Below are 144,179 nucleotides of genomic sequence, written 5' to 3' on the forward strand. Positions count from 1 at the left end.
CAGTCTTAAGTTTTAATAAGTTTCAGTGGTTTTCTTATGGATCGGACTGATCCTAAGCTTTGTTTTATCATGCAAAAACTAAAATCAATTGTTAGAGGCTTAGAGCAAATTGAAAATTAAGTAGGTGATTGGATTTGGTATGTAGCTTTGGGAAAGATGAGATTAGGTGGGTTCAATTTGAATACCTACTGTGAGATGTGGTGGTACTCATGCATCGAATTTTAAAATAATAATCCACGGTTTAGCAATTAAATCTAAGCCTCTAACATAACTGCTAACTGCTATTCAAATATATTTGTCTAAAAATATAGTAGATTAATAGCCACAAGTAATTTATTAAAAAGGGTCCTGTCATATTGCCTCTTCTCTTCCTTTTTCTGGCCCTTTCAAAATTGACTTAATTTGCAAGCCTATCTACTTTATTTATTTATTATATATGGCTTAAAGGGTGAATACTTTAAACCAAGCTGTTACTTCCCTTGTATTGATATTGGAATGACAAAGAATAAAGCAACCGCTTAGTGGGTGTTTAGTTTATAGTTTTTTTTTTTTTTTTTTTTAATGATGGTATTGATGTGAGGTGGCTTTTGTTGAAAATGGTAACTAACTTTTTTCATGGACTAAGAGCACATACAAGATAAACATTTTTCTATCAACATTATTTATTTTATATCCAAGTATCAATCAAAATTTAAATCTGAATCGTTTAATTAATTGACACAAGTTGTTGTCACCTATTTCAACCGTTGATAGTATTTAGTTTATCTTTTGTAAGATATTATATTCCAATTCACACATTTGCAACAACATAATTTTGTACATTCCAATAATTTTTTTCCTTTTAATTCTTAAACTATTGTCCCAAGAACACTAATTAACATTTAACTAAAGAAAAACGTGTATTAATGAATTGAAAAATCGTGAGTTACATTGAATCCATGTTTTTTCCAAACACATCCTTAATCCAATCTAATTGAGCCAAAGATTCGTGAAAATTAATGGATTTCAGGTAATTAAAGCTTTAACATTGGCAACCGTGTTATAATACGTGTACTGTAAATCCCCCAACGTGCAACTGGATTTGCTTTCATCGTGATCCCACAATTCTTTTTCTTCGGTCTTATGGGAATTTTTATGGGTACTCTAATCTGTTTATTGTTACTTTTATTTACTTAGTTTATAAAATTAATTACAATCTCATTGATTTTCTAGTTAATGGATATTATAGCATTTTTATTATCTGAAATGTACTCCTGTCACCTTAGAGAAGCCAAAAAAATATTTCTAAAAGTCTGAAAAGTTAGCAGGATTGAAGAATACTATTACAAGACATTATCGATATTAAATGAAGAAATGCGGACAGTAAACTTACTACGGTTAAAGACCAAAAAGAATAAACCTTTTTTTTTCTTTGAAAAGAGAATAACCCTTACTGAAGTTATATTTTTTTGCTCAAATTCACACAATTATTTTTGTTGGTTAGAAACTGAAAGCATGTGTTTCGTGAACTAGTTAATACCTCCAACATTATTGCCAGTCAGTAAACATTTTCTGTGACCGCAATTATGCTTTTTGATGTCAACAGAGTTAAACAAACTGGCGAAAATTCAATAGCGAATTATTTTCTTGCCAAAAAATCATTTTGGTAAAAAAAAAAAGTGGTAGATTCAATAACATCTTGCTAGATTAAAGGCTAGCAAATTGTTAAGGAGGTAGGCTTGATCAATTTGCGAAAACTATCATTTTGCACCAAGACCAACCGCAGCCCAATTCAATGGTCGATATATATAGAATATAGAATCATAAAAAATGAAAACAATAAGTAAACCCTATTTGAAAAACTAAAGATATATAATTTTTTAAATGGTTATGTAAATACTAACTTTTAATCTCAAGTATTTATGTATGTCCTATGCTTTAAATTTTGAAAATGTGAACTATTCTCATTATATATGTACTAATACGTGTTATATAGTGTGCAGATTCCTTGTTAATCCTATTCTTTGTTGTACATATAACATACACATAAGTTTCGCCCATCATCTATTTTCTTCATTTAATTTTCCAAAACAAACGATTGCTACTCGATTAGGCTTTAAAACACGAGAAAAACGAAGAAGGATGAAGTCGGCAATATGATCACTTCCAGGATCCAGCATTAAGAAGGTTTTTAACTCTGAAAAAACAGCTTAGTGTGAACTAAGCAAAACAGTTGGTCCTCATGAATGTAGTCATAAGATGCCCTCAAGATACTTACTAAGTGAAAACTGGATAGTTAAAAATATTAGCAAGGAAAACGTACACCATTAAAGACATCGATTTTCCTCAAGATTATGCTGGATGCATAACACGAGAAACTCAAGGATAAGTATTAACAATGAAGGAAATAACTTTTTAAATCAGAAATTACTAACTTATTGTGGATTCTCTCAACCAGATTTAGGTAAACAACCTCCAAAACTGAAAATAAGAACATGGGATACAGACTTGGAGAGACTATCTAGAGCATCTCTCTTCTGTTATTACAATCCATAAAATCAAGTCAAGCAAAGTAATCTTGACAAACCTAACATAAAATGCAAAGCCAGGCAGATGTCACGATTCAGAAGTCACCTGGAATAAATATGAACAAAACAATGTCCTATTATCAGAATCCATAAATTTAGATGCATGCCTAAGAACATGTGATAATCAGATAAAGCATACAAACAATCAGGTATATAAATAAAAAACAATGTAGAATCAAAGACAATGATAAGTTATTGCTCATAATTCCTCAATTCAAGCCAAATGATTATCATTCAAGCCAAATTGAAGACAATAATGAGTTTCATTTGTGATAAGCCAAAGGTGCCAATTATAAACAATTTGCTTCCATCAACTCGGAAATTATTTTCCTGTCCAGAATATCAGAAAATGGAGGCTGATATGAGCATTGAACAAGACCAGGATGCTAACATAGTTGATCAGGTCAATAGTTGGGTCAACAACAAACTGAGGAAGAGGTTTTTATTGCTAAGAGCATAGCAAAGCTGGAAGTTAATAAACCAACCAGATTTAGAGAATAGTCAGGGATGTAATTTTTGGTTACCAATTCTGTTAGGAAATGCAATACATACAGAATTCTATTATGGTATGCAGTGCAAACAGTATAAATAGGATGAAGATATGAGAGGAGATGGATTGTTGGAATAAATCAATTAGTGCTTTCATTGAGATCTCATGGCTTCTATGCACTCAGTCTGTGGATGATCGATTGGACAAGCAATAACAGACATCAGTCAACTGCAGGAGGGACTGTTGGTCAGATCTGGGATTGAGTATGACGGGGTTCTTGAGAGGTTGGATCAGGCAAATCCAAAATCCAAACCCAAATGCACTCAAACTCAAATGAAGAAGCAAAAGCATAAGCAAAAACAAATTCAAATGTATTATTTATCTCAAAATTAATACATAGCATTTGACAAATTAGCGAGGAATGAACCAGAGTCAAGGGGTGCATTTGCACACCCTCAAGTATACATTACTGTCTATGCACAACACACACATTTCCAACACACCTAGCCAACCCAAGCAAACTGTTCAGAGATTGACCCAGGCTCAAATTCAGGCAAGGCGTGAAAAATGCCTGTGTTTTTACTGTGACGACAATATACTGTTGGTCATAAATGTTGAGCTTCAGTGCATGTTCTTAATGTTCTTGCTTCTGATGTGATGCTTGAGAGGAAATTGGTTCAGAACTCCAGATTTGGTGCCAAAAAAGTTATAGAGGAGTTTGCACGCATTTACTGGTATTCCATCACGGCAAACATTGTGCTTCAAAGAAGCTACATGGGAAGATGAGGATAGCATAGGTTCTACTTATCCTGACCTCAACCTTGAGCACAAGGTTGAAGTGGATGGGAGGATATTGAAATGCGCAACAACCAAGACCAAGATGCTACAATAGCTCATCAGGTCAACAGTTGAGGTCAACAGCAAACTGAGGAAGAAGTTTCAATTGCTAAGAGTTAAGAAACCAACTAGATTTAGAGAAAAGTTAGGGATGTAATTGTTGGTTACCAATTCTGCTTGGAATTATTAGGATATGCAATGTGGACAGATTCTGTCAGAATATCTATCCAGTGTAAACAGTACAAATTGGATAAATTGAGAGGAGAGGAATAATTGAAATAAGTCAGTGAATTTTCATATCTCTTATTATTTGTTTTCTATTCGCCACTTTGAATTGCTACCACAGTCAATAATAAAGTATCATTTATATGTACAACAAAATATCAAATAGAACTCATCATTTTCCAATACATCAAAATTCGGAAAACTACACAAAATAAATCTACAAGCTCCAGTGACACACTCATACCAAATATCAAACAACCGAAACATAAAATGAAATAATACACGCGCATAGGGTTTACCTTTTGTGCGCCTTAACGAATTTGGAATTCTTAGCCTCTTCCTCTGCGAAAAACAAGAGACGGTGAATTACAATTACATAAAAAGGAAACACGCAATTCAATTCATCAGAGAGAGAGAGAGAGAAATGGAAGTGGTGGTTTTACCGGTAAGGCCAAGGGAAAGTTTGGTGATTAGAGCTCCGGTGACTGCGAATCCAACGAGGAAGGGCCAGTTGCGTTTCCACTCGCGCTTGAAGAAAACGGGCCATGGATCGAACTTTCGCATTTTTCTTCTCTCTTTTTTTAACGCTGCTAATGTCTCGTCTTCGTTCTTTGTAGTTGCTGGCGCTGCAGCTCCCAAATCGAATATCTAAAGGGGTTTTAATTGGGCTCAAACATCGCCCTGTGGGTTTTAAGGCCCAAATTGGTCTTTTTCTTCGGCCTTTGTTGGCCTTTTCCTTCTTTGTACCGACGGCCTATAATAATGCTAGTCTTTTTTAAACAAACAGATTTGCTGCATTAAACTTACAAGTAGAGCTTTTTATTATGGATTGGTTGCCTTATTCATAATGCACTTGGGGTGCACTAAGCAAATAATGGATGTGTTATGTGACTAAGTTTGCCCACATAACATGCAACCTGCCCAATAAGAGTGTGTTTGGTTCCCCATTGAAACCACATTCAACGGGATTTTCCTATTTTCCAAGATAAGAAACTAGAAGCAAGTCCCTTGATGCTTTAGAAAGAAAGCTAGTTAAGCTCAACGTAACTGTTATTCAAAATAACATTAAGTTTACATTTTAAACGGACTTTGTTTTTGGAAGTCCACAACCGTGTTGTTTAGCCTACAGATTAAACGAACCGGCCCACATCCGCAAATTAAAAATATAAAACCATTTTTAAGAAAATCTAAAATTTAACCCATTTTTGAACCGTTTTAGAAACAAAGGTCTAATAATACCAAATTAAAAAATTGACTAAAAAAGAAAATGAGTGTAGGCTAACATTGATATTGGGGGGTGGGTACGTAGGCATGGTATGGAAGTGTCTGTTTTGGATTTTTAATGTTAGACGTGGGCTCGTATTACTTGTATTCTGCTTACTTGGCAGTTTGGTATCTGGTCATATTGGTACATCTTGTACCAGATCTGACTTTTATTAATAAAATCGTTTTGCCTTTGTTCAATTTTATTTATCCAACTCAAACAAGTTTTGTGTTGAGTAGATTAGAGTTGGTCACGTAACTGTCGCTTAGCCTATGATAAAGCAGCATTAGTGTAAGAGTAAGACTGCCCATAATAATGTTGGGATCCATGTTCCTTAATTATTCTGCCACATCAACATATATCCTACGTTGAACATGACCTACTTTTGCATTCCCTTGATAAGAATCTTGAGATCAAAGGTGTGAAGATAAGAATTTTGAATTACCTTGCACCTATGGTAATGTATCAGTACGTACTTTTGAATTAAAGACCGCAATTAAAAGAGGTGTGTGTTGATCAAGAGAGAGGCATATTCAGGTGAAGTTTATGTTCTTTGTCTGGCTGCGTCTTAAATGCGAGTAAAACTCAGGGCTTCAGACCGCAACTTAAGTTTGATTCAATATTTATTGTGATACACTACTAGATTCATGTGTTTTGAACCATGGATTAGTAGTGTCTGCGAGTAACTTGCAATTATGCCACTTTTCTTTCTTTGCGCTAATTTTGCGTCAACTTGTCTATATGTAAAGAACGCCATATTAGACAGAAGAAACACGAAGCAAAAGAATGTTCAGCCACTAACAATAGAGTTGAAAGGGTCATTGGGTAACGACCTCAATGATCAGAAAATATCAAGGACCATGGTCCATAGATGATTTTATAGATTAAACTCATTTACTAATTAATGCAATAAATATATTGTAAAAGTCACCTAGGTAAATAGGTAATGTCATTGTAGGCTTGTGCACAATTTTTCACCACTTGCCATTTTTTTCCACTCTGTCTTTTACAGAACTACAATTCTGTGAGTGCCGTTGCTTAATAACTAATAAAATTCAAAAGGCAGAATGAATGTAAGGGAGACTCGAACCTGCATACATAGACTCAAGTCAATTAGTGGAATTAATACAAAGAATCGCATGAATGGGTAGAAAATACGAGTACAAGACAAGGCATTTTTATTTTGGGTCTTCTTCGGCAGTGCCGTTTGTGGACTTCTCGAATTGGAAGCTAAGTTTGTTTGGCTAGGAAACATTGTGGCTTAGTTGGGCTTTAAGTTGAAGTCAAACTGTCAAAGCGTACGTAGCTCGCAGCCTGAGGAATGTCAGCTACCAATGGGAAGTGACTCTTCTTTTCTTCTTTTCTAGACCTTAAGGGATTCTAGAATCATGTAATATAAGAGAAATGCTAATCTAGATTTGTCAAATTCGCAGGAATTATGAGTTTATTCCGTTAAAACATATTGTTATATATCTTCTTTTTTAAAATAGTATTTATTTTTAAAAAATAATACGTTTTACAATAGCGTATTTGATCCTCTACTTATTTTCTAATACATGAATTTCACCAATTATATTTTCAATATTTTTTTCACTATTGGTGTGACTTTTCTGTGATTAACCGGTCTTAATAAAATATTTTTTTATCACAACACTTATGAGATTAATGGGTAGTCATCATTGGCCAATCAATTATCACTATCCGCATGATACTCTTAGTGGACAACAAAAATAGTTATCGACTTGGTCAGGGTTGTTATCTATAAAACAAAATACATAATTATAGAAAATAAGTTACATTCCATTCACCACACATGTATCTTAAACAAATATTAAATTTCCTTTCACTATTAGAAAATAAGTTTTTAACATCTAGGAGTTTTAATATCGATTATTAATTGATATTGAAACTACCGACTTAAAAGTCTCAACGTTAACATTGATTTTCAAAAATCGATATAATTAAATTACATAACATTAGTTTTCTAAAAAATTGATGTCGTATAGTAAGAAATGAAAAAAAAAATGTACAAAACAACATTAATTTTTAGTAAAACTGATATTGTTGTTGACTGACAACATTGATTTTTTTTTAAACCGATGTTTTTTGTAATTTTTTCTAATATTATGTCTATTTTTTTAATTAATCCAAATTAACTTGTAAATTGAAAAGCAGAACCAATCGAGACAATTTTTATCAAGCAGTTCAAATTTTGTTTATAATATATAATTGAATATTTACTATAAATTAAAATAAATAATTAAAGTAATGAAAGCCAATACATAAAATTATTTATAACCTAATCTAAATTAACATAACTCTACAATTCTAAAATTACTAGGACTATCGTTGACATCCAATGCATTACGTAGTACCCGCACTCAGTGCTTCCTTCTTGCTTATTACACTAAATTGAATAAGATATCTAGATATTGAAAGTTAACCAAAAATTAGTGTATAAAGTAATAAAATTTAATTTTTAAGGCATCAAACATTGTTTAAATGACTTACTTTAACTACAATCCATCTAACAGTAGTCTTGGATTTACTTCCTTGACTGTCGTTGAATCCCTTCAAAGTATTGATTAAGAGAAACATACATGCGTATTCTACAATTAAAATATTTGGTGTCAAATACTAATGATAAAGTAAATGTATTACAAAATACAACTGCCTTGTTAATAATTCTTTTCAAGTAGTTGTCAGGCCTATTGTGCAAGGAACAAAATCAGATGACAACATTATCCTTAGGACATATAACGACCAATTGTCAATGTGCACTGCATTGGAAAATATTAAGTTATTATAAAACATACATTATTTAAACTGATATATTCAGTTTAACTTACTCATTCAATTAGGCTCCTAGGTACACATTTCTCTCTAAATTCTGCATCCATTTCTTAATATAATCTTCTCATTCAAATTGCAGTTACCCAAATTTTTGTATGGACTGGCTCAAGGAATCCATACACAGAGGCATTCCTCTACTCACATACTTGTCTCAGTCATATGCCTATTGTTGTTAAAATAAAATAAATTATGTATGAATTTAAAATAATCAATTAGCTAATATACAATAATGTAAAGTGACTTAAAGAATCCACAATTGTATAACAAAAGATGCTTAGACATTGAGCATTGTGTGATATTTCAGAAAGATCTTTATGTTTTATGTACAAGGAGAAGTTTTCATTATACACCCTAAACACGGTAGTATCCCACGACATATGCAACAACTTGAGGAAAAACTGTGGGATGATCAATGTCATCAGGTATAAGGGATCGATATTAAGATCCGACCTATCTACAGGTTTCGTCGGTCCCTTACCTCCCTGTTTATCCTACACAGTTAATAAGCATAAGCGAATGACAGTGAAAAATTTATTTGTAACAAATACTTTTTTAATAATTCTTAAAAACAACAAAATGGAATACCTTATTTGAAAAAGGTTTTACAAGATGTGTCAACCAAGCAAGAAAGGTGTTAAGTGTCTACCCCACCAGCTGAACCTCATGAGTGGTCCCACATTTATTTGAGTCACCCGTTTATGAGTCTTGCCCCGAAGGATTGACACAACTTTCCTTTGTTCTAATACAAGCAGCAGAAGGACCAACCTCAGCCTCAGGAGGCAGTGGGAGTTCCTATGATTGCATTTGGGACTGTATCTGGCTAAAGGATAACGTTAATTATTGAGTCACTTTTTTTGTGATCGACTCCTCTAGTTGGTCCCTGATTTTTTGTGTTAGTTGCTCTAGGTCTCCTTCCTTAATTAATTCTCCTTCTTCGTGATCATTACGATTTGCGAGGACGTTGTCAACTTCTTCTTCTCCGTTGACATTAGTTGGCATTTGTCTGTAGAAAGAACTTAGACAAGTATCAACGATTGAATCGTCATCTTCAATATTAACACCAATTTTTTTTCCGTGTAAAATCACTTACCATCTTTCATCAAAAAGATCATGAACATAAAACACCTATTTAGCTTGTTCTACCATGATGAAAAACTCATTCTAATAAGCGAGCTTCTTGAGATCTACCAAAGTAAAATTGAAATCATGGGTTCACACACCAATATTGCTATCAACTCACTTACACTTGAAAACACAGACACTAAATTTTACTTAATTAATCTCCTCGATTTCTTCAATGACTCCAAAGTAAGGCATGGTAACTACATGAGGATTGTCATCATGTGCAGTAGCAAATTGTTGAGATTCAGCCCTTAGATTAACCCCACTGTTTTGCATTGTACTTTTGTCGTCTTGTGATTTTGTGTAGAATGAATACTTGTTGATATTGTATCCTTGCCAAGTTATAACATTTCTTTTAGGCCCATCTGCTAACTTCTTTAATGTTTCAAAAGTATTATCATCACCAAAGATTATATCTTTAAACCAATTTAGGAAAATCTTGTTATGCTCTTTCAACATCTTATTCTTGATCATTTTTGGGTTACTTTCCTTGACTAAAGCTTCATGACAAACTATGTATGACATAACTTTATTATTGTTATTCAGTATATACAAATAAACTTGTTGCAATTCTTGTAGACTTGGAGTGATAACATGTAGTTCTCTTGAATCCTTACCTCCCGCTCTTTCGTCATGTTGAGACTCAGAAACCCAACAGGTTTTACCTTTTTGATGTACTCAGAACAAAACTCAATAGCTTCTTCTGTAATGTACCTTTCAACAATAGATGCTTCTGGATGGTGTAGATTTTTTGCATACCCTTTTAAGTTCTTCATGTATCGTTTAATCGTGTACATCTATCGCAAATAAATGGGACCACAACATTTAATTTCCCTCACCAGATAAACAATTAAGTGAATCATAATGTCAAAAAATGAAGGAGGAAAATATATCTCCAACTGACACAAGATAATAGCAGCCTTGTTTTCCAACTCATTTAACTTGAGAGGATCAATAACTTTGCTACATATGGCATTGAAGAAAAAACACAACCAAGTTATGACATACCTGACTTTGTTAGGCAAAATGTCTCGTATCGCCACAACTAACAGTTGTTGAATCAAAACGTGATAATCATGAAACTTTAAGCCAACTAACTTTAGATCTTTCAGCTGCACAAGACTCTTAATATTTGAAGAGTATACCTGTGGCACTTTGACACAGTGCAAACAATAAAAAAAACTTATCTTTTTATTTCTGGACAAAGTATGACAAGCTGAAGGCAAATATATTTTCTTACCATCAAACCTTGGATGTAACTGGTCTTGTGTACTCATCTCAATTAGATCTTGGTGAGTATTCAAATCATCTTTTGTCTTGCCTTGAATGTTAAGAAGTGTGCCGATGACACTACCACACATTTTTCTTAACATGCATAACATCAATACAATGTCTGACATCTAGATCAAACCAGTATGGAAGATCAAACAATATCAACCTTTTCTTTCATATGGAATGGAATTTTTACTTTTTTTCCCTTCTTTTGGGACTTTCTGAATACAATATTGATGTCCTCAACCCGCTTAAGAACCTGTTGACCAATTAACGATATCAACATACTATCATGCTCTTGACTTCCATTAAAAGCTTTTTTCAATTGCCGATAAATGTGATAAGCTTTCAAAAAAGTTGATGCAGAATGTATATTATTTTTCTTCCATATTTCAGTTGTACATAACTTTTATCTTCTTCACAGATAGGGCACGCACGATGGCCCTTAACACTGTATTCACTCAAATTCCTGTATGCTGAAAAGTCATTAATGGTACAAAATAACATTGCACGCAACTTGAATGTGTCATTTTGATACCCATCAAACACAACAACCCCCTCATCCCACAACTTTGTCAAGTCTTCAATCAAGGGATTGAGATAAACATCAATGTCATTTCCTGGTTGTCTTGGGCCAGATATCATCATAGATAACATCATGTATTTTCGCTTCATGCACAACCAAGGAGGTAAGTTCTAAATTACTAGTAAAATAGGCCACAAACTGTTCTGAGTGCTTAAACTGTCATAGGGATTCATTCCTTCAGTGACAAGTCCAAGCCTAAGATTTATTTTCTCTTTTCCAAAATTTGGATACAAACAATCAATCTTCTTCCACTGGGAGGAATCAGTCGGATGACAGAGCATTTCATCGCAATTTTTCTCATCTACATGCCATGTAAGGTCATTTGCATTATTTGCATCAACAAACAAACGCTTGAACCTTGGAATGATCGAAAGATACCATAACACATTCACTAGGGGCCTTTTATTGTGCTTTCATCACTGCTACACTCATCATCATCCTTCACTCTATACCATGATACCCCACACTTGGGGCATTTATGCATTTCTTCATACTCTTGTCTATACAATATACAATCATTATGACATGCATGTATTTTCTGATACCCCATACCCATTAGACACAATATCTTCTTCGTCTGATAATGATTTTTTGGCAACATGTTTTCCTCTGGAAGCATATCTTGCACTACCTAAAACAATGAAGTGAAACTTTTGTCACTCCACCCATATCTAGCCTTGACATTAACCGGACTTAACACCGCTGACAACAAGGTCAAAGATTTCTTGCATTCTCAATATAAAGGCTTCTTTGAATTACTTTCCAATGTATTATACATAGGGGCATGTGCTTGTTAAAATGACTTTTTTTCAAGATCACAAATCATATCCTATAATCGATCTCCCATTTCTACATCAATCGGTTCAATTTTGAACCCTTTTTGCATGTCTGTCAATTTACTATGTCATATCCTTGTCATATAATTCTTCTTAATCCCTTCACATAGAAGATGTTCCCGTATGTCGTCTAGTATTGTTGTCTCCCATTCAAACACTTTATACAAGAATAAAAATATTTTTCATCCTCATTTGGTCGACTTCTTTTAGAGGCAAATTGCAAGAACTCTTCAACGTCTTCCTCATACGCAGGGCTCATACGACTTGCATTCATCCAAGTTTGATCCATCTAACTAATAAGTCTGTGATACTCACTAAGTTATTCCATACATGAAAACCTTACTTTTTTCATTAAAGGTGTGACCATATCCCAATCAAGAAGACATTTTTTATACTAGATTCATACGTAAAGGTTAAATTTATTTTCTTAGATTTGATGAAATTTTGGCAGTATTTCGCATTGATATCCAAGTATACGACATGAAAGTGGTGACATGAATTCCACCACAATCAAGTATGCACTCAGAGAACAAAGTGAAATGAATTATACCATAATTTTATCAAATTTAAGAAAATAAAGTTAACCTATATGTATGAATCTACTATAAAAAATGATTTTTCTCAAACTGTCCAAACGAACAATTTAAGATTTAATACAATAATTGATCCAAACTATCCAGAAGAATCATTGTATTCAATCTCAAACGAGAATCTAAGGTTCTCTTATCATGAACATAGCTTGTATATAAAACAATAGTCATTAATCACAGTCAAAAAGTTATAAAAGCATTGGTAATAAAAAAAAACATCAAAAGTTTATGAAAAATATTCATACCTGTGATGATTGTCACTCTAATGTCCAACAAGGAATATCGCAATCACAATGAAAACAAGAAAATGAAAAATGCCTAAAAATTAAAGATTTGAATGCTAAGTGAGAGATATGAGAAGAAATGTCTATTGTTTTTTTTAATACCAACAAATTTAAAATTGGATGTTAGAATTCATTGACAAGTTGTTGGTCCAACAGTGAAGCACAACCATCAAAACAACTTTTGCAACAATATGAGATAGCTCAACTATTTATATATTAAATTTTGTCTAACTCAGTGACATTTCTTACATATCAGATGTTGATAAATACATGTTATCTAGGCATCAACCTATCTAAATATATAAATAAACGATAAAGGATTTCCCATTTCAGAGCAAATTTATCAGTCCTTTTGTAAGACAATAAATCTATAATGGAACTATTAATGTGCTTTCTACAAGCGTCAAGGCTATTCTAAGGCTCATTTTATTTTTCATGTTGTACTTGGTAATTGACATGGGTGGAAATATGAAGGTAGCAAATGGAGGAACAAAAATTAATACAGCCCTCATTATATTTCCTCCATTTGTCATCTTCCAAAATTTTCAGGTCAACAACAAAGCACCTTGATATTAAAGTTGCCAATGAAATAAAATTACCATTTGTTGTTTCATAATTTTTCATCTTATCTTCAGTTCTAATTTGGTGCCTTTAGAATCACTTCATACCAAAATATTTTATTTTCAACATTTGGAACAAGCATATACATATATACAAATTATATTGACTATCATCTACTTCATTGCAGTTTTTCATCTCAGATACAGTAGAAGTTAAAGACAGTTTTCGCATTAAAAAGTAACATTTCACTCAAGATAGAAAGCATACATAAGTGGAATGTATATTATAGATAGAGACATACAAAAAAATACACAAACACATGTTATTGAAAGGCAAAAGAGATCTAGAAACCAACAACATTCAATCCTAACCATTAACTACTTCGTGGTCCAGGAATCAATATGCAAAATCAGTTGCATCATAAACCATTTACACATACAGACTGTCATCCACACATACACATACACATTTCGTCAAATACGTTGTGTAAATAATATATATATATATATATATAAGAGTTACCAAGCTTCACTTTGATTATATTGTGTCCTGTGAGACTAACACAAAGGATGAGGAGAAAGGAAATAGTTTGGGTTATGTGAGACTGAGAAAGGAAGAAGGTATTCAAATGGTAGTGCAAGTAGGAGAACAAAGTAGACAAACAAGAAAAAAGGAGAAGAAAGCTAACCTTTCATCACCGACAATGAGATTGCAGCACCGTGAGAGTGACAGTGAGGTGCAACGCCACGAGTGACACCGACAGTGATGTTGCAGCGCAACGAGAGGTTGCAATGCCGACTGTGACGGAGTTTCAATGCCATGAGAGGTTGCAAATGAGAGTGCGAAAGCGTTTGAGTGAGAATGATGAGAGTGAGAGGTTTCAAAGTTAGTGAGTCTCGGGGTTTTAGGCACAAGACAATGATTATAAAAGATTCCACAACTTTGATTTTAAAAAAAATTGATGTTAATGAAGTAACTCAATATCGATTTTTAGAAAAAAACGACGTTGAGTTTTCTCTATGTTTTTTCGGTAACATTGATTTTTGATAAAATCGATGTTAACAAACTCGTATTAACATCAATTTTACCAAAAAATCAATATTAACAAACTTGTGTTACTTACGAGTATGTCATTGTGTTTTTATTAATATCATTTTTTGGTAAAATCAATGTTAACTTATCGATGTTAAAGTTTTATTTGTAATAATATTTTAGGTATCACACCCTACATCGAAAAAAGAGCTTATGCCAAGGAAAAGATAACATTTTAGAATTTAGGCAAATGAAAAACATGATAAGAATCTAACTTAAATTTAAAATTTTATTTTAAAAATTTAAATTCAATTTCACTAAAATCAATTATTGAAAAATTAATTTACGAATTAAAAAAAGTAATTAATGTTGACTTGTATCTAAAAGAATTATTTTAAAATAGATTAATTTTTAAGATTGAAAAAGTAATATACGTTAACGTTCATTAATTAAGAAAAAAATAACAATGTCGCTTGCATATTTGTTTGTACTGTAAAGTTGTACTTCCTTTGCATGTATGTGTCTTGTCACACGATGAACACGCCAAGGATCGTGCTAGGAGGGTCATTAATCAAGCTTGTGCCAACATTTGTGAATTGTGTGACTTGCGAATGATCGAGTCAGGGAGACTTACTTGCTGACTCAGAGTTTCCACAACGTGTCTCCACCTTGCCCTCCCCACATGACTTTCACCTAATCGCCATGTGCGCTTCCACAAACAGACAATCTCATTGTTTTTTCGCCACACCCTTATTAGGGCTCCACTTTCTTGCCGCAAAAGACAACATTGCATTATGCCCAAAGTGAAAAATTATACGAGTTAGACAACATTGCATACCTAACGTAAAAAATTTAATAATCGTATTCAAACGTTTTATATTGTAAAGTATGGGATAGACAAGTCATACAAAAGGAAACATTAACAAATAGTACCAATATGTTTTTATATGATTGAATTGACAGGTTAAGTCGTTACCAGTTAATTAGGAGCAAAAGTGGTACAAGAACAAGTGGTATGTATATTTTCTTTTTCAGACCATTTTCTTGGTCAGATAACTACCCTACAAGGTCCGTTTATCTGGTCAGTTTCCCCCATTGCTTTGCTTTGTAGGCTTTTTCACGAGTATTTCAAACGTACGCTGACAAAACAATCCGATACACCTCTTTCCCTTTTAAGAAGGGGAATTATACTAAGGGGTGAAAATAACAAAAGTTTTTACTAAAAGATAGTTTTATTATATAAAGAATATATATGTTGCCTTTTTAAGAAAGATATGTTTTATTGTGTGCATGTAACTACTTTGTAGAAACATTAAGTATGATTAATTAAAGGGACACAATCTTAAACATGTGTTTCATGTCCAAATGAACAATGTTTATAGAGTTAATTTTGCACAGCCTTTACAGAACTTTGGTATCAATCGTAATTATGCGGTTGTTGTTACATTAAAAAAAAAGAGTTCATAATAATTAGTATAAATCATCCGTTACATCAACCATGTGAATTATACTTATCAAACGTATCACCATTACTTATAATAAAGTGATAGGCTTTAAATATTACTCTTTTTTTACTTAAAGGGTTAATTTTAGAGTTAGGATAGGTTTTATGGTTCAAAGAATATTTAAAGAAGCACTTACAAATTATCTGCTAGTAAAGTCCACACACACACAGATTATAAGATTTAAAAACATTTGTTTTCTTAATTAAACTGGATCTATATGTGGAGTGTGGACAATAGATATGTCGGTTATAACAGTAAGAATTTTTATATGTTTAGTAGAAATGCAGAAGGGTCAACCTTAGGAGGTGCACAACTAGACAAAAGCTAGCAAACATTGCTTGCACGCATAATCACATCCAAAATGCATGTTTTGAGTTGCTAGCTAGATACATCGTATTAAAGAGTTATGAATTCAACTTAATTTAATTAATTAATTTAAACAGTTTTGTCGTACGCAAGCTTTGTCTTAACGAAGAAGCGGTTTTGCAGGCTTCCTACTGAAACAAAACTCAACTAGAAATGCTCACATTAGCATTCGTAGCTTGCTGTGCGCGCTAAATACATAAACTAAGGTCGTCGGTTTTCGTTTTCTGTTTTAAAATATCATAACGAGGCTGAATTAATTTTTTTGTTTATTTCCAAAATAATTTTTACCCTATTTCAAAAACAACAAAAATAAGTTTGTAAATTTTTGTTATTGGTTTTGCTCTAACCTTCTAGCATTTCTCCCTTAAGCTACTCTTTCACTTCACTGATCGTCAGTGTTGGAAATGATCATGATCATGATCGTTGTTTGTGGGTCGCCAATAATGATTGCGGTTGCAAGTAACGGTCTTGGTAGCAAATTGGAAGTTTGCAGTTGCTGATTTCGTGTCACCAATGGTTGGTCCATTAGATTAATTTTTATTTTTTTTACAAAATTTTGACGTTGAAGATGATAGAAATTTGGGAATGTTTTTGAAATTAATTATGAAATTTATTTTCTACATACATTTTTTTGGGTATTATTTGCCTACATTAGGGGTGAGAATAGGTCAGATCAGGCTTTAAAAAATTTGAGCCTAATCTACGATGAATTTTTGAGACTTGAATCTAGTCTATAGCCTATCAAAGGTTTTCATTTTGTCTCGGTCTGACCTTGTTAAAAGTCTAGCCTGACGTGATAGTCTTTTTAAAAGACTTTTTATATTTGTTTGCTTTGGGGTAGGAACGTAATAAAAAAGTTAATGGAAAAGAAAACGTTAATCAGATTAAGAAAACCAATAAAAAAAATGAGTATAAGCCGGCCTATCAAGATTATAAGGCTTTTTAATTGTACCCAAAAAATAATATAAGTATAAATTGGTACCAAAAAATAATATAAATATATATACATATATATAGGTCGACCGATCATGATTATAAGACTTTTTAACTAGCCTAAGTTTGGTCTATTTAATTTAATAGGTTTTTAATAAAGTCTGAACCTAATCTTTTAATTAAATAGGTCAGTTCAAGTCAGACTTTATGTAGGTCAAGTCGTAGGCCAGCCTGAACTATTCCCACCCCTAGCCAACATATTTATGATGATTAATATATAACAATGGGGGAGGAAAAACATGCAAAGTCAACTAGTTCAGTTCAATTTTTATTGGGCAGTTCACTATGCAATCTAGTATACTGATTTTAAGATGAATAACTTTAAATTCTTCTACCATTAATTTTATTGATTTTCTTATTTATTTATATGGAAATTATTAAAAAAATTTATTATTTTAAGTTACTATTAAATAATTTTATTAATTTTTTTTATAAATGTTAAAACGATTTATGAATTTTTTTACTGCTATTTATAAGTTACTATTAAATAATTTTATCATTACTCTCTGAATTCATCGTGTGTTTTATAAACATGGCTACGCGCGGTATGCCGTAGCATCATATTTTAAAATAAATAGAAGGATCCATTGTGCTTTCAAGATAATGTAAAAAATTGGCTCATTGTGTGCTTTATAACAGTAGCCTAGCTATTCCATAGGGCATAGTATCATTAAAAAAAATAAAGAATACTTCTATTTCACAATATAATTATACTCCCTCCATCCCTAATTCATAAACATATAAAAAAATTGGTTAATTAATTATTAGTATTAAATTTGTCTATAATTATAATATTATTTCAAAGTTACCTATAAATAATTAATGTCCGGAAAGAAAATAATTATAGAGAAATTTAAATTTTTAAAACTCAATTATCTGGAAAAAAAACTATTTTATTTTTTCAATTCTCATGAGAGAGAAAGAGACGATTAATAATATTTATTGTATTATTTATGGGCTGAAATAATTAATTAATAGTATTTTAATACAAAATAATTAATGCAGGAGATCGTTAGAAAATAATCTTATAAAATAGGACATATTTTTAAACATCTTATTTTTAGGAACAGAAAGAGTATGTTTTTTTTTCCTGTGGTATTGTATCCAAAACACAACATAAATATATTTTAAGTAATGATCATTTATTTGAAATTTTATCCACTATATCATTTATTGATATTTTAATGGTAAGACGATAGAGGAATTATTATTAACAATGTGTAGTAATTTAAAAGAAGGACCTACTGGATATCTAGGCATCACATAACCAATAGATAAGAACAAGTTTTACGCGTAAAGAAAAAAGAGATCAAGTTTTAGGACCAATGCTAAAGATATTGTAAAATTAAAAACGAATTTTTTATTTAATTAAATTTATAACTTAGAATATGGCAATTTGAATTTTTGATGATAAAAATAAGCAAAAGAATATTAGAAGTCTTGAATAGTCATAAATACTGCATCTTATGCCTATTTATAAGCTTTACCTGTCACACAAGTTTTTTATTTCTCTCTCTCTCTCTCTTCTTCTTCTTTTTTTTTTTTTACAGTACAAGGTATCTTTAAGCCTCTAGGGTTAATCTCTACAATTTTCTACAAAACTACTATTTGTCTTTATTTACAAGTTGTAAGATTTAACTTTGTACTGCTCTCAGTTAGCTCCGCCACTCCTTGTACCAAAGTTAATTGGTTTTTAATAGTATAATTTAGTATTTTTTGGCTGTGAAAAAAAATTTGTACGATTTCTGCATTCCTATTGACATAATCCGATTTGTTTAAACTTATTTATTGAAATAAATATTTATTTTAATCAAATAAATAGTTCATTATTTTTTATGTGTGTTTGAATGATTTTGTTTAAATTTATTTTTTTTAATAAAATAAACAATTTTATAAACTTTTTACAAAACAAATTTTATCCGCTTCTTAAATAAATACTTTTTAAAAAAAGTTTATTTTGAAATTAATTTCTTTAAGTTTAAAAAGCTCACCTTAAATTAGTTCTGATTATTTTAAGTTTTAGGAAATAAATCATATCCGATTATTAAAAAACACACCCTTATTTTAAAATTGTTTTTCTTAAATTAAGACAAATTCACGTATTATTAGACTTTATTAGAATTCTAAAAGACTTCCTAATATTAAAATGCGAATGAAAATATTTTTAATGACATAAATGATATTTTTCTCATATGTTTCTTGTCATAAATTATCTATAAAGATTCATTGATTTTTATTTTGTTTTAAAATATTTTCTTTGAAAATTCAATATATTTTTAATGAGTGTTTTTTTGGGATGAACACAAGTATCCATCAGTCAAAAGATGAGAATTAAATCCTAGATATATTAATATTTTACGCATTAATTAGACTAGAAATGAAACTTTCAAATATATGTTTAAGAAATAAGAGGATCTGTGAATCATACTACATATTAATATGATATTATAAATTTATATATATATATATATATATATATATATATATATATATATATATATTAAATTATGAAAACATTGTGGTTAATATATTTTACTGTGAGAGGGATTATATAAGGAAAGTTTAACTGAATTATATCATTGACCACAAAGACATAAATATTAGAAGGGACACAATTCCTGAAAGAATGGGAGAATTTCAGGGATTCTCGAATCATCATATATCACACCCGAAAAATGGGAACTCCAATTTATTCTCCAAAAATAAGATTTTGGCATTCATTGACAGAATGACAGGGACTGGGACTTAGTCCTCAGGATTTTTGTGATCATTGCTTGACTTTTATCGACATTACAATCTCTTACCTTTTACCCTTTAGTTTAGTCCTATAAATAAACGCGCAAATATTTTCTCTATAAATAAGAGGGGTAACATACACATTTAGTTAATTTCCCACACCAATATTTGGCTTTCCAATTTTCTCTTCCCTGTTTCTTGCTCTCAAATAGAAGGTACTTAGTAGTTAGTATGGAAGACCTGGATTCGGTGTTCGTTTACCATGAGGTGGGTTATCGCATATTGCATATTACACACACACACAGATATATATATATATATATATATATATATATATGATATGTGTGTGTGTGTGCGCTTTTGTCATTCCTTGTTCATCGCTGTACTTTTATTTCACTTGCAGAAACCCTTTTTCCATTCAATGACATTTGCTGTTGCATTCACGTGTTCTTTCATTCTTTTATATGTTATTCATTTTGATGATTGATAGATATTCTTTATGCCGATCAAGCCTGTCCCTTCAAGACTCTAAGTTTCCAAGATAACACAAGAAAATTTACATTTTTATCTCAGTAAATGGCTTCTGCTTTTTTACCCGTTCCCTTCTCCATTTTTTTATTGATTCTTTTGAGATGAATTGTGGGTGGAAAGATCAAACCAATGAGAGTCTTTGCAAGATTAACACAAGAAAGTTTACATTTTTATCTCAGTTTATCGCTTCGGCTTCTTTATCCATGAAATTAAAGGAAAACTTACATTGGGAAAAAATGTTTTTTTTAAAAAAAAATGAAAACAACATTGTAGTCACTTTAAGTACTTTATCTAAGTTTTATCCTAAATTAATTAAATACATAGGCTTTAATGTTTTTCAGGTCTAGGGTTGTGAAACTTTCGGCCGTAGAAAAATTACTTTCTTGGATATTTTTATTCTGGATGCGTTTATATTTCTTTTGCGCTTGTTTTTCTCTTTCTTGTTTAAACCTTTCTGCAAGAAGGAAAAAGTTGCATTAATTTCCAGGAATACGACGAGTCCTAGAATTTAATCGTTGACCCGTTTCTGCCAATTAGTCCTCCATTACATTAAATTTTGGACTATTATTGTTGATTAAGGATACTTGCTTAACGGGGTAGTTTGATCATTGACCCCTTATTTATTCTTGTTTTTATAAACAAAATGTCTTCTATTTATTTGGGAACAGGAAAATTGATCTATAAGAGTCTAATTTTGGCCTCAGTGTTGCGTGAGATTACGTTGATCTTACTTTGAAACAGTTTCAGAACCTGATGCGTGCACTATATGATACACATATACCTATCTTATGCCAATAATGCCATATTTTAAGGCCAAAAGCATAAATCATGACAATTTCAACTGTCGCTTTCTCTGTTTAGTTACCAAAAAGTTGTTTAGGCTGCGTTATTATTCAACTAAATTTTACCCCTAATTACCGTGCATTAATTCAGTCAACGATGAGTGTTAGTATTTATGTGACTTCCTTATGAACACTTAACATTTTTTGTTGTTGTTTGATTTTTTTCAGGGAGAACACGAGTTAAGGCAGAAACTTATGGATGTAAGACATGAACTTGAGAACATGAAAAATGTCAAGGCAGAATTGCTCAATCTGTTGAGCATGGCATACCAAGAGAGGGACGAAGCAAGGTGTCAGTTACAGAAGCTGATGAATCCATTGCAAAACGTGTTTGACACCCACCAAAATCGTCTCATGTTCCCTTCTGCTAAATCAAACTCAAGCATAACAGAATCTGACAATAATAGTTTCTCACACGGTTCCTCACAAGTGGATTCCTTTTTTGACACAGTCTCTTCTCCAGAGTTTACAAACATCAATGCAGCTGACCCTATTAACATAATGAGTTATCTCAACCAGCATGTGGTTCTTCAAGACTTCAATTTCTCAGCACCTCATGCTTTGATGGTTCCTCCAGAAAAGCCAATGAGTGATGACACCGCGGGCGATGCAGTTATAGATTGTCTTGCCAAAGAGAGAGGTTTGCCTCAAAAGGGTAAATTACTTCAGGCTGTGATAGATGCTGGTCCATTGCTCAAATCATTGCTCTTTGCAGGGCCACTTCCTACATGGAGAAACCCCCCTCATTTACAAAACATCAAAGTTCCACCTCTAGCCATCAAAAAATGTGATGCCACTTGCATTGTGCCTAATACTTTTGGAGAAATTGGCAATTCACTTCTGAAACCGAAGCTTCCACCCTTGCATTATTCAAATGCTCCCTCCTCGTGTTCAGCTTCAATGCTTAACTTTGCTGGTCAAACCACTGGTTCATGGAACAACAATGCATGGCAGTTGAATTCAACTCCTGGTGTCAGCATCCAAGTCCCTTCAAGCAAGCGGCAGAGGCATCAATGATTTTGATGGATTTTTATTCTGAAGTCCATTTTTTTTCATATGTAAATGGAATTACAGCGATTGGTGTAAATGGCACACCCTGCTTTTGATTGAAGCAGCATAGATAGTCCATTTGAAAGTATAGGAAAATTTAGACTTTTTGACTGCAATAATCATCAAATAGCATTTTATATTGAATTAAACCAGAATTGCAAGGTTTTCTACTCTCTCATCCAACTATAGATTGTCATATATATAATTTTGTTAACTTCTATAAAATGATTTTTGATTGGTTAATAAAAGTTTTTACTCAGTTTGTGAAAGCTAACGTCATTTTATATTGCTTTGTAAAAAAAAAAAAATCATTTTTTTAACCTTTGATAGTATCTAAGATAAGGCTTGACAGCGATTACAATGGAGAATCCTTAATATCATCTCCAACTAGTACTTCTTCGTTTTGAACGTTCTATGTCTGTATGCTCTCATAGTTTTTCCAACTTAGTTTACTGCTATTTTTAGCAAACTCTATGTAAACTTTATTTTCCTTAAAATGTCTTCTGATTCTGCAAATGACCTTTCGAAATGGAAACTGGAAGAAGTTATTTCAATTATTATAGTCTGTGTCATCTTTCTTACACTGAGTGATTGCTTCGGCATATTTAAGCGTATGGTGTGTGGAATTTGCCTTGGTAGAAACCAGGTTCAACGGCGACTTCTCGACGAGTCCATTGCCGATGATCCTTCTCTGCAGCAGCTTCAGAGCCGTGGATTGGAGTTCACTGTGGTGCAGTCTCTTCCCACGTTTCAGTTCAAGAAAAACGAGGGAGAACAAGAAAAGGCTGCAATTAGCGTGGAGTGTGCCATTTGCCTCGGAGAGTTTGAGGAAGGGGAGTGGCTGAAACACCTCCCACACTGCAGCCATAGTTTCCATGTTTCATGCATTGACACGTGGTTTCAGTCTCATTCGAATTGTCCTCTTTGTAGATCAGTTGTTCATCATCACATCCTTCAGTGTTCTGTAGCTTCTCACACATTGCTTCAGCCTTTGAGGAGGGAAGACTTTGAAAGGGTTCAATCCATTCACTCTTAAAATCTGCCTATTAGACAACAACAACCGTCACTACTTCCCTCTTGATTTCAACTATTTTTTTCTATCATGAAAAAATGGCACTTTTTTATTTGTTTGCTTTCAGTTTTGATATTTTTGTGAGGTGAACTGAAGCCTTGTTGGAGACAAGATCGAAGAGGAGAATTGTGATACCTGGTAAATAGAATTTGGATGGAAAGCTAACGGCTAAAGAAACCTCAATTTAGGTGGGTTATAAGCGTGTCTAGAGCGTACACACAACGAAGCTTCTATTGTGTTTTATGAGTATTGTCAATCATAAGGCGTAGGATGATTATACAAGTATGTTTCGGAGAGTTCAATCCCAAATTTGTAGATCCATGATCAACATAACTGTTGAAATTTGTAGATCAAGCATCAGTTAAAAAGTAAAAGATTTTGTATTACAGTCACACACACAACTTTAAGTGCAGTGTGATTTGTTGTTGTTGTTGGAATACAGGGGCTTTAAGACCCCACACAAAACTAAAAACCGCAAGGAAATACAGATGAAGATACATCCGCTAAAAAGCGTTTGATAAAAAAGATAGAACAACATCAAAAATCGAAAAGCGGTCATTTAAAGATAAACCCAAAACGTCTCCTTTGAGATCAAACTCCTTAATGTTCTTGATCAACATGAAACAAGGATGAGTATCGGGACACTCCTTTATAAGCTCAATGGCACTCTTGAAATCTGACTCAACTATGAACTCCTTGAAACCACGATTTCAAGCAAGCTGCAAGCCAAGATAAATTGCCCAAAGTTCAGCTGCCAAAACAAAACAGCAAACAACATCCGCAGCCAAGGAAAATAAAACCGATCCAGCGTGATCAGGAAGTGCAGTTCAGATTGAAAAGACAAATAACACCTAAAATACTCTGCCTAAATTTTCATTTAATGAACTCACAAAAAAGTAGTATGTATTTTCTCTTGTGGACTATTTATTTAACAATTGTAATACATATCCTCATCTATATTAAACTTGTTTTACTTTGTTTACAGAATATTTACCTGCTCTTTCCTTTATATAAATCATATTAAAGTCAATTTAGATCGGAAAAAAATTGTCTCATACGTTTCATCTAGGTGGCAATATTAAATGAAATGAGATAAAAATATAAATTTTATTCTATTTTACTTTATTTTATCTCTTTCCATCAATCCAAATACAAAATTTGACACGGATAAAAAACAAATTTTCGACATTTGATCTTTCAAAACCCTTCACATGATCTTTCAAAATTTACGACATTTGATCATTTACATGATAACCAACTGGGAACTTTCTCCGAGACTTCACAGTTGCTGAACTCTAATTTGCTCTCTAAATTGCTGAGCGTACAACTTGAATTAAGAGTTATCCCATTTTAAGTTGGCTAGCGTGTTTTTTAAGATTATATATATATATACACACACACACCAGATTCTGCACAATTTCGCTTAATGCCACAGCGATTTAAGCAAATATGCAATTAGCATCGGTACACTCATCAACCTCACATTCCGTGTAGCATAATCACTAATTAGAAAATTTTAACATGATCATTCCAATCATCAATTTAAACAACTCTCTAGTCAAAATTGAAACACGAGGTCTGCTTAGTGTCAACGGAACCAAAACATACAAAATAACAAAACACAAAATATAGAACCTATCATTTTTTTAAAAAGTTTCCGCCAAGAATAACCATAGAACTGCCTAGGTACTACCTTAGATAATCCCAATCTTGTTTGCCACATCCAATGCATCGTAATCAGGGGTCAACCGGACATAAGCCTTCTTGGTTCCATCAGGCCTGCAACAGAATTCAAATTTAGAAATTGCAGCAGAAAATACCTCATTGAACTAAACCATATATATTTCTACAACTTCACTGTAAAGCGGCATCTCAAACCAATTCCAGGCAGTACAAATATTCAATCTCTATTCTCTAATAGAAACATTCATAGGATTCCCTAATTTCCTAGGAATCCAAGTTGAAAAATACAGATATATCCAAAATTCCACAAGCGAGATTGTCACCCCTAGACATAGTACTCTAAATTATTAACTCATTAGAGTGAATATTGTACCAAACCACTACCAATTCACACACCAGTGATTAAACAACAAAACAAACAAAACAGAGAACAGGAACACCCCATGATGTATATTTAAAGGCAAAAAAAAAAAGAAGCTACAGAGTACAGACAGGACTACATATTAATTACATGTGACATCATGTATCAACATAACATGGTGTTCAGAAAGGATAGTACAACATCAAATTCACAACATCAACAACACCTTATCACACTAGCTGAAAACGGAATTCACTACCACCCATCAAATTTCATCAGCAATAATGCATTATGAAACCATTACTATCAAAACTGAATAGTCATTAAATAGTTGCTCACCTGATCAAGGTGTTAACTTTCTTGGCCTGGATGTCATACATTTTCTTCACGGCATCCTTGATCTTCTTCTTGTCGGCACGCAGGTCGACAATGAAAACCAAAGTGTTGTTGTCCTCAATCTTCTTCATGGCGGATTCAGTGGTCAGAGGGTATTTCAGGATCTGATAATGATCAAGCTTATTTCTTGGAGGCGCGCTAATGCGAGGGTACTTGGGGTTCCTATCCTTCTTCAATGTCCTCGGTCTGTGGAAAGTGACAGAAGTTCGGATCTTCTTTGCCTTCTTCTTAAAGGTAGCACCAGACTTAACTGCCTTAGCAGTCTTCAAGGCCTGTGCCTTTGGGTCGTTCTTCTTATCAACTGCACACACACAAAGAAAAAAACCCTCACTCAAGTCGCACACAGCAAAAACCAAAACCAGCCTAATAATTTTCACACACCATAATCTTCTCCCTAATTACACATCTTCTTCCTAAACATGCTTAATTCCAATACTATTGAAAAAATAACCACTGAATTTAAATTTTGTGCAACTAATTTTTTAAAGTGAGGAACACGAACATACCTTTAGGAGCCATTGAAGAAACTCTACCTGTCGAATGTTCCCAATTCCTGAAATTAAAAAGAAAATTAGAAATCTGAAACCATCAACGGCTTCAACTAAGCAATTAGCGTAGAGTGACGATGCACAGTCACAAACCTGCGCAGAGGGAGAAGCCGGCTCTAGGGTTTTCTGATTTGGGTTATGGAGTTTATATACGAGATGTAACAAAAATGACCAAAATATCCCAAACTATGTTTTAAAAATGGACCCTGACTAGGCTGGTCCATTTAAGATGTTAGGGAGATGCTAGGTGCACCCAGCAACTTTTATGAATGGACAATTTTGCCCTTTAATAAAAAATTATAAAAAGCCCCCCCTCTCCGGAAGAAACTTTTCTGCTGCTGCTCATTCCTTCCGCGAAGCTTGTTCTCCCTTCTCCGCGAACTGCTTCTTCTTCTCCGGCAAGGCAAGCGCGAACCTCGTCTTCTTCTTCTCCGCGAACGAGGTTAGTCTCCCTAACTCCCCTTTGCTTGTATGATACAACATTGTTATAGCTTGTAGCAGTGGAACCTTAGGATAGTTACCTTAGGATAGTAACCTTAGGGTAGAAGACGAGAGGAGAGGACGCCGGAAAAAATGGGGAAAGGAGGCTGACGGCGGAGACTTCCGGAAGACCCGTTAGGGGTTCTTCCGGAAGTTCCGGAAGAACATTTTCCGGAAAGTTTCCGGAAGAAGGGTTCTTCCGGAAGTAACCAAACGTCTTCCGGAAGAACACTTCTTCCGGAAGACTCCCGGAAAAACCTCTTCCGGGAACTTTCGGAAGAAGTGGTTCATCCGGAAGAATTCCGGAAGACGCGCACTTCCGGAAGAACTTTCAAATTTTCGGAAGACCTTTCCGGAAGAACCCCTTCTTCCGGAAATGGTTTTTTTTTGTGTTTTTTTTTTAAATTTTTTAAACAGAAATTGTTTTGTTTTTTTTTAAATGAATTATTTTATTTATTTTGGTTATTTTGTTTTTTAGATTTTATGAAAAATGATGTTTGGGTTTTTGATGTCATATTTTTTTTATAATTTAAATTGTGTATTTTTACTAAATATTAATTTGTAAATTAATTTTTTTTATAAAAGTAGTTGTGTTTGTTTATTGTTTATTGTTTATTTTTTTAAATTAGTGTTTTTTCTTTAAAAATGAAGTTGTCTATTTTTATAATTAAAGTTGTGTGTTTTGGAAGTTCCGGAAGAAGTGCTTCCGGAAGTGTTTTTCGGAAGCACTTCTTCCGGAATAGGCCTCAGTAACTTCCAGAATAAGGTCTTCCGGAAGTGTTTTCCGGAAACACTTCTTCCGGAAAAGGTCTTAGTGCCTAAAATTTCTTCCGGATACACATTTTTTTACTACTTTTCTTCTCTAAAAACTAGCCGGAAAAGAAAAAAAATACCCATAAAAGCGTACCTCCGACAAAATAGGAAGAACAGCCACTAACAAAACTTCAAATACCGAACACGGGACCACCGAATCTCTAAATACTTCACGGGACCACCAATGGAAACTGCAAAAGGGACCACCGAAAGAACACCAAGCAACCGGAAGAAACAAAGCAGAAGAAAGCGAAAGGCAGTAAAAAGAAGCGAAGAAAGCGAAAGCGCAGTAGAAAGAAGCGTTTACGCGTTAATTTAAAGAAAATTACACAAGGGCAAAATCGTCATTACATACGCATTAAATATTATTTTATTTTTACTTATTATTATAAAATGAAAATTCTTATTTCGTTACATACGTTCACTAATTATTTAATTATTTATGTATAATAATATTAATTATTTTATAATTTAGTTTATCCATTAAAAGTAAATTATATTATCAAATATTTTTTTTTAAAAAAAAATTTAAGTTCCGGAAGAAGGTTCTTCCGGAAACTTCCAGATGACGTTCTTCCGGACGTAGTTTGTGGGTACTTCCGGAATTCACAAATTCTTCTTCCGGAAGAAGTTTTTTTCCGGAAACTTACCGGAAAAGCTTTTTCCGAAAAGTTTACGAAAATACTTCTTCCGGAAGAAGAATTATTGAAGGGCAATTTTGCCACTTCACTGTTTGCTGGGTGCCCCAGCAATAATGCTGGGTGCACGTAGCAACTCCCAAGATGTTATTGGGCTGAGTTTTAAAAACCCATCAGGAGGTGTTGACTGGCCCATGTTCAATCAAGAGTGAATATGCGAGTGCCGTTGCTGTCTCCCGAGAATGGTGAATGCTGACGTGGCGGGCCAATTCCATTTTCTCGCATGAAACAACTAACAGAAAAAAAGAACAATGAGGCAACAAAGAGAACCCGTGAGCAACGACTCTGAGGCGCGCCGTGTCTAATCCGACGTTGTTTTTGGTGGTGTTATATGTCAGTGTGGTGCTCGTGTTTGGGACATGGCGGAAACAACCTCTGCTTCTGTTTCTTCTCCCACTGCGGGTGATTCGAATTGGAGAGAGAACAAGTTGTGGAAAGGCACATTTGCTGTCGCAGGAATCATGCTCACCCTCGTTACCTATGGTGTTTTGCAGGTTTATAAGCCCAAAGCTTTTTTCGTTTTTCTTAGAATCCCAGGATCTCCTTATCTTTGCTAGTTAAAACTAATTCTAATTACATGTTTTGTGTGTGTGTGTGTGTTTTCATTTTTATTTTTTAGTAATTTTTCCCTGTTGGTCTTTCAGTAGTGGTTCTAACTAGAAAACCATAGCTGCTATTATTTGGGAACAAATTCACATTAATAAGTTGGTTATCGATCCTCTTTGTTGAAGTGTTCTTAATTTCTTAGTCTTAGTTATCACTTGATGCTTATTTAGCTGTTTATGATGGGATGCTTATAGATTAACTAAACTAGCATCTAGTTAGGTATGTGGGGAAAGCTATTAGCTAACATGAATTTGGATGATGCCAAAGCCCTATCTGATAATCCTACTATTGCCCTATACTGACAACTTGTGTTTGTGTTTGTTTCTTTTAGGAAAAGATCATGAGAGTTCCTTATGGGGTGAACAAGGACTACTTCAAATATTCTCTTTTTCTTGTTTTCTGCAATCGCATCACCACGTCTGCTGTTTCAGCTGGTGCTTTACTGGTAAGCGCTTGATATATGGGAAAGTACTGTGGTTACCAAACATTTTAGTGTTTGACATTGCAGCCTTCCCTATCTTCTGACTGCAATGCCTTTGCTAATCCAGAATTTTCCTAGAATTTATCATTTTCAATCTTTCTCATAGGCAAGTAAAAAGGCATTGGATCCTGTAGCTCCTATTTATAAGTACTGCCTTGTGTCGGTATCAAACATACTCACCACAAGTTGTCAGTATGAGGTAAGTTGCATACTTTCTGTGTCTATACATTGTTCATTATAAGTTGTTATTACTAATTTACTATTGGCTGTCAGTTAATACCCATTTTTTTTTTGGAATCATGTTTCTTATTCCAGGCCCTCAAATATGTTAGTTTCCCTGTTCAGACTCTTGCAAAGTGTGCTAAAATGATACCAGTTATGGTAAGGCAAAATTTAATAGTGTGCTCGATTATATAAATTTCTTTTATTTTGATATTATGATTACTGGCTGATTGCAATATTCATTACCTTCATTATTGATATGTATTCATATATTTATTTGTAGTGTATAATTCATCTTCTTAGCTATTGTTGCTTCTGTTGATGAAGAATGGTAGTAATTACATTGTATTGTTCCTTAACACTGAATGTTTCATGCACTATCTTTCTCTCATCCCACAATCATTTGTGATTGGCATCATTAATAGCCACTTCCCTTTTTAACGGAACAAATCCATTAAGAGGAAAAAAATGTAACTTGGAGGTAGAATTTTGTGGCTTCATCCTCATTCTGAAATTTTGGTTAAACATTCTTTTCAAATTGGTCAATGCTTGGCCTGATTCTCTCCTCTCTCTCAAGTAAATGCTCTTACTTTTTTTCCTTCAAATTTTATTCTACATTAGGGTCGGCACATTTTAAAGGTGATAATCCTATACTTGTTTTTCGGTCTTCAAGAGAAAGGGTGAGAAAGAAGGAAATTTCGTACTTTTGGGAGTTACTAACAAATTTACCATGACAAACAAAAATGATATATTCTCTATACTTTGCTTTTGAATATGGCTTTAGAAAATGAATAATTAGGTGATTTTAAAGTGGCTGCAGTCTATCCTCGAAGGAGAATTTTGTTAGGACTGAAGAGTGGAGATGTGGTGTGTGGTTATAAACATGCCATTGTTTCTTTGATAAGCATGCCATTGTTTCTTTGATATGCATGACAAGATGATTTTTATGTAGTTTTTATAATATAGATTTTAGTCGACTATTTTGGTTTAGATTAGATAAGGCTTTGTTCTTGTTGTTTGATTTTGGTTTAGATAAAAGTAATTATGGTTGAAGTAGATAAACTATAATATGGGTTTGGAATGTTCTGAAGGATTTTTTTAACAAGTTGGTTATCATTTATGCATGTAAAAGGGCATGCTATGTGTGAAATGAGATGCAACTTCTATTTTCCATTTTAATATTATTCCAAGGACTTTTAACTTGTGTTCTTGTAAAGTAAATGTATTGATACTTAGTGGATTCTGGGTTGTCTAGTAGAATGTCCTATCCTGCTAGCCATATTTTTATCTTTTTCCATCATCCATACTTCTTGAAGCCTAGATCTACAAAAGTTGCGAGTGAGAGAGACATCGAGAGAGAGAGAGTGAGAAAGCAAGAGAGAGTGATAGAGCAAACCAGTGGGTGAGAGTCAGGTCTAGGAATGAGAGGCGGGAAGTGAGGTTTAGAAAGGATCCCCGGCATAACCATGTCGACAGCAACCAAAGTAGGCAACCCAAACACTCACGTGACAACTGGAGAGACAGAGCAGACATCTCAACCTTTTACTTCACGCGGTTCCTCGATGACGTAACGGAGAAAGATCTATGGGTGCAGTTCAAAAGGTGGGGGGATGTCCGAGAGATCTTCATCTCCAAACAACAGAACAGAGTAGGAAAGAGGTATGGCTTTGTGAGGTTTAGAGGGGTCTCAAACGTCCGGGCTTTGGAAAGGCAGTTGGATAACATCATAATAGGAAGCCTGAAATTATATGTGAATATCCCAAGGTATGATAGGGGGAGGAGAAATTATGCTCATCGAATTATGGAGCATGGTACCCAGACGAATGTGCGTAGGCAAGGAATGACAGCACCCCCTCAAATACATGCACAACACTGGAAAGCCACGATGACGTACGCCCAAGCTTTGTGCTCAAACAGGGCAAAATCAAGGCCAAAGCAATACTCGCATGACGTCGGTGCTGGTAGATATGGGTCTCTGATGAGAATCCTGAAACTGGCCAAATACAGGCTAAAGGCCCAAGGGGAGAAGGATGAAGGCCCAAGGGGAGAAGGATGAAGGCCAGAGGTAGAGACACTATCAAGACTATTAATTGTTGCTGAAGGCCCAAACTAATTTAAAGGCCCAAGTTAAATATGTTTTTAGTTATAATTTTTATTTATTGTAATTTTGGCCCAAACTGTTTAGAAGGTCCATGTCTATTTTTATCTTTTTGTTCAGATGCACTATAAGTATTGGTTTTTATTTTCAATAAAGAAAACTTTTGGCATTTTCATAAAATTGGGTGAGAGTTTCTCTCTAGGTTCCTTGTTGAACCAATTATCAGACTTATCAAGGTAATCCTTGTGGCGTCTACCCTGACTTATCTTCCTTCACCGGAAGTGGCGTCTACCCTGACTTATCTTCCTTCACTGGAAGTGGCGTCATTCAAAAACTCTACAGTCTGTATCAAGCGATCTGCTCCTAGTCAGGTTCACATATACCAGATGATGTGAACCTGACTAGGAGCGGATCGCTTGATACATGCTGTAGAGTTTTTGGATGACGCCACTTCTAGTGAAGGAAGATAAGTTAGGGTAGACGCCACTTCTGGTGAAGGAAGATAAGTCAGGGTAGACGCCACAAGGATTACCTTGATAAGTCTGATAATTGGTTCAACAAGGAACCTAGAGAGAAACTCTCAACCAATTTTATGAAAATGCCAAAAGTTTTCTTTATTGAAAATAAAAACCAATACTTATAGTGTATCTGAACAAAAAGATAAAAATAGACATGGACTTTCTAAACAGTTTGGGCCAAAATTACAATAAATAAAAATTATAACTAAAAACATATTTAACTTGGGCCTTCAGCAACAATTAATAGTCTTGATAGTGTCTCTACCTCTGGCCTTCATCCTTCTCCACTTGGGCCTTCATCCTTCTCCACTTGGGCCTTTAGCCTGTATTTGGCCAGTTTTAGGATTCTCATCAGTCTCACTCGTCACTCTATCTGGACATCAAGACAACGACCAAATCATGGTTTTCGGATGCATGGGTGGGTCGCGTGAAGAATATGACAAGCTTCGACAAAGCTGAAGAAGAAATAACATGGGAGATTGGTGGCGAGGTCGTGCCTAAGTACCTCGGCGATGACGGCGTATTGCTTCTCGGTCTCTCCGACACTAGGGCAGAGGACTTAGCTAATGTAGAAAAGACACATGGGACGACGTTGTTTTATTCATTGGAGAAATGGCATCCAGGGATCAGAATGGGTCATCGATTGGTATGGCTCCTATGCTGGGGCATTCCGCTAGCGGCATGGGACATGGAGCACATCCGCAAGGTCGTCGCCGCGGTAGGAGACCTGGTGGAGGTAGATGATGATGTCGAGGAGCTGCGTCATTTAGATAGGGCGAGGGTATTAGTTTGGACCTCACGGAAGCCCACTCTCCATCACAAGGTGAATCTTCATATTGGCGACGAGGTGTTCCCGGTTGAAATAGAGGAGGAGATAACGAGCGACATCAGGAGATGCCACTGCCAAGCTTGCGGTTGTATCGGCTTCTCCGACGAGGAGATTATCTCCTCTGATGACGACAAGGATGAGATTCACGCCGCGACAATCCTATCGGCAGAGGATCCAAACAACAGCTCGTCGGAAGACCACGGCGGAATCCACACCACCATCGCCACGTCGAGCCCAGAATCCGACAAACCACCCGACGGACCTCTACCCATTGCTACAACCAATGGGTATAAACCAGCGGGTAATAACCCAGATGCGAAGACCAATGGCACGGATAACCAAGTTTCACTGCCATTAATGGAAGCCCCAAATGGGAATGTAGTTGACACACTTTCCCTAAGGAGGACAGACCAAACATGCATGGAGGAGGAAAGCTCTATAGTACAGCTACGGTGCAGTGTAGGAGGCAGGGAGACGCATGGCGTGGCAGGAGGCGTTTCTCAGATGGTTAAGGTTGATCTTCAGCAGAGTCAACAGCCCAATATGACCGTTGGATGGGAAGGTAATCAGCTGGCAATGACTGAAGCAACACGTGGCATGCAGGCCTTTTCCTTTCTTGAAAAAGACTCACATTTTAAAAGCCCCAATATGGACACTCAACCCCGTGAAAAAGACTATTGGCCGTTGAACATAGACCTTCATAGTCACACCCCCTCTTTACTAATACCTCTGTCCAACCAAAGCCCAATAAGCCCATCTCATAACAAAATTAAAACCCCTGGAACTCTTAAGGTCTATTCAAAAGGAACATGGTGCAGAAAGAAAAAAGGCTTGCTCAACACATGCACGAATTTAACGGAGGAAGGCATGAATGTAAGGATCCAACAGCAACATGAAACAACTCCTGGGCTAAACCATAGGCCCATCATTGGACATGAAGTACCTAATTCCGACACAGAGACAAACTATGAAATGAACCCGCAACCAAAGAATAACGAAGACATTACAGAGCATTTTCAGCAAGCTAAACAGCAATGGGAAATGGCGCAGGAGCTGGGGGTGACAACTAACATGGGTCATGACAGCATTATTGCACGATTCTGTGACATGGAATACAGAGATAGTAAGGAGGCTGAGAAGCTGGGCAATAGGGATGGTTCCTCATGAACATCTTATCATATAATATAAGAGGATTAGGGAGGGGGGTCAAGTGGAGTGCAATCAGGAGGTTGGTGAGGAAGCACAGTGCTGATATACTATGCCTTCAAGAAACAAAAAAGGAGAAAATTGATAAAGCCATGTGTCAAGCTATATGGGGAGAGGCTGACGTGTGTTGGGAAATGCAGCCATCATTAAATACTGCAGGAGGGCTGTTGTGCTTATGGAATGGGAATCGCTTCAAGGTGGAAAGAAAGGTAACAGGCAGGGGTTTCATTCTACTGGAAGGTGTTTGGTCGCACAAAAGGTGCATATAATTAATATTTATCCACCCTGTGATGTGCAACACAGGAGAGAACTCTGGGAGTCACTCAAACAGCTCAAGAACATGAATCCAGATGGAATTTGGTGCCTAATGGGTGATTTCAATAGCATTAGAAATACATCAGAAAGGGTGGGTCTATCCCAAAGAGGGGTGGAGGACAGACACATGACTGATTTTAATGAATGGATCGCGGATCTTGAATGAGAAGAGCCACCATGCGTGGGGAGAAAGTTCACTTGGTTTAGACCAAATGGGGTTGCAAAAAGCAGATTGGACAGATCATTTGTCACAGCTGAATGGCTTAACAAATGGCCATCAAGCTCACAATTCATTCTAAATAGGAATTTTTCAGATCACTGCCCCATTCTACTCATTTCTAAGAATGTGGATTGGGGGCCTAAACCGTTTCGCATTTTTGACTGTTGGCTCCAGGAGAAATCATTCAGGGATGCGGTTTCCAATTGCTGGTCGCAGACATCAACAACGGGGTGGGGAGGTTTCGTTCTCAAAGAAAAAATTAAACAACTCAAACAGAAGCTGAAGCTGTGGCACAAGGAGCAATCTGGAGGAACTTTCAAGAAAGTCCAAGAGTTAGAGGAGGAAATAAACAAGCTGGAAATTGAGTCAGCTGAGAGGCAACTATCCCATGAAGAATGTATGAAAAGGAAAATGTTACAGCAAGACCTATGGTTAGCTGCTCAATCCCATGAGTCAATTATGAGGCAGAAAGCAAGATTGAAGTGGGTAAAGGAAGGTGACTATAATTTCCGGTATTTTCACTTGATGCGTAATTCAAATCGGAGATCCAATGCAGTAAATGGAGTGCATATTGAAGGTGTATGGGTTGATGAACCTGCCATAGTGAAAGCAGAAATATTCAGATTCTTCCAGCAGCGATATCAAGAGCCTGAACTGATTAGACCTAAACTGAACGGTGTTAGCTTCAAGAGTATTGGGCAGCAGCAAAATCAGATGCTTGTAGGATGCTTTTCTGAGGAAGAAATTAAGAGGGCAGTTTGGGAGTGTGGTAGTGAAAAGAGTCCAGGCCCGGATGGACTGAACTTCAAGTTCATCAAGCAATTTTGGCATATTCTCAAACTGGATATCATCAGATTCCTCTATGAATTTCATGCAAATGGGATATTCCCGAAAGGAGGAAACGCTTCCTTCATTGCCCTACTTCCTAAAGTGCCAGACCCTCAAAATCTGTATGAGTTCAGACCTATTTCATTAATAGGATGCGTCTACAAGATTGTGGCCAAACTTTTAGCAAACAGGTTGAAGAGAATTATGCCGGACATCATAGATGAAAGACAATCTGCTTTCGTAGCTGGAAGACAGCTGTTACATAGTGCAATTATTGCCAATGAAGTAGTGGAAGAAGCAAAAAGAAGAAAGAAATCGTGTCTAGTATTTAAAGCAGACTTTGAAAGGGCCTATGATTCTGTTTCGTGGGATTTTCTAATATACATGATGCGTAAGATGGGCTTTTGCAATAAATGGATCAAGTGGATCTAGGGCTGTCTCAAATCTGCCTCCATATCCATTTTGGTCAATGGCAGCCCTACTCCCCAATTCTCTCCGCAAAGAGGACTCAGACAAGGTGATCCGCTAGCACCTTTGTTGTTTAACATTGTAGCGGAAGCCCTAGCGGGCCTCATGAGGGAAGCAATCAACAGGAATATCTACACTGCATTTGCTGTAGGAAAAAACAGCAGCCCAGTCAGCTTTCTGCAATATGCAGATGATACTATATTTTTCGGGGAGGCCACCATTCAAAACATAAAGGCAATCAAGGCAATTCTGCGGGGATTCGAAATAGCATCTAGTCTCAAAATAAACTTCGCAAAAAGCAGCCTTATGGTTTTTGGAAAATCAGACCAGTGGACTAAAGAGGCAGCAAAATATCTGAATTGCATTAGCCTTGCCTTTCACTTATTTGGGTATCCCTATTGGGGCAAACCCAAGGCATTGTGAGCTGTGGGATCCGGTGATTAGGAAGTGTGAGAGAAAATTGTCTAGATGGAAGCAAAGACACCTATCCTTTGGGGGGAGAGTGACACTCATACAATCCACACTATCATCGATTCCAATTTATTTTCTCTCTTTTTTCAGGTTGCCTAACAAAGTACCAGAAAAACTAATCACAATTCAGCGCAAGTTTTTATGGGGTCGAGGTTTGGATCAAAGGAAGATTGCATGGGTGAAATGGGAATCAATTTGCCTCCCAAAAGAAAAAGGGGGTTTGGGGATAAAAGATGTCCGCAATTTCAACAAAGCATTACTTGGAAAATGGAAGTGGGATATGATTCACCAAGAAAAAGAGCTGTGGGTAAGAATATTGGAGTCCAAGTATGGCGGGTGGAGATCATTGGCTGAAGGAAAAAGAGGCACTAATGAGTCATTGTGGTGGCAGGATCTAATGGTGGTCACACAGGATCAGCAGCTGAATAATATGATGCAATCTGGTTTATCATGGAATGTGGGGTCGGGTGATAAAATCAAATTTTGGGAAGACTGCTGGACTGGTGAAGGAGTGGCACTAATGCAGAAATTTCCTAGGCTGTATCAAATATCTCGACAACAGCACAACCTCATACAGCAAGTGGGTAATTTCTCTGATACATCTTGGAAATGGAAGCTGTCCTGGAGAAGGCAATTATTTGATAATGAAGCTGACTCTGCATATGAATTCATGAGGCTGATCTCACAGCTGGTAATTCAGCAACAAGTACCTGATACCTGGGTATGGAAACATGAGCCTAATGGGCTTTACTCGACAAGGAGCGCATATAAACTATTGTAGGGTCATTTAGAGGGTGAAGATCAGGATGGAGCTCTTCAAGACCTATGGAAGCTAAAGATTCCTGCTAAGGCATCAATCTTTGCTTGGAGGCTAATTAAAGACCGATTACCGACTAAATCGAATCTGCATAGAAGACAAGTGGTGTTGGAAGATAGCCTCTGTTCATTTTGCAGAATTAGGGAGGAGGACGCATCCCACATATTTCTTGAATGTATTAAAATACGACCTCTATGGTGGGAATCTCAGACTTGGGTACGATCCTTGGGGGTATCTCCAATTAACACAAGACAACATTTTTTACAGCACGTACATGGGACGCCAGGTTCGAAGAGGTATAGTAGATGGAAGATTTGGTGGATAGCTCTAACTTGGTCTATATGGAAGCATAGGAATCAGATCATCTTCTAGAATGCATAGTTTAATGGAATCAAGTTGCTGGAGGTTGCTGTGTTTTTGCACTGGACGTGGATTAGAGCTATGGAGAAAGATTTTTCTATGCACTATAACCAGTGGTCTAGCAACCTAATAGATGGTTTTTGTAATTAGGAAACAAAAACCTGTGGGGCAAGCTGTTGTACTTGTTGTTGGGAATTTTGGATTGAGCAGACTGATACACAGCCTGACTCCTTATATCCAGTAGCCTATTTATAACTATAATGTATCTTTAGTACCTCTGGTACTTTTATCTAATAAAAACTACTTTCGCTGTCCAAAAAAAAAAAAAATCCATGTGTTCTTGAGTCAACCAAACCAATCCCATTCCTTTTTTTTTATGTCAAATCTTATGTACAATCTTTATGCTTATGGTTTATTCCTTCCATGTTATGATGTGGCAGGTTAATATCTAGTACCAATCTTTCTAGCACATTGAATCTTGATTCCCGCCTTTGTATATTATTTAGGTCTGGGGCACTGCCATAATGCAGAAGAGATATCGGGAAACTGACTATTTGTTGGCCTTTGTAGTAACCCTTGGCTGCTCAGTGTTCATCCTGTATCCGGTAATCATTTTTTACCCTAGTTTTTTGCTTCTTTTTCATCATTTTCTTTTCTTTGTATGTCATTCTTTTATGTTTAGAACCAACAATGAATGTCCATATGCTAAAGTGTTGGTTCTAAGAAGGCTACATGTTCTGGAAGTTCTACACTAACTCTGAAAAAGTTTTCGCATGCTTCTGTATTTAAACATACTAAAGCGAATAAAGCATGGCGCAGACTTGCTGAGTCCCATATGACAATTACAAGCCTGCTTATTCCTTTGATACATAGATCTAACTTGGGATCCAAAACTCCAAGCACACACAGATACACTTCCAAACAATTGAGTAGTTAACTGCAGACTTGCCATTGGTATTTCGACTTGCAAGTCTGACCAGAATATATTCTTATATCAACTGACAGAATCATTTCTATATCAAATGTTGTTTTTCTCATGTTCCATTGAGTAAGCATTTTGTTGCAATTGTTTTCTTAGTCTGGATTGATCATGCTGCTGAAGATACACAATAAATATTCTTGATAATCTGGAAGCCTTCTGTGATAAGCTGATGTAATGCTTGTGTGTTGTCATTGTAGGCAGGGACCGACATAAGTCCATACGGTAGAGGAAGGGAAAATACTGTTTGGGGTGTTTTGCTAATGCTTGGTTATCTTGGGTATCACCACTAAACTTAATCCCACTTCTATGACAAGTGATTTTAAGAGTTGTCCCAAAAAATAAAAAAATAAATAAAATCAGTGCTGCATTCACCCATTCTGACATGCAAGATTTTTAATCTGTCAGATTATTCTCATTGTTTTAATCTGTCAGATTATTCTCATTGTTAGGAAAAAAGCACCTTGCCTACCTATCTAACTGTTTAATACTTTCCTGCATATATTTTTCTTTTTACCACTTTCAAAGTCCACAGATTTATTATGAACAACCATTGAATAATTTCAACTACTTTTTTTTGTTGTTGATTTGTACAGAAATTGTTATTTGAAGCCACGTCATATGGTTAAAACATCATTTTGTAACACTTTGTAGTTAGTTCATTCTTGCAGATTCTTAATTGCTCAAGTTGAGATGTGCTACTCTTTCTTTAAATCATGTAGTTTTTTTTGTCTAATAGGTGTGATGGCTTTACAAGCACATTCCAAGATAAGATGTTTAAAGGCTATAACATGGAGATACATAATCAGATATTCTATACTACTTTGTCTTCTTGTATTCTTAGCCTGACAGGTGGATCACAAACAGTGAAATTTCATTCTGAACATTATATTTTTGTCATACACAGACTATTTTTTGTCTTTTCTGCAATGAGAATTTTCTTGGACAGTATGCCTACATATTTATTCTCAACTTTTTTTTTTCTTTTCCAACTTAATGGTAGGATTTGACATCTGATATTTTTGTTTAGGTCTTATTATACAAGGACATTTATTACCAGCTGTAGAGTTCGTTTATATCCATAAAGATTGCTTCTTTGACATTGCATTGCTTTCAACTGTAAGAAAACTTTGCCTTCTGTTTTAAGTCTTACAATACAGTAATTTGCTCTCCTCTGATTGTTTTAATAGTGTTTTTTCCCCTTTGTTTTATAACAGAAGTATAAAAATATCCCTTCATCTTCGATTTAACTAAAGAAGTTTATGATAATATCCACTCCCACAGGTTGCAACAGCTAGTCAATTTTTTATTTCCTACACAATTCGCACATTTGGTGCTCTAACATTTGCTACTATAATGACAACAAGACAGGTAAGTATTGTAGAGAAAAGTTAAATTTTACATTATCCTTTAAATTGTTTATCTAATAGTGTTTGTCGCATTTTATTCTATTTTTTTGCAGTTGGTAAGCATTTTGCTGTCATGTGTGTGGTTTGCCCATCCTCTTAGCTGGCAACAGTGGATTGGAGCTGTAAGACTTGCTTTTTACCTTTATTGAATATCATAATGAAATAAGTCATGTTACACTCTTCTTTCTTGTATCACACTCTTTCTCAGCCACTAAATCACAACTGGTCCCCACTTCCACTTATTTTGAACCACCATGATAGTTCACATACTAAATGTGACAATATTCTTGATGAATTTTATGAGAAGCCTATTAACACCATTAAATTATCAGGTAATTGTCTTTGGTGCAATTTATGCAAAAAGCTTCTTGAGGAAAGCACCTGAAAAGACAACCTCTGTAGAACATGTACAAAATGGAAATGGAAATTCAAATAATTTGAAGGAGAACCCATGATGGAGGCTAACTCCTTTGCTGACCTGACGCGGTGTTACCTGAAGTAATCTGGGACGGCTTCAGTTTAGTTTAGAGCTGCTGCACATTCAATTTTTCAGGTCGTGGCTAATGCATTATATGAAGGTGGTTTGACATACAGAAAGCCCCCAATTTTGTATCCCAGTCATAACATCGGAGAACTTGATTGGAGCTTAGTCCCTCATTTTTTGACTGGGGAGATCTATAATATTGATCCAAACCAAAAGAATGTTTATAAATTGAAATATGTTCAATGTGTCGCCTCAAGCATGGTGTTTCTTGCTTATCCATAAAAAGAAAAAAAAAGGAAGGTTGTTTCTTTTTCTTGTTTTAGTGTGTTTTGTTAAAGACAGCTAATTTCTAATTTCTTGGGCCATCTTTCAGTTAAATACTACAAGAGTGCGTAGAAAAACCAATTCCCTTAAATGTTAGGGGAATTTGTCCTTGAGATTTTAACCAAAGAGGAACTATTTCGGTTGACACAACAAGCTAGACCTTTTGGGTGATTCAGATATATCCTTATTGTGACCATTGTAATTGAAAATTTATATTGTTGTGTATATATCAACTTGGACCCTCACATGAGTAGATGTTTCACGCTCTCCTATTTGTACCCTTTTATTCTTTTCACACCCTTTTTTTAGACATAAATTTTGACTTCAAAAGTATTCAGCTTCCCTCCTCCCCTCTTCCATATTTTCCTCTTTGAACCCCTTTTAACCCGGTTGATGTGTTATTGTGCCCCTCTTCTTTCTCATATTCTTTTTGTTGCTCATGAAAATAACTTTTCATGTAATTTTCACTAGGTTTATGATTTTTTTGTTTAAATATCAATTGAGTTTTATAGTTTATATGCAAGTGAATTTAATAAGTTTTACATTTAGTCAAGAAATTCAAATTCATGTCCTAAACTCGAAAACAATTGTTTGAAAGGATCAAATTGAACCAAATTTAAAAAATAAAGAGTCATATTATTTTTTTAAAAAAGATAAAAGGTCAAACTGAATCTAAATAAAAAAGTCTAAAATTATATTTTAACTTTTTTTAATAATTTTTTTAGGTACTTACGTTATGCTTAGCATCATCTTATGTCGAATAAATTTGATAAGCTAGCATATTTATGTATCGAAGTCAAATAAATAAATATAGACTAAATTTTGTTCAATCATGAAAACGATTTGTGGCCAAAGTACTTTTGCATTCTTGCCCCTAATAATTTTAGAATCGAAAATGCATTTTGTATTTTATTTTTGTCAATGCTCAGTCCTTTCATTCCCCAAGTCTTCAAAAGGGTGCTAGTTGCTAATTAAGAAGAAAAACAATTGTTGAGTTCAGGGTCTCAAAGATTAGATTGCATTAATTTTGAGGAAAAATAATTAAATTAAATTAAATTATTTTTACAATACTATCAATTAGTTTTGATGGAATTATAGATTTAAGATTTAATTACTCGTTCCTATAGTTTTATCAGTTGTACCTTTTACTTCTTATAGTTTTAAAGTGGTTTTTTTAGTCCATATAATTTATATTTTAATTTTCTTTTAGTCCCTATAATTTGAAAGTGATTTTTTTAATCCTTATAATTTGTATTTTAATTTTCTTTTAGTCCCTATAATTTGAAAGTGGTCTTTTTAGTCCCTATATTTTATATTTTAATTTCCTTTTTAGTTCTTATCTTCAAAATATGAGTAATATTATCAATTACAATTAACTACAAAAATATTAATAAGTAATTTGTAACTAATTTATCATAAGATAATTTATAATAAAAAATAATTGATAATTTATAACTAATTTGTAGTTAATTATTTTTATATATTTTTTTAGTAAGGACTAAAAGGTAATTAAAATACAAATTATAGGGATTAAAAAGATCACTTTCAAATTATAGGAACTACAAGAGAATTAAAATAAACTATAAGACTAAAAATGTCACTTTTAAACTATAGGAGCTAAAAGATAATTAAAATGTAAACTATAAAATTAAAAAAATCACTTTTAACCTACTAAAAGGTACAAATCATGAAATTATAGCGACCAAATAAGTAATTTAATTTATATTTAAATATAATCTAATTTTGTTTGAATTATATTTTTTTTATGTAGTGTAAATTACTTTGGAGTGAAGATAGTTTGACATAATTTATATGTATCTTTTTTACATAAGACAATCTTCTTTGAACCAAATAAAATTACTGTATTGATGAGTCTAAATCTAACTTACTTGGTTAAATATGAGGATATTATAAACCCTCTAATATTATCTTTGATTTTCATGAATAAAAAAATATAATTACTATATGCTGTGAAAAAAAATAACTAACGTGAATGACAAAACTTCTTTTTTGAGTATTTAAAGCCTCATTGTACCTAGGGTTCTACACATTTGGTATATAAATAGTTAAAATATAAAATATAATTCCATTAAAGCATATCAAATTTAATTTTAAATTAATTTATGAAAAAGGAAAAAATACAAGGTTAAGCAAAATCATTAAAAGTTTAAATATAATTTTAAAATTCATTACCAATTTTATAAGGCTTAAATATATTTTTTTATTCATGTAATTTAACTTTTTTTTTCATTTTTGTCTCTGTAATTTTTTTTGTTTGAGTCCATGTAAAATGTATTTTCATCCTTAGACTACTTTAGATAAATTTTTTTTCATTGTTTAAAGTATTTTATTATTGTCCAAAGTGTCATTGACAATACCTTAAGAACAAAAAACAAGACAAACATATCTTATAAAATCAGATTTTTTTTTGTAGAGACAAAAATGAAAAAAAATTGATAAATGATAGGAACAAAAATGTATTTAACTCATTTTACAACACGTATCAAACTCTAAAAGAAGAAATTAAATTTAACCCGAGGTGTAATAAAAAAAGTTTTAAAATAAGTATTAATAATTCATAAATATTCTAGATGATATATTTTTAAAATATATAAATTTTAGCATTAGATATATTATTATGTTTATTTGGTAATATTTTTTGGATGTTTTTTTAATTTGATTGAATTTTAAGGTCCAGCTCATAAATAAATTGTCCTCAACTAAAATTGAATACAGTCATAAAAATAAAATTATAAAATATGAAGAAGTAATATGGCCCTTCCTCATATCTTATTTGCTATGCCTCAGTCACCTACGTGCCTTTGCTTTATTTCTCTGTTTATAGCACCAAGTGATCACATGGATATTCACAATACGATTCAATCCAATAAAAAGTCAAAACTAATAAAAAAAAATCAAAAATCGAATAAATAGAAAATTAAACAAATGAAAAATCTATTTTTTATTACTTTGGATCATATTTTATATTTTATCTTAAAAAGTATTGAATTCGATCTAAATCGACCTTGTATTACCTAGTTTATGTGATATTGAGTTCGGTCCTCTTAATTAAAGTATCGGATTTGAGTCTTACAAATGAAAATAATTGATGTAGTTTGAGATTATTTATTAATAAAATTGATAAATATTCTGTACCAATTAAATGATAAAAAAATATGAATTTATGTATATATTTTTATTTATAAAAAAATAAAATTCAATAGATACGCACATATAAAATAGTTTTACATTCACATTCAATTACAACTCATCATTTAAATAACTTTTAAGATAGTTATTATAAAATTAAAAAAATCACAAATTTACATATATTATTTGTTCTCATACATTTATTATTTATTATACCACTCATGTTTACTTTTTTTATTTCTTAGTTGTTTGAAAAATTATCACAAAACTTAACTTGTTGTGAAAAATATATTTATTTAAAGATTTTTTTATTAACTATTCGAATAAATGTATATAAATGTAACTATCAAGTGCAATTTTATTTTTAATAATATAAGAGTTATGTTATTATTAGCATCAAATATTGTAATACTTCCTTCAATGAAAACATATGCTCCCAAAATATCAAAGTGATCTTTGCTTGCATAATATGTTTTTCCTAAGGATCTAGTTTAGTAGAGTATTATGATTTTACTATGGTTTTAACAATTGACATTTCTTTAATTTAGCAATAAGATGAATATCAGATTATAACAAGCTTTTGAATAAAAACGTAAATAATACAATCCAATTTAAACCACAATTTATTGAATTGAATTGAATTTAATGGTTTTTTAAATAATCTAGATTGAACTAAACTGTTGTATATGTGAATCTAACTTCTTTTTTTTTTTACTCAACGTGTCTTGATTTAATCACAGCTTAAAGTCAAGATGATCTGTTACTATATTGCAAAACCCACATTGTCATGTGATCCAAAGCAAAACCAAATCATGATACATGATATTGGGTCTTAAACCAACGATACGGGATATGAAAATTCCTGTTTCTTTGCTTATGTTAAAATTATTAAAACAATGAATTAAAACATTAATTTCTAATAATTTAGATACTAATATGGTTCAGATAAATCGTTCATTGTTGTGAGTTAACAGTAAATTCTACATAATTTCATAAAAAAAATGTTTATACTATGAGCTTTATTTTATATACAATTTCTATATTAGTAAAATTCCATATATATGCATAAAAGAAATGTTAATTTGGCTTAGATACAGAAAATTCTTCGTTTACGTGAGTAGAATAAGATATAGGTAAGTAATGAATTACAATTTGCCTAAAAATTGAGTTTGTTTAATTTTTGTAAACCTTGAACTAGGTGAAGATTTAAAATTAATTTTACTCATACTAACCATTATATAAAACAAAACAATAGTTTTCTTTGATTAGTAAAACATTTAATAATTTAGTTAAGCTTAATGATAATAAATTTATATTAAAATTGTTAAGAGTTTAATACACATATACTAACAATATAAAATAGTTTTTTTCTTATTATTATTATAACAAAAAATGAAATAAATTTAATTTCTAATAATTTAGATGTTAAAATGTTAAAGTATATTATTTAACTCCCATGATTTTATTAAAAAAAACTATTTCGATGTCTTTTATTTTAAATTGAATTTTTATATTAATAGATTTACATATAGATATCAACTATATGAAAATAAAATTCACATGTAAAGGAAAATTTTTAATAATTTTCACGTGATAACAAAATTTTCATAGAAAGTCCTCACATGTGATAAAATAATAAATAATAATTATCAAAAAATAATTTTAGACATTTTTTTAAATCATCCCATGAGTTTTATTTTATGTTATCTATCATTTCTATGTTAATATTAGTTTCATAAAAATATGTTTAATATCTTTTAAAATAATTTAAAGCATGGGATAATTCAAAATATTTAATAACAAGCTATATCATAATAAATTAAATGCAGAAAGAAAAACAAAACAAAAGATAACACACAAAACGGGTGATAAAGATAGTTTTATATGTAACACGAATGAAAAACAAATCTAGAACTAGTATAACTTGTTATTGAAAATGTCTAAAATTATTTTGATAAATTATTGTTTATTATCTTATCACACAATCCTTTTTATGCCAAACTTTTTTTTATCACATGAAAATTATTGAAATTTTTCATTTACACGTGAAAATTGTTTTTTCTCTTTCACACATTTGATATCTGTGTAAATTTGTAAATTTATTGATATAAAAATTAAATTTAAAATAAAATACATCAAAATAGTTTTTTAAGGTTACGACAATTATTTCTACTCGAAAACAATTGTTGAGTTCAGGTTCGAGGAAAAAACAATTGAATTAAACTATTTTTACAATACTATCAACCTGTATCTAAGTATATAACTGAACTCTTATGCTTCACAAGAGTTGAGGCAGAGGCAGACAGTAGGCATGCCTAAAATAAAAATAAATGAATAAAAAAATGTCGGCGCTATATTAGATTTAAATCAGATTTCGGATCAATCTATATTGATTCACTGTCTCCATTATGTTGTTGCTAGTAAATACAGCTATTTTAGGTTTTGGATCTTCCAAATTATTCCCGCAAGAGGTCTGAACCCATTTTTTTATGAAAAGATTCATTTTCTACGTAAAAGAGAGGAAGTAGAATCAATAAAGAGTGATTTTTCGATTCATCCCTAGAATTGGATAACTCATTCAAGAAATGTTTTTGACCCAATCCGGAGGAATCAATAGAAAAAGCAAATTACTTATGGTACACCAGATCTGACTCGGTTATTGATAGAGTGAATAGATCTCTCATTTCTTAAGATATCTCTTCTGATTCAAAATCGTGGTGTAATGTGTATCTCTTAGTTCCGGTCATGAAATAGATGAAATAAACCCCAAAATGAATTTTTGTTCAAGAATGAAAGTTCAGGTCATAGAATAGATGAAATAAACCCTAAAATAGATTTTTGTTCAAGAATGAAATCTTATTAGTACTGTCCAGTTAAGTTATATTTGAACAGAACATACTCAAGATATGATTTTTGGAGAAGGAGTGGGTTCTTACCTGTGTCTCTCCAGACGAGGATGACCCAACAAGTTCAGTTAATTGCCCTTCACGTAATCCACCTCTGAGCAATGTATCAATCCTGAATTATATTTATATAGATTCAAACATTAATAGTAAGCAGTGCTACACAGACTAAACCTTATTAAGACAAATCAAACATTTCTTAAGAACTCAACATTATAATCCACAAAAGTTTTGAACACCGTAGTGAAAATAAAGGGCTATGGCACGGGTTGAAAAATAAGGAGGGGAAGGGGAGTGAAAATGGAGTGCAAAATAAAGGTTTAGACATTTGACTGTAATTTTGCTTGATAGAAAATGAGTTTCATTTCAATTCCATGAGACAAGAGTGATCAAAAATGAGTTTTATTTCAATTCCATGCTACAAGAGTGGTCAAATGAGTTGTGCATTCTATGTTCAACCCTCCCAGATTTTGTTATAACTGGTCAGTGCAATTTCATTCCAAATTTTCCAACTACTCAGCCAAATAGGCCCTATGTACATGCTGCACTAGGCTAGGAGGCTAGGCATCAGCAACATAACATTAAGTTGAAGTGAAAGTACCCTTCACATCCAGTGGACAAAACATGTTTATTACGCTGAGCATCTTCCAAGAGCTGCAAACCGTTTAGCAATGGTGGATGAAGAGCGTCTATTATTGAGATAAGCTGGTCAATTCCCTGAATAGTAATGCTCAAAGTTATTACTATTAACTAACCTAATAACAGAATATTAGCAGAGCATAAACTTAAAAAAAAAACAAGAATTAGGTAACCCTGACCTGCTTCAGGGTCTGTGAAGTGGAATGATTATCCGTAAAGTAAAGTAATGCGTCGAGATCGTGCAAATCGTGGAATCGTGAGCGTGTGTGAAAACAATGAAATCGAAAAAGAAATCGAAAAAGAAAAAAGCGGTAGAGAGAAAGGGGAACGGAACCAGAGAAAATGCCGTGGGAGACACAGAAGCTTTGAAAATTAGAGTCAATGAGTGGAAACCGAGAAAATGCCATTTTGTCTCATCATCACCCGAGAAAATACAGAACGAAAGTACTATTCAGTATTTTCAGTGTTCGAAAAATGACTTGTCACTTCAGAATTATTATTATTTCAACTTCTTAAAAATAAATTAATTTTGATCTTAAATTTTTAAGAAATTAGTCTTGGCTTCAAAAGGAAATCACTTTCTGAATGATTTTTTAAAGTGCGTCCTTAACAAGATTCATAAAAAAATAACTACAAGGTATAAGGAAGGATTAAAATAAACTTTGGATTAAAAAAACAAGGCAACAATAATCAATTCCTTACAAACCCAAAAGAAATGTAAATACTACTCATGAAGAACTGGATTAAAAACCTGAAACTAATTCAAACTAGAAAAACATCATAAGCATAGTAACGCTAATTTAATTTGGAGGAGGGAAGAAAATGGCATCAGCATTCCTCTTTGAACGGAAGAGTTGCTCAAGTCCTGCATCTACATTGAAAGCAGCCTGCAGAACAGTGGGTGAAAGAGCCTTCCACGTCCCAATACTTCCAGCCAGGTGAGTAAATACAGGACTGACATTATAATAATCATAAGAACCTTTGTTAGAATTAATTAATATGCATATGCTTTCACAACTACTAACTACAAGCTTTGTTAGAAGCTATAAGTAACACCCTTTTTTAAACACAATTTTTATTCCAAAGCATAAATTTATTTCAATCAAGTATGAGTATGATTACTTCAATCATTAATTGGTTAGTTAAGCATGACCACTACTAGTCCACTACAATCAGCTAACTTACCAATTAGTTCTAAGTAATATCTACAGAAACGTAATGTTTGCATTAAGATCAGCATATGTTACAAAAATGAAATTCAAATTCTGTTTGAAAAACTCACTTGGGGGTAGTGATGATAGAGAACCACTCCAATCCATCAGAGTCAGCAATCTTTGAGACAACAAAAAACCTTGGCACAATGAACAAATTACCGGCCTTCACTGTTGTCTCCAAAACCCTGCGACCATCAGCACCAACAACCTGAGCACGACCACTCCCTCTCACAATATAAGTAACCTGAAAAGAAGGAGATATAAGGTTGGTTAAGTGGTTAAGAAAGAGAAGGAAGAAAAAGTTGCGGAGTTCGATCCCTTCTCCTAATAAAAACTAACAAACTAACAATTAACATATATAAAAAAAATAACCTGAAAAGCAGAATCACAAGAGAATCCAGGGGAACACATGGCCTTTCCATCAAGCCTCACAAGGTCTGCTCCTAGACCAACCTCACCAACCAAAGGAAGGTTCTTGGTGTTCAACACCACAACCCTTCCTCCATTCTTGATGTCAACATCCAATGGAGCCTCTTCACAGTTCAATGCCATGCCCTTTCTGTGTTCCTCTTTGGGCTCAGGAAGGTTGATGTTCCCTTCAAGCTTTACAATGCCATTGCCTGATTGTTTCCCAACAAGGGTCTTCACATCCTTCTCTTCTAAGTCCCAAGCCCTTCCCACAAACTCAGTTGAGACTCCAGTGAAGATTCCATTGGAACCAGTTAGGTAAAAATCAGTGAATTCACCAGTCTTGTGGGCTTTTGAAGTGTCACCTAAGAACAGAACAACCAACTCAGTGTCCTCCTTGTTGTACCACCAGGTTATCACACCAAAAGGGAGTGCCAAAGCATCACCCTTCTTGATAGCAAGAACCTTCTCTTCCGATTCAGGGAGCACAATTCCAGCAACTCCACTTCCTGTTTTGGCAAGTTCACATTTAAAAACCAGCCAATTATCAGAATAATGAATCACTACAAATCAGAATGGTTTCTCTCTTGTTAATTTTTGTATTATCTTGTTATGGAGAAAAAATTGGGTATACTTTTCACTCAATAATTTTTTACTTATTTTCAGAAAACCCTACCTAGTTAATGTTAAGCTAATCATAAAATTTTCACGTCTAATGTTAGGAAATGGGAAATGATGTTTTCTTTTTAGAAATAAAATAATTTTTTAAAACTATATATATACTCCAAACCATAATGATTACAATTGCTCGAAACGTTATTTAATACGGTATAGCAGAGAAAGCACGACTATCAAAATCGGATATGGTTGAATCTTAATCAGTGTATAAGGAAATTTGATTCATAAAATCCTCAAAATGAAAAAAAAAAAACAAATTTAGAACTGAAATATTCATTAAAAAAAATGTTCTTATGGGAAAAATAACAAAATTGATTGGTGCAACACTCCTTACAAAACTTCACCTTGGAGAACATATGCAACCTTGGAAGAGTCAGAGTATTGAGGAAGGGCAAAACCATTTTTCTGAAGAGCTAGTTTGGCAGCACCAATGTTCCCTTCATGCAACATGGGGAGCTCAGAAGGGGACCATGCATGGTAAGACCCACCATTGCTTTCGTACACCTTCTTGGCCAATTGGGGAGAAAGATCAATTTCCATGGTAATAGATAGAAAGAGCAAAACAAAACATAAACACCATACAACTCTACATGTGTTGTGTATATATAGCAATCCTAAAATAGTAAAGTTAACAAACAAGGTGATACAGTATCTATCCTGCTACTTGTTTGTTGTTACATCAATCTAGTCTAACAGAATAGACTTGGCGTTTAGATTTGTTATTATTTTTTGAAAAAAATAACAAACTGATTGGTTAACAACGCCCCTAGGTATATGTCCCGTTTGGTTGGTTCCTTAGTGGTAGATAGTATGTTGAAATCTTAACAATTTTATTTTTTTATAGGTGCAATATGATCTCATTCTTCTCCGTCTCTCATGCCTCTTCTTTTCCCAACTTTCCACTCTCTCCTTCCCCCAATTCGCATTTTTTTTTTCACTTTTCCCCCTCCCCTTCTTCCTTCCCCTTCAGCGAGGCCCAATGTGCACTCAAAATATTTTTTTCATTCTTCCTATTCTGTTCTTGCATTTTTATTCACATGTAATAAAAAAAATTGGCATAAAAAGGACTCATGTGTGATAAGATAATAAATAATAATTTATCAAAAAATAATTTTAGACATTTTTTTTTAAATCATCCCATAAGTTTTATTTTATTATATCTATAATGTCTATGTTAATATTAGCTTCCTAAAAATATGTTTAATATCTTTTTTAAATAATTTAAAGTAGTGGATGATTCAAAATATTTAATAACAAGTTATAGCATATAAATTAAAGCGCGGGAAGAAAAACAGAGCAAAAGATAACATTACATGCAAATGTGTTCTGCATCTAATAAACACCAATATAAGAGATATTTGATATCAATTTAGTTAAAGTTCAAGGTAACAATAACCCGATCATATATATATGTATAATAACAAATTGTTAATAATCATCACCAGTTGATAAAGTTGATAATCTTGACTTTAAGTATTAAAGTTATTTAAATGGTAATTTGTAATTAAATATTAACGTAAAATTATTTTTTATTATTAGTGTATAATCATTAAATCATTTTTTTATAAATAAAAATATGTATACAAGGTCGATTTAAATTGAATTGAATATTTTTTTTAAATTAAATATAAAATCTGATCCAAAGTAATAAAAAAATATATATTCTTCATTTGTTTAATTTTCTATTTATTCGATTTTTGATTTTTTTATTAGAACAGAGAAATAAAGAAGCAAAGGCATGTAGGTGACTGAGGTATAGCAAATTAAACGTGAGGAAGGGTCCTATTACTTCTTCATATTTTACAATTTGATTTTTATGACTATATTCAATTTTAGTTGAGGTCAATTTATTTCTGAGCTGGACCTTAAAATTCAATCAAATAAAAAAAATCCAAAAAAATATTACCAAATAAATATAATAATATATCAAATTAAATCTAAAATTTATATATTTTAAAAACATCCCATCTAAAATATTTATGAATTATTAATACTTATTTAAAAACCTTTTTTTATTACACCTCGGTTAAATTTAATTTCTTCTTTTAGAGTTTGATTTGTAAAATGGCTAAAATACATTTTTGTGCCTATAATTTAGCTTTTTTTTTTTTCATTTTCATCTTTAAGAAAAAAAATTTGACTTTAGTCCTAACAAAGTATATTTATCTTATTTTTCATTTAAAGTATTGTCAATGACACTTTAGACAGTAAAAAATATATTTTAAATAATAAAAAAATTATCTAAAATATTTTAAGGACGAAAATACATTTTACAAGGATTAAAAAAAAATTACATAGATAAAAATGAAAAAATGTTAAATTACAAAAATAAAAGATATATTTAAGCCTTCGTAGTATAAGATGAACAAATTGATTTATTTAAGCCAAGACTAATTTCTTAAAAATTTAAGATCAAAATTAATTTATTTTTAAGAAGTTGAAATAATAATAATTCTGAGGTGACAAGTCATGTTTCGACCGGAATATAAGATGAACACTGAAAGTACTGAATCCGTTCTGTATTTTCTCTGGTGATGATGAGACAAAATGGCGCCATTGGAGTCACTGGAGAAAGAGTATCCACTCATTGACTCTAATTTTCAAAGCTTCTGCGCCTCCCACGGCATTTTCTCTGGTTCCGTTTCCCTTTCTCTCTACCACTTTTCTCTTTTTTTCGATTTCATTATTTTCAGTGTTGCGCACACGCTCACGATTCCATTATCTTCTCAGTTGAAGATTTTCTTCTGCACGATCTCGACGCATTACTTTCCTTTACGGATAATCATTCCACTTCACAGACCCTGAAGCAGGTCAGGGTTACCTAATTCTTGTTTTTTTTTAGTTTATGCTCTGCTAATTCTGTTATTAGGTTAATTAATAGTAATAACTTTGAACATGTACTATTCAGGGAATTGACCAGCTGATCTCAATAATAGACGCTCTTCATCCACCATTGCTAAACGGTTTGCAGCTCTTGGAAGATGCTCAGCGTAATAAACATGTTTTGTCCACTGGATGTGAAGGGTACTTTCACTTCAACTTATATATATTTCATGTTATGTTGTTGATGCCTATCCTAGTGCAGCGCATTTTCTTATACATAGGGCCTATTTGGCTGAGTAGTTGGAAAATTTGGAATGAAATTGCACTTACCAGTTATAACAAAATCTGGGAGGGTTGAACATAGAATGCACAACTCATTTGACCACTCTTGTAGCATGGAATTGAAATAAAACTCATTTTTGACCACTCTTGTCTCATGGAATTGAAATGAAACAACTCATTCTCTATGACTGACAGTCAAATGTCAAACTTTATTTTGTACTCCATTTTCACTCCCCTTCTCCTCCTTATTTTCAACCAGTGCCATAGCCCTTTATTTTCACTACGGTGTTCAAAACTTTTGTGGATTATAGTGTTGAGTTCTTAAGAAATGTTTGATTTGGCTTAATAAGGTTTAGTCTGTGGGTTAAAAGTAGCACTGCTTACTACTCAATGTTTGAATCTATATAAATATAATTCAGGATTGATGCATTGCTCAGAGGTGGATTACGTGAAGGGCAATTAACTGAACTTGTTGGGTCATCCTCGTCTGGAAAGACACAGGTAAGAACCCACTCCTTCTCCAAAAATCATATCTTGAGTAAGAGTGCTAACAGGGTGGGGCAGGGGTGGGCATTGTTTCCTGTTTCTTCTTTGTTTATGTTCTGTTCAAATATAACTTGACTTTTTTTTATTCATGTATTTTTATTTTAGGCATGCCTACTGTCTGCCTCAACTGTTGTTGCGAAGCATAAGAGTTCAGTTATATACTTAGATACAGGCAACTCCTTTTCACCTCAACGTATTGCACATTTTGTTGGTCAGTCTTCTGGCCATATTTTTGGCAATCAGGTTACTTCGACTAGAGACTTATGGTATATTGTTTGATCCATCTTGTTCATTAACTTGCCTTAAAACTGATTTAAATGATCTGTCTTTTTAGGCTGATCATATGCTCAAAAAAGTATTGGACAGGATAATTTGCTACTCAGTGTTTGACGTCTATCATATGTTTGATGTGCTGCATCAACTGAAGATTAATTTAAGATCTGAGGTTCTCATTGAATGGAGTATTTGTAGCTGATGTAACTTGATTTTGCATTTCTTCTATCAAATAGATGACTATTGTATACTGTCACAGATTGTGAAATCAAATCAGCATGTTCGATTGCTTATTGTTGATTCAATCTCTTCACTGATTACCCCCATCCTTGGGGGCAGTGGTCCTCAGGGTATAGTACATCTTTGCACACAAAATTCCTTGCTAATGTTTACTTTAAAAGATGACCCCACTTACCATATTAATTTGCTGAGTTGTGCAGTTGTTGTCTATTTTCATTCTTTTGGGGCTTCCCATTCTAATTCTGTCCCTTTTATCAAATTTACTTGTTTTTATTAAAAGTTTATTAGGAACTTGAGCTTTTAACCACCTGAGTTAAGAGAACAAGAGTGCCTGCTTCTCTACATTTAAAGAAGGATATAAAGGGGTATGGTGTGCATCTTATATGAATCTTTTTTTCCAAAAATAAAGCTTCTTGTTTTATTAATACTTCTCCAACCATGTGTGATGTGTCTCCTATTATCTGATAACAATGTATCAAGTTGAGCTCTTCATTCTGCTCTCAAAGTTCAACCACAAAGTCTTTGTTTTTGTTATTCTCTAAAAACATAAAATAGCGTTAGATTTGATATCTCCTAAGAAAGTGAATATATTTTTTGTAGAGGTATATAAATTGATTGGACTCTTTTGAAATGAGGAGCCTGACTGTATGGATCATAAGCCATATTTAGAGGTTGATTCATTTATTTTGTCTTTCTACATTTTATTTTGTTCTTCTTTGATGTCACCGTTTATATAACATGATTAATCATGCTTTTCCTTTTTCTTTCTCTGGTTAAGAGAGTCTTATTTTCCATGATATAAGGTTGGATAGAATATCTTAATATATACATTAACTGTGCAGAAGCCTATAGTTTACATGTTACGGGTGATTTCAGGACATGCTTTAATGATATCTGCTGGGTTTTTACTGAAGAAGTTAGCACATGAGCATAATATTGCAGTATTGGTAAGTTTTGGTTTCCTTTTTCATTTATGCTGGTGATAATCCTTTCAATAATTGTAAGTAAAGCCTACTAATTGCAAGTGATTTTTCTGGGATCATCTTTCTTAAGCCTTATAGTACAACAACCAGCAGCCACCAAAACTTTTCCCATTAGATGGGATGGGATCAAACAATGCTATAATATTCTGTCCTAAATCATGTTTATAGACAAATTATTGACTTTTAAATCCTTCTTGATTGTTTCTCCTATGGTTTTAAAGTGAGGGAAATAACGGTGTCTGATTTTTAATGTCTCTAAAATTGATCCTATGGTAGACTGGTAGTTGTGCAAGAATCATATCTTACAGTTCCTCCTTTTTATTGTAAGACCAAATAAAGAGAAATAACTTGGTGAACATCTCAGAGAGACAAACGAGGAGGAGGTGAATTTGTGTCTAGGGATGGCAATGGTAGGGTATTACTTTATTAGAGTATTTGTGTCCATGAATAGGTTAAGTAAAAAACCCGTAATAGGACCCAAGTTTGTGTGGGTAACAACTTTATTATAAATGAATACTTATACCCCTACATTCTACCATTGTCCGTATTTTGGTTTAATGTATCTTTTGACAAACTAAAAAACAAGATTGTTATTTTAATACTAAAATTAATTTATTAATCATGAAAATGAATAAAATGAAAAGCATTAATTAAAGTGTAACATCTAACTCAATTAAAAAAATATCTAAAGATCTTTTAAATCCTAGTTATAAAATATAACAAATATGCAGTTAAACAATTACGTTTATATTATGTATGTGTGTGCAAGTATGGGGCAAGAGGCTTACTGTGGACAGTAGCCAACCTACATTCACACCCACATGCTTTTGCAAGTAATCGTCCAAACCCATTTGATTCGTATAGTTTTATCCATTGTGAATAACTTTTGGGAGTAGCTGTTGGGTCTGAGTCTAATTGCCATCTGTGTCAAAGTTAGCATTATACAAATCATCTCCTTTTTTTCCATTTATTTCCTTATATATAAATGTTTATTTAGTACTGTCCTGTGGGTTAAACAATGCAATGAGAAAACAGAATTACGGGGGGCTGAGAGAACAACACCTTTTGAAAAAGGCCAGACAACGGTTGAGTAATGACTCTGCTCATTTTATATTTAGAAAATTTCAAACATTATTGCTGTGATTTGTATTGAGGAGTCAGGGAAGCTATATATCTTCGAGTAGCACTTCTAAGTTCTAATGGAACAAATTTTGAAGGTAACGAATCATGTGGTGGGTGGAGATGATGGTATTTCCAAACCAGCAATGGGAGAGAGTTGGAAGAGTGTCCCACATGTACGAATTTTGCTTTCTCGTGATTGTGGAAGCAATGTCTGCGATATTTCAATACTAAAACATCCATCTATGGTATGCCACTTGATCAGAAAATTTCTATATGATGTTGTCTACGTTAGTTAATGTCATGTTATTTTATGAGCTGTTATTTATGGGTATTTTACTCTTCATTTACCTGGATCGCATTCTACTCCGCCACCATTTCCCCCCTTGGGAGTTTGATTCCCTCTACATCTCTATCATTGATAGGGTTATTATTATTATTATTTGGAGTTGAACCTCTGGAAATTAACCAGTCTGAATTTATTGTTCTGTTTCAGGCTTCTGGTAGGGCTACAAGTTCCACTATGTATTTATGACTGTTAAAACAGTTTATTCAAAATTAGATATCCTTTATTATATCTCTGATCCCACGGTAATAACTGAGCGTTTGGTTTCACAGTAGGAATAATAAGAGGGACAATGATACACAAACATCATTTTATTTTAAATTAAACACACTAGAGACTAAAAATATTTTAAAAAAAAACACTAGAGACTAAAAATATTTTTAAAAAAAATATAGATGCCAGATGGCAAATTGGCAATGTTTTTATCGTGGAGAAAAGGTAGCTATGTAGTTATTGTATTGGAAAACGGCGACGTGATCAAAACGTAGTAATGATTGATGCTAATTACTAACTATTGAAGGATACGGTGATGCCAATTGCAAATGAGTAAATGACCAACAACTATAATCGAAGGATATATAGAAAATCAACATTGTCCGTGAACGCATCAATGCTCGCTGTCATGCATGCCAGTATTACTTGCAGCTGACAAAAGGATACTGAAAATAAATACAGATATTAGTTTTTACTTTTTAATTGAATTATAATTCTATTTAGAATTGATTAACAATAAAATAATTAAAATTCATTAATAAAAAATATTTATTATTAATTATTTAAAAATAAAAATTATATATATTAACAAAAGATCACATATTGATAAGAAAAATATCTAACATATAACTCTCATTATTTAAAGTAAAAAGAATTTTTTTAATATTTATTTTAGGTCTTCTTTGTTATTAGATCGATTCTAATCTATTTGCTAGATCACAGCTAAAAATTAAAAATCTTGTAAGATGAATATTTTTAATTAAAAAAATGGATTTCAAATTCATAGTTGGATTTTTCTTTTTTTCCTTTTTTTTATCACTTAATTAGTCTTATATCTCTTAGTAAAGAGACAATTGAATGGACCTTTCTCACTTGAAATATTAGATTTTATATTTTTATATATATTGAGCTATAATATATTTCATTTTTTAAATATCAGTCACTCATTAATAACAAAAATTCTTGACTTGCCCTCAATGATGTTTCTTTGTAAGTCTCTCCAAGTACCCACAAATATCCACAAATATATTACGATATTGGGGCTCTAGCATGTCAAAACTACTTATAATGTATTGTAGTAGATTTTCTCTAATTCATAAAATCCATGTTTTCACTCGCATCTACTCAATTACCTTGTCTTTGATTTCCTGCACGAAGGGTCAAGTTTTTTTTTATCCTTTTTCCCCAAATTTCTTTGCAGAGATAAAATATCAAACCGCATTAAGATAAGAGATGTAAAAATTCTTGGCAAAATAAATGTCAATCTATTTCTAGCAATGAATTTATTCAGATACCCTCCCCCAGTTCTTTAGAAAATAACAATTTTTCAATGCATTACCCTCTAAACATTATATGGGTGATCAGACCATAATAACAGAAAAGCACATAGAAGAAGAATAGAAACATAATTGCATTAAATAGATAATAGGGAATAATTACATTACTAGAGTTTGGCCTCCGGACTCCCAACCAACAAAAGGTGTTTAGCCTCTCATAGCCATGAGAGGCTTTACCCTTCAGAGACTAATGAAAGAAAGGGTTGGATGACTAATAACAAGAAAATGGGAAATGACTAAGAGAAAAAGGGGTTTTTCCTAAGGGATAGACCCATTCTTTTCCTTTTGCTTCCCACTCTTCTTATAGGTATGGGATAGCTTACTTTTCACACTGATCTCGCGCTTAACGCGGGCTTTCGCACTAAGCGCGCATTTGGGTTTTCTCATGGGCCTTCTCGCACTAAGCCTGTGTTGCACGCTGAGCGAGACTGTGCACTAAGCAACTTGCTCGCTAATCGAGAGTACATGCTGAACGAGCTGTCCAATCCTTCTTTAATACTTTTTCTTTCAAATTTTTCATCAATTTCCTCTAAAATGTTTGAAATCTTCTTTTTTTGACTTCTACTAATAAAAAATTACAAAGATGTTAATTTATTCGTTATTTCGTTAAAATCAATAATAAAATGAAGAAATTATTGCTCTACAAAGTATTGTGTGATTCATTTAATAAAGTAGTAGTTACCTTATTGAGAAGGAAGAGACAAAAAAATGAAACAAATATTTATGACTTGTTGTTGACCAATGGAGAGTAGCTACAAGACGACGAGAGCCTTTTCAAGTTTTAAAGAAGAGTTCCCAATAGGCAGTACTACTCAGGGAGACAAACAAAAGTATTTATTTACTTTTGTGTGAGGAGCACTTTATTTTACTTCAACTTGTTTAAGAAATTTCTCATACTTTTTGTTTTAATACACAATAATATATGTATGTAATAATATTGGAAAGAAGGGGCCGGGCCCATGCTTGTCCCCCTAATATCTCTGTCACAGTGAAACTCAGCCATAGCAATTTTTTTTTTTCAAAAGTAAAATATTCTCACATAGTTAATAACTCATTACAACACGAAATACAAACATTTTTGCAACAAGAAAGAAGTTAACAGCACAGCATATAAGAGAGAGAGAGAGAGAGAGAGGCTAGTATGCCAGATAAGCAGTGAGCTGCAACAGAGTCTGGACACCGTCAGTGTTATGTTGCTGACCGCCGCTAACAGGAAAAGTCTTAATAATGGCAAAGCCTTCTGCGTTGAGAAACTTTCCGGTGCCTCCAACGATGGCAATTTGAGACTCCGAAACCTGCGTTAGATGAACGCCAAAGAAACTAAGACTGTCCACGTAACCATTCTCTTCAAACTTAGCGGTGAAAGCCATAAGCTGACTTGCTCCATCGACAGCGCTGGCAATGTAAAATCCCTGCGCCTTCCCTACCAAACCCGAACCCAACTCTTGCCCTTCAGTGAGCTCATCGTCGAAGACAGTCATTGTCCCAAACATGACCTTCTGCAGTGTCATTCCCTCTGGGAGCTGGTTGGTGTTAGTGACCGGGAAACCGGCCCCACCGTTGAGCAAGTTGTTGTTGTTGAAGACGCTGGCCGTGGTACCCCCCAGTCCGGTGAGGAAAGGAAGGTTGTTGTTGTTGAGAATTCCTCCGTTGTTGTTGTTCTGTGGAACTCCGTTGTTCAGAGGAAGGTTTGCTCCGTTGGGTTTCGCGAATGCCACTTGAGCGTTCAGAGCTGGATTCGTCACCACGCCTGTTACAGCTCTGGCCGTGGGGTTGGAGCCTCCCAGAATGTCGTGCATGAAAAATGAGAGCGTGTGATGTTGTTGGTCAACTCCTTTGACTTCCGCAACTGGGGATTCTGCAACAAGTGGAAGTGGAGAGACAACAGGGGATTCGGCAGCACTGTTGGGTTCTTCTGGTGTTTCTATTTCATCAAGGATTCGAGTTGAAGTGGTAGCCGTGATTGCGAATGCAAGGAATATAAGTGCTATTAATATTTTTGCATTCAGGGGCATTGTCGTGGAAACGGATTCACACCTCGCCATAGAGTGTTTTGATATATAGTTGGATGGAAGATGCATGCAGTTATTTTGTTGAGATGATAATGAATGAGTTATGAGGCCGGAGTGGTATAAATACCCAATTCAGAGAAGTAAGTTCATACACCATAATTATATTATGGTGGAGTTGATGCGTGTGAGAGGAGTAGTTCATCAGAGTAGCTAGCTGATCTCATTCAAAACTCCCCAAGTTCTCGATGTAGTAGTTTAAACTAAACAGTCAGTATTATAAAATATTAAAATAATATTTCTCCTAGGAAATTTGACGCAAGGAATTCCTGAAACACAACGAAAGATCAGGATAAAAATGGTTTCATATGAATTTGAAAAAAAAAAAAAAAGATCTTGTTCTAAGAATAATTTTTGTATCCATGGATAGAGCATTTTCTGCTTATGAACCGAATCACCCTTGCATAGGTGATTGGCGGGTATGTGTTAGGATTCAATTGCAAGCTAAGAACTTGAGTCTCATCTTATCAAATTTTATGATCAAGCTTCATCCTTACTAAATTATTTCTCATATCCTTTCTCTCAAAGTTTAATTTATTTATTAATCATATTCACATTTTCTTTTATTTTTTGTTATTATTATTATTACTATTAGTCATTTATGGATCTACTTATGTTTGAGTTAGTTACAAAAATTAAAATGGGGAACTGATTTTCTTTTTAATTTATAGAAAAATATTAAGATGAAAATTTAAACACACGTTAAAATTAGAAATGAAAATAGTAATTTATCTCTAATTACAAACAAAATACCAACATGTCATTATTCCTCATGCAACTTAACTTGAATTCATTGAAGTTTTATATTTAAACTTTATGAATGAAAAAAATGTGTTTAAACGAGAAAATTTGCACTAAAAATAATCAATAAAGTTTTCTTATAAACATTAGTCATTGAAAAATCAATAAATACTTAACACTTATAACATAAAAAAATTACAAATTTAAGGAAATGGGTCAAAAGCCGAGCATTATCTTTGATAGAGATGAAGTTTTTTTTTTTAAGTGTTAAGAGACATACTCTGCCTCTAAGAGATAGATTGTAAATGAATGACAGAAACAGTGGAACAAAGAAATAACAGAGAGAAATAGGTTCTTTTCGGTCTGGGCTAAGTTCTTATCTTAACGGTTCTATCATCCTAAAAGCACAATAATAGTCCATGTATAATTTATAAAATTTACCGTGTTCTCGTATTTCTGTTGTTTCATATCATATATGTGCTCCCTAAGCTCTACTCTCATCTTTGCCAGTCCTCTGAGGTAAGCACCAACATATATCCACCCATTGAAAACAATTTGTTCACCTTGATATGAAATCATTCATTACTTTACTGCCTTGAAAAGTGAAAACTTATGTGCCAGGAAAACCGCCAATAGTGTCACATAGGATTAGAATAAGGGCAAAGTAAATTCAAATGAAATTTTGGAACATCCACATAAAAAATTGTAAAGATATAGACAATTCGTCCATACCTAATGTACTCTATTAAATACACGGAGATGTAAGTACAGTTATGAGCTCACTTGCACCCTTATCCTCACTACAGGCAGACTTAATGATAGTTTCCCATCTCTCCAAATCAAATTCTACCTTTCTCTTTTCCATCTCTTCCAAAACAAAGCATGCACCATCAGTACTCCCAGATTTCAACAAGCCAACAACCAGACAATTAAATGTCTACTACTAAGCATTGCATTCAAAACACTCAAACCAACCTCAAAATCCCCAATCTGGCACAAACCATCAACCACCATCCTGTATGTTGCTGCATTTGGCACACATCCCCGAATCTGCATCTCAAGTAAGACTTTGTAAGCTTCCATTGCCTTACCTTCCTTGCAAAGATAATTTATCAATATGTACGTTACAACATCTGGTTTAAGCCGCCTTTTCTTCATCTCATGAAGCAAAGCCTTGGCCTCTTCAACCTTTCCTCTCTTCCCAAGATCGTTCATCAAAACACCAAAATTCACCGGCTGAGCTTTAGACCCATGATACGCCATATCAAACATAAGCTTCTTAGCTTCCTCATACTTCTCCACAGAGCACAAATCCTCCATCAACAGTGCATAAGTTACTTCTCACAAGGAAGGTAACAAAGGCACTCCAACAAGTGGGGGCGAACCCAGGAATAAATGTTTGGGGAGTCAAGTATGAAATTAAACTTTACAATATAAGTATTAAATATTTTTAAAAAAATATTTATAATCACGTGCTTTCTAAAATAAACCAAGAATATATAATAGAAAATATATTTGTATGAAAGTTAAAATAAATATATTTTAAAAAACCCAAAATTACATATAACAACCATCAATTCCATATATCATCAACAACCTTCTTAAATTTATATATATATATATATATATATATATATATATATATATATATATATATATATATAAAAACAAAGTAGTAACTATATTAACCATTTTTTTTACCAAAAAAACTATTAATTATGTTATAAAAATATACTAAATTTAAATAAATTATGTAAATCACTAAATTATATTTTATGATAACAGTAGTATTAAAAAGTTATTTTTATAGTGTGTTTGGTTAGATTTATAGTGAGAATTAATTAATTACGAGTAATTCTTTTTATAGTGAAGAAAAAAAATTGCATTTTTTATGGCGTCATCGTAATTTTATGAGATGGATTTTTTTACTTGCCGGATATTATGAGGTAAAACTGCATCTCGAGTATTATCCAAACATATTATAAGAATTTTGTGCATCGCATGTATATAGCGCATATATGCATATGTATGTGTTTTGGTAAAAATATTATCTTATTGAAAATTAATTAGGTGGTATGTGTCACTGTTTTTAAAACAATTTTTTTAAAATTTTAAAGTAAATACAATTGAGTGTGAGTGAAGATTTATCGAAGAAATTTAATAAAAATTATTTATATTTATATTTTAATTGTAGCTACAAGTCCTCAAAAGTTGTTTATCCTTTTCTCTACTAATTAACGATAGCCAAACTTAAATTAGAAGCACCAAACCATCTTACGTAGCAAACATTAAAAAGTTAAGGAGATTATGAACAGAATAAATGGTCTTTCTTGAGCGAATGACACTCTCTTAACAGGAAAAAAAAAATCAAAATCTCTGAATTTGGAAGTTATTCCTAGTGCAAACATATTTTGTACTTACTTTTAATGCTATGAAGTTGCATCGTGTTTAATACACTTTATATTTCATATAATATTTTTTTTGTCAAACCCATTAATTACACCTAACATTTTTTAAGATAAAATAGATTTTTAATTTCTTTAAATATGATTTTATTTAATTTTGAGTTTCAATAAAAATTATTGGTTTTAATTTTTAAAAAAATTTAAGACAGTTCTTATTAGCATTTAATAAATATGTATTACTGATATCATATCACAAGTCATAATATATGATTTCTCTTAACAATATATTTTAGGGTCTTCCTAATTAAGATACTGATTAACAAAATAAAGAAGTTTTTTTAATTAAAAATTACATAAAAATGCATTTAAAAATTATAGAAGAGAATTTTTTATGCATTTCAATATTTTTTTTAATTTTCTTAATTGACCAGTGTCACTATCCTTACTAAAGACATTGATTAGCATCTGGCTATCTTTTAATATGGGTATTTTCCTCTTTTCACACGGTTAAAAATTATACGTAGTTTACTCTCTTAATTCCTAGTATTTCCAATAACCTTATAATTGAGTTATATTTAAAATAAATTTGTATTTTTAACAGGAAAAGATATAAAAATAAAACATCATAATATACTTTAAATTAAATATAAAAAAACACACTTTGTGGTGTTAACTTCAAAATAGCAGCTTTAATTAATGAAGGGACTCCTTGCACGTATCAGCAAGCGCAAGTTGACAATAATTTGCTTGACATGTTACGGTTCATGTCTATGTTCCAATGGAAACGCTGAAAAGAGCGCTAGCTGGTACGAAATAGTAAGACTGAATTCCCTATCAACGAATGCCACTACTAAAATTTACAACGCTTAAGTTTACTATAAAAAGCGGTTGGTGGTAAGCTGAAAAGAAAACCATGCTCAATTCATGAGTAATCCCCTCTCTATTTTCATTTCCTAATTAATCAAATCAAACCAAACACCAAGATGATTTCTGAGTCCCTGTTACTATTCCTCATTGTTTTCATTTCTGCTTCCCTTCTCAAACTCTTGTTTGAGAGAAAAAACAAGCATAAGAGCCACTTGAAAAACCCTCCTAGCCCACCAACAATACCCATAATAGGTCATCTCCATCTCCTTAAACCCCTCATCCATCACTCATTCCAAGACCTCTCTCTCCGATATGGGCCTCTCATAAGCCTTCGAATAGGTCCCGTTAAGTTCATAGTTGCAAGCACCCCATCACTCGCCAAAGAGTTTCTCAAGAACAACGAGCTCACATACTCTTCTCGCAAAATGAACATGGCCATCAACATGGTTACCTACCACAACGCCACTTTCGCGTTTGCGCCTTACGACACTTACTGGAAGTTCATGAAAAAACTAAGCACCACTGAGCTCTTGGGAAACAAAACCCTAGCACAGTTCCTACCTATTAGGACAAGGGAAGTTCATGACTTCATTCAAATTTTGTTCCATAAATCAAAGACCCAGGAGAGAGTGAACCTCACTGAAGCTCTTTTGAGTCTTTCCACCAATGTGATATCGCAGATGATGTTGAGCATTAAGAGCTCCGAAACAGACAGCCAGGCAGAACAGGCACGGGCTTTGGTTCGTGAAGTGACGCAGATTTTCGGGGAGTATAACATTTCAGATTTCTTAGGTTTCTGCAAGAACTTGGACTTGCAGGGTTTCAAGAAGAGGGCATTGGACATACATAAGAGGTACGATGCGTTGTTAGAGAAGATCATCTCTGATAGTGAGGAGTTGAGAATGAAATAAAACGAAGAGGGTTGTGAAGATGAAGATGGAGATGAGAAAGTGAAGGATTTTCTTGACATTTTGTTGGATGTTTCTGAGCAGAAAGAATGCGAGGTCGAGTTAACTCGGAACCACGTCAAATCATTGATCTTGGTACGTAACTCATGCTTTATACACTCCCTTGCATGATGAAATAATACGTACCTGTCTATTTTAAAGCCATAGTTAAATTTTCCTAAAAGTAGGTCCGCCTCATCTTGGACTCGGAATAAGAGAAATAGCATGCAAGAAAAAAAAAACCAGAAAGTGTAGATGTAATAAATTTTGTAAAATAGATAAATAAAGTAAATATAAAATAAAAGAAAAAACAATCAGGTATTTATAATATTATTTTATGTTTTATTGGAAAAATCTTATCAATTAAGTATTTTTTTTATAATCATTATTTAACATTTTGTACACTCAAAAGAGGAAGAGAGATACACAAATAATAATAAAGTTTAAGTTAGAGAGATAGAAAGAAGAGAGAAGAGAGATTGAATATTAATTTGGATAAGGTTCAAAATAAATAAATCAATTTTTACATTGAGTGTTATATAATTAAATTTGTAACTAACTAAACTAAATTGCAACAAACTATACTAATAACAAATTTGTAACCAACTAAACTAATCTTTAACTAATTTATAATCAACTAAACTAATTTTTATCTCTAATAAACACTTGGAGAAGAAAATACATTATTTTGAGTTGTTGCCAATTTGGTAGTGGTAGGAGAGGGTGTCCTGGAATGCCTTTGACCATGCGTGAATTGCCAACTATCATTGGAGCTCTCACAGTGCTTTGAGTGGAAGATGTTTGGTTCACAAGGTAAAAATCTTAGACCAATATATGGAAAAAGTTTAATCAATATAGATGAACGGCCAGGATTGACTGCTCCAAGGGCCAATGATCTTATTGGCATTCCTGTTGCACGATTGAATCCCAACCCTTTTCGTCAAGTTTAGTTTATTGTCAAGGAAATTTGTGACCACAAAGCCTTCAACTGATTAGTATTTCCATGAAAAAATTGAGTCAGTATTTTTTCCATGATAAGTCATGCAATTTGATATTATAATGAGTGTATGAGTTGAAAAATGTTCTTTCTAATTTTATTTGTGGTGTAATATATGTAAGATATTATGATGAGTGTTGAGTGTAGGAGCTGGAAAATGTTCTTTCTATGTATAATTTTTTGTTCAAATAAAGACGAAATTGATATATATATATATATATATATATATATATATATATATATATAGCGAAATTTATTCTATTTTATATGTAGCATATTTGCCATTATTATATAATACAATTGTGAAATTTACAACAAGCCTAAGAAGACTTGTTTTCATGTAGAATCTGTTAAATTTTGACGTCTAACAGTTCGAATTTCAATATATTTGTCATAGTTTTTAACTTTAATTTTTCTGTATGCAACTAGGATTACGAAGAGAAGGGACAATAAATTGATTTTTTTTTATAAAAGATGTGAAGTCGCCACTAAAATTTATTTATTTTAATCCAAAGAAAAGCATCAGTGTGTCCTTTTTTTTTTTTGTAATTTCTACCATGCATGAGAGCAAATGTCCACTTGCCTAGCTATTTGATAGTCACTTATTCTTAGATGAGGTGAGAAAGAAGAACAAGCCAAGGTTCTTCACAGTTGATCATACAGGGTATATATATATATATATATATTCCAATTCATATAACACCTGTGTTTTCTTTTTCCAGCCAATTAAAGAAATTTTATTCATTTAAAAAGGAGTACAAGGGTTCCCCTAACAATTAAAAGAGGATAACTCCGGCAAAATTGCCTACACCAATTTACATACATCACCATAATGACCATCAATATCTTATATCTCCTCAATCCCTGCATACTTACATTTCTACTGCACATTATGTTTCATATTTAACAACATTCAAGCCCTGCATAAAGGTATTCTTACAGACCAAAATATAAACACCACTATATACATGCATATGCATATGCATCTTCACTTAGCACTGAATTACTGCAATATTGGACTACAGACTTTTCAAACACACCATTGGGTTTGAAGACCATGCATGCATTCTTCATTATAAAAAAAAAAAAAAAAACCTTTATAGACAGCCAAGACCAACTTTTAAATTTAATAAAATCCAACACACTTTCAATGCACGAACCCTCATTTCAAAAAATGATTTCTTGACTTGTTTCCCGTAGAGCCAACCACTATGCTGTAAGAAATGGACTTTATCTAGGATCATAGGCATAATGCCATTTAGATCCCAGCCCATTTATAGCCAAATCAAATAAGCAAATTAATTAACCTGCAGGTGAGCATTAAGTGCAGAGTTGTTTCATCTTGTCTAATTAATTGCAAAAAGGACAGCTATATTCATCATCTTGAATGAAAACATTTCTACCTTTTGCTCATACAGTATTATTTTTGGTTGGCAAAGGGCGAGTGGGGGAAAGCATGTGAAGTGTTTGATGAAATGCTTCAGAAGAGAGTGCAACCGAGTGTTGTCAGTTATAATAGTCTCATTGGGTTTTTGTGTAGGAAGGCTGATTTGGACAAAGCACTGGCCTTGCTAGAGGACATGGGCCAGAAATGAAAGCGTGCGAATGAAGTAACTTATGCACTGTTGATGGAGGGTTTGTGCTCTGTGGAGAAGTATGAGGAAGCTAAGAAGCTTATGTTTGATATGGCGTATCATGGGTCTAAAGCTCAGCCGGTGAATTTTGGTGTTTTGATGAACGATCTTGGGAAGAGAGGAAAGGTTGAAGAGGCCAAGGCTTTGCTTCATGAGATGAAGAAAAGGGGCTTAAACCAGATGTTGTAACGTACAACATATTGATAAATTATCTTTGCAAGGAAGGTAAGGCAATGGAAGCTTACAAAGTCTTACTTGAGATGCAGATTGGGGGATGTGTGCCAAATGCAGCAACATACAGGATGGTGGTTGATGGTTTGTGCCAGATTGGGGATTTTGAGGTTGGTTTGAGTGTTTTGAATGCAATGCTTACTAGTAGACAATTAATTGTCAGTTTGTTGGCTTGTTGAAATCTGGGAGTACTGATGGTGCATGCTTTGTTTTGGAAGAAATGGAAAAGAGAAAGGTAGAATTTGATTTGGAGAGATGGGAAACTATCATTAAGTCTGCCTGTAGTGAGGATAAGTGTTAGGTGCAGGGGAACAAGCTGATTTCGAGGATCAGCTACCTCCAGAAAATGCAGAGAAAAGAGGGAAATAAGAGGTAAGATAAAGTGTGATATTCGTATTATTGTCTGCTTGTTTATTTACATATAGCTTTATATAGAAATTCCTAAGATAGAATTGGTATAAAATCTATTATGGGGAATATTCTAGTAACAAAATCTGCTTTGCATGTTTGGACTCTGAGACTGTGTATACGACAAGCAGGATTTGGGCTCCTAATTCTTCTTCCAGCAATACCCTCAAGTCGTGTAATCTTCCAGGTAACTTGGCTTTTTCACCCTTCTCTTACTATTGGTCTCTTCTTCTCCCTGCACCCTTGCCATAGGTGTTTCCTGCATATTCCTATCACTCCATGGCCCCTAGAAATCCACCTTGTCCTCAAGGTGGTAAGCTTGGCATAAGGTGGTCCAGTTCTCCCAAGATGCTTCATCAGGGGACATCCCCTGCCACTGAACAAGCACTTCCCAGGAATTGTTGACTTGTCGAGAACTGAGGATAGCAAGGGGAGTAGTGCTAGGATGTCCATCAATGAACTGTGGAGGTAGAGAGGTAGAGTCAGGGTGTGTCGGGGATCCTCGAAAAGGCTTAAGCAACGAGCAATGGAAGACAAAATGTATCTTAGCTCCCTCGGGTAGTTCAAGGCGATATGCAGCCATCCCAATTCGTTCAATGACCCAAAAGGGACCAAAGTAGCGTTTGGTCAGCTTACCGGAGCTCGTCGGAGATCCTCTCACCGTGGACTGTCGATAAGGTCGAAGTTTGACCAATACCCAATCATTGATCTCATAGTTGACTTCCCTTCTGTTCTTGTTCGCGTAAATCTTCATAGCCTCTTGTGCTTTGATAAGCTTCTTCCTAATGGATTGAAAAGTCGTATCCCTGTCCACCAAGAATTCCTCCACAGCATCAATTCTCGAAGTGCCCAAGAGATATTCAGGAAATGCAAAAGGTTTCCTACCATATGTAATCTCGTAAGGTGTAGACCCCGAACCCACAGTCCAAGACGAGTTATGAGACCACTCTACCCAAGGAATGAATCTTCCCCAATTCCTTGGTCTTCCATGGACAAACGCACGCAGGTACTATTCAATCACGCGATTGAGCACCTCAGTTTGACCATCAGTCTGCGGATGGTAAGCTGAGCTCATTCGCAGGACAGTGCCGCTTAATCGAAATAAATCCTGCCAAAAATGGCTAATGAAAAGTGGGTCTCTGTCTGAGACTATGCTCTGAGGAAACCCATGAAGCTTGATAACGATGTTCAAGAAAAGTGAAGCAACCATGTGAGCTGTATGTGAAGTGGGTAAAGTCCCCAAGTGAATTCCCTTTGAAAATCTGTCAACAACCACAAAGATTGTAGTGTGGCCATGGTAAGGAGGTAGACCGACAATAAAATCCATGGAGAGATCCTCCCATGGCCTCTGAGGAACAGGGAGAGGACATAACAGTCCTGCGGACTTCTTAGCTTCATATTTCGTCAATTGGCAGTCCAAACAATTGGCCACAAAGCGAGCCACATCTTCCCTGAGTCCCTGCCAGATAAAATTCTCCGATAAACGAGCTAAAGTCTTTCGAATTCTGGCATGACCACCTGTGGGAGTAGTGTGATATTCATGCAACAAAGTGGGAATGATGGGTAAGTCGTAAGGAATCCAAATGCAACCCTTATGCATAATGAGGTTGTGAATGACAGAGAAGCCGGGGTGCCGGGAAGGTTCTGCCAATATAGCTTGTCGCAGTTGATCGTAACCATCATGAGAGTCAAACTGAGCTCGCAATTCTTTCATAAATGATAAACAGGGAACTGAAAGGATCATTGTAAGGGTTGGTTGTTGCTCTGAAATCCTAGACAAGGCATAAGCTGCTTGATTATGGGACCCAGACCGGTATTGAATGTCATAGTCGTACCCCATGAGTCTTGCCATGTACTGGTGCTGCTCTGGTGTCTGAATCACTTGGGTCAAAAACTCCTTCAAACTTCGATGGTCAGTGATAATAGTGAAATGGCGGCCAAGCAAGTATTGGCGCCATTTACGCACCGCTGTGGTAATAGCACACAATTCTCGTACATATGTAGATGAACGCAACAACTTGGGGGTGAAAGGCTTGCTGAAGAACGCCACAGGGTGACCCTTCTGGGAAAGGACTGCCCCCATGCCAACCCCGGAAGCATCAGTTTCCAGTGTGAAAGGGGTAGTGAAGTCCGGTAGGGCCAATACCGGAGCGGAGGAGAGAGCTTCCTTAAGGTGATCAAATGCAAGCTGAGCGTCCGTAGACCATTGGAAAGAAGGCAGGGTGGTAAGCTTTACCAGAGGGGTTGCCATTGTAGCATAATTACGAATGAACCTTCTGTAGAAACCGACGAGGCCGAGGAAGCTCCGGAGAGCTCGTGTGGACTGTGGAATAGGCCACTGCTTGATTGCATCAATCTTAGAAGCAATGGGTTCCACCCCTTTGGTCGAAACAACGTGTCCTAAGTACTCGACCTGTGCCTGCGCGAAGAAACACTTAGATAATTTCAGGACAAATTGGTTTGTGAGGAGTACCTGAAAGGTGGTCTCAAGATGTCGCAAGTGTTCATCGAAAGAGGAGCTATACACCAGGATATCGTCAAAGAAGACGATAATGAAGTGGCGTAGATAGGGGCCAAACAACAAGTTCATTGTAGCCTGGAACGACGATGGGGCATTACATAGCCCAAAAGGCATGACTTTGAACTCATAGTGTCCATGATGAGTTTGAAAAGATGTTTTGTGAATATCGGCATCATGCATTCGGATCTGGTGATAACCCTGCAATAAATCCAACTTAGAAAAGCAGCAGGCACCTCCCAATTCGTCTAAGAGCTCGTCTGTGGTCGGAATAGGAAAACGGTCCTTGACCGTGACGGCATTGAGTGCGCGGTAGTCAACGCAGAATCGCCATGTCCCATCACTCTTCTTGACGAGTAGTACCGGGGAGGAAAGTGGACTCGTGCTGGGCTGAATCAGGCCTCGTTGGAGCATGAGATCCACCTGTGACTCAATTTCCCGCTTTTGGAAATGAGGATAGCGATAAGGGTGCACGTTCATAGGGGTTGCTTGAGGAATTAAATGTATGTGATGGTCTGTTGTTCGTGCCGGCGGCAGGGTATGTGGTGGCTGGAACAAGGCATCATATCGGAGAAGGAGAGTCTGAAGAGCAGGGTGCAACGAGGTGATCTCAGTCGTGGAGGGATTGTCGGTCAGCATGGTAATGTGGAAGAGAAACCCATCGCCCTGGGTCCGACATAACCTGCGAAATTGGGGAGAAGACAATTGCCTGAGATTGGTGTCATTCTCACCTTTGAGTTCAACAAGACGACCCTGATGGAAGAATTGCATGCACAGGGTGTTGTAGTCTGTGAGGATGGGACCAAGAGACTGAAGCCACTGAACACCAAGCACAATGTTGGCCCCAGAAATTGGTAGAACGTATAAGTCCACCGTGAACGAGGTCGTCTGAATTTCCACCGGAATTTCCGTACACAGCTGTTGACACTCGAGGTGTTGACCATTGCCAACCATTACTCGAAGTGGTGTGGTCTGCCGACAATGAAGGCCCAACTTGCTGACAAGCTGCTCTTGAATAAAATTATGAGTGCTTCCTCCATCAATGAGGATGAGCACCTGTTGACCGGAGATGGTGCCAACGAGACGGAGTGTCTCAGGGGCTATGTGTCCAGCTAAGGAATTAAGGCTGATCTGGGCTGGAATCGGGTCATGTGTGTCGGGTATGTAGTGGGCCGGGTCCGGGTCGGGTGGGTCAGTGGTCGGGTCAATAGGGTTTATATTAGCAGCAGTTGGGTCGTCTCCTTCAACAAGGAGAAGAAACACTCGAGAGGCACACTTGTGCCCTCGATGGTACTTCTCCTCACATGTGAAGCATAGCCCGCGTTCGCGTCGCGAGGCCATTTCCTCAGGTGTCAGACGCTTAATGGTGGAGGGTGGTCGCGGTGGAGTGGGAAGAAGGGGGAGGGGGTTAGGTGGCGGAGACGAAAGGGTGGGGATGGAAGTTCGAGGGGGTGTCGCGGTGGAGATGTAGGGTTGTCGCGGCCGCGGAAGGGGTCGTGCATCCATTAATTTTTCCTCCTGCATGCGAGTAAGCCCCGCTGCTTGGGCCATCGTGAGCGGCTGCAACACTTGAACTTCTCGGCGGATATCGGGGGAGAGTCCCGATATGAAACAGCTTAAGAGGAACGGGGAGGGGAGACCAACCACGCGATTTGCGAGAGCTTCAAACTCAACCAGGTAAGCACTCAGAGTGCCTTTCTGCGTCAATTTGAACAATGTTCCGGTGGGGTCCTCGTAGTGTGACGGGGCAAATCGATTTTGCAGGGCTTGCAAGAAGTTCGACCACGAGGTAAATTGGCCATTGTTGGCCATCCATTGGAACCAGGCAAGGGCCTGTCCTTCCATATAAAACGAGGCTATGGTCAAACGCTCATGAGCGGGTGTGCCATGGTACTCAAAATATTGATGGATCTTAAATATCCACCTAGATGGGTCTGTGCCATCAAAACGAGGCACGTCTAACTTCATCTTGTGAATGGATGCAGGTGGTGGAGGTGGGTGCGACAGGATTGTGTTTGGGTTTGTGGTGGGGGAAAAAATTGGTGGTAAACGATGGAGGAGTTCGTCAATCTTAGAGGTCATGGTGAGCTGTTGCTGGGTAAGACGAACGAGGGCATCTTCGAGCTTGTCAGCTGAAGTGGGGGTTGAATCTGCCATGACAATGAAAGCACCAAATATGTTAGGTGTAGGGGAACAAGCTGATTTCGAGGATCAGCTACCTCCAGAAAATGCAGAAAAAAGAGGGAAATAAGAGGTAAGATAAAGTGTGATATTCGTATTATTGCCTGCTTGCTTATTTACATATAGCTTTATATAGAAATTCCTAAGATAGAATTGGTATAAAATCTGTTATGGGGAATATTCTAGTAACAGAATCTGTTTTGCATGTTTGGGCTCTGAGACTGTGTATACAACAAGCAGGATTTGGGCTCCTAATTCTTCTTCCAGCAATACCCTCAAGTCGTGTAATCTTCCAGGTAACTTGGCTTTTTCACCCTTCTCTTACTATTGGTCTCTTCTTCTCCCTGCACCCTTGCCATGGGTGTTTCCTGCATATTCCTATCAATAAGGGTGCAAGTGAGCTCATAACTGTACTTACATCTCCGTGTATCTAATAGAGTACATTAGGTATGGACGAATTGTCTATATCTTTACAATTTTTTATGTGGATGTTCCAAAATTTCATTTGAATTTACTTTGCCCTTATTCTAATCCTATGTGACACTATTGGCGGTTTTCCTGGCACATAAGTTTTCACTTTTCAAGGCAGTAAAGTAATGAATGATTTCATATCAAGGTGAACAAATTGTTTTCAATGGGTGGATATATGTTGGTGCTTACCTCAGAGGACTGGCAAAGATGAGAGTAGAGCTTAGGGAGCACATATATGATATGAAACAACAGAAATACGAGAACACGGTAAATTTTATAAATTATACATGGACTATTATTGTGCTTTTAGGATGATAGAACCGTTAAGATAAGAACTTAGCCCAGACCGAAAAGAACCTATTTCTCTCTGTTATTTCTTTGTTCCACTGTTTCTGTCATTCATTTACAATCTATCTCTTAGAGGCAGAGTATGTCTCTTAACACTTAAAAAAAAAAACTTCATCTCTATCAAAGATAATGCTCGGCTTTTGACCCATTTCCTTAAATTTGTAATTTTTTTATGTTATAAGTGTTAAGTATTTATTGATTTTTCAATGACTAATGTTTATAAGAAAACTTTATTGATTATTTTTAGTGCAAATTTTCTCGTTTAAACACATTTTTTTCATTCATAAAGTTTAAATATAAAACTTCAATGAATTCAAGTTAAGTTGCATGAGGAATAATGACATGTTGGTATTTTGTTTGTAATTAGAGATAAATTACTATTTTCATTTCTAATTTTAACGTGTGTTTAAATTTTCATCTTAATATTTTTCTATAAATTAAAAAGAAAATCAGTTCCCCATTTTAATTTTTGTAACTAACTCAAACATAAGTAGATCCATAAATGACTAATAGTAATAATAATAATAACAAAAAATAAAAGAAAATGTGAATATGATTAATAAATAAATTAAACTTTGAGAGAAAGGATATGAGAAATAATTTAGTAAGGATGAAGCTTGATCATAAAATTTGATAAGATGAGACTCAAGTTCTTAGCTTGCAATTGAATCCTAACACATACCCGCCAATCACCTATGCAAGGGTGATTCGGTTCATAAGCAGAAAATGCTCTATCCATGGATACAAAAATTATTCTTAGAACAAGATCTTTTTTTTTTTTTTTCAAATTCATATGAAACCATTTTTATCCTGATCTTTCGTTGTGTTTCAGGAATTCCTTGCGTCAAATTTCCTAGGAGAAATATTATTTTAATATTTTATAATACTGACTGTTTAGTTTAAACTACTACATCGAGAACTTGGGGAGTTTTGAATGAGATCAGCTAGCTACTCTGATGAACTACTCCTCTCACACGCATCAACTCCACCATAATATAATTATGGTGTATGAACTTACTTCTCTGAATTGGGTATTTATACCACTCCGGCCTCATAACTCATTCATTATCATCTCAACAAAATAACTGCATGCATCTTCCATCCAACTATATATCAAAACACTCTATGGCGAGGTGTGAATCCGTTTCCACGACAATGCCCCTGAATGCAAAAATATTAATAGCACTTATATTCCTTGCATTCGCAATCACGGCTACCACTTCAACTCGAATCCTTGATGAAATAGAAACACCAGAAGAACCCAACAGTGCTGCCGAATCCCCTGTTGTCTCTCCACTTCCACTTGTTGCAGAATCCCCAGTTGCGGAAGTCAAAGGAGTTGACCAACAACATCACACGCTCTCATTTTTCATGCACGACATTCTGGGAGGCTCCAACCCCACGGCCAGAGCTGTAACAGGCGTGGTGACGAATCCAGCTCTGAACGCTCAAGTGGCATTCGCGAAACCCAACGGAGCAAACCTTCCTCTGAACAACGGAGTTCCACAGAACAACAACAACGGAGGAATTCTCAACAACAACAACCTTCCTTTCCTCACCGGACTGGGGGGTACCACGGCCAGCGTCTTCAACAACAACAACTTGCTCAACGGTGGGGCCGGTTTCCCGGTCACTAACACCAACCAGCTCCCAGAGGGAATGACACTGCAGAAGGTCATGTTTGGGACAATGACTGTCTTCGACGATGAGCTCACTGAAGGGCAAGAGTTGGGTTCGGGTTTGGTAGGGAAGGCGCAGGGATTTTACATTGCCAGCGCTGTCGATGGAGCAAGTCAGCTTATGGCTTTCACCGCTAAGTTTGAAGAGAATGGTTACGTGGACAGTCTTAGTTTCTTTGGCGTTCATCTAACGCAGGTTTCGGAGTCTCAAATTGCCATCGTTGGAGGCACCGGAAAGTTTCTCAACGCAGAAGGCTTTGCCATTATTAAGACTTTTCCTGTTAGCGGCGGTCAGCAACATAACACTGACGGTGTCCAGACTCTGTTGCAGCTCACTGCTTATCTGGCATACTAGCCTCTCTCTCTCTCTCTCTCTCTTATATGCTGTGCTGTTAACTTCTTTCTTGTTGCAAAAATGTTTGTATTTCGTGTTGTAATGAGTTATTAACTATGTGAGAATATTTTACTTTTGAAAAAAAAAAATTGCTATGGCTGAGTTTCACTGTGACAGAGATATTAGGGGGACAAGCATGGGCCCGGCCCCTTCTTTCCAATATTATTACATACATATATTATTGTGTATTAAAACAAAAAGTATGAGAAATTTCTTAAACAAGTTGAAGTAAAATAAAGTGCTCCTCACACAAAAGTAAATAAATACTTTTGTTTGTCTCCCTGAGTAGTACTGCCTATTGGGAACTCTTCTTTAAAACTTGAAAAGGCTCTCGTCGTCTTGTAGCTACTCTCCATTGGTCAACAACAAGTCATAAATATTTGTTTCATTTTTTTGTCTCTTCCTTCTCAATAAGGTAACTACTACTTTATTAAATGAATCACACAATACTTTGTAGAGCAATAATTTCTTCATTTTATTATTGATTTTAACGAAATAACGAATAAATTAACATCTTTGTAATTTTTTATTAGTAGAAGTCAAAAAAAGAAGATTTCAAACATTTTAGAGGAAATTGATGAAAAATCTGAAAGAAAAAGTATTAAAGAAGGATTGGACAGCTCGCTCAGCATGTATTCTCGATTAGCGAGCAAGTTGCTTAGTATACAGTCTCGCTCAGCGTGCAACACAGGCTTAGTGCGAGAAGGCCCATGAGAAAGCCCAAATGCGCGCTTAGCGCGAAAGCCCGCGTTAAGCGCGAGATCAGTGTGAAAAGTAAACTACCTCACGCCTATAAGAAGAGTGGGAAGCAAAAGGAAAAGAATGGGTCTATCCCTTAGGGGAAACCCCTCTCTCTTTTAGTCATTTCTCATTTTCTTGTTATTAGTCATCCAACCCTTTCTTTCATATAATTGAACTCCTTCGATTTTCATTGATTTGAAACTATCAAAAGAAAAGAATAAAAGTTTTTCAATTTTATCAAAAAAAAAAAGGGGGGAATGCACCCTTTTTTGAAGAAATTTCCAAGTAACTGACAGTAAATGCCTAAAATAAAAATAAATGAATAAAAATAAAAGCCAAGTTATATTTGAAACATAAACGAAGAAACAGGAAACAATGCCCAACAAGGATGACCCAACAAGTTCAGTTAATTGCCCTTCACGTAATCCACCTCTGAGCAATGCATCAATCCTAAATTATATTTATATAGATTCAAACATTAAGTAGTAAGCAATGCTACTTTTAACCCACAGACTAAACCTTATTAAGCCAAATCAAACATTTCTTAAGAACTCAACATTATAATCCACAAAAGTTTTGAACACCGTAGTGAAAATAAAGGGCTATGGCACTGGTTGAAAATAAAGAGGGGAGTGAAAATGGAGTGCAAAATAAAGGTTTTGACACAGATTGATAGAAAATGAGAGTTTCATTTCAATTCCACTGGATGTGAAGGGTACTTTCACTTCAACGTATATATGTTTCCTGTTATGTTGTTGATGCCTAGCCTAGTGCAGCATGCACGCATTTTCTTATACATAGGGCCTATTTGGCTGAGTTTCTCATTTGACCCCTCTTGTAGCATGCAATTGAAATAAAACTCATTTTCAACAACATAACAGGAAATATATATACGTTGAAGTGAAAGTACCCTTCACATCCAGTGGACAAAACACTGAGCATCTTCCAAGAGCTGCAAACCGTTTAGCAATGGTGGATGAAGAGCGTCTATTATTGAGATAAGCTGGTCAATTCCCTGAATAGTACATGCTCAAAGTTATTACTATTAATTAACCTAATAACAGAATTAGCAGAGCATAAACTTAATTTTTTTTTTTAAAAAAAAACAAGAATTAGGTAACCCTGGCCTGCTAGAGAAAGGGGAACGGAACCAGAGAAAATGCCGTGGGAGGCGCAGAAGGTTTGAAAATTAGAGTCAATGAGTGGATACTCTTTCTCCAGTGACTTCAATGGTGCCATTTTGTCTCATCATCACCACATAAAATACAGAACGAACCTACTATTCAGTATTTTCAGTGTTCACCTTATATTCCGGTCGAAAAATGACTTGTCACTTCAGAATTATTATTATTTCAACTTCTTAAAAATAAATTAATTTTGATCTTAAATTTTTTAGAAATTAGTCTTGGCTTCAAAAGGAAATCACTTTCTGAATGATTTTTTAAAGTGCGTCCTTAACAAGATTCATAAAAAAATAACTACAAGGTATAAGGAAGGATTAAAATAAACTTTGGATTAAAAAAACAAGGCAACAATAATCAATTCCTTACAAACCCAAAAGAAATGTAAATACTACTCATGAAGAACTGGATTAAAAACCTGAAACTAATTCAAACTAGAAAAACATCATAAGCATAGTAACGCTAATTTAATTTGGAGGAGGGAAGAAAATGGCGTCAGCATTCCTCTTTGAACGGAAGAGTTGCTCAAGTCCTGCATCTACATTGAAAGCAGCCTGCAGAACAGTGGGTGAAAGAGCCTTCCACGCCCCAATACTTCCAGCCAGGTGAGTAAATACAGGACTGACATTATAATAATCATAAGAACCTTTGTTAGAATTAATTAATATGCATATGCTTTCACAACTACTAACTACAAGCTTTGTTAGAAGCTATAAGTAACACCCTTTTTTAAACACAATTTTTATTCCAAAGCATAAATTTATTTCAATCAAGTATGAGTATGATTACTTCAATCATTAATTGGTTAGTTAAGCATTACCACTACTAGTCCACTACAATCAGCTAACTTACCAATTAGTTCTAAGTAATATCTACAGAAACGTAATGTTTGCATTAAGATCAGCATATGTTACAAAAATGAAATTCCAATTCTGTTTGAAAAACTCACTTGGGGGTAGTGATGATAGAGAACCACTCCAATCCATCAGAGTCAGCAATCTTTGAGACAACAAAAAACCTTGGCACAATGAACAAATTACCGGCCTTCACTGTGGTCTCCAAAACCCTGCGACCATCAGCACCAACAACCTGAGCACGACCACTCCCTCTCACAATATAAGTAACCTGAAAAGAGAGAGATATAAGGTTGGTTAAGTGGTTAAGAAAGAGAAGGAAGAAAAAGTTGCTCCTAATAAAAACTAACAAACTAACAATTAACATATATAAAAAATTACCTGAAAAGCAGAATCACAGGAGAATCCAGGGGAACACATGGCCTTTCCATCAAGCCTCACAAGGTCTGCTCCTAGACCAACCTCACCAACCAAAGGAAGGTTCTTGGTGTTCAACACCACAACCCTTCCTCCATTCTTGATGTCAACATCCAATGGAGCCTCTTCACAGTTCAATGCCATGCCCTTTCTGTGTTCCTCTTTGGGCTCAGGAAGGTTGATGTTCCCTTCAAGCTTCACAATGCCATTGCCTGATTGTTTCCCAACAAGGGTCTTCACATCCTTCTCTTCTAAGTCCCAAGCCCTTCCCACAAACTCAGTTGAGAATCCAGTGAAGATTCCATTGGAACCAGTTAGGTAAAAATCAGTGAATTCACCAGTCTTGTGGGCTTTGGAAGTGTCACCTAAGAACAGAACAACCAACTCAGTGTCCTCCTTGTTGTACCACCAGGTTATCACACCAAAAGGGAGTGCCAAAGCATCACCCTTCTTGATTGCAAGAACCTTCTCTTCCGATTCAGGGAGCACAATTCCAGCAACTCCACTTCCTGTTTTGGCAAGTTCACATTTAAAAACCAGCCAATTATCAGAATAATGAATCACTACAAATCAGAATGGTTTCTCTCTTGTTAATTTTTGTATTATCTTGTTATGGAGAAAAAATTGGGTATACTTTTCACTCAATAATTTTTTACTTATTTTCAGAAAACCCTACCTAGTTAATGTTAAGCTAATCATAAAATTTTCACGTCTAATGTTAGGAAATGGGAAATGATGTTTTCTTTTTAGAAATAAAATAATTTTTTAAAACTATATATATACTCCAAACCATAATGATTACAATTGCTCGAAACGTTATTTAATACGGTATAGCAGAGAAAGCACGACTATCAAAATCGGATATGGTTGAATCTTAACCAGTGTATAAGGAAATTTGATTCATAAAATCCTCAAAATGAAAAAAAAAACAAATCTAGAACTGAAATATTCATTAAAAAAAGATGTTCTTATGGGAAAAATAAGAAAATTGATTGGTGGAACACTCCTTACAAAACTTCACCTTGGAGAACATATGCAACCTTGGAAGAGTCAGAGTATTGAGGAAGGGCAAAACCATTTTTTTGAAGAGCTAGTTTGGCAGCACCAATGTTCCCTTCATGCAACATGGGGAGCTCAGAAGGGGACCATGCATGGTAAGACCCACCATTGCTTTCGTACACCTTCTTGGCCAATTGGGGAGAAAGATCAATTTCCATGGTAATAGATAGAAAGAGCAAAACAAAACATAAACACTATACAACTCTACATGTGTTGGGTATATATAGCAATCCTAAAATCGTAAAGTTAACGAACAAGGTGATACAGTAGTATCTATCCCGCTACTTGTTTGTTGTTGTATCAATCTAGTCTAACAGAATAGACTTGGTGTTTAGATTTGTTATTTTTTGAAAAAAATAACAAACTGATTGGTTAACAACGCCCTAGGTATATGTCCCGTTTGGTTGGTTCTTTGGTGGTAGATAGTAGGTTGAAATCTTAACAATTTTATTTTTTTACAGGTGCAATATGATCCCACTCTTCTCCGTCTCTCATGCCTCTTCTTTTCCCAACTTTCCACTCTCTCCTTCCCCCAATCCGCACTTTTTTTTTTCACTTTTCCCCTCACTCTTCTTCCTTCATTATAAAATATTAACGTAAAATTATTTTTACATTATTAAATATTAACGTAAAATTAAAGTCATTTAAATGATAATTTATAATTAAATATTAACATAAAATTATTTTTTATTATTAGTGTATAATTATTAAACTTCATTTTCTGTATAAATAAAAATATGTATACAAGGTCAATTTAGATTGAATTGAATATTTTTTTTTAAATTAAATAAAAAATCTGATCCAAAGTAAAAAAAATAAAATATATTCTTTTCATTTGTTTAATTTTCTATTTATTTGATTTTTGATTTTTTTATTAGTTTTTATTTTTTTTTATTAGATTGATTCGTTTTTATGAATATCCATGTGATCACTTGGTGCTATAAACAACAGAAAAACAAAGAAATAAAGAAGCAAAGGCATGTAGGTGACTGAGGTATAACAAATTAAACATGAGGAAGGGTCCTATTACTTCTTCATATTTTATAATTTTAATTTTATGACTATATTCAATTTTAGTTAAGGTCAATTTATTTCTGAGCTGGACCTTAAAATTCAATCAAATTAAAAAAAATCCAAAAAAATATTACCAAATAAACATAATAATATATCAAATTAAAGCTAAAATTTATATATTTTAAAAATATCCCATCTAGAATATTTATGAATTATTAATACTTATTTTAAAACCTTTTTTTTATGACACCTCGGGTTAAATTTAATTTCTTCTTTTGGAGTTTGATACATGTTGTAAAATGGCTAAAATACATTTTTGTGTCTATAATTTAGCTTCTTTTTTTTTCATTTTCATCTCTAAGAAAAATTCTTCGATTTTAGTCCTAACAATATGTGTTCGTCTTATTTTTCATTTAAGGTATTGTCAATGACACTTTAGACAATAAAAAAAAAATAATGAAAAAAACTATCTAAAATGTTTGAAGGACGAAAATACATTTTGCAAACTACAAGAATAAAAAACATATTTAAGCCTTGTAAAATTTTTAATGAATTTTAAAATTTTATTTAAACTTTTAATGATTTTGCTTAACCTTGTATTTATTCCTTTTTGATAAATTAATTTAAAATTAAATTTGACGTGCTTTAATGGAATTATATTTTATATTTTGATTGTTTATATACCAAATGTGTAGAACCCTAGGTACATTGAGGCTTTAAATACTAAAAAAAGAAGTTTTGTCATTCATATATTTTTTTTTACAAAACATAATCATTCTATTTTTTTATTCATGAAAATCAAAGATAATATTAGAAAGTTTATAATAGCTCACACATCATATTTAATCAAATAAGTTAGACCCCACTGATAGAATAATTTTATCTCGTTCAAAGAAGTTTGTATAATGTAAAAAAAGATACATGTAATTTATATTAAATTATCTTCACTCCAAAGCAATTTACACTAGATAAAAAATTATAATTTGAATAAAATTAGACTGTATTTAAATCTATAATTCTATCAAAACAAATTGATAGTATTGTAAAAATAATTTAATTCAATTGTTTTTCCTCAAAATCGATGCAATCTAATCTATGAGACCCCTGAACTCAACAATTGTTTTTTTTTTCTTAATTAGCAAGTAGCACGCTTTTGAAGACTTGGGGAATGAAAGGATTGAGCATTGACAAAAATAAAATACAAAAAGCATTTCCGATTCTAAAAATTATTAGGGGCAAGAATGTAAAAGTACTTTTGCTAAAAGATGTGAGGCAACTCACTTCTTGTGGTGGTACATTATTTTAGTTTTATGTATATATTATAGAGAAACCCAAATATCAATTAAGTAATAACAGCTGCACAGCCACAATCATTTTCATGATTGAACAAAATTTAATCTATATTTATTTATTTTATTTGACTTAGATACATAAATATGCTAGCTTATCAAATTTCAACATAAGTACCTCAAAAAATTATTAAAAAAGTTAAAATATATTTGTAGTTTTTTTATTTAAATTCAACTTGACCTTTTATATTTTTTTAAAAAATAATATGACTCCTTAATTTTTAAATTTGGTTCAATTTTATCCTTTGAAACAATTGTTTTCGAGTTTAGGATATGATTTTGGATTTCTTTGACTGATTTAAATTTCATGAGAAAAAAGAGGGGACAATAACACACGGTTAAAAGGGGTGCAAAAAGGAAAATGTGGAAGAAGAGAGTAGAATACTTTTGAAATCAAGATTTATGTATAAAAAAGATGTGAAAAGGATAAAAGAGCACGAATAGGAGCACCCAACATTTATTCATGTGAGGGTCCAAATTATATACACAACTAGGATATATATCCTTGTTGTGTCAACCAAAATAGTTCCTCTTTGGTAAGGACAAATTCCCCTAACATTCCCCTGCTATAGTATTTAACTGAAGGATGGCCCCACCCAGAAATTAGCTGTCTTTAACAAAACACACTAAGGAAAACTAAAACAAGAAAAAGAAACAACCTTTTTTCTTTCTTTCTTATGGATAAGCAAGAAACAACCATGCTTGTGTGACACATTGAACATCTTTCAATTTATAAACATTCTTTTGGCTTGGATCAACATTATTGATCTCCCCTATCAAAAAAATGAGGGACTAAGCTCGTATCAAGTTCTCCGATGTTATGGATACAAAATTAGGGACTTTCTGTGTGTCAAACCACCTACATATAATGCATTAGCCATGACCTAAAAAATTGAATGCACAGCTGAACTAAAAACTAAAAACTGAAGCCGCCCCAAATTATTTTGGAAAAAATCCAAGTCTTACGGGAAGGTTAGATATTGTATATTTCCTTTTCTTCTAAGTCTTCCTCTACCTTGGTAACAACGTAGTTTCAGCTGATAACATGTCAACAACAATCAAAGCCTCATATAAGCAACCATGATTGTTTGCCTCCATTAAAGTTTCAGTTTACTTACAAGGTATTTGATTAAATGTTACTGAAGATTTTGAATATATTGACTATTATTTGAAGTTCTGCACTATTTCAAAAAGGTGCACACTAATTGTTTGGTGAATAAACTTTTTATTGTTTCATTGATATTTGATTTGTTTTGGTTTATTGTTTTCAGTCTTTTAGGCATGTTATGATGTTTTTAGCTTCTGTCATTAGTGGTTAAGCCTTGGTTATAGTTGATTCACAAAGTTTTTGTGAAAAGTTCTCATAGAAGACAAATTTTGTGATTCTTCTATTTTGTTAATGTAAGCTTCTGTCCATGGTGATTAAGCATTGTTTAAGCTTTTGTCATAGATAGTTAAGCATTGAATTGTTGCTTTGCTTCTACTCTTGATGGTTAAGCCTCGTTGCTTCTGTCAAGTGGTTAAACTTTGAGGTATAGTTTATGCTTGGTGGTTAAGCTTTGATAGTTTCATGGATTAATGATTTGAGCTTCTGCCAAATGGTCTTGTTGTTGATTTCGCTTGATGGTTAAGCTTTGATGTTTGCTTTGAACTCTTGGAAGAAGATTGAGAAAGCTGAAGTTGATCGAAGATTTCTAGAAGTTTCTAGAAGTTGGTCAAAGATTTCTATATTCCAAGTTTTCAAACTTTTTTTTTTCATTTCCTTTGATGTTGATGTAATGTCTTCTACAAGTTTAACTATATAAGACTCAATGTATTCATATAAAAATTGATTTGTTCATTTTGAGCATTATCCAAAGTAATATTCAAGTTTTTTTTCTTTCCTTTTTATCTTTCTACCTTAAACTTTATCATGGTATCAAAGCATATCCAATATTATTCAAAAAAGGATCACCCAACATTGTTATCCACGCACCAAGCCCAAGAAGTGCTGGGTGTGAGAGTGTGTATTGAAAAAAATCTAAGTCTCACATTGACTAAAGATAAAGCCATATAAGAGTATATAAGTGAAGGACAATCGACTCTTGAGCTAACTTTTGAAATTGAGTTAAACTAAACTCACATTTTAAAAATCTAAGAGATTACTTCAGGTAATACTGTGTCAGATTATAACTCCAATCCACTCTTCCCAGCTAAGAGGATGGGCAAACCACATGCGTGACAACAAAATGCTTACCAACGGCAAAAAATAGAATAAAATTAGACAAACACTGATTAGATAAATAATTTAAAGGATAATGTAAAATTTAACTTTTCTCTATAATACTAAACTGTCTTCTTGTCATTATAGTAGCAAATGTTAGAGCATCAAATGTGCGAATTGTGTAGGAAATAAAAATTTGACTAGCTGTTGCAACCTGTGGGAGTGGATATTATCATAAGCTTCTTTAGTTGAAGATGAAGAAGGGATATCTTTATACTTCTGTTATAAAACAAAGGGGCCAAAACACTAGTAAAACAATCAGGAAGGAGAGCAAATTACTGTATTGTATGATAAGACCTAAACAAAAATATCAGATGTCAAATCCAACCATTAAGCTGGAAAAGAAAAAAAAAAACTGAGAATAAATATGTAGGCATACCGTCCAAGAAAATTCTCATTGCAGAAAAGACAAAAAACAGTCTGTGTATGACAAAAATATAATGTTCGGAATGAAATTTCACTGTTTGTGACCCACCTGTCAAGCTAAGAATACAAGAAGACAAAAAAAATGCACTAACTTATCTTGGAATGTGTTTGTAAAGCCATCACACCTATTAGACAAAAAAAACTATATGATTTAAAGAAAGAGTAGCACATCTCAACTTGAGCAATTAAGAATCTGCAAGAATGCACTAACTACAAAGTGTTACAAAATGATGTTTTAACCATATGACGTGGCTTCAAATAACTATTGCTGTACAAATCAAAAACAAAAAAAAAATAGTTGAAATTATTAAATGGTTGTTCATAATAAATCTGTGGACTTTGAAAGTGGGAAAAAGAAAAATATATGCAGGAAAGTATTAAACAGTTAGATAGGTAGGCAAGGCGCTTTTTTCCTAACAATGAGAATAATCTGACAGATTAAAAACCTTGCATGTCAGAATGGGTGAAGGCAGCACTGATTTTTTTATTTTTTTTTATTTTTTGGGACAACTCTTAAAATCACTTGTCATAGAAAGTGGGATTAAGTTTAGTGGTGATACCCAAGATAACCAAGCATTAGAAAAACACCCCAAACAGTATTTTCCCTTCCTCTACCGTATGGACTTATATCGGTCCCTGCCTACAATGACAACACACAAGAATTACATCAGCTTATCACAGAAGGCTTCCAGATTATCAAGGATATTTATTGTGTATCTTCAGCAGCATGATAATTCCAGACTAAGAAAACAATTGCGACAAAATGCTTACTCAATGGAACATGAGAAAAACAACATTTGATATAGAAATGATTCTGTCAGTTGATTTAAGAATATATTCTGGTCAGACTTGCAAGTCAAAATATCAATGGCAGGTCTGCAGTTAACCACTCAATTGTTTGGAAGTGTATCTGTGTGTCTGGAGTTTTGGATCCCAAGTTAGATCCATGTATAAAAGGAATAAGCAGGCTTGTAATTGTGATATGAGACTCAGCAACGTTGGACCATATCAACCTAAAAATATAGTGTTTCCAACTTCTACCATTGAAATAACAATCATGGTGATTGAAATGACGGAAGACATACTTTTGGAGTATGACAATTTCAACCTTCTTGGTATAATCAGTTTCCAAGTTGATTGGAGTATTCACCTCACAAGGATGCTGTCTTTTGCTTACCTTGCTACTTGTTCAATAACAATCATGGTGATCGAAATGATGGAAGACATACTTTTGCTGAAATGAGATTTAGAAATTGAAAGAAAGTCAATGATGGAAAGAATTGTACATTTCTATGTCATGAAGGAGTTGGCCTTAACTCAATGCATAAAAGATGTCTAAAATTTTGTGATGATTTACTAGATCAATATCAACATATTGAGAAAGTATTTGACAAACAAAGTGCTGAAATTATAGCAAACTATCGCTTATGGCTAAAGACTTCTATTGATGAGGTTCGATGACTCACATTTTAAGCATGTGCTTTTAGAGACAATGATGAAAGTCTTCAATCACTAAATAGAGAAAATTTTATTGAGCTAGTAAAGCTTATGACGTCTTATAGTTCTAATGTTGCCAATGTTGTTATTGAAAATGCTCCAGGAAATGCTCAAATATCTCACCAAGTATTCAAAAAAAGATATTGTATATTTTTGCTAGAAGGGTACATGCTGCAATACGTTAAGAGATTGGTATTTCTAATTTTTGTCTTATTATTGATGAAGCTAGAGATGAATAAAAAAGAGAACAAATGGCAATAGTGTTGAGATTTGTGGATAAAAATAGGCACATTCAAGAGAAATTTTTTTATCTTATTCATGTTGTTGACACTTCTTCTTTAACATTGAAGAAAGAAATTTCAAGTGTTCTTTCTTGCCATTGTCTTGATATTAAAAATCTTCGTGGCCAGGGTATGATGTAGCTAGCAACATGCATGATGAATAGAATGGGTTCCAGGCTTTATTCTTGAAGGATTGTCCTTATGTATATTATATCCATTGTCTTGCTCATCACCTACAACGTGCTCTAGTTGTAGCTGCTAGAGAGTTAGTTATGTTTATCAATTTTTTTAAGTTTATCATTGATGATTTGACAACAAAGTCTTATTGATTTTATTGAACAAGAGAAGTTGCATCTTAGGATACAAGCTCAACATTAAGAACTTGATGTTCCTTTTTGATAACTGCTAAATATAAGTTATTTTTTATAATAAAAATATATTGAAAATATCTTTAAAAATATTTATTTAGCAGTTATTTTTTGCTTAAATGACAAGAATTGATATTTTTATTATTTATAGCTTGCAGATATGAAAAGGATAAATTAAAAGAGAAAAAGATCTAGAAAATATCGAAAATATGAATAAGAAAGATTTTCAACATCAGGCCCAAATCCACTATAGCAGCTATAAGAAGGTAGTCAAGCTAAGAAGGAAGATGAGGAGTCTCACAACTCAAATACTGGGTATATCCCTTAGGGGAAACCCTCTTTCCTTGTTATTAGTCATATATCACCTTCTTTCATCCACCTCAACCCCTTAAAGTATAAAATTCTCTCATGACAATGAGAGGCTAACCTCCTTAGGTAGGATTTGACAGGCCTAAAAAACCAATAGATGTATTGTAATGTTTTATATCTATCAATGCAATCAGGTGTTTTCTTTCCTATTATCCTTTCTTATTCTAATTTCATGTATTATTCATCTTTGCATCATCTTTAAGGGTTAGGTGTTCGAGAGAGAGTAATCTTTAATAGAAATACAATGAAGGTTTTGCAATATGCCCATGCGTCAAAGTAAACATTTAGAATTAAAACTTCATGCATTTTATCTATTGAGTCTTTGTAAAGACATTTGAGAGATAGATAGGTAAAATAGGTTTGTCATCATGAGACATCAAGGACAAGTAAGGCAGGACAGGTCCCAACATTATCATATCTTGAATTTATCTTTTTTTATCTTTATCTTAATCTTTTATTTTTCTTATCTTATCTTTTTTTTATCTTCTATTTTTTAATCTTTTCCATCTTTTAATTTAAATATTTTATATTTTATTTCTTCAATTTTTATCTTTAAATATTTATCTTTCTTTATCTATTATTTTAAATTCTTTATATATTGCTTTTAATTTGGGTTTGCATCAATCTAAGTACAAACAAAGTCCTTGTGAATTCGACACTTAGACTTTCGATTATTTTACTACTTGTGACAAATTTGGTACACTTGCCAACAAGTTAACACTTTTCAATTTATCAACAATTTCTGAGCAATGTCAAGGATTGGTGAAAACAAAAAAAAATATTTGACTTATCCTCGGATTGATCGGTTAATTCGTTTGGTGTTGACTCTTCCTGTTTCAACTGTCACGACTGATAGATCATTTTCTCCTATAAAGATTGTGAAAAACAGACTTAAAAACAAGATGAAGGATGAATTTATAGCTCATTATTTGATTACCAACATTGAGAGAAAGATTGCTGAAAATTTTGATACAGATTCTATCATTGACGAATTTTATTAAATGGAAGAACCTCGTGCACGACTTAGATAAAAGATACAACATATTTTATTTATTACAATTTACTATTTATTTAACATTTGACTTTTTTGCCCCCTAGGTTGAATTGTGGATCCGTCCCTGCAACAAACCAAACATTAAAGCATTTTCAATGGTGCAACATGGTATAATTAGTACTAGTTGATTGATCCATCTTTTGGTGGATTTTGTAATGGCACATGAAATTTTAGAATTTCATGTTTTTTTTTCAAATGGTATAATATTTAAAAACTTAAAATGAGTTCTATAATTTCTCATAATTTTTATGATCTAGTAAGAACACCATATTATATACTTTCTCTTTAAGTCGGAGTCTAGTGGATTTTATTTTTTATTTTTATCAACTATGGGTAATTTTTACCGTTTTATCCATATGCGGTACTTTTTAAAATATTTCCTAGAAGGAGTAAATTGTAATAGGTGTTACGACTTTTGAGTTAAAAGTCTAGTAATATCTGTTACGACTTATAATTTTTTTAATAGAAGTCATAAATAATTTTACGACTTTAGTTCAATTTTTTTGTTTTATTTATAATTTCAAAGTCGGATATGATTTTTTTTAACTTATGACTTCAAAGTCGTAAGTTTTGTTTTTTTTTTCTTTCTAAGACTCTGAAGTCATTTTTGGTTTTTTCGTACGTTTAAAGTTTTTAATTTTAGAATTTTTTATTTACTTGTATTTTCTTTTTATTTTGTTTTCAATTTTTTTAGTGTTTTTCATTTAAAATATATTATATTTTTTAATATTATTTTATTTAATATATTTTTATTTAAAATATAAATTTACTTGGGTATATTTTTTATATGATTTTATTTAATATGTTATATATATTTTTAAATATTTTTTATTTAAAATATTTTATATACTTTTTAATATTTTTTATTTTATATATTTTATATATTTAAAATTTATATAATTTTTAAATAATGTTATTGAATATACAAAATATTTTAGATTTCACATTATTAAAAAATTACATAAAATAATTAAAATAAAAAATATTTAAAAAATACATAACATATTAAATAAAATCATATAAAAATATATACAAGATATTAAATAAATCTAATAACAACGAAAATTAAAAATCTTAAATAAAATTATTTTCAATTTTTCAAAAAATTTAAAGCAAAATATAAACAAAAATACAAGTAAATAAAAAATTTAAACGTAAAAAAAACAAAATAACTTGAAAGTTGTATAAAAAAATTACGACTTTAAAGTTACAAAATAAAAATAAAACATATTCGACTTTGAAGTCATAAATAAAAAAAATTAAATTAAAATTATAAAATTATTTACAATTTTAGTTAAAAAAGTTATAAGTCATAACAAATATTACCATTACATTATTATTTACTTTTTTTAAAAATTAATTTAAAAAGGACCCATGCAAAAAAAATTACCCCCACGATAAAAAAATCAAGTCTAGTGTGTCTGTCTGTCTGATCGCCTCCGTAAGTCTTGCATCACGCATGAGTTTTTAACAACCTTGAATATAATAATAAGAAAGTTAACAATAGAGATACCGAAGGTGCAGCGTGTTCACAAAGTATTAAATATTTTTTTTTAATTTTAAGTCATAATTCATGTGTAAACTTAGAGTAGGAACTCGTGTTATGAATTTTGTATTTTTCTCTCTTCTTCAATGCGGCTTCTTCTAGGTCGGCAGGGTTTCTCTGGCGAAAATCATGCGCATGTCGCCATCATTCATGGCAAGCAAGAATGGAAAATATTTCCTAACTAAGCTTAATATCTCACTGCTCAATTCTTGCATTTCCAACTCATCGGTAAAATTGAATTTCTTTTTTCTTTTTCCTACACAATTTTCCAGGAACACATGCTATGAATTTTGTATTTAACTACAAATATAATTGAATTATTAATTTTTTAACTTATTTTTTATCAATTATATTTATATATTTTTGAATTAATTATATTTATATATTAAAAACATAATATATAATTTATTTAATTAAATTAAAATTATATAAAAGAGGATAGCAAATTATTCCCAATTATATTTGAACCTGGTATATATAATTTATTTAATCAAATCAAATTTTGACGAAAAGAAAATGAATATTAAAATTTTAAATCCATATATTTTATAACTGATCTACTCCATTCTTGTAGGGTGTGTTTCTCTTAGCTAGGAAATAAATTATATGAAAAGAAAGATAAAATCTCTATTTACATTATCTAGAAGTAGAAGATTGAGATTAAATAATTCAATTTTTTTCCACATAAGACTCAGGTAAAATAATACTATTGCTTGCATACATATGCATATATCTAACTTGAACATCAGTGTATTTGCATGTATTCATCTAGTTCGTGAAGAGACTTACAGAAAAAACATCATCGATGACAGGTTTAACAGGTCTTACCAAATCTGATAAGAACACTTATTATTTTTATCATGTATGTATAGGTGATATATTTTTCTCACAATAATTTTTATAACAAGGAAAAAGGTAAAAGGTAAAAGAGGAAGAGATGTGTACCATAAAATGAATGGTGCAATAAAAAGAGAGAAGGAATCTTTTTTAGAAAAGGTGACGTGAAAATTATGCTTCAAAATTAGCACCCTTTCAGTAACTGTTGATTGTTAGATGAAGTTAGAAAGAAGAATTTGCCTAAGGTGTTCAATTGAACATGTGGTTTGGCCTGTAATTTTGACATTTACTGGAATGCTTTGCCTTAGCATCCTCCATCTCTTCTCTTTCCAGCGCCTCAGCATGAAAAATCATATACATGGAAGTCACGCAATTACAACGGTCTAGAAAAGCCAAGCTTTTAAAACATAACAAAGTCAAAGCAGAACAAATGCTGGCCATTTAATTCATCTGATGCACACCAAGCATCAAAATTACCTGCAGCCTAGTGTCTAAGCATCGAATTTGATGGATAAAGAGCATAAAATATTTTCTATGAATGATTTTAGAAGGTAGAACTTTAAGTATGCAACTATGTTAGAACTCTTGAAAGATTGGATATGCAACTATTTGATATTATACATGCATTTAGTAAAAAAGAGATTTGCTTCTTCTTTTACTACAAAGAATATCCAATCTTTGCTAATTGCTACAATATATCAAGGAATAGAACAGCTATATATATCTAGAATAAGTAGACGGTAATCTGAACAAGTGTTTCCACCCCATTTGTGGTGTGCTGTTGAGGTGAATGAAGTGTCTCAATTATGGCATATCCTTTTGCGTTAATGTATTTTCCCGTTCCTCCCACAACAGCAATATGAGACTCATGTGCAGCGGTTCTATGTACACCAAAGAAACTAATAGCATCCTCCTCATCATCATGAAACAATGCAGTAAATGCCATGGTTTTGCTACTTCCATCCAATGAACTAGCCAAATGAAATCCCTGTGCTTTACCAATAACCTCTGACCCCAATTCAAGCCCTTTTGTAATTTTATCATCAATCACTGTTATTCTTCCAAACAAAAAGTTCTCTGGTGTTGCTCCTAGACCTAGTGAATTCTTATTGATAACAACCTTGTTTTTATCAATGTTTTTTATCACCGTGGTGCTTGTGTGTGTAGGATTAGTACCACTGCCGGTGCTAGTATCAACTAATGGTATGGCACCTTTAAAGGGTAAGACCCTGTTATTGGGTTTTGAGAAAGGAAGGTGATTGGTTTGAGTGTTTACAATGGTGCCAGCCACGATCCTTTCCGAAGGGGTTGATCCACCAATGATGTCATGCATGAAAAATGTGATTGTAGGGTCTAGAGCATTCCCCTCAGTGAGGACCATATGCCTTAGGGTGATGCCAAAGAGGGAGATGTTAAGTATTATGAAGGTGAGCTTTTTGGCCATTTTTTCTTTTCTGTACGCTAGCTAGCTGGGATTCATATATATATTGGCAAGGGGATAATGGTCTAGTTGGCTGCTTTGAGAAGGATGGACTAGTAAGATTATAGATTTATTATATAGGGGAGATTCAGATTTCGGGCAGTTACAAAGTTAACTGAACTATTGGAGTTGTTGCTAAATGAATCAGCTCTGGGAAGTGGAGTAAGTAGCTCTGTAGCATAATACGACTGCATCTTAACCCCAAGTGGTAGTGTGTCCCAATTAATTGTTGATAAAGTTAGAGTTTATCTTATATAATTATTTTAAAACAAATAACTTGTTTGTCGCTTGAGGCAGTTTGAAGCCTCTTTTATATATAAAGTGGCATACGTGATATTAACATATTGATTCTTGGCTTAAATTCATTTTTATCTCTTATAATTGTGTAATTTTGGTCATTTGAAATTTTTTATTTCACATTTGATCATCTATATTTTTAAAATTTAACAATTTTAGTTTATTATTTTTTAACAGATTGATATGACATCTAAATGATTACGTAGTAGATAAAATGAGACTCCAATACATATGTATGAATATAAGCAGAAGAACAAAATCAATGAATGCAGTCATCAAGTTTAATTGGTTTTACATTGTAGTCCCCCCTCTCCAAGGTTTTCTTCCTTTGAAATTTGTTCCTATGTTTATAGTCTGTAATCTGAATGATACAGGGGTTCCTCTAGACTATCTCTTGAGTCACCATCCATTACGCCACCATCATGAAGGGTAACTTCTATATTCCTGACAAGAACACTTAGTGCGACAGATGAAGTAGTACAACAAACTCGTTCAGGTGATAAACAGTAGCAGGCCTCTTTTCCTTTTCCGATCCGCAGTAAAAAGTAAAAACTGTAGATAATTGGAAAAAGTGTGGTGAAAGTCTTCACCATTTGGTGACTTTTCAACTGGGAAAGCTGGTAAAGGAAACAAAGAGTGCCTGTTGAATTGTCGTCAACTCTTTTGTTCACCGTATTATTTTGAGAATTAGATACAGAATCTTGTTAAGAATTTTTCACATTGTCCTAAGTTTTCTATTGATTATTATTTATGAACTGTTTAATGTAAAATACGTTTGCTAATATGCAGAAATAAATCGCTTATTAAGATAGCACTGTCAAAAGAATGAATTAAATTAAAACCTTACAATCAGGAGCAATTTTTTTTACTAAATCTCCTTTGAATTTTCAACGAAGAAATTAAATACTGCAAAACACTACCTTTGTTGTGTAAATCCTCATACATGCATCCTCAGTTGATGGATTTAACAAATTCTGATAACCCCCAAAAGTTTAGGAGGATTTGAAGCAATGGCACTAGCTATCTTATTTATAATGCATGCAGTGGAAGTTACTTGATGCGAGATCTTTTGCTAGATTAAATGAGTACTTGCAAATAAGGTCACAATGTGAATTTCTTTTTTTTTTAATTTTTGTAATGGTTTCTATCCCTACACTTGTCTAAATCCTCCTTCAACATTTCAATCGTCTTTATATTACTTCTGGGTGCCTCAAACTAGCAAACAATCCCTGCAATCTGAGCTTCAATATGGCCTCATCACTCAACCTATATAAAGACACTCCAATCTAACCTTGGCTCTTCAGAAATTTCATGTTTAATTAGTCGTTTCGGCCATATTCGGATGCTAAGAAGGTATAAAACAGCAAGAATGAATTGTGCCATATTCGGCCATTACCATACATAATCCTTTCATGATCCTTATTCTTTTGTCAAAAAAAAAAATAGTCCTTGCATCAGAATCACAAAAATAATTAGGCAGCCTGAGTTTTTAAGCAAACTTGTGAGCCAATGAACATTCCTTTGAACACCACAATAAATAAAAGCAAAACCATTTACGTGACATTCATGTTAAGAAGTTGAAACTGCTTAATTTGAATTCAAGCATGAATGCAATATACTACAACCTTAATTAGCAAGAATGCAACATATCTAACTGAAAAGAAAACAAAAAAGATGTTTATATAGCATACAAGTTCATATGCTCCTGTTCCCATTCAATAATATGTTATACAACATAAATGCATTCACTTAACCAAAGCGGTCGATCAGCCAAGCCATATCTTGTGTCTCCCCTCTGGCCCTCTTGCTATTGAGGTTGAAAGAGTTTATAATAGGGTAAGCATCATTTACGGTGCTTCAGCCAAACCCTTTTTCTTTTGTCAACGATCATTCATTAAAAATGTCTAGCAACACTTACAAAACATACAAAATGCATGCTAAACAGAGTGTTACAACAGTGTACAATATATCGACAATGGCGATCAGACACGCACACTAAAAATTAACAACAAAAACACAAAAAAAGATTAAAAAAATCCCATTAATTAATGAACTGATCCGTGGACACGGTCAAGAAATTGAAGCCCAAGGGTGTGACTATCGTGGAGCAAGAAGTGAACCACAATGGGCCGGTTTTTCTGAACATCAAGGATGCATAACTGAAACTTCTTAAAGCTTGGGTTTTTCTAAGGTGTTCGAATTCAGTTTTGGGAACAAACATGGGAAGGCATATAAGATCAATGCAGATGCGTTTTGAGTAGAGAAAGATATCAAAAGCGTTAGAACAAAGAAAATAGGTGAGGGAGGCTATGATATGGGAGTGGCATGTATGCATGCTCTCTTAATGCATGATAACAATGTTAAGAGATATGATGATTGCAAGTGAGGAGTGAACCCTATATAATAGGAGATCACTGTGTTCAACTAACTACGTGATCAATTGTTTTTAAATAAAAATGATGTCCTCTTTTTGCTTTCCAATTCTGCTCATTTAATAATGTTTTATGCTTTTTGTTAACAATGATTCTTATTTTTTTTTTTTACGAATTGTTAACAATGATTCTTATTTTTGTCACTTATTTAAATTTCAATATTTCAAAATCTAATACCTTATGAAACGAAATTAAACTTACTTTTTTTTTTTCATTTACAAAAGTGAGAACCGGATGAAATAATAAAAATTAAATTAACAACAATCCCGAAGGCAATCAATACTGAAACCAAAACTTAAATGTATACACATAATAACTGATATTGTAATTAAAAAAAGAAAAAGAATATATATATAGAGAACCAACACCAAAATTTTGAAGTTTAATTCTGTTACTCTAAACCCCATTCATTCATTGTACTCGTGTCCGTTGATTCCTTTGTTGGTAGAGCCATGTGATGTGGGTCATTGAACATGTCAACTTCAAGAAGATAGGCGACGAGAATCAATCTGTACAGTGTTGAGTGTTCCTTCTTTTGCTTACAGCTCATCTACCTGACTACCTCTAAGGACTCACATTTTTGTTTTACCTTAACCTTCAAGCATGAAGATTAATTAATGACTACCATATATTGGCATATTGCTCCTTTCGTACATGATGGGCATTGTTTTACTCCTAGAGTGTATTTGGATAAGGAAAATTAAAATTTTAAGAAATTTTAAATTCTAACAATTTTAAATATTTTAATTGAATTTTTTTTATTTTTAAAATTGTGTTTGGATAAAAAAAAATTAAAATTGTGAGGATGAAAGAAAATGAATGCAAAGAAAAGAGGAGATATGATTGATATGCTTCCAAAGAGAATAATATTGATGGAGCATGGGGAGTCGCAGGAAAATCGGGACACGACGACGAACACCATCATACCCGACCACAACATTTAATCAACGACGCAAGGCATGGTTCAGGCCTTCCGCGCTGACAAGCACCTCCACCGCGTGATAGACAGTGACAACTACTCCCCTGATTGGCGGGTGCAGTTCTACGTGTTCCCCTACACCCGCACCCGATCGACGCTCTGCGAGCTCAGAAGGTATTTCTTGAAGAAGAGGATCATCGGCGTGAGGGAAGAGTCACGAGTTCGAAAATGGGATTTCGGAAACTTTCGGGTGAAATAAAGGATGAAGGTTATAAAGAAAATACACAAACGTTTTGGAAGGTTCTTCTATCAAGAAGAAAATTTCAATTTCTCACCTTTTGGAAGGAAATTAAAATTCCACCTTTTTAGTTGTTTAAAATTCTGTTTTAAAATTCTAAAAATTTAAATTCTTCATAAAAAAAATATCCAAACAATAAATTTTAGACTAAACAAATTTAAATTCTCTGATAAATTACTTTCCTCAATTAAAATTCTCTATCCAAACACACTTCGATGTACACCATTAGGGGAATCGGGACATGACGACGGGCTATATTTATGTAATTTTAAATTATTATTGTTATAAAAAAATTATAAGTACTTAATTAGCAACTTATAATTCTTGATTACTATACATCTCCAAAAAATTAATTATTCTAAAATAAAAAAATTAAGAAAAATATATATAGAATTATAACAGTTGATTGAAAAATTAAGAATTAAAACTGTACTGTTAAGTTGTATATTTTATTACGGAAAAAAGTACAGTATCATGATTGTTGATCAAAACTAAATTTGAAACCATGATAAAATACTTATATTGCAATTATATTTTATAACAAATAGTATTCAATCAATAGTTGTCACTGTGATGAAAAATATATTAAATTTTTTTATAAATATGATTAAATTTTAGTTTTAGGCTTCAACTTTTAGGGTCCAAAAAGCCTTACCTACCGACACCAAGGCTGGCATTCAATTTGGATCGAGGATGCTATAACTATGCAATGACCTTCCAGCAATAGGCAACTCTTACAGCGTGGGGAATTTTAATTTGCAGAAATAGTCCCACTAACTAGTAATACGTGTCTCAAAACTAGAGCATGCAAGACTGAATTGGAGGACCATGCATGCATGTACACATACATATGGGAAAAAATGGAATCCATGATCAAACTATTAAAATTGATTTGCATAATTTTATTAAAAACACCCACCCTATTAATGTCAGCTCTTCCCCATCTTCAATTGTCATATACATGCACGTACGATTTTTTAATAAAGCGATTTGGCAGATTGAATTTCTATATCCTCAAAGTCTCAAACCCAGTTAAGAACTTGATCATCTCTATCTAGTAAATAATACAAACTTAGATTCAAGACATTCCGCTGAACCAAGATTAGACTAAAATTAAGTTATATGTAAGAAGATATATTTAAGTAGCCCATGTATATAGTTTATTAATCCTCAAGCTTAAGAACCTTATAAACAAAACGGACCACTCTCCAAAAAGGTGATCCATTCTCCTGATTGTTGACCTATGTGTTTAATCCAACGGCTATGATAATGCTGCACCACGTAGCCCTCCCTACATGTAAGATATTAATCAATATCCAAATCCTTCCCGGCAAAGAAGAACATGGATCCAACCACCCGGGAAGTTTCCATGCCATGCATTTGTTTTTTGCATGCCAGTTATGGGTCATGAGTCATAGACAATGGCATAAAAAACCTTGACACCACATTTTAATTAAGATTAAAAATCTTAAGACTCAAGTTATTGATCTTTTTCTCATTTATATGATACTTTCAACTTTTTCACTTTTATCAGATGTGAGACTTATCTTTCACTTGTAATCTAACACATAATTCCTTTCCATCTACTAACCAGCTCTGCTTTGGCACTTTCATGCCCATGTTTGTCCATTTTAATTTTCGTCCATGACCATGACCTGAGTCATTCTTATGTGTGGATGCGTCTATCTTTCAAATTAAAATTACAACATGCATGATTTGTAGTGGGGTACGTCATTCGAATTTTAATTAATTAACCTTATTCTCTCACCGGAGTACTAGGCTAGCTGCTTAAGAATTAAGATTATTTTCTCTCTGTCCAAATCCAAATTACCTTACCTTTCACCAGTTAACAATGAATGTGATGTGGTTAATTAATGGATTGAATGCTTCACATTATCTCTTCATCACGCGCAGAGTGCAGACAACATTCAATGTATGGATCGGAAATGTCACATTCAGAGTCAGGTCTCAGGCCATACGGAAACTGATTCAAAGTGTTTCTCATTTAATAAAAAGATACTTATCAATTGGGACCATTTCTATTCGTATGTAATATTGTCCAAAAAGCACGTACATATACTAATGCAATGATAAAAGAGATTATGAGCACGCTATGGTTCCACTTTTTAGCAGCAACAGTCCTTCGGTTAGTAATTGCAAGGGCCTTAAAGTAATAATGCACAATCACCTTCAATACACTTTTTAATTCATGAGGTGTTAGCTATATACCATGATAAAGTGAAGCTGCCACACACGTAAAGAAAAGAAAAAGAGAGAGAGATTAATATCACACGAGAACGAAAAAGCTATAGAAACTTTTGGCTCTTGAGTCCTATTCCTAATTTGAATAACAATGGTACAAGGTATTTAAAGTCAGTGACTAGCTGACCAACATACAGCTGCCAATAACCAAATCACAGAAAATAAAAAAAGTAGTTATATTAGCTAATTAATATAAGATCTTGGTCTTGGTTTATGGCACGTTGTAATTAAGGGGAACTTGTGTCACTTATTTTCAGACTGGTGCACTTGTCCTATAGATTAATTGTATCTCCTCTTCACATGTGCCTAGTGTAGTGATTTAGTCTATTTATGAGTGCGTGAAGAAATGTCTCTTTGGAGGAAAACTTTTCAACTTGTATTTAGATGCAATATATGCAGGTGGATATATATGAAAACCATCAAGATGGATTCTGTTGCTGGGTGGTATAGAACATACAGGGAGTATATTTCTTATCAATTTCTCATTTTGTCACATCGAACTTTGTTTATTTGCTGCTAGTGTGTCATGTAACAGGGAGGAAGCTATGTTCCTTTAATTTCTCTATGCTTAGGAAGGCATCAGATGTGTAGGTCTCATGTTTTGTATAATATATTTGTGGTATGTCTGGATATTAAAACCGACATACTCTGTGTTTTTTAGTTGGTGGGGGCATTATGCTTTCATTGTCCTAAACTATAGATTCTTTGTATGTCTTATGCTGAAAGCAGCATTTCATATATGTTGTCATTCGGTTTTTTCTTTCATTGATGAGATTTCCTTTGCTTATAAAAATAAAATAAAAAATTGATATTTCATGAAACTTTACATTTTAATTTTACTTAACTTATTTGTATTTAATTAAGGAAAAAAGTTATTAATTCATTCATTTTTTTGGTTTATTGATATCAAATCATTTTAATATATATATATATATATATATATATTTGAACATAAATAACTTTATTATTTTTACCTAGCTAACTCGTGTATTCCAAGGATCGATAATCATGCTAGTTAATTAGGATGTGTTTGGTTTGCATTTTCATTTTCTGTTTTCATTTTCAAAAGATTAGAATTTTGAAAACATGTTTGGTTTGACTTTTTATTTTTTATTTTCATAAAATAAAAATACTAAAAATTTATGATATATCGACTTCTTGTCTTTTTTATTTTTAAATTTGCTTACAATTACATTCATTGCCACCGTAATTTCATTTTACCCGAAATGAGGTTTCTGTTTTCAACTGAAAATACTGAAAACGAGAATTTATTGTTTTCATTTTTTGGTTGTTTCTTGTTTTCATTTTCACTGAAAATGTTTTCAAAAATCCAACCAAACACATTTTCATCACCGTTTTCTGTTTTCAGTGAAAATGAAAACAGAAAACAACCAAACCAAACACCCCCTTAATAACTTAAGTTGAATTAAATAATTAGTAATAAGAGGATCATCATTTCATTAAATGTAATTATAGTATTTCAAAGTGTTATGGAAGTGATGAAGAACAAGCAAGAATAACAGCAGTAGATGCAACGGAACAGAAATGTCATACACACAGATTGAAGCCAAATGAAAGAGAAGTAAAAGAAAGAAAGAGCACACATATTTACGTGGTTCACCTTTGATCAAGGCTACATCCACGGGAGGGAAAACAGAAAGCTATTTATTACTAATGCAGTATACAAGTGGAAGCTTATTCAAAAAATACAGGGCATCCTTGTCTTATATAAGCAGAGGACAAAACAGAAAAAATAACAGAATAAACTTCCATATGGATTTTAGTCACAGCCTAACAATTCACCACCTTGAACTAACATCCATATAAGACAGAAACTGCACCCTCCAAACATATATGAACTCAACCCCAACAATCAACATTGAGCAAGCTTAAGCAGTGATCAAACTTGCTCTTTGGAGCTGGCTTTGTGAACATATCAGCAGGATTGTGCAGAGTGCTGATCTTATGAACCTTGATTCTTCTTTCTGACCGAATGAAGTGATATCTAATATCTATATGCTTGGTTCTATCATGATGAACCTGATCATTGGCCAAGCATATAGCACTAAGGCTATCATAATAGATGTTAGCATATTCTTGATTAATTTCGAGATCATTTATCAGACCTCTTAGCCAAATTCTTTCCTTTGCAGCTTCAGTAAGAGCCATATATTCAGCTTCAATAGTTAAGAGGGCAATAGAAAGTTGAAGTGTTGTCTTCCAACTCACCAAGCAGCCACCAAGGTTGTAAGCATACCCTGTTAGGGACCTTCTTTTAACAAGATCAGTAGCAAAATCTGCATCAGGATAGCCAATGAGGCAGCAATCTGAGTGAGATCCATAGATCAAACCTACATCTGCAGTCCCTTTAAGATATCTGAAAATTCTCTTCACAGCCTTCCAATGTTCCTTCTGAGGTTGGTTTAAGAACCTACTGACCATGCTAACAGAGCAAGGTCAGGTCTGGCGCAGACCATGGCATACATGAGACTGCCAACAACATTTGAGTATGGAACCTTTGACATATAGTCATGATCAGCCTGAGCTTGAACCTGTATCACAACAGACAACTTCTCTTTTTCTGAAAGGGGAGTGTTGATAGGTTTAGAATCAGCCATTCCAAACCTCACAAGTAATCCTTTTGAGACACAAATAGCCTTTTCTGAGTTCTGTCCCTATAGATTTCCATTCCTAAGATTTTCTTCGCAGCCCCTAGATCTTTCATATCAAATTCACCATTCAGGACTATCTTCAGATTTTGTATATCACACATGCTTTTTGCTGCAATAAGCATGTCATCTACATAGAGTAGAAGATAGATCATTGATCCATCCTCGACCTTGTTGTGATAAACACAGCAGTCATAGAGACTTCTCTTGAATCCTTGGCTGGTGTTAAAGTTGTCAAACCTCATGTACCATTGCCTTGGAGATTGTTTCAAACCATACAAGGACCTCTATAGTTGGCAAACATACTTTTCTTTTCATTGAACTTCAAACCCTTCAAGCTGTTTCATTAGAATATTTTCTTCCAATCTTCCATGGAGAAAGTCAATCTTGACATCAAGCTGTTCAAGTTCCAAATCTTGGTTTGCCACAATAGCAAGCAAAACCCTGATGGATGTATGTCTGACCATAGGTGAAAAAATTTCGTTGAAATCTACTCCTTCTTTCTGGATGAATCCCTTGGCAACTAACCTAGCCTTGTATCTTATCCCTTCCTTTTCTGAAAGACCAAGCTTCCTCTTGAATATGCACTTGCAGCCTACCACATGTCTTCCTTTAGGTAGTTCAACAAGTTTCCAAGTCTGATTCTTATATAAAGATTCCATTTCCTCTTTCATAGCTAACAACCAATTTCGGCTTCAGGATGATTGATAGCTTCTTTGTAGGTGGCAGGTTCATTTGAATCTATTTCTTCAGCTGCATGTAATGCATAGGCAGTCATGTCTTCAAAACCATATCTTTCAGGAGGTTTAGTGACCCTTTTTGGTCTCTGATTGATTCCAGAATTGAGTTGTGGAGGATTAGGTTCTGCAGCCAAATGAGACTCATTTGCATTAGAATCTTCTGATTTCTCACCTTCTTGAAGAACCACGGGAGATGTTTCGGAATGACCCCTTTTTTCTGAGTCTTTGGTTATAGATTCTACATCTTTTTTCTTGAGGAGAATGGCAGCTCTATGTTCTAGCAATTGGAACCTCAAGCTTGGGATGAAACATATATGATTCATTAAAAATTGCATCTCTGCTGAGAAGAACTTTCTTTTCCGAGGGTGACCAGATCCCATAGCCTTTCACCCCATCACCATAACCCATGAGCAGACCCTTTCTTGATCTAGGTACCAGTTTTCCTTCATTGACATGATAATAAGCATTGCAGCCAAATAGTCTTAGGTTTGAGTAGTTTTCTGTTTTGCCATTCCAGATTTCAATAGGATTTTTAAGTCCTATAGCAGTAGAGGATGTTCTATTGATCAGAAAACAAGTTGTATTGATAGCTTCTCCCTAAAAACTTCTATTGAGACCAGCATTGGATAACAAACATCTTGTTCTTTCTAAGAGTGTTCTGTTCATTTGTTCAGCAACTCCATTTTGCTGAGGAGTGTTCCTAACAGAAAGCTGTCTAACAATCCCTTCATCTATGCAGAATTTGTTAAATTCTGTTGAGCAAAACTCTAAGCCATTATCAGTTCTGAGTCTTTTAACTTTCCTTTCAGTTTGTTTTTCAATCAGTGCTTTCCATTCTTTGAAGCATTTGAAAGCTTGACTCTTCTGACTCATGATGTAGATCCATGTCATTCTTGAGTAGTCATCAATTATGGACAGAAAATATCTTCCACCACCTAGTAAAGGTACTCTTGCAGGCCCCCAGCAGTCAACATGAATGTAATTAAGAGTTCCTTTGGTGGTGTGAATTGCTTTAGGAAATTTGATCCTATGTTGCTTGCCGAAAACACAATGTTCACAGAATTTAAGTTCATCCAGTTTTTTATTTCCCAACAGCTGCTGTTTTTGAAGTATCATCATATCTTTTTCACTCATATGACATAGACTCATGTGCCACAATTGAGTTAAGTTAGGTATGCTCTTATTTGATCTTGATGCAACAGCTACTAGACCATCATCAATACATGTTGTACCTTGAAGTATATAGAGATGACCCCTCTTTATACCCTTCATCACTATTGTAGAGCCTTTCTAAATTTTCATGACCCCATTTTCACTGCTGCATTTGAACCCCTTTCCATCCATAATACCTATGGAGATTAGATTATTCTTCAGCTCTGGAACATGCCCAACTTCAGTGAGTGTTTGGATAATTTCATCATGCATCTTGATTTTTATTGTGCCAATTCCAATTGTCTTGCATGAGAAATCATTTCCCATGAAGACATTTCCACCTGATTTCTCTTCATAGGTGTCAAACCAGGTTTTGTTAGAACACATATGAAAGGAACAGCCAGAGTCTAATATCCACTGATTTTTAGAATGTTGGTGATGATCAGCAATTGAGAGAACAAGCTCATTTTTAGATGTGGAACCTTCCTTGGCAACAACAGCAAATGGCTTGCCCTTTTTCTTAGGACAATCTTTCTTCCAACGACCTGGCTCCTTGCAATAGTTACAGATATCCTTTGGATTGACATGAGTCTTCTTCTTTCCTTTAAACACCTTTTTCTTGATGGAGTTAGAGATAACAAGACCAGATCCATTTGATTCTTCAGAATTTCCAGGTGCTTTAGATCAAAGTTCCCTTGAGTATAAGTTGGATTTCACCTCCTCCATGGTGACACATTCCTTACCAACACTAAGAGAATTGACAAAGCTCTCATATGACGGTGGTAGAGAGGCTAACAGAATCATGGCAGCATCTTCATCCTCTATTTTAACATTTATATCTCTTAATTCCATCAAAATAGAATTCAATTCATCAAGATGATCCTTAAGAGATGTACCTTCTTTCATGTGTAGACCAAACAGACACCTCTTCAAGAAGAGCTTGTTGCAGATTGACTTAGTCATATACATCTTTTCCAACTTGAGCCATAAGCCACTTGCAGTTTCTTCATTTGCAACTTCATATAAAACTTCATCAGACAAAGAAAGCAAGATTAGTGAGTGAGCTTTTTCTTCTTGTCCTGCAAGTTCTTCAGTCTTTGAAACAGAGGTCTTTTCTTTTGATTCAGAAGCCATTTCTTTCTTCACAGATGCAGAAGCAACAGGAGCCCAAACACGTTGTTCCTTCAACAAAGCACACATCTTGATGCGCCACAGATTGAAGTTGTTCTTTCCATTGAATTTCTCAATCCTGATTGTGTTTGACATGATTTCTTGAGTGTTCTTGATCATAGTGAAGCAGCGAAAGAACCAGAAGAAAGACTCCCACAGCTTGATCTTTGTATTTAGACAAGAATCTTGAATTCCCTTGATCGCAACTTGAGCTCTTGATACCAGTTTGTTATGAAAGTGATGAAGAACAAGCAAGAACAGCAGTAGTAGATGTAGCGGAACAGAAATGTCACACACACAGATTGAAGCCAAATGAAAGAAAAGTAGAAGAGAGAAAGAACACACAGATTTACGTGGTTCACCTTTGATCAAGGCTACATCCACGGGAGGGAAAACAGAAAGCTGTTTATTACTAATGCAGTATACAAGTGGAAGCTTATTCAAAAGAATATAGGGCATCCTTGTCTTATATAAGCAGAGGACAAAACAGAAAAAATAACAGAATAAACTTTTATATAGATTTTAGTCACAGCCCAACACAAAGATATAAAATTAATAACATTTTTAATACTTATACAAATAATTTACGCGACTAATATGATGTCCCAGAACAAGCGAAGTACTTTTTATGAAAGTACATTTTTTATTTAATTCTTCCTAGAATATGAACTGTTAAATTGTCATCGTAAATAAATCTGCCTGATATATATATATATATATATAATGAAAACGTACGTAGGTCATATGTTTATAATGCATACCCAAAAAATAATCATAAAACAACTTATTATATTAGATTTCCATTCCAAGACAATGTGCAAGAAAAACAAAAAGCTTGGTGCGTGACTTGGTACATTGTACTCATTTCAACTTTTTTTAATAAATTTAATTTTTCTGTTAAAAAAACATGTAAGAAAAATAAAATAAAAACAAAATAAAAACGCCAAGCAGGCGATTCTAGAAGCCTCTGCCACTTGCACTTCTGGCGCCGACCGGGAGAGTCCATGTCATTAAAGGTGGGAATAGGTCAGGTCGGCCTACAGGAACCTACGACCTGGCCTACATAAAGCCTGACCTGAACTGACCTATTTAATTCAAAGGTTAGGCTCAAGCTTTTTTAAAAGCCTATTAAATTAAATAAACCAGACTTAGACTTATTAAAAAGTCTTATAAGCCTAATAGGCCAGCCTTTTTTGGGTACCAATATATAATATTATTTTTTTGATACAATTATTTTTTTAAAAAAATTATCAGACTTTGATTACACATTACTTCTCCATAACTTCTATTCCTATAATCAAAGACTTTAATTATAATTTAGGTGTGAGTCATGTGCCATTTTATATTTCTCATTATTTTGATTGACTTTCTTTTTTCTTTAACTTTTCTATTACGTTTCTATTCCATAAAATATTAAATATTTATTGTGAAGATTCTTAAAGCTTTTAAAAAGGCTATCAGGACAGGCCGAGCCAAAATTAAAAGTCTTTGATAAGTTATAGGTCATGCCTCAAAGATTCATCGTAGGCTAGGCTCACGTCTTTCAAAGTCTGGTCTGGCCTGACCTATTCCCACCCCTACATGTCATCGATTTGAGCCTCAAACAAGGGACACAGTGGTCGGCGCTGATGCAGACCCTGAACATGCTCGCGGATCTCCAATAACTGAAAATTCTTAAAGCTTATATGTATGTGCTGTTTAATTTGGAGGTGAAGAATAATTAATGAATATGTTTAGAGTGTTCCATATGTGTGTGTATATATATATAGGCACTTGTTTTGCTAACCAACAAAATAGTTGATGCAAAATTAGCAGTATAATGGAGGGAGGAAGCTAGGGTTTAGGGATGATATATAGTGACGGAACCAACCAGAGCAAAACAGAAAAGGGTGAGGAATGCTGAAATGTGTGTGCTAGGTGTTATTATTGTTGAGAGAGTCCGAGGAAATTAAGTGAGGTATCAATGGGTAATGTGTGGGGTGTGTGTTCTCGATCATTGGTTGATCAAGTGTAAGAGGTTAGTGAGAGAGAAAAATCCGTGTGTGCTGTGAATGAGGCTAGGTTTGTTGAGAGAGATGGTTTTAGGGTTAATCAGAATGGGTGGGTGTATTTATATATGGTGAGGAAGACGTGCGATATGTACCAGTATGTGTGTAGAATCAGAGAGAAAATGAAAATTGAATGAAATGATGCCTTGTGAGAAGTGAGAAGTGTTAGCTGTATGTATGCGTGTGATTTTTTTTTTTTAAATGTTACATGAATATCCAATGTGCTAGTTGACACCTAAACAAAAGGAGAGAAAAATAAGAAGAATACAAGTAGGATGGGATTTATAATGTGATAAAAAAAATAAAAAGAAATATGAAATATTGAAGAAGTATTTAAAATAATGAAGTGTTTGTGTATTATTTTTTTTTTCCATGGGTGTGTTATTTGTTTTCTGGGATGAAATGGGTATGTCATTACCATTCTAGGGTACGTGGTCCATTGTTTCTTTTGTTTCCTTCATCAAAGAAATTTCTTGATGGGCACCAGCTCGCCGTGCCAAGTATTTCTATTAAAAACAATAAAACCAAGTTCGATCCTGCGCATCCTGACTCACAAATTGTCACCAATTATCCCCGTGAAGAAGCAAGCATTACATATTAGAGGGAAATTGAAACAAAAAAGTCACACTAGCTATCATAATTTACCCCCTCACATTAATTACAACTAGTATCAAGTATGTAGACCAATTAAGCAGTATGCTGTATGCCTATATATGTAAGCGGACTAGTTGGATTGAAGTCAAAAAGTTCCACTAGGGTACGTGTTGTCCATACACTACTCTTTGATTTGGTCTTGAAAGGGAAAAGAAGAGGCATTGGATACCCTTCAGCACACGGCTTGTATTACTTTCCCTGATCACCAAATTAAATCTGACCCTTCACACACAACCAGCTTTCTTCTCATAATATATAGTAGTAGTACTTATGTGTGCATGGACATTTAGGGCAAAATGACGTGGAGCAGTTAGTTCATGTGGGCGGGAATTTTGTGTTGTGCTACTACGTACTCACGTAATAATGATCCATGGATTCCATCGTCAAGTCCATTTTTCTTTTTTTGGTTTGAAAAATAGTGAAATAAAATTATACAGTAATTAAATTGAGGACCCAGGCCTGTAATGCTTCATAGATATGATGAGGGTATTTGGGCCTATTCTTTGTTTCATTAGGATGATTAGGATGATTAATTGGAATGCACCGTTAATACTTTTTTGAATTTTTTTAAATTATCTCTATTAATAAACATATGAATTCATAATTCGTAAGTAAGTTTCTCACCAATTTGTAAGAAACTTATGAATCTCTTACGGATTGGTTATTGAACCTATGACTTTCGCGTTATTAACACGACACTTTAACCAATTAAGCTAATATGTCAATTATGTTAAAAAATTAACATTGATATATATGCTATTAAAATTTCTAATATATATTTAATACACATATAAGTTTATATAATAAATTTTATAACAATTAATTTTACTCTAATAATATTTTTTTACATATATAAATTTTAAATATAAGTTTACATATAGATTTAATAAAAATTTATATATGTAAAAAAATACATTATTAGATCAAAATTAATTGTTATAAAATTTATTATGCAAACTTATATGTGTATTAAATGTGCATTATAAATTTTAGTGGTGTATATATCGATGATAATTATTTTTCAGCATAATTAGTCTATTAGATCAGTTGGTTAAAACGTTGTGCTAATAATGCGAAAGTCACATGTTCGAGATTTGCATGGGCTATTAATTTTAAATTATTTCATAAAATATATTTTTAATATAATATGGGCCTCTTACGGATTACAAATCCGAATGTTTATTAGTAGAGATCATTTTAGAAAATTCAAAAAAGTGTTGGGTGTAGAACAAATCTACACGGTGCAAAAAGAAAAGGCCTTAATTGGACCATTCAGAGGAGAACTTGGCCCAGAACACTTGTATTAAGGCAGCTTTGGAGTAATGGTGGTGTCAGCATAAAACCGAAATGAACCTATTTCTCTATGTTATTTCCTTTTGCATTTCTATTCTGTTACTCTCCTCTCTCTAATCTTTTGTTTATTGATAAGCCTCTGACCCCAATTCAAGCCCTTTTGTAATTTCATCATCAATTACTGTTATTCTTCCAAACAAAAAGTTCTCTGGTGTTGCTCCTGGACCTGGTGAATAAACAACCTTGTTTTTGTCAATGTTTTTTATCACCGTGGTGCTTGTGTGTAGGATTAGTACCACTGCCGGTGCTAGCATCAACTAATGGGGCACCTTTGAATGGGAAGAACCTATTATTGGGTTTTGAGAAAGGAAGGTTATTGGTTTGATCAGTGTTTACAATGGTGCCAGCCACCATCCTTTTGAAGCTGATCCACCAATGATGTCATGCATGAAAAATGTGATTGTAGGTTCTAGAGCATTCCCCTCAGGACCATGTGCCTTAGGGTGATGCCAAAGAGGGAGAAGTGGAGTATTACGGTTTTCATGGAAAAATATGTGAAGGGAAGCTTTATGGCCATTTTGCCTTTTTCTGTAAGTTAGCGGGGATTCATACGTTGGCTTTGAATAAAGAAAGGGGAAAATGATATCTAGTTGGTTGCTTTGAAGAAGGATGGACTTGTAAGACTATAGTTTTATAGGGGAGATTGGATTGTATAAAGGATTGTGGCAGATATATACAAATGCATTGATTATTTGAGATTAATTAAACTATTGGAGTTGTTGATTACCGAAACTGCTCTCGGTAGTGGAGTTGCTAATGCTGTACATGTATCCTACGATTGCATCTTAACCCCAAGTCTGTGTGTCCTAGCTCCCAAGTGAGGATAAAGTTAGCTTATTTTCTATAATTATTTAAGAAGAAAAAAAAGTTGGGTGTGGCGTGAGAATTGAGATAGTGTGAAGCCTTTTTAAGTATAAATTAAGATATGTGATATTAACATTTTTTTATAAGCAAAAAGTATTATGGATGGAAATACAAGGTTAACTCAATTAAATAAATAATAAATAAAAAAAACAATCCAATCATACAAAAAGTTCTGGATATGTCATTGAGACCGTATACATGTGTTAACAGTTTGATAAGTGTACCAAATATCTAAGTAGTAAAGACTCGAAAATCCGAATGTTGATCTTCATACAGACTTTGTTTTGTACTTACGTTACATAATTTCTAATTTTATAAGAGGAAAAGATAAGATGAGGTAAAAGATGAGTAAAAAGAACTAACTAAATAATAATAGATATTAGTAGACAAAGGAAATAATAGAAGACAAGAATTAATAGGAAATTCAATGAGATGCGAATGTTAGGATCTAACATGTCTTATTTGCCTAAAATGTATTGATTGAGATTTTTCTTTATCAATTAGGTGATTTTTTCCTACCCACATCTATTAGAATACTTACTCCTAATGTCTCACAATGACAAGTCTCTTTTACCTATCTATCTCTCAAATGTCTTTGCAAAGATTCAATAGATAAAATGCATGAAGTTCTAATTCTAAATGTTTGCTTTGATACATGGACATAATGCAATCACTATATGCCTAGCAATGATTTTATTAACATACATCTTCCTTTTAGTTCTATTAGAAATTACCCTCTGTCAAACGACTAATTCCTAAAATTGATGCATGCAAGAACTTCCTTGTATTTCTATATAGGATTGCCCTTTGTTGAGCACCTAACTCCCAAAGATGATGCAAGGATGAAAATGCATGAAATTAAAAGTAAGAAAGGATAATATAAAAGAAAACACTTGTTGTATTGATAAATATGAAGTGTATAATACATCTTTTGCCTTTTTAGGCCTGTCAAACCCTAACTAAGGGTTTAGTCTCTCATTGCCATAAGGGGCCTTACACTAGAAAAGGGGTATAGGAACTGATGGGGGAGAAGGGATTGAAAAAAGGAATAGAAAATGATGAATGAGAAGAAAGAATTCCCTGAGAGAGAGTTCTGAGACTTTGAGTGTGTATTAGAGTGCCCTAAGATTTGGTGTGTCTTTTCTCCCTAGCTTGACTTTCTTTTTATAGTTGTTGGAGTGGGCTTGGGCATGCGTGCTTGTGCGATCTGCTCGCTTAGCACGGATATTTGTATTCACGCTTAGCACAGGTATCTGTATTTGCGCTTAGCGTGACTCTTTCTCGCTTAACGCGAATGCTTGTTTGTGCGTTGAGGGCATTTTGGGCTAGACCTTTTTTCAACTTTTTACTTATTTTCTTCATCTTTTAGGCTTTTAATCACTCCTTTTTATATCTACAAGTCATGAATAGGAAAAACATCAATTCTTAACAATTAAGCATGAATAGCTGCTAAATAATCATTTTTAAGGATATTTTCATTATATTTTTATTATCAAAAACGACTCATGTTTAGCCGTTATCGACATGATCATGTATTTTGTATGGGTGATTGGGCCATATTTACATTAAGCTTTTTAGGTTAGTATGCCTAATATTTTTACCAAAAAATGTTTGCTTAACATGAAAGCATGTGCTTGAACTATTTAACACTTAAGTGAAATAAAGATAAAAGAGAGAAAAATATAATTATTATAGATAATACGATCTAATTGGAAGAGAAATAAAAAAAATCATGAGTGTTAATTAGGTATTTGAAAAATAAGGTGTTTGATCTAATAAAATGAAGTGTAAAACTCATTACTCAATTGAAAGTGGTGTTTTCTTTTATTTTATTGTTGTAATGTGGGATTCAAATACTGGGACAAAATTAAGTCCTATTTGCAAAGATGCTCCCATAAACTTATAATAGCTTATAGTAATAAGTTAAAAAAAAAAAAACTTATTGAGAGGCTATAAGTTATTTCTAGCTAGAAAGTCATCCAAACACGTGTATAAGTACAAATATCATGATGTAAGCTTAAAAAAAATTAAGTTTTTTTCTTCGAAACGCTAGCTTAATTTAATTTTTTATAGAGAAATAATTAATTATTTTTTATGTATTTAAAAAAAATTAAAGCCGAGCGATAAAGCACATTTCAAACAGACTTTTTTCATCTTATAATATGTAAGCAGCTTCATTACACAATAGAAACCAGGTCAATTCACCTCCTGGAAAAGTAAAATTGGATTTGGTTAAAGTTAAATAGTAGTTTGCTTAGCTCTCTGGCTAAGTGCCAAAATGTCGATGATTTCATGAGGTTTTTTTTAAATAAAATGGCTATCAATTTCAAGCTCTAGAGAATGTTCAAAGCAGATGAATTTAATTCATAAATTATAACTCCATGTCTCGTAAAGGAGGAGAACCCAACAAAAAAACTTTAGATCACATGTAGTCATGTAGATATGAAATTGATTAACGTTTTCATTAGTCTTACTCTTTTCTTCAATCTGTCATTTTCATCTTTCGTTTTTTTTTTCTTATTTGATTGCATATAAAACACTAATAAAACCGTTTCATTGGGATCGTGCTGGTTGGCCTTTTTGTACTTTCTGCTTGGCGGAAAGGATTTTCCATCAACGCTGCATTTTATTCGTATTTATTTTTCCTCAGAAAGACTAATATTCATTTCAACCCAAAAGGAAATTACTTTTGCAGGGACATGATGCTTACTTATGACTTGTCTTATATTTAATTATTATTATTAACTATATTGTTATCACAAAGTTTCCAATGGTCAGATAACAAGTTTCCTTGGGCGCGTGGTTACGGAAATTACCGTGAATAATCCACGAATTTTCATGATCGAGGTTTATGGTATCCAAGGAAAATAAAACGAGAGAGGAGAAAAAAATTAGAAATTTTTATTTTTAGAAGTCTAACTAATCTTCTTATTTTATTTTTAATTTCTTTCTAATCAAACAAAGGATAAGATATCGTTATCCATGTTTTCTTTTTTCTCTATTTTGTTTCTTTTTCTTTTCATTTCTTCCAAATGAACCGGCAGTAGTATCAATGTCGAGCTATAATTGTTGGGTCCAAGAAAAAATCATCCATTTACTACTGGTTATGACAATGGCTTGAGTGGCAACACATTACATGTTACAAGACGCACGTTCATTCACACAGTCACGAGATAGATGGTGTTCACGCATGCTTTCAAATATTAGGATATGGGTTCCCCTCTCTTTTCTGTGGCAACTACACCATATGATGGGACATTCCATCCAACCTTTGATACATCTCTTCCTTGCTCTCTAGTGTACAAGGTGATTACCAAACAACATCTAATCTGGTTTTTTTTTTTTTTTTCAATTTCAATCACACGACATCCCCTTTTTTACTTTAATGGTTTGCAATATTAGTATGTTTTTCACATGATCTGTACCCGAATCTAGACATTAAATTTTAGCTTTTAAAAATTAATAAATTTAAATATTTTTATCTATTGACCCAATTTAAACCAACATTTTTGTAAATAAGTTGGTTTGATTTGGGTTTTACAACAAAATAATTCAAAAACTAAATCCAAGTTAATTTATTTAAATTTGATTGGATTAGATCATAAATTTAGTCAAATCCAATGTAATCTAACCTATGAACATCCCTTTAAAAAAAACTTAGCATGATATATACAAACTTATGGTATGATCTGTTTGTGTTGGATAGTACTACATTAGTTATCATGGTGCTACTATGGTTAAATAATTAATTAGATAAATGTTTAAATACATTTTCAATTTTTTACTTTTTATTTTTCATCCTTATAAAAAATTTAATTTTAGTCCTTAAAAACTTTGTTTATTTTTTTATCATTAAAACGGTTTAAATAACATTTTAACAAAACTAAATTACAAGTACAAAAATATTTAAACCTTAGAATCATTTCAAAGTGATGCAAATTTAAACGACCACTGTTTACACAGATCAAAGGCCTACAAAACCAGTATTTCTTAGTAACTTCACACATTAGAAAGAAGATGAAAATTTTGAAATGTAAAAAGTAAAAACTTCTCCGAGTATTCACCTAAGAACTACATCTTTTTTTCCTAGAATTAGTCGATGTTATTATATAATATGGAAATCATAAAGGCTCTAGCACAAGCGTATATATATTCTATTAATGCCACGAGAACTATTTTACGAGCCTCAAACATTAACTTTAATGAATAATCCATATCACGGTCAAGTATCAATAGATCCGAAATCCAAAACTTCCTCTACTTCCACGAGGGATGGTGCTCCGATCCAATATACAAATTTTCCTTGCTGAAAACTTCATTACAATGCCAATAATTTGAACATAATTGTTTGCTTTTCAACTTCTTAATTATAGTATTTTCTTTTTCCAGCGGTCCACTATTTATTCAAAGAAATTAAAGCAAGCAAACAATACGATGAGGAAAGTAATAAACTACCGAAGTCATGCACATAGTGAATAGAATTTCTCTTGGCTTCTACATGGTACCTTCTGTCTCATAAATTGGTTAGAGAAAGTAGAAATCCAAATTAAAGCAAATGGAAGATACAACACACGGCGTGGAGTAGCCCCACCACCGTCAAAATTTGAGCAGGACTAGGCAACCATAAAAGTGAACTATGCCCTCATCATTTCGTTACTAGTAGGGAATGTAGAAATGTACAATATTGACAAAAAGAAAAAGAGCAAACTGAAGCCTCCAACAATGGGACCTTCGTGTCACATTTACTAACACTCCCTGCTCTTTGAGAGTGATTGTGAGAATGAGATGACATTGTATTAATAGATCAAAGTATTTAACTCAGTTAATTCAAGATATGTGAGTTGTATTTTGTAAAATGCAAATGTCTTATTATCTATTTACGGTTAATTCAAGATATGAGTTGTATTTTGTAAAATGTAAATTTCTTATAAATGTAAATTTCTTATATCTATTTACGATTCTTATATCACTACTTTCTCTGAGTCTAAATAGTACATTCAACGGCAATGATATATTGGGTGGGGAGGGTAGGTGGGCATCTGAATTGTGCTTGTAAAGAGGCATGAGTGCAGAAAAAATTGGTCACTGAGTTATATGACCCACTTAATACGGTTTGGGAAACATCGATCATTAGCTGAAAAAGAAAATGTAATAAGCAAAAGTTTGCTCAAGAGAATGCGTCCCAAACAAACCAGCCTGGCCTTGAGTGCTTCCTGCTACCACTGTCTGGCATGCATTACATTGTGACTTGCCCAAGAAAGTGCATTCAAGGCATGCAAGTTTCTCATGCTTAGAGAAACCGAGACCCATTATTGCTTTTCATGTGCTTAGCCTCCAAGGTAGTACTGATAAGTCCTTCTCTCATTCTGGTGTGAATACTAATACTACTATACTAGCTTCTTCCGGTTCAAAATAGTTGGTTCTGACACTTTCAATTTCCTTTCTATACTTTGATGTCATTTATATATATAAGCAATCCCCACAAACGGGAACAAATTAACGCGGGTCTTAGGTACATTTTAAAGTTAATTTATATATACACGTTAGTACGTACGTTACCCCCTTCTCCATTTTAACAACTGACCAGACGTGTTGTCCCCCCAAGCAGGTGTGTGTTTCATATGAGTAAACCAATTGGAAGTGGAACCGTACCAATATAGAATTGTAAGTTCTACTACTTCAGTGAGCAGAATCAGTAGACAACAAAGGAAAGGAAATTACACCCATCTGACTGAAAACATTGTTCATTTACACGACACACATTATTAAGCTTGAGTGCTTCACAAGTCATCAAATTTCTAATCATACACAAACACGCACACCTCCAAGGTTTATCAAATTAAAGTCTAGAAGAGAGGTGAAGACAGGAAAAAAAAAAGCAGGAGTGAAATTAATAAATATATATATATATATTATTTATGTTAATTATAAGTGATTATGTCGACCATGGAGATGTTGGCCTAGAAGATGATGAAAGTAATAATGAGGATGACGATGTAGAAGATGGCCATAGCTGTGCACTCTTCACCTTGGATACACTCGCCAGTACCCCTAATGGTGTCACGTCTCCAATGATGATCACTTTCTTTGATTCCATGTCTATGCTGAATGATGTCACTCCTACATATATAGGATTAGATTAGCCACCATATCATATATTATTATTCTCAAACATAATCAGTACATGGAGAAAGACAAATGTTACATGAAAGCAGAAAAATATAAGTATGATAGAATACATGATATGATAGGAAGAGAAATATAAAGAAAATTAAAAGTGTTGAAAAGGGGTTTAAAATAATGAGATTTTTGCTCATGGAGAAACTACATGACCAACAAAGCACTGATGTTTTAATACAAGATTGGTTGATAGAAATGATTAATTAAATTACGTTAAACTTTGAAGTTTAGAAAAAGATTAAAAAAAATGCTCAAGAACATGAGAATTAGTATTATTACTGCCAATGTTTATCTAATTATATCCAGACTCTCATTTTGAGACTCCAAGACTATGTATTGATTAAGCAGACTCACCTTCCATTTTTGAAATATGCTTTCTAACTTTTCCTTCGCAGGCCTTGCAGTGCAATGACACCCTCAAAACCACAACCTGAATGAAGGTTTCAGAAGATAAAAAAATTATCACCATAATGTGAAACTTAAAACAAAGAAACAAAATAGCAAGTCTCCTTTTTAAATATTCTTTTGAGAAGCAAGAAACAAAGAGAGAACAAAATTTAAAAAAGAAGAGAAAAACCTTGTCCTTGGATCGAGCTGAAGAAGAGGACCGAAGAGTGGGAGGATCGTTTCTTTTCATAACCACAAGCTTGTCTTTGACATCATGTTGAGAAGGAACCATTGCTGAGATTTTATTAGACTCAGATACCCATTCAATGAATGGCGCATCACCAAGGAGATATCTTCTAGATGAACCATCAGCACCAGCATGAGTATAAAGGTCGTTAACATCAGCAGAACTTTTTCTACGCACGTCACAGTTTTGTTTATCAGCTGAAGCTGAACTCTTTCTGTGCTTCTCAAAGTAATTATAAGGCTTAGGATTGATGGGCAATTGGGATGAACAAGGAACATGAAGTTGGCTTTTCCTTCGATCATGGTCGAAGCTTTTGGTGCTTCGATGTACCATAGAACGATGGTGCATGCTAGAATTTACTGCTGTGGAAGCAGAGGAAGAACAGAACAAGTCAATTCCTTTCATGGTGTTTGTCCTAGTAGTTAATCTCTTTGCTTGTGTGGCCAGTTATAAGCTTATGAACAAGAGAGAACAAGTTGGATTTCTATGTAGTAGGTAGTAGCTGAAGCTAGAGCAAAGGCAAAGAGAGTAGCAGAAAGATCTCCTAACTAGGGAGGGAAAGAGAAATAATGCATTGGGTACCACCGGCGTAATGATGACTTCGAAGATATGAGATTAGTCTGGATTTTCAATGTTGTTTTATCTTTTATTATTAAGTTTTTTTTTCTTAACCATCATTAACATAATTTGAATATGCGTTTTGCATGAATGCTCATAAAATTAATTTCAGTTAAAATTGATCTTGATTTAATATGCTTGGATGTTTTATTATAAAATTAAATTAAAAGTAAAATTCAGTATAAAATTTTTAATTCAAAATCACTTATGCAAAATCAGTTCTAAAACATTGTTTTACTTTCAGAAAAACAATTATAACTTAATTTATTTTGTAACGTAAAACCAAATAAACATGAAATAAAATTGGACCCGAGTTTCTTAATTAAGCCTCATATTCAAATGAATATTGAATATTATGAATGGAAAAAAAGTATAATTAAGGATGAAAATTTTACTAAAGACATCCAATCAAATCAAATTTGCAGGCCAAAATTAATCTCAAATAAAGTCAGAAAATACTTTGTACATGTATTAATAAAAAACTTTTTTCCTAGTTTCATTTTAGTTGTTGGGAACAAGAAAGTGTGTTCATCTTTGCCGCGATATGATTACTACCACTAGTTGTGGAATTAAGAAAGTTTAGAGGCGACAAGCACGTTCTATTATTGAGGCATCATTGTTTCACAGTGGGCTCTGTCCTACAATTTGTGGGCTCCTTGTTTCGTTTTCTTTGTATTAGCCCTTTTCATGCTTTGGAAGCAGTGGGTGCGCTGCGGATTTGGATGGTTGGAAATCAGTCACATAGGTTGGTGCATTTTCCGCCAACTTAATTGCTATCAATTTGTTGTTAATTTATTGTCATTTAGCTTCAAATTTCATTCAAATAGTTACGTACTTTTGTTGATCTATGGGAATATGATAATTGAATAAGTAATGTGCTCGTGATTAAGTTGCGATTATTAAAATTGTACTATAAAATTACAGGCAAACGATATTGATGTAGTTGTAATTGTAGGCCTGATAATGTTGTGGCCTTAATTCCAACTATGAATCACCATTTGAAACTACCCATATGATAATGTTGCCGGAAAAATTCTTTTGGGATAGTGATAACGGTGTATAACGACTAAAATCAATTTCTGATGCAATGAATGAGAGAATACCCGTAATCTCTTATTTAGGAAAAAAATTGAAACTATTAATGTGTTCATTATGCTAAAAGAAGACTAGATGACATATTGTTTTTTAAGGAAATTATTAGATAGTAGGTAATAAAATTTTGTCTTTAAAAAAAAAAATAGTATTAGATAGAAGGAAAAGTTTGTGAGAAAAAAGTTGTACAACAACCTGGCAAGATTTCCGGTAATTCCGTACATTTCTCTCATTTTTTACTATTTGATTGTTCTTTTCTTTTTCTTTTTTTGCTAGGCTTTACTATTTGATTGATAGAACACATTAATATTATTAAGTCGTGAGTAATTCGTCCCGTAGCATATAGCAATGGTGTGTTTTGGGTATCATATTATTTTGTTAGTATTATTACCCCCCAACAGACACTCATTTACTAATATGCATAAGCACACAGACAAGCAAGCAAGTGTTTGTGTTGCATTTGGTCTATGAAAGAGAGAAAGTTTACTTCCATAACTACAACAATATCTAATCTAAATGTTAGGTTTTGATGTTGCCGTCAAATTGTAAATAAAAATAGTTATCCGTTTGAACCTTGAGCACTACAGAATCTTGTGCCAGATTTTGGGGATTGCTTGACGATAGAGGACAAATAATAGGTCAAAGGTCGGCTATGGTGCACTACACAAGTTTCAAACAAATGGAAAGAAACAAAAAAAAAGTATGGAAAGTTATGAATTCGACACAGGAGGAATTTAATAAGTAAAAGCAAAATGATTACAATTGTAGAGCAAGTAATCATTAATATATCAATGCGGCATGCATGCTCTTTGCCTGAAAAAGGGAACTGTTCTGTTACCATCAAATATTACAATTTATAAGCATTTCATTTAAAAACATAGTTTTTTATAACAATTTAAATTTTGACCTAGAATAAAAAAAATGCATGGTTTAATGGTTGTTTATTCTGTCATCTAGAAAAAATTATGTAAGATAAGATTATTAATATTTTATAATTATTTTTAAAATCATATCTAAGATAAAGGAAGTTGTGGCATAGATGTTCACATAGGTAATTCCTTGTCTGTGATCCATATTTTTATTCACTCACTGAACTAAAAATGAGTTTGTAAATTGACCTATGATTCTTTCAAACAAAAACACAATAATGCACAAAAGTTATGTGGGTAACGTACTAGTGCACGTGGATTCTTATTATAGCTAATTAATGTGGGAAATGCAAAACGAAATGCATTGTGTCACGCTCTCTCGCTTTGAAGATTTTTTTTTTCCACTGACATGGATTGCTTAAGACCTTTATAGAGGTTGTTTGGTTGGAGAGAAGAAAAAAAAATAAAAAAAAAATGAGTTGAGTAAAAAGAAATGCAAATAAAAAAAATAATAAATAGTCATTTTGATCTTTGAAAGTTTAGAACGATTCCCTAAAAATAAGAAATTAAAATTTAGTCTTTGAAAGTAAAAAAAAATATGATAAATTTATCATATCATTAAGTTTAGATATATCCACTTGTGTGATATGTGACATGATTCCGTGAAAGTCATATGTGACCTGAATAACGATAAAATAAATTTATTGCACTATTTTACTTTTAAGGATTAAATTTTAATTTCTCATTTTTCAGGGAAGAATTTGTGACCATCTCACACTTTCAGAACCAAAATGAGTATTTACTCATTAAAAAAAAGTACAAAGAGAAATATTGGGAATGGAAATAAATCCCCATTTTGCTTTAGATAGGATATTATTCTCTAAATTGGGTGTAAAAAAATGTTGATCCAATTAGTAAGGAATGAATTCATATTCCAAAAAAAAATATGCCTGTTATTTTCTGCGGAAGAACCGCTGTTGTTATTTTCTGCGAAAGAACTTTCTTCTGTGAGTTAATTTATTTTTTTGATTTTTAAATTTTTGAATTATTTTGTATTTGCCTATTTTATTTTGTATTTTATATTTTACTATTACAAAATTTAATGCATATTTAATTCGGGTTATTATTACAAAATAAAAAATATTTATTTAATATTTATTAAATTTTCTAATAGTAAAAAAAAATTGTGAGAGAAAATATTTTTTATTTTTTAAAAAATATTTCTTGCTTACAAGATTTTCCGCCTAATTAATTATTTGATATTTTTCCTTTCAAGACAGTTAAAAAGATTGTTCAACTGAGTCTAAACAAGTTAAAGTCCATATGCATCACTGATATGTAGTTGTTCTAGATTCCTCCAAGACTCCAAATGAGTTGGACTTACCCACAAACAGTGGTGGTAGGTTGCTCTTCCGGTAGTTCCAAGGAATAGGCTCAATACTTTCACAAGCATTCCAAAATACTTAAGTCAATCTAGATTTTAATAAAGAATTAATAATGATGCTGTGCACAAAAAAAAAAAAAAGAGATCAAAGATTAATGACATTGGAAAAACTGCATGCTTAAGATAATTGTGGATGGAAGCATATTCTCTCCATTTATTGGAAGGTCCAGTAGGAGAGAGATATGTGTCTATCTCTCTCTCATTGAACTCCTTGGAGAGGAGCCAGACCCATTGTGAATATCCTATTTACATGCCATTAATGAGGATAAGACACAAATAAGGTTGTACTTGAGCTAAGGGGTGTATATCAATTTCACTGGTAAAATCCCATTTGACTCCTCAGTAACTGAAGAGGAACCAGACCCATTGTGAACATCCTATTTACATGACATTAATGAGGATGAGCCACAAACATGATTGTACTTGAGTTAAGTGGTCTACACCAATTTCACCGGTAAAATGTGGGTCTTTATTAGGACACTTGCCTCCTAAAGTAATCCAAAATTCCAACAGGGGAAGAAGATGAACCATGTAAACCCAATCCATCCGATTTTGTTATGGGCTGGTCCAGAACAATTTGACTAGTCTTGTAATTTAGTTGATGCCAAGTCCTGCTATTAGTACCTACTATTTAGTATATAAACCCCCAACCAAAGTAAAAGGACAAAATATACCATTTTTATATTTAGTTTAAAATGTTCCTAACAGAAATATGTTTCTTTTTTTATATAGGCAGAATAAATTGTTTCTGTTGATTACATTACGCTATAGAAACAAATTTTTGTTATATATTAATATTTTTTTGACAAAAATTAGCATAACGAAACTTATTTGTATCGTGTAATTAATTATATATGCATGTTACTTTGTTAAGAAAAGTTACAACTAAAAGTTACAAATGAATCAAATCAGTTATGAAATAATTAATCAAATGAGTTATAAAATTAAAAATTATTCTATTTGGATAATTAATTTAATTCATTGGAATAATTATGCTACTATTAAAAATTTAATCAAATAAAATAATTTAAAAGGCAAAATATGCCATTTAAGAAAAAAAGAAAGAAACTTACCTATGTTATGTAATAGAACTATATGACAGGCATACTCCTTTTCTTCATCTTTTTTTTACAAAATGACAGGCATATACTCCTTCCTAGTCCTACTGTATAGGAGCAAATACAATTCGTCGTAATATATATATATATATATATATTTCAGCTTGAATTTGACGCGCACTAACTTTAATTTGGTTGGCAAAGTATTAATTATATTACTAATAAGAACAGTCATTGACAGCTGAAGAGAGAGAGAGAGAGAGAGAGATCTTCCACTTCTAGAATGTTTTAGCACAAAGTGGAAAAAACGAAGACAATAGTCATATACATATATGCATGCAAGCTACATCTGCAGAATGAAGACAAACAATTACGTTGTCAAATGTGGAATTAGTTGAGATTTTAGGCACATTAGTAACATTTTCAAATTTTGGTAAACTGCGGGCCGTCCTTGTTAACCGTCCAATGCAAAGTAGCCAAGTTGGTTACAGACTGAATAATAACATTAACGCGTACGTGCATGGCTGACTCTAGTCTTTCTGTTTTCTTTCTGGACGGCAAACAATATAGCACCATCCCAAATTTCATTCTTTCCTACTTTTTCACCCTCAAATAGAACAATCTATGTGTCTAGGACTTTAATTCTTAGCTTTCTTTTTCGTGCGTGTCTTTTTAGATTAATAATTCCTTGTTAAAGAAAAAAATGAAAAGTACTTAATACTATCCTTAATTTATTGAATACGGTTAACTATTTAAAAAAATAAGTATTGAATATTAAATAAGCACTACTTGATATTTTTTTTCTTTTGCTAATTCTCTGCTGGATGGTTGAGTTTCTTTCCACTTTCGAATCTTCATGTACGGTATCTTCAATAACTTCATCCGGAATCTACAGTCAGGGTAAGGCCAAATAAATTGTATTTATGAACATGAAGGCTATAAAATATTTTTTGTATCCTTCATCGTTTTATTAATTTTTTTTATTTTTTTATTAAAAATTCATTTTAGTCATTCAAATTCTTAAAATTTGAGTACATATTGTACTTTTAAACATCTTTTTTCATTTTGAAACATAATTTTAAATCTTTTTATTGATTCAATACATGAAACTTGTTTTATTATATTCACCTAGTTAATTAGTAAAAAATTAAAATTAAAAATTTATTAAAATAATGTTATAAATATTTCTTTAGCATAATTTTCAATGTATCTTTAATGTAAATTTTTAATAAAAAAATGTTTTTTTTTATTGATCGTTGACGAGTGATACCCTTATTTATAATTCAAGTGTTGACTTAGCAACTCCCGATATAAATTCGAATCTCAAATCAAAGAAATGCGTGTAAGCTAGATCAATATGCGATTGGATCGTGGTGCACAAAAAAGGGAGTTGATGTGTTATAGTAGTTGGTTGATCAATTTGAAGACTTTTATTTATAAAAATTTATGAACAGCACTTGACTTTTGATATGTCAACTAATTACAAAAGTGACATTATTTACATTTATTAACGAAATAATATCAGTTCAGTGGAAAAAAACGAAATAATATCAGTAATGTGTACACTCACAATTTGTAAAAGAATTTGTGCATGAAATTATTGTTTAAGTCCATCAGAGTTTATTTATACTTTTTTTAAAAGGCCAAACTAAAATTTTATTGCAGAAACAATAGTTTATTTATAATTAAAATATGAGTATTTCAACATATTTCTTTAACGTTAATTCTACCCGGTTAATTATCGTGCATGACATTTCACAATTAATCAATCTTGGCGAACCTTAATATATCAACTTAATATTCATACCTAATTATGAGAAGTCTTCATTAAAGATCAATGTAATTAAAGAAAACAATTTAAAATTTCTAAAATATTGTTCATATTTTTTATATATATATAAAAAAAAAACTAATTCAATGTCAAAGACATCCTCACTACGAGAACCAGATATGGGGAAGAATAATTATACACATGCTTTCTACTTCCATATTCAAGGAGGTTGTTCCGGAATTTGATCATCAGGTCCTTCCATCTTCCATATCATGAGTCCATCATCAATTTATCGTTAAGGTACAACTCAAGTTCACCCTTAATGAAAACTCAATTTATTATTAATAACAATTAACAAATTAATAATTAATTAATATTTATTGATAAAAAAACACAAAGCTTACCCTTAACACTTGTGCAAATTTGTAAAACAAAAATATACAATTTAAATTCATGATAAAGTTTTTAAATATAAAAAAAATCATTATGCTTTTCAATAAAATTAGTTCCCTGCCAATTTTCGTTTCTTTCGCTTTCATTTAAAGGCTAAGTTTAGATAATTTGGGCAATGTGAGACAAATGAATCATCTCATGATTAATAAAATCGTTGTTATTCCAATAGATTAGATAAAGTTTCCCGAAACAAAGCACTATATTGGATTTGATAATATATATGGTGTGTTTGACTTTCTTGATAATAATTTTTTCCTTTTTTTTTTCAAAAAACAAATTGATAAGAATTTCTACTACTACTACAACTAATAATAATAATAATAATAATAATATTATTATTATATAAATGCACATTTTTTTAATAAATTTCTGAACACACGCTAAATTGCTTGAGGCAAAATATAATACTGATAAACTGTTTGGAAGAAAAAATAATAATAAAATTAGCACTCCTTCTTTTTGGTAACTAATTAGGAATAAATTAAGCAAAAGATGGATCCCGTAAGTGGGCAATTACATTAAAAAAATGCATATGAAAAATGACTTCAAAACTACTTATAAATATAAAATGATTAGATCATCAGTCGCTGTATTTAGTGTTTTTTGACATGTCTTTCTTTGCTTAATCTGTGGAAGAAAAAACGGAATATATGAAAGGGATGGTGCATAAAAAAATAATATATATATATATATATATATATATATATATATATATATATATATATATATATATATGGAGGATGTTGATTATCGTTCCTATGACTTGATCAAAGCCAAGAGAACGAAGCAACTAATCCATGTGCACCCAACATAGATAATATTGCGATATAAATTAAATTAGAGAACATGATAAAGACGTACGCAAATGAAACGAGGCAAAAGAATATAGCCAAAAAGACAAAATGATAGATATGTCTTGATTGGCATGCAGAATATGCATACGATTTCATACAAAAACTTGAAAATATATTTTTAATATTAATTATTAAGGATTTTTAAAATCAATTATTAATTGATGTTGAAACTATTGATGTTAAAAATATTAATGTTAACATCGATTTTCAAAAATCAATGTTAAACTAAATTATACAAGATTTTTAGAAAAATCAATGTTATTTTTTGGTAAATAAAATTGGTTTTTCTAAAAACTGATGTTATGTTTTGGAATTTTTTTAAAATATCCTATATGTTTTTTTAATTACCAACTATAATTATATATAGTACAACTTATTATTCAGAGTTGTGAAAATTCTAAAAATAAACATAAGTCATCCTTGAAAAGAAATAAATGAAAATTAAATGTAATAAAATTAGAATATTCAATATATTTTATATAATAAATTGTCTATCCACAAAATGACAAGTTGAAAAAAAGATTTCTAACAAAAATATTTCAAGCATCATTTCTCACAAAATATACAACCAAGAGTTATAAACAAAAATCTATATATATTAGTATAGTATAATGTACTTAAATTATAAACAAATCCAAAATAAAATAAAGTTAGATGTTGCATCTATAATTTGAGTTTCAACTTTCAAATTTTGTTATTGTGCAAAAGTTTTTCATCCATAGTCAATTGTTGCATACTTCCTCCAATGATTGTAAACAATCATGTATTCCGTAATCTTTTCCAAATTCAGATGGGTGAATCATGCACCTTTCATAAATGAGTACATGGTACTCGGCACATCCTGAAATTAACATTAAGTTCATCTTAGATATGTATATGATTTTAAAATTTAACAGACAAAGGTGTTTTTGTACTAATTATATACAATGTTGAGTTAATCTCCAAACTGCTACAAGTCACTTTGTACTCATTGAGTTGGACTTTAAAAGTGACTAAGTTAAAAATTTGGTGATACAAGGAGTGTCATTTAAGATAAGCTTTTGGTTCAAAGCTGCTTTTAAAGATGGTCAGGAAGAAAACACTTTGTTCAAAATGGGTCATGGTCTCTTGATAATTTCCTGTGAGCCCATAGAAATATCTGAGTTTTGTCTTCTAGACAGTATAGTTGGGTTCACCAGATCTTGGTTATACATAACAGAGTGCATGTTGCCATTACCGTCTAGCAGATGCCAAGTATGCTCTAGTTGATCCTTACATCTTACAACAAAAAACCTACTCAATTCACCATAAGGCTACAATTAAAGTAAACTAATATAAACAATATTAATGTGTTATATCATGTCATGTTTATTTGAGAATAGTCTTGAAATTCCTAACATAATCCTTAGTATGAACTGTGTTAAATATTTTCTTTGATTTAATGTTAATCTTCATCATTGTCTTAACCATTTTATTCCAATTCTTTTAATCTTCATTCATCGTTTCTAAACTCCATTGACAATATAAAAGTTATTATTAATCCACAACATCTGTTTTGCCTTAAATTTGTTCAGTTAGCAACTATTAATCCAACATTGTATAGTCTCTAATATAAAATTATCCTTTGGCTTAAAAGCTAGAACTGCTTAAAAATAAATATGCATGCCTACCTAGTAATAGTAAACCAAGAGATATGGAGCTTGGTTTAGTACATGCCACATAGTTGCAAGACACAGTGCATATACCCATTTTTGAAAACCAAGAATGATATTCCTATTTTCAAAGTATCAATTTTTTGCTTCAAGTTAAAAACCCTAACATCATTTTCGATCTATGACAGAGGATAAAAAATTTTAACCTAGAGTGCATGAGGATTCTTACTAAGTGAAATAGGTCGACGCATAACTCTGTTGTGTTTGACCATTAGATGGACTGACCCTGCCAATGTCCTCTAGTTGAGTGTTAGATGGAGGTTGTTCGTCTAGCAACCCTGTCTCTGTTTTCATCTTTTGAACCACCATGAACAAGTATGAGTGCTGGTGAGTGAAATATGCAGATAAATGCACAAGCTATATATATTCTATCCAACGTAAATGATGGTGCAGAACAGGAAAAAAATACAAAATTCATTAGTGGACCATTTCATAGTATTACAATAAACTAATGTTATATAATGTCTACAATAATGAATATTTAATATTATATAACAAAAAAGGCGACCTCACGATGACCTCACGCTGTGTTTTCTCCCTCACGTCGTACATCACATGGCAACGACGCGACGATGTCTCCGCCAACGCTAAGCAACACCACCCAAAGCATAGGGAAAAGCATTTAAGTTGCAACCCAAAACACAACGCAAAGCAACACCACATGGCAAGTTCGTTCATTTAAGAGAAATACATACCTCGTCGTCGAGACTGAAACCGACATTGACAGCTAGTGCGAGTGGGAGACTGAGACCAAGAGCGAGTGCAAGTGGGAGTAATATATTGAGTGCAAGCAAGAATGAGTGTGTTGAGAGGAGGAGTTGCAGCGCCGTGGAGGAAGTGAGAGCGTTAGGGTGTGAGTGATGATGGAGAGTGACGGTGGGCACGAGAAAAACAATTATATATATATATATATATATATATATATATATATATATATATATATATATATATATATATATATAATGCTTCCCAAACCCCAACCTGACATGATGTCATGGTAGTCAAACATGTTGGACTTACCTATTTGTTACTTTCGACTAAAATGAAGTTGTGCCAAAATATATTGACACATTGGAATATTTGTTACTTGTGTGATTTTTCATTTGGCCCATTAAGGAAGATCTTTGTGGTATTAGGCTGCCCTTGCAACCCATCAAAAATATTATTATCTCAAATTAAAGGTTAGAGGATGGAAGAAACAAAGCTCCTTCCTTAGTCAGTTGGCTGCCAAGACCATACCAAATGGAATTCACTTCTTATCTATGTGCCTTACCATAGATTACTGCCTCCTTCCTCTTGAAAAGAGAAAATTCCCTAGAAGTGAGAATTTGGAGAATCCTAGTCTCTATCATTATGCCCTGTTCTTGGACAATGTCTTGGCTACATCTGCTGTTATCAACTCAACCATTGTGAATGCAAAGGTGACTTGGATTGTCTTTTACCATACTAGTGTGTGTGTGTGTGTGTGTGTCCATGTCTGTATAGTGAATTTTTTTTATAGATGATGAATAATTTGTGCTTGCACTGTATAACCTAGACATAGTTTGTTTGCTTGTGCATCCTTGATAAAGTAAATAATATAATTAAGCTTTGCCTTCATTATCTTATGTTTGTGTCTTCCAACATTGCAGGATCCTTCAAAGCATGTGTTTCACTTTGTTACTGACTTACTAATAACTAAATTTTGGAGCCATGAACATGTGGTTTTTGTTGAATCCTCCTGGAAAAGCTACAATCAATGTTGAAAATGTTGATGAATTATCATTTTATACGCATGGACTTAATTTTACGCAAACCTTTGATTATCTAGTACAGTTAATGAAAAGCAGTACATATTCTATATGACTTAATTTTTTGGGATATGACAAGAATAAAACTTGTCGCAGGATGTGTTCGAGGAAAAAAGTAACATATTAGAACCAGCAGGAGCACTTGCACTAACTGGAGCTGAGGAATACTACAAGCATTATGGACTCCAGGGGAAAAATATTGTAGTAATAACCAGTGGAGCAAACATGAATTTTGATAAACTTCGGGTTGTAACTAAACTTGCTAATATTGGTCGTAAACAAGAGGTTGTGCTGGCAACTGTTATGGCAGAGGAGCTTGGAAGTTTCAAACAATTTTATGGATTGGTATGTCTGCTACTTTACCACTATGTCTATAAGTGTTCTTCATGTTTGTACTTATTTTCTATCTTGCCTGGCAGGTGGGGCAGATGAACGTCACAAAATTCAAATATAGATGTAACTCGACTGAGAAGGCAGTTGTCCTTTACAAGTGAAATCATAAAATTGCCTAATCATTTTTTCTTTATCCATTGTCAATCAATTTTTAAAAAGAATGTAATCATAGTTGTTGCAGAGGCTAAAGTTAGATGTGTGGTGTTCACATCATCCATTGGTGTCGTTTACATGGACCCCAAAAGAAGCATCGATTTGGTGGTTGACGAGTTTTGTTGGAGTGAAGATATCTTGAATTCTTGATTGTCTTCTATTATCATTGATAATGTCTCATCTCCTATGTTATCTATCACTATAAGTGCCTAGGTGTACATTCATAATTGACTTCCAACGAAGACTTGATACAAAAAATATTACATGTTTGGAATCTAGCATTGTGTGTCTTTAGTATGTTTTAAATTATAATAGTCTTGTTAACCAATGTCATAAGGATATGCCATCTTTTCCCACAAAGGTTTTAAATTTTAGTTGTGTTTTCATCAACCTTATGATTGATTCTTTGATTTATTATTATTATTATTATAAATATTTTTACAAAAAATAACATCATTTGATGAAAATCGATCTGGTAAATACATTCTAGTTTTACCAAAAACTAATATTAAATATGACTTTTAACATCGATTTTTTTAAAATTGATATAAAAAATACTTCAAAATACACAATTTTAATTATATTTCTATATTGATTTCACCCAAAACTGATATAGATAATAATTTTTAATATCAATTTTTTAAATCAATATTAAAAATGTCTACTTTCAATTAAAGTCATTTCAACATCAATTTTAAAATAGATGTTGAAATCCTACCCTAATCGATATTAAAATCCTTTTTATATAATAGTCACAACAAACTATTTTAGTTAGATTCATAATGGAAGTTTTCTCAAAATATACTCTATTACATTTCTTTATTTTATATTGTTAGTTAAAACTTGTTAAAAATTATAAAATATATTATAATTGAAAATTCAGTAAATAAAAATTATATTTTCTCACAAAAAATTCTCAAAGCAGAAAATAAAACGGCATGCATCAATTATTGTTTGTTGAGTAGACAGGGTCATAAATTTACTTCATTTTGAACCGCTGTGTATTTATCTAGTGCAACTGTGTCCTCTGACCTCTATGATCATTGACTCTATCCTTAACGAATTAGGTTGCACTAATATATATATATATATTTAATAGGTTTAAATTATGGTATATTTTAATTAAGTTAATACTATTAATTATATTTATATGCTCAGAGCTCTTTCTAAAGATATTGTGCGCTTTGATAGAGATATTACTATTTTGTTATGTCTCAGTTAATTAGGTGACAACAAATTGTATTAAAAACCTGTAAAGTAAATTTAAAAACTTTTTGTGGTTCGAATTTAGACTGCACTTTTGGCAGTTACATTTGCAATAATGCAGTCGATTTAAGGAATAAACTCATCTAAAATAAACTTTTTAGTTTTTACGTTACATCTAAAAAAAATTAACCTTTTACGCGGACCATTGGGCATCAATGCTGATACCAAATGCCTGCGTTCATTAATAATTAAGAAGACCAAGTCATCTTCAAACGTCCAAAAAATAAAGAGTTTATAAACACTCATTATTTCTTATGAAGAGGTAAGCCATACTTTTAATTACTTTTAAATATTAAAATTATAGAATTTCAAATTTTAAAATAACTCATAATTTTTCATATTAAAAGTACTTCAATTTATTAAGAGTTGAAATTAAAACAAAATTTTATTATTTCATTAAAAACCCAAGACATCATATATATTTTTTTGCTCTAAGGAGCAAAATATGTTACTACGTTTTTAAAACACGGTGAAGTAATTATTCCCACAATTTTGATTTGAATTTCCTTTGAGACATAGTAACTCAACTTGTATTTTCTTCAAATTCTGATTGGACCAAATCCTCCTGAGAGTCTTGGAATCTTCTTGGCTGATAGCTAGCCTCGGGTGTTGAAACTTGAAAGCCACAGATATGAAAAAGCACAACGGAACAAGGAATGCTTGCACAGTCCTACCGCGTATCCTCTTAACTTCACAGTCCATTAGACAAAGTCAACCATTATTTGAGTCAAATGCCGTCTATTTATACCCCCTCACAACAACTCAACCCCCCCAAACATCATCATCAACAACAACACTTCTCTTCTTCTTTACACAAACTCAACAACACTCATTCATTGTGAAAGTTTCAAACTAACACACACACTTAAACAAATTAAAGAAAGAACCATTATTACTTCATCAGTTTTTTCTTGCTCAGCCAAAATGCCGAGAAAAGGAATGAGAAGCATTTTCTTCACATCAACGCCCACGGCATCACTACCACCTCCTTCCCGTCAACGCACTTTCTCAGACTCGTTAATGGACGAAAACATAGAAACCGCAGAGAAGCTCATAACCAAATGGGACGATTCCAAAGTCACAACAACAACGCAACTTTTCAGCGGCACGCGCCAGGAAGCCAAACAGTACCTAAACGCCGTGAAGGGACTACAATCCGCTATGCAGTACCTCGTCGCACAGGATTCCACCTCCAGCACCCTCGTGCGCGCGCAGTTCCTCATGCAACTCGCCATGAAGACGCTCCAGAAAGAGTTCTACCAGATTCTATCCTCCAACAGAGAACACCTGGATCCCGAAACTGTCTCCACGCGCTCCTCCGTTGACCACCGCAGCAGCGTCTCCGATTACGACGACGAAATCTCAATCACCGAGGACGAGTTCCGCGTTTCCGAGACCGAGCGCGTTTCCATGCTCGCCATGGAGGATTTGAAAGCCATAGCTGAGTGCATGATTTCCTCCGGCTACGGCAAGGAGTGCGTCAAGGTTTACATCGTCATGAGAAAATCGATCGTCGACGAAGCGCTGTATCATCTCGGAGTTGAAAAATTGAACCTCTCTCAGGTCCAGAAGCTGGATTGGGAGGTTCTCGAGTTGAAGATCAAGAGCTGGTTAAAAGCCGTTAAAGTCGCCGTCGGAACTCTGTTCAACGGCGAGAGGATCCTCTGCGACCACGTTTTCGCTGCGGATTCGGGGAAAAGAATCGCGGAATCATGTTTCGCGGAAATCACCAAAGACGGCGCCGTATCTCTTTTGGGATTTCCGGAAATGGTGGCGAAGTGCAAGAAATCGCCGGAAAAAATGTTCAGGATTCTGGATTTGTACGAAGCGATCTCCGACTACTGGCCTCAGATCGAATTCATATTCTCCTTCGAGTCAACGGTTAACATTCGCACACAGACCGTTACGTCGATGGTGAAACTCGGCGACGCTGTTAGAACGATGCTAACGGACTTTGAAACTGCGATTCAGAAAGAGTCATCGAAGAAACCGGTCCCTGGCGGTGGTGTTCACCCTCTCACGCGCTACGTGATGAACTACCTCACGTTCCTCGCCGATTACAGCGGCGTGTTGGTCGATATAATTGCCGATTTGCCGCAATCTCCGTTGCCGGAGTCTTACTACCGCAGCCCGATGCGCGAGGAAAACCCGCCGGCTTCGGAGCTATCGGAGCGAATCGCGTGGATCATACTCGTCGTGCTCTGCAAGCTCGACGGCAAAGCGGAACTCTACAAAGACGTGGCGCACTCGTACCTGTTTCTCGCGAATAACATGCAATACGTCGTCGTAAAGGTGCGCAAATCGAACCTAGGGTTTCTTCTCGGCGAAGAGTGGTTGGCGAAGCATGAATTGAAAGTTAGAGAGTACACGTCCAAGTACGAGAGCGTCGGGTGGAGCGCTGTCTTCTCGTCGTTGCCGGAAAATCCCGCGGCGGAGTTGACGGCGGAGCAGGCAAGGGCCTGTTTCGTGAGGTTCGACGCTGCGTTTCATGAAGCGTGTAAAAAACAGGCCTCGTGGGTCGTATCCGACCCGAAATTTCGTGATGAAATCAAAGACTCGATAGCTTCTAAGCTGATGCAAAAGTACAGCGTGTTCTTCGAGAAGAATCGGGTCGGGTCGAAATCCGTTAGGGACTTTCTACCCGATGATATTGGGAAATACCTTTCTAACATTTTGTGTGACGGAGATTCAGTTAGTGTCTCATCACACTCTTCGTCAACCACGTCGGCTTCCCATCGCTCTAATCGACGGTGAACTTGGAGATGTCGCCGATAATTGATGACGTCATATTCCCCCTATTTTTTCATAAGTTGTAGATTTAAATTAAATTCTGGAAATTGTCCTGAGTGAGTAAAATGAGGGCAAGATTCTCAAAAATAAAAAATAAAAAATGAGGACAAGAATACAAGATAGAGAATATTCGTACATGTAACGCGTTTAACTACTGTATATTACAATTTTTTGGTCTTTCAATTTGTTTACTGTATATGATTTTTATTTTTATTTTTATTAAACTTCGTAGTGGTTCAAGGAAGACCATAGACCATAGATGAGTAACGAATTTTCTGTACTCCATTGTTTGCCCGAAAGAAGATGAGAGGCGTTTTTTTTTTTTTTTTTTAGAAGACGAGAGGCTTTGAAAACCTAATACCTGATACAATTTCAAGATAAGTATAACTATAACAATAATTTTTTTCTTACACAATTTTTTATACGATAACAATAATATTTTAAAAATAATAGGAATTGTGCCGTTAAAAAATTAATAATAATAGGAGGATATCTTAGAAACTAAAATAAAATAGGATCTAATTTGAATTTGATAATAATAATAATAATAATAATAATAATAATAATAATAATAATAATAATTAATAAACATATTCATAATAAAAATAATTTAAAATTAAAATATATGTAAAATATTAAAAAATTAATCTCACTCTTATAAATTGTATGCGGAGGTCATTATGTGATAAGAGAAGGAAAATAAAACATAAAAAGTGACTTGATTAAAAGAAAACATAATGGAAATTTCACTTTTCAAACGAGTACTCAAATTTATAATATAAGAGTAAATTAAATCTAAAAAAATTAATGATATAATAATTATATAATTATTCACCTATTATTTTCAAAACAATGAAAAGTTTACTCTCTTTCTCTATTTTTTTCTAATTTTAATAGAAAAATACAGTTTTATGGAAGAAAAGCTAACTTACGTTTGGAAGTTCTTGATTTTAAAGAAAAAAATACTTAATTTATACATAATACTGGCTAAAATTTAATTGTTGATCCATATGAATGTTCTTATTTTACGAGTGTGTATCATATATTCATGTTAGATTTGATTTTTTTTTCTTAATAAAAGATATACTGTAATTAGTTTCCTAATTTGACAAAAAAAATCTTAAGAGGATATTATAAATAATTATATAATCACGATATCTAACTATTTTTTTTTATCTTGCACACGGCTCTATCCAAATTCTAAAGGAAATAAAAATGTGTCTTTTTCTTAACACATTATCAATACAATGAAGTCTTTTTTATTTATACAATGGTTTGCAAATAATTGATAGATACTTAATATGTTATTTAATATTTAGAGAGAGAAAAATATAAGATAATAAAATTTGGGCAAAGAAATGACATCCCAAAGGAGCGATTAACATGAAACACTTGACGTCCACTATCACTTGCACTGTAGCCTGTAGACATGAAGATGAAGATGGTGTTAGCAATAGCATCATTTTGGTGCTGTGAGATTCACAAATCACATCATCTACCCAACTGCCAACACAATTCCAGGCACTCTTTAATAGCTAAAAGCTCAGCTAGGAATTGAACCCTGACTGGACCAGATTGTTTGAGGGAAACCAGCTACCATCAAATTACTTTTTAGGGTAAATATTTAAATTTATCTTTAAACGAGTATGATATGATAGTAATTTTTTTAAAAAAATAATATAAATTTAGTTTATTAATGTGTTTAAAGTGTGATAAATTAATATTGTTGTTAAATTTATGAGATTATTTTGTTATTAAATTATAATGTTTAAGGATGAATATGATAATAAGTAATATGTTTTAAGAATTAATTTTATATTAAATTGTAAATTTTAAAAAATAATTTATCATTAAATTGTTTGTAAAACTAATTTGTCATAATTTTTACGTATTTAGTGATAAAATTTAAATTTTTCATATCCTTGTTACGAAATATGAATGATTGATGAAGATGAACATTTATTTTTTCGGTAAATAAATTCTAAATTTTTAATATAATTTTTATTGAAATTTTGTTTAACTCAATTATTTTCGTATTGTGTCTTTTATCATAGTATTTCTAATATGAATATCTATTTCATCCATTGAAAATTCATTCTCTATTATTAAATTTTTTATTTTGATATATTATTGAAGGAATTATATTTTAAGCACTATTCTATTAGAGGTGTGAAGGGATATCCTTGAAATGGGAATACCTTGAGTTGAACTTCAATTCAATATTTCGAACTCGTGTGATCGACTCGATTCCTTACTATAAAGATCTAATCTCGTTTGCTTTTTTTTTCTTTCTTTTTTTTTTGTCAAGGTTCCAATCTCTTCAAGCTAGCTAGGTTCAGACTCACCAATGGGTTGTATGGTTAGAAGATGAATACTAAACCTTTGCATTTTTAGATTGAATTTAAAGTTTAGATGGAGTGTTGGGCTGAATTACAATAATTTGGAATTGGATAGTTGCTTGCTACACCCAACAAATTGTTTTCAGTACCTTTTTTTTACATTACGAAAAAGTTAATCTAAAATGTATAAAAGATGCAGGAAATATTTTGTAGGAATCAAATTTTGTGTTCAGTGTTGTAATTATTTGTAAAAACATAAAATGAAAATAAAAAAAATATTTCATAATACTAAATAAGTTCTAAAATTTACTTTAGTTTTATAAAAATTCATAAAATAAATGTCACAACATAGAGAAATATATTTATGCAAGAGAGTTGGACTTTATAAGAAGGAAAAATTACTATATGGGCCGACCAAGTTTTACATAGAAAAAAAATTAGTTGTTACTTCTTCCACCTTCGTGGACTTTTCATTAAAACAATGAGAAGCACATCAAGCAATAGTGGGAGTGCTGGTAGCTTTAACCAAAAGAATATATATATATATATATATATATATATATATATATATATATATATATATATATATATATATACCTCCAAAGAATCACATAGCCACAGTAAGGACCCTGTCTCGAGGAGATTTTTTCTTGCCGATTTCGAATGAAGATTTGGGCTTTCAAACAGGTTGCTCAACTACTGGGACAATGACACAATCCTTGGCATGGACTATGCCTACTATTTATTTATATGATTTTATTATTTATTTTTTAAGAAAATATCATAAAAATACAATTATTTTAATAATGGGAAAATATAATTGAATGATAATATAAAAATTACTGCAGATACTAAATGGAAATTAAAATTAAACAAACTTTTTTTATAAGAAAACCTCGACAAATTAATAGTTATGGATTAGTTTTCATAAATTATATAATACATCGCAGTAGCTATTTTATAAAAGACATAAATTAACAGAACAAAACAAAACAAAAAAATTTATTTATTGACAATAATTGTCAAACATTAGGATTGTCTTGTTATTAAAACTTGTCTAATAAAAAATAATTTATTAATATAAATATTGAAAGTCTACAGTAATAATAAAATACCTTATATTAAAAATCCTTTATCTTTACCTTTATATATATAAAAGGAGAAGGGTGAGAGTAGTTGTGTAAATATATTTTGTGAGAAAATAAAAACACAAAAAAGTCATGTTTAATTCTATTTAGTGGTTTAAACATTTTTAAATTTGTAAGGTCAGACTTTCAATGGTCATTATTTTAGTAGTAATAACTACTAAATGCATTTTTTATTATAAAATATTTATAAAGTGTCCATAAATGAAAGTTTTTGATCCCTAAGTTTCACACTAAAAAAAATCTAATACAGCATCTATAATGAGAGTGAGAACTTAAAAAAATAAGTTCTACATTTATTTACAATTGCAATAGTGGGAGATAATTTCGATTCAGTTTAATTCACTTTTATTTTTATTATATGTTTTTATTTAGTTCCAAAAATACAATGAACATCAAATTTAGTTTCTGTATCTTTTTTTAACATATAAAGATAAAGAAATTAATTGTGTATAGGTAAATGATTGATGGCAAATTAGATTCTAAAGAATTTCCTTATTTGTATTATTTTCTCACCTTTCTTCCTATTTTTTTTTTTATTTTTTTAATTGTGTTGGTAGAAATGTTACATTACTTACCATTCAAGTGAGTTTCTGTTATCTATTAATTATAATTGTCAGGTTTGATTTTTATTTTGTATACATTGATTTTTATTTTTATTTATAATTTATCTTACAATTTTTATCATATGTTTTGATATCACTTTCTTAGATGAATAATTAATCTATTTTTTATTTATTTTTTCTAATATTTTTATTTTTATTACCCTGTTTTTTCTTTATTAGATATGTATTTGTTTTATTTGCCTCAATTTCCATCATATAAGTATAATTTTAAAATTATTAATATGTTTGTTTGGTGAAGTATATATTTATATATTTCTTCCATTTTATAATCAATATTTTTTTTTACGAAAATTAGTAAAATATATTACCAAACAAAGTTTTTTAAAATATCAATTATTTAGTATTTGGTTATTTTATTCTAATCATACTTATATTATTTGTCGAAATATCTTCATTCTTAATTTATTTAACTAATTTAGTATTATTTAATAAAGAATTAAATTCCTCATATTAGTTATATTTAGTATAAAATTTAGATAATTATTTTAATAATATATGTTTTTAAATTAGGTTTATGCACAATAGTTGACTGAAGTTAATATTATCTAAGTAACTGCTAAATGATACACCTTAATTTTATTTCATTTTTTACATAAAAATGTTTACCATTTATTTTAATTTATTGACAACTGATTAGTTTTTACTTTTATAAATCTTAAATGTTGTTAATTTTTCTTTTCAACAATTTATTTTGAACCTAAATATATTTAACGTTTATTACTTAATTTTATTCAAATCTTAAATGTTATAATAATAATATAAAAAAATACTTTCATAGCGTTCAATTATAAAATATTGTATAATTTTAATGATTTTAAAGAATAAATATAGCATATTAAGGAATAATAAATACTCATAAAGTATCATAAAAAAAATCATTATAGAGTATATAATAATAGTGTAATTATTATTATTAATAATATCATCTTTCTGAATTCACTAAAAATGAAAAAATTATTACTATAAAAAGAAATAAGATAAAAAAATAGTAACATGTAAAAAAGTATAGTTAATATTTTTATATACAAACAGTCCTTATTATAATTAAATTAGAAGATATAAAGTCTAAATCATATAATAATTATTATAGATAAATAACTTTAAAAAGTAAAAGTAATGAAATTAAAGTCAAAAAGAAAATAATAGTAATAACAATAATAGACAAATCTTATAATTTATGTCATGATGAGGTTAAACAATTCAAAATTTCAACAACATAACATAATTAAAAATATTATCTTCAATAAAAAATATAATAAAATAATTTACAAGTAAACATATTCTTAAAAAAACCATACAGTTTTTAAAAATTTAAATAAATATTAATTTTTAATATAAATAAATTTAAAATTATTTATTATAAACACACAATAATAATACAAAAAATAATGTTCTTTCACAACGTTCAACCATAAGACATTATATTACTGTTTTAGTTTCTAAAATTGGGAGTTTATTTTTTTTAGTTGCTAAAATTTAAAAATACTCTTTTTAGTCCTTGAATTTTGAAAAATTATTTTTTTAGTTCATGACATAATAAATTGGTATTTTGTGATAGATTTTAAGTACTTTGTGGGTTTTTTTTAGCACTTTGTGACAGTTTTCAAATGTAAATTCAAGTGGTTAAAAAATAAAAATTAATTTAAGATGAATAAAAATTATCACAAAGTGTTAATGACTAAAAAATGCAAATTTTTAAAATATAAGGACTAAAAAAATATTTTTTTTAATTTTAGGGCCTAAAAAAATATACTAAAACAATAATTAAACTTTTAAAGAATAAATATAACATCTTAAAGAATAATAAATATTCATTAAGTGTCATAAATATAAAATAATTGTAAAGTATATAATAATAGTGTAGTTATTATTATTAATAATAATATCATCTTTATGAATTTAATAAAAATGGGAAAATCATTACCACAAGAAATAAGATTAAAAAAAATTAATAACATATAAAAAGTAGCATGTCGTAATAATTAAAAATTAGAAACAAGTATAATTAATATTTTTACATATAAATAATCCTTATTGTAATTTAATTATAATATTTAATGTCTGAATCATATAATAATTCTCATAGATAAATAACTTTTAAAAGTAAAATTAATGAACTTAAAGCCAAAGATCAAATAATAAAAATAGAAAAATCTTATTGCATGATCGGAATCATACAATTTATGTCATGATGAGATTAATCAACTCAAAATTTTGACCATATAATATAATTAAAATTATTATATTCAAAATAAATTAAAATATCTTGTTAAAATAATGAACATGCAAATATATTTTTTTAAAATATACAACTTAAAAAAATTTAAATAAACTTTAATTTTTAATATAAATAAATTTTAAAATATTTCGTTTAAACACACGAAAATATGTACACATTAAAATAGTATCCACAATTATAAAAAAAAACTCAAATTAAAATAACTATATATTAAAAATTAGTATATTTACATTGTTTTTATACTTATACTTTCTTATAGCTACTGCATCATTATTCGAACAATCATATTTTAAATGGGCTTAATATTCTTTAAGACAATATCTATACAATTAGAAATAGAATTAATCATCTTGCTTAATTTTACCATAATTATATTTAATACACATTTAATTTAATTAAAAATTAATACTTTTACTTATGTACATATTTTTCAAATTTATGCCAAAAGGAAATATCAAAATATTTAATTGAAATAATTTATATCAAATTTGCTAGCATAATCAAACTTCAATTTTAGTTGGAGTATGTTAATAGCCTCCACAAAAATATGATGAGCAAGAAAACAATCCTTTCTTTATTTTAATTCATTTATTTTAGGGACATATTTGAAATTTAATCAAATTTATATAATTAAAAAAAATCAATATAAATTATATTTTACGATTTAAAATTAATTTGAGTTTGTAAAAAAAAAGGAATGTGAGTAGTTTATGGATACTTTAGTTTCTATTTTGATTATTAAAAATTAATTTTTTATATTCTTATACATATTTTTTATTTTAAAAATTGAAATAAATATTCATTTTCATAATTTTGATTTTAAGTAATAACATTAAATATTATGTTACACATTTTTTTAAAAATATCAATTGAAAAAAAAAATTGAATTTTAATAATATAAAAAATATATTTCAATACTTTAGTGCCTTTTTAGAAATTTAAAAAAGTAATTACAATAATCGCTTTGCTTTTATTGTAATCACTAATATAATTAAAATCGTTAAATTGTAACGTAAATGTTCATCTTTTTTCCTATTTCAATTTTTTATTCTACATTACATTGTGTTTTATTTTTTTATTTTTTGAAAATAATATTAATGCACGTTTCTCCAATCATAATAATAAAAGAAATAAGAAATCACAATTAATTAAAAAATTTAAAAACACATCTAAATGCAAGTCTTTCAAAAGGATAAAAGACTCACATTCACTTTTCTAACATCATAATAAAACTTGTCCAAATAAATAATAAATCATCTCGGCTCAAAACAAGGTCGTTCAAGATTTCATGCAATTAATATAGAAACTTATACCCCAAATTAGAGCATTATGTCCCCGTGTCATCTAGCATGAGGTTCTTCATAGTCATCCACCAAACCATTTGTTCCCACGAACACAAGGTTCAAGATCGTCATAAGATCCAAACACAAATAGCACACGGGGAGTGAGTTATCACATTCCTATCTAATAGAGAGAAACAAAACAACATGTAGATATGCATATCATATAAACGAAATATAACTTAATTAAACATAACTCACGTCATTTCATCACTTTGTCGCGTAACATCACATCACAACATGTCTCATTCATTTTCATATCATTCATGTACTCAAGGATCAAAATATAATATCACTAAATCAATCAATATTGATCAATACACAAACGTTATGCAATAGATACACTAACACTCAATCATATATGCAATGTGGTACCATGTCACTGAAAAACCTCGTCGGGCGCCTAGGAGTACATGACAAGACAAATCATGCACTAGTAAGTCAGGTCACTCTCACTAGGTAAAATCATAGGGAGACCAGTCGGGGTCACGCTGTTTTGCGAGAATGATCTAACCATGTCGGATCGGCACAAGCTTAAAGAAGCACTCAAATCGGGTGTATTTTCCCTAAGGCCTACACTCTGAAGAGTCCGTCGGGGTCTCTCCCTCCTGATTCAGGTCCAACCCATAAAAGATTTTAGCACACATACTCTATTTATGAACTGTACAAAACACACGACTCCTCAATTATTTTCAAAATAATTTTATCTCGTCGCACTTGTGATTAAACTCGTTGGCTCCCCCTCAGTGGCTCCCATCACAATACTCGTCGCCTTTTAAGGCTCTTATAGTCGTGTGATTGTTCAATTCATAGCTCACAACTCAATGCACACCACATCTCAATGCACACATATATTACAAGTCAATACACACTCAATTTATCTCATACGAGGGTCTCAATCACAATGGTACAATCCCAATTTAATATGTTATCACACCTCATAAAATCATATACAGTTTACCTATGAACTATGCAATACACAAGACTCTTCAATTGTTCTCAAAATAATTTTATCTTGTCACGCTTGTGATTAAACTCGTTGGGACCCCACGGTAGATCCCATCATAATATTTGTCGTACAAAAACTCATTGCCCTTAAAAGGTCTTACAATTGTGTAATTACATAGTTCATAACTCACAACTCAATACACACATCTCAATACACATAAATTTCTCTATTATCACAGGTTCAATTTATCACATACTCATAATTTGAAACACAATTTCATAATCTCAATATAACAATTTATACAAAAGGTTTATCACAACATGGGAAGTAAAATCTCTCAAGTAATTTCACACAATTATATCAAAATCAATTAATCAAAATTATAGGTATAAAGAAACGAAAACAGCAAGAGCACTCAATTTTATCAACCAATTTGCATTAGGACATCAATATTGTATTTATAATCATAAAGGAAAAATTATAATTCAATAAACATCCCAAAATAAACCCCAATTTGATCCCCTAAGGATTCCTACACATGTTCATTCTAACTCCAATTATGATAAACTCATCACTTACCTCTAAGCGGGCTCACGTGTGTATTATGATAGCGATAGCAACATCTCTAGTAATTTCCTGAGATTCCTTGAGTTTTTCCTCGGATTTGCTCTGATAGGGTTTCCAAGTGTTAGAGAAAAGAAAAAAAGATTAAAGCCTTCATTTTATACTATCATCGTGTGATTCACTTTTCTTTCTCCATGAATATTATTTAGTAAATCCCAACGGTGAAGGTGTGCAGAATTGAATCGCGAACTAGGTGTCTAAATTTCACGATGATCCAATATTTAATGAGTCCAGGATCTTATTTTTACTGGACAGGTTTTGAATCTCTGTGAGGAAAGAGAAATCTACGATGCGAAGGATATTTCTCTTAGGTCCGACATTTTTTCACAATTTCCAACGGTGAGAATGCTAGGGAATGAGTTGTGAACTTAGTTCTAAGATATCAAGATGATCAAATGGTTAACAAGTCCGAGATCATGGTTTTACTAAAACAAGTTTGAGTGTATGCGGGAAAAAAAGAGGGTTTTGGGTGGAGAAACGAGAAAACGAAATTGAGAGAAAGAGGAGGCGTAGAGTCCATTGTCAATCTCAAAACTGACCTAACATGTCTCTATTTATAACTAAGGTACTCACAACTTACTATTTACTCTATTTATTTATTTTTATTATTTTATAAAAATGAACTCTATTTTATTTTTTATCAAATGAATAAATCAATTTTTTTTTATTTTTCTTCAAATCATTATTTTAATACAGTTATTTCTCCTTATTTATTTAATTATAAAAACCTTACCATTTTCTAAAGTTCTATTTTTTTAACTAAAAAACTTTTAAAATTTATTTACGAAAAATGAAATGTTACAATTAATGTCTTTTCATTGTAAGCTATTATAAATAATAATTACAAAAGTTTTTGGATTTTTGCACTATTTCCTTTTTAATAAATGGTAGATTTTGTATTATCTCTTATGGTTTCTCCATTTCTTTCTTGCATTAGCACACTATTTCCACCATATACATCAATTTGTGTTTTTTTTTATTAATTTCGTCTATGTTTTCATAATTTTTTTCAAATAATCTCTTACAATATTGTTTTTATTTCTTATATACAGTAGAATCATCATTTATATTAATTCTACTATCTCACTTCATTTCAAAAGTATTAGTGTCCTTTATTTAGTAGGGGTGATAGTTTTTCTGGGAGAAAAAATCAGATAAAAAATTGCTTACTAAGAAATATTTTTAGTTACATGTATAATTCTAATACAATCTTGATTTATTTTTCTTTATTTTCTTTGATAAAATGTTTGGGACATGTGAAAAAATATTTTTTCAACAATTTACATAGATTTATCACTTGACAACAATAATTGTTTTGCATCAATACATGTTATCTTACTTTATTAAATTAAATTATTTTTTTAATATTTTACTTATTATATGTCAAAACAAATAATTCAATAAAAAAACTTGAATAATTTTTTTCGTTCCGCAATTATATTATTTAATATAAAATCATCATATAACTACATTATAAATTTTATCCCAAATATGACACGGGTCCAAAACTAGTTATTTTAAAAGAGATTGAGTAGTTCAATATCTTAGTATAGAGTGATTATGCAAGATTTTAGGAAAAAAAAAGATTTGCCCTTTTGGCTTATCTAGTTATGTTAAATATTTAGAAAGAAAATTTTGATATCTATGCTTATCTCATGTGATTTGAGTAGAATTATCTTACAAGATACATTTTTTTTAGAAGAGAGCACATGTTGAGTATATATAAAAAAATTTATTTGCATACAATTGTTTATACTTGTGTGTAAATAGTGTATAAAGAGTTTTATATTATTATTTAATAATAAATTAACATGTATAATAACTTTTATAATAATAAATAAATTAAAAATTATATGAACAATAATTTCAAATTATTTAACCATATAATTTTTAACGCTAAACAAAGCGATTAATGCTGTTCATTATTGTTTCTTCTAGTATTATCCTATGATTATTTGACGTTCCCAATGTTTTAATTTTTTTTATTTGGTATCA

General features: G+C 32.8%; 15 protein-coding genes and 1 pseudogene across 22 annotated transcripts; 7 read left to right on the forward strand and 9 right to left on the reverse strand.

Moving 5' to 3' along the window:
* Nucleotides 1–2,299: 2,299 nt before the first annotated feature.
* LOC114374457 lies at nt 2,300–4,753 on the reverse strand. Of its 2 annotated transcripts, XR_003658568.1 has the most exons (3): nt 4,563–4,753; nt 4,419–4,461; nt 2,300–2,613 (listed from the first exon to the last, which is right to left on the reverse strand). XR_003658568.1 is itself a non-coding variant. In XM_028332098.1 (2 exons), the coding sequence occupies exons 1-2, from the start codon at nt 4,681–4,683 to the stop codon at nt 4,415–4,417; spliced, it is 168 nt and encodes a 55-aa protein (XP_028187899.1). In that variant the 5' UTR covers nt 4,684–4,753. The 2 variants fall into 2 exon arrangements, 1 of the variants encoding a protein (XP_028187899.1); XM_028332098.1 differs by lacking the exon at nt 2,300–2,613 and having other exon boundaries at nt 4,415–4,461.
* Nucleotides 4,754–20,243: 15,490 nt separating this feature from the next.
* LOC114375124 lies at nt 20,244–22,725 on the forward strand. The gene is made up of 2 exons (XM_028332873.1): nt 20,244–20,386; nt 21,661–22,725. Exons 1-2 carry the CDS (start codon nt 20,351–20,353, stop codon nt 22,507–22,509), a joined length of 885 nt encoding a protein of 294 aa, XP_028188674.1. The 5' UTR covers nt 20,244–20,350; the 3' UTR covers nt 22,510–22,725.
* Nucleotides 22,726–23,038: 313 nt separating this feature from the next.
* LOC114377167 (RING-H2 finger protein ATL16-like) lies at nt 23,039–23,578 on the forward strand. Its single transcript, XM_028335575.1, has one exon. The coding sequence runs from the start codon at nt 23,039–23,041 to the stop codon at nt 23,576–23,578; it is 540 nt and encodes a 179-aa protein (XP_028191376.1).
* A 1,503-nt stretch (nt 23,579–25,081) lies between these two features.
* LOC114377422 (60S ribosomal protein L23A-like) lies at nt 25,082–26,801 on the reverse strand. The gene is made up of 4 exons (XM_028335917.1): nt 26,696–26,801; nt 26,561–26,607; nt 25,998–26,355; nt 25,082–25,393 (listed from the first exon to the last, which is right to left on the reverse strand). Exons 2-4 carry the CDS (start codon nt 26,571–26,573, stop codon nt 25,309–25,311), a joined length of 456 nt encoding a protein of 151 aa, XP_028191718.1. The 5' UTR covers nt 26,574–26,607; nt 26,696–26,801; the 3' UTR covers nt 25,082–25,308.
* A 2,004-nt stretch (nt 26,802–28,805) lies between these two features.
* LOC114377438 (UDP-galactose/UDP-glucose transporter 5B-like) lies at nt 28,806–41,481 on the forward strand. The gene is made up of 11 exons (XM_028335940.1): nt 28,806–29,087; nt 29,531–29,644; nt 29,787–29,879; nt 29,996–30,061; nt 38,539–38,637; nt 39,212–39,291; nt 39,751–39,863; nt 40,042–40,130; nt 40,296–40,382; nt 40,474–40,542; nt 40,753–41,481. Exons 1-11 carry the CDS (start codon nt 28,953–28,955, stop codon nt 40,873–40,875), a joined length of 1,068 nt encoding a protein of 355 aa, XP_028191741.1. The 5' UTR covers nt 28,806–28,952; the 3' UTR covers nt 40,876–41,481.
* Nucleotides 41,482–46,575: 5,094 nt separating this feature from the next.
* On the reverse strand, nt 46,576–48,383 carry LOC114375670 (DNA repair protein RAD51 homolog 4-like). 2 transcript variants are annotated; one of them, XM_028333522.1, is made up of 3 exons: nt 48,100–48,383; nt 47,883–47,998; nt 46,576–47,378 (listed from the first exon to the last, which is right to left on the reverse strand). In XM_028333522.1, the coding sequence occupies exons 1-3, from the start codon at nt 48,325–48,327 to the stop codon at nt 47,252–47,254; spliced, it is 471 nt and encodes a 156-aa protein (XP_028189323.1). In that variant the 5' UTR covers nt 48,328–48,383; the 3' UTR covers nt 46,576–47,251. The 2 variants fall into 2 exon arrangements, with proteins under 2 accessions (XP_028189323.1, XP_028189322.1); XM_028333521.1 differs by having other exon boundaries at nt 46,576–47,396; nt 48,100–48,381.
* A 164-nt stretch (nt 48,384–48,547) lies between these two features.
* Nucleotides 48,548–50,797, reverse strand: LOC114375669 (legumin type B-like). The gene is made up of 4 exons (XM_028333519.1): nt 50,565–50,797; nt 49,507–50,051; nt 49,203–49,378; nt 48,548–48,874 (listed from the first exon to the last, which is right to left on the reverse strand). Exons 1-4 carry the CDS (start codon nt 50,758–50,760, stop codon nt 48,721–48,723), a joined length of 1,071 nt encoding a protein of 356 aa, XP_028189320.1. The 5' UTR covers nt 50,761–50,797; the 3' UTR covers nt 48,548–48,720.
* A 1,890-nt stretch (nt 50,798–52,687) lies between these two features.
* Nucleotides 52,688–57,081, forward strand: LOC114374545 (DNA repair protein RAD51 homolog 4-like). Of its 6 annotated transcripts, XM_028332204.1 has the most exons (10): nt 52,690–52,855; nt 52,951–53,030; nt 53,129–53,244; nt 53,745–53,826; nt 53,977–54,114; nt 54,206–54,316; nt 54,404–54,494; nt 55,261–55,331; nt 56,585–56,734; nt 56,983–57,081. In XM_028332204.1, the coding sequence occupies exons 1-10, from the start codon at nt 52,768–52,770 to the stop codon at nt 57,019–57,021; spliced, it is 966 nt and encodes a 321-aa protein (XP_028188005.1). In that variant the 5' UTR covers nt 52,690–52,767; the 3' UTR covers nt 57,022–57,081. The 6 variants fall into 6 exon arrangements, 4 of the variants coding, with proteins under 4 accessions (XP_028188006.1, XP_028188005.1, XP_028188003.1 ...); XM_028332205.1 differs by lacking the exon at nt 56,983–57,081 and having other exon boundaries at nt 52,688–52,855; nt 53,763–53,826; nt 56,585–56,974; XM_028332202.1 differs by lacking the exon at nt 56,983–57,081 and having other exon boundaries at nt 56,585–56,974.
* A 2,113-nt stretch (nt 57,082–59,194) lies between these two features.
* Nucleotides 59,195–60,506, reverse strand: LOC114374919 (dirigent protein 10-like). Its single transcript, XM_028332644.1, has one exon. It carries the CDS (start codon nt 60,461–60,463, stop codon nt 59,519–59,521), a length of 945 nt encoding a protein of 314 aa, XP_028188445.1. The 5' UTR covers nt 60,464–60,506; the 3' UTR covers nt 59,195–59,518.
* A 4,074-nt stretch (nt 60,507–64,580) lies between these two features.
* LOC114377175 lies at nt 64,581–72,370 on the forward strand (annotated as a pseudogene).
* LOC114377177 lies at nt 71,127–73,356 on the reverse strand. The gene is made up of 2 exons (XM_028335586.1): nt 71,301–73,356; nt 71,127–71,200 (listed from the first exon to the last, which is right to left on the reverse strand). Exons 1-2 carry the CDS (start codon nt 73,354–73,356, stop codon nt 71,127–71,129), a joined length of 2,130 nt encoding a protein of 709 aa, XP_028191387.1.
* Nucleotides 73,357–75,245: 1,889 nt separating this feature from the next.
* Nucleotides 75,246–76,557, forward strand: LOC114374928 (dirigent protein 10-like). Its single transcript, XM_028332653.1, has one exon. It carries the CDS (start codon nt 75,289–75,291, stop codon nt 76,231–76,233), a length of 945 nt encoding a protein of 314 aa, XP_028188454.1. The 5' UTR covers nt 75,246–75,288; the 3' UTR covers nt 76,234–76,557.
* A 1,215-nt stretch (nt 76,558–77,772) lies between these two features.
* LOC114375800 (legumin type B-like) lies at nt 77,773–80,995 on the reverse strand. The gene is made up of 4 exons (XM_028333661.1): nt 80,487–80,995; nt 79,430–79,974; nt 79,144–79,319; nt 77,773–78,815 (listed from the first exon to the last, which is right to left on the reverse strand). The coding sequence occupies exons 1-4, from the start codon at nt 80,680–80,682 to the stop codon at nt 78,662–78,664; spliced, it is 1,071 nt and encodes a 356-aa protein (XP_028189462.1). The 5' UTR covers nt 80,683–80,995; the 3' UTR covers nt 77,773–78,661.
* Nucleotides 80,996–92,100: 11,105 nt separating this feature from the next.
* LOC114375781 (dirigent protein 24-like) lies at nt 92,101–93,040 on the reverse strand. Its single transcript, XM_028333638.1, has one exon. It carries the CDS (start codon nt 92,970–92,972, stop codon nt 92,253–92,255), a length of 720 nt encoding a protein of 239 aa, XP_028189439.1. The 5' UTR covers nt 92,973–93,040; the 3' UTR covers nt 92,101–92,252.
* A 22,460-nt stretch (nt 93,041–115,500) lies between these two features.
* Nucleotides 115,501–117,295, reverse strand: LOC114375054 (protein SODIUM POTASSIUM ROOT DEFECTIVE 3-like). Its single transcript, XM_028332800.1, has 3 exons — nt 116,624–117,295; nt 116,401–116,476; nt 115,501–115,986 (listed from the first exon to the last, which is right to left on the reverse strand). The coding sequence occupies exons 1-3, from the start codon at nt 117,083–117,085 to the stop codon at nt 115,802–115,804; spliced, it is 723 nt and encodes a 240-aa protein (XP_028188601.1). The 5' UTR covers nt 117,086–117,295; the 3' UTR covers nt 115,501–115,801.
* Nucleotides 117,296–130,891: 13,596 nt separating this feature from the next.
* Nucleotides 130,892–133,162, forward strand: LOC114377624 (exocyst complex component EXO70H1-like). The gene has a single exon (XM_028336232.1). The coding sequence runs from the start codon at nt 131,057–131,059 to the stop codon at nt 132,884–132,886; it is 1,830 nt and encodes a 609-aa protein (XP_028192033.1). The 5' UTR covers nt 130,892–131,056; the 3' UTR covers nt 132,887–133,162.
* The last annotated feature ends 11,017 nt before the right edge of the window (nt 133,163–144,179 follow it).

The sequence above is a fragment of the Glycine soja genome, chromosome 11 (genome assembly GCF_004193775.1).
Source record: "Glycine soja cultivar W05 chromosome 11, ASM419377v2, whole genome shotgun sequence".
Classification (NCBI taxonomy): Eukaryota; Viridiplantae; Streptophyta; class Magnoliopsida; order Fabales; family Fabaceae; genus Glycine; species Glycine soja.

Coding starts and splice junctions, on each gene's coding strand:
- LOC114374457 (XM_028332098.1), bottom strand. CDS start 4,683: ATGCGAAAGTTCGATCCATGGCCCGTTTTCTTCAAGCGCGAGTGGAAA. Junction 4,462..4,562: donor ACTTTCCCTTGGCCTTACCG/GTAAAACCACCA, acceptor TGTTTTTCGCAG/AGGAAGAGGCTAAGAATTCC.
- LOC114375124 (XM_028332873.1), top strand. CDS start 20,351: ATGGAAGACCTGGATTCGGTGTTCGTTTACCATGAG. Junction 20,387..21,660: donor CGGTGTTCGTTTACCATGAG/GTGGGTTATCGC, acceptor GATTTTTTTCAG/GGAGAACACGAGTTAAGGCA.
- LOC114377167 (XM_028335575.1), top strand. CDS start 23,039: ATGTCTTCTGATTCTGCAAATGACCTTTCGAAATGGAAACTGGAAGAA.
- LOC114377422 (XM_028335917.1), bottom strand. Junction 25,394..25,997: donor AAAGTTAACACCTTGATCAG/GTGAGCAACTAT, acceptor ATTCTGTTGCAG/GCCTGATGGAACCAAGAAGG.
- LOC114377438 (XM_028335940.1), top strand. CDS start 28,953: ATGGCGGAAACAACCTCTGCTTCTGTTTCTTCTCCCACTGCGGGTGAT. Junction 29,645..29,786: donor TTTCAGCTGGTGCTTTACTG/GTAAGCGCTTGA, acceptor TCTTTCTCATAG/GCAAGTAAAAAGGCATTGGA. Junction 39,864..40,041: donor TTGTATTCTTAGCCTGACAG/GTGGATCACAAA, acceptor ATTTTTGTTTAG/GTCTTATTATACAAGGACAT.
- LOC114375670 (XM_028333521.1), bottom strand. CDS start 48,327: ATGGCATTTTCTCGGTTTCCACTCATTGACTCTAATTTTCAAAGCTTC. Junction 47,999..48,099: donor CTTCACAGACCCTGAAGCAG/GTCAGGGTTACC, acceptor ATTACTATTCAG/GGAATTGACCAGCTTATCTC. Junction 47,397..47,882: donor TTGTCCACTGGATGTGAAGG/GTACTTTCACTT, acceptor AATATAATTCAG/GATTGATACATTGCTCAGAG.
- LOC114375669 (XM_028333519.1), bottom strand. CDS start 50,760: ATGGAAATTGATCTTTCTCCCCAATTGGCCAAGAAGGTGTACGAAAGC. Junction 50,052..50,564: donor GGTTGCATATGTTCTCCAAG/GTGAAGTTTTGT, acceptor TTGCCAAAACAG/GAAGTGGAGTTGCTGGAATT. Junction 48,875..49,202: donor TCTATCATCACTACCCCCAA/GTGAGTTTTTCA, acceptor TTATAATGTCAG/TCCTGTATTTACTCACCTGG.
- LOC114374545 (XM_028332202.1), top strand. CDS start 52,768: ATGGCGCCATTGGAGTCACTGGAGAAAGAGTATCCACTCATTGACTCT. Junction 54,115..54,205: donor GCCATATTTTTGGCAATCAG/GTTACTTCGACT, acceptor CTGTCTTTTTAG/GCTGATCATATGCTCAAAAA. Junction 55,332..56,584: donor AGCATAATATTGCAGTATTG/GTAAGTTTTGGT, acceptor CAAATTTTGAAG/GTAACGAATCATGTGGTGGG.
- LOC114374919 (XM_028332644.1), bottom strand. CDS start 60,463: ATGCATCTTCCATCCAACTATATATCAAAACACTCTATGGCGAGGTGT.
- LOC114377177 (XM_028335586.1), bottom strand. CDS start 73,356: ATGGCAGATTCAACCCCCACTTCAGCTGACAAGCTCGAAGATGCCCTC. Junction 71,201..71,300: donor AGTCATGCCTTTTGGGCTAT/GTAATGCCCCAT, acceptor CCTGGTGTATAG/CTCCTCTTTCGATGAACACT.
- LOC114374928 (XM_028332653.1), top strand. CDS start 75,289: ATGCATCTTCCATCCAACTATATATCAAAACACTCTATGGCGAGGTGT.
- LOC114375800 (XM_028333661.1), bottom strand. CDS start 80,682: ATGGAAATTGATCTTTCTCCCCAATTGGCCAAGAAGGTGTACGAAAGC. Junction 79,320..79,429: donor CCTGTGATTCTGCTTTTCAG/GTAATTTTTTAT, acceptor CTCTCTTTTCAG/GTTACTTATATTGTGAGAGG. Junction 78,816..79,143: donor TCTATCATCACTACCCCCAA/GTGAGTTTTTCA, acceptor TTATAATGTCAG/TCCTGTATTTACTCACCTGG.
- LOC114375781 (XM_028333638.1), bottom strand. CDS start 92,972: ATGGCCAAAAAGCTCACCTTCATAATACTTAACATCTCCCTCTTTGGC.
- LOC114375054 (XM_028332800.1), bottom strand. CDS start 117,085: ATGAAAGGAATTGACTTGTTCTGTTCTTCCTCTGCTTCCACAGCAGTA. Junction 116,477..116,623: donor CAGCTCGATCCAAGGACAAG/GTTTTTCTCTTC, acceptor ACCTTCATTCAG/GTTGTGGTTTTGAGGGTGTC. Junction 115,987..116,400: donor GCATATTTCAAAAATGGAAG/GTGAGTCTGCTT, acceptor CTATATATGTAG/GAGTGACATCATTCAGCATA.
- LOC114377624 (XM_028336232.1), top strand. CDS start 131,057: ATGCCGAGAAAAGGAATGAGAAGCATTTTCTTCACATCAACGCCCACG.